The 136074-nt window shown below is 33.5% G+C and overlaps 6 protein-coding genes, 1 long non-coding RNA gene and 1 pseudogene across 9 annotated transcripts; 3 read left to right on the top strand and 5 right to left on the bottom strand.

Annotated features, from left to right (window-relative positions):
- The first annotated feature begins 4730 nt into the window (after positions 1 to 4730).
- On the top strand, positions 4731 to 10308 carry LOC132713342 (uncharacterized). Its single transcript, XR_009623435.1, has 2 exons — positions 4731 to 7849; positions 7994 to 10308. It is a non-coding gene; the product is annotated as an uncharacterized LOC132713342 (long non-coding RNA).
- A 15916-nt stretch (positions 10309 to 26224) lies between these two features.
- Positions 26225 to 27817, top strand: LOC132713345 (uncharacterized). Its single transcript, XM_060695897.1, has one exon. It carries the CDS (start codon positions 26225 to 26227, stop codon positions 27815 to 27817), a length of 1593 nt encoding a protein of 530 aa, XP_060551880.1.
- A 6709-nt stretch (positions 27818 to 34526) lies between these two features.
- On the bottom strand, positions 34527 to 37159 carry LOC132713343 (uncharacterized). Its single transcript, XM_060695895.1, has 4 exons — positions 37066 to 37159; positions 36482 to 36559; positions 35854 to 35983; positions 34527 to 34990 (listed from the first exon to the last, which is right to left on the bottom strand). The coding sequence occupies exons 1-4, from the start codon at positions 37125 to 37127 to the stop codon at positions 34877 to 34879; spliced, it is 384 nt and encodes a 127-aa protein (XP_060551878.1). The 5' UTR covers positions 37128 to 37159; the 3' UTR covers positions 34527 to 34876.
- A 3883-nt stretch (positions 37160 to 41042) lies between these two features.
- On the bottom strand, positions 41043 to 47615 carry LOC132713344 (uncharacterized; annotated as a pseudogene).
- A 10715-nt stretch (positions 47616 to 58330) lies between these two features.
- Positions 58331 to 74064, bottom strand: LOC132713341 (sulfite oxidase-like). The gene is made up of 2 exons (XM_060695894.1): positions 73758 to 74064; positions 58331 to 60524 (listed from the first exon to the last, which is right to left on the bottom strand). Exons 1-2 carry the CDS (start codon positions 73954 to 73956, stop codon positions 59041 to 59043), a joined length of 1683 nt encoding a protein of 560 aa, XP_060551877.1. The 5' UTR covers positions 73957 to 74064; the 3' UTR covers positions 58331 to 59040.
- Positions 74065 to 82044: 7980 nt separating this feature from the next.
- LOC132713340 (cystathionine beta-synthase-like) lies at positions 82045 to 100537 on the bottom strand. 2 transcript variants are annotated; one of them, XM_060695892.1, is made up of 15 exons: positions 100383 to 100537; positions 98691 to 98858; positions 97590 to 97696; positions 97144 to 97278; positions 96482 to 96561; positions 95896 to 96100; positions 95301 to 95392; positions 94695 to 94820; positions 93898 to 93982; positions 93161 to 93272; positions 92574 to 92654; positions 91519 to 91533; positions 88207 to 88341; positions 87167 to 87360; positions 82045 to 84486 (listed from the first exon to the last, which is right to left on the bottom strand). In XM_060695892.1, the coding sequence occupies exons 2-15, from the start codon at positions 98828 to 98830 to the stop codon at positions 84380 to 84382; spliced, it is 1614 nt and encodes a 537-aa protein (XP_060551875.1). In that variant the 5' UTR covers positions 98831 to 98858; positions 100383 to 100537; the 3' UTR covers positions 82045 to 84379. The 2 variants fall into 2 exon arrangements, with proteins under 2 accessions (XP_060551875.1, XP_060551876.1); XM_060695893.1 differs by lacking the exon at positions 91519 to 91533.
- Positions 100538 to 100694: 157 nt separating this feature from the next.
- LOC132713339 (serine/threonine-protein phosphatase 2A 65 kDa regulatory subunit A alpha isoform-like) lies at positions 100695 to 114718 on the top strand. Of its 2 annotated transcripts, none has more exons than XM_060695891.1 (17): positions 100695 to 100849; positions 103155 to 103245; positions 103579 to 103679; positions 104121 to 104262; positions 104674 to 104764; positions 105274 to 105421; positions 107055 to 107210; positions 108697 to 108811; positions 109182 to 109338; positions 109484 to 109583; positions 110348 to 110470; positions 111096 to 111156; positions 111583 to 111737; positions 112093 to 112235; positions 112698 to 112789; positions 113843 to 113893; positions 114560 to 114718. In XM_060695891.1, the coding sequence occupies exons 1-16, from the start codon at positions 100775 to 100777 to the stop codon at positions 113857 to 113859; spliced, it is 1767 nt and encodes a 588-aa protein (XP_060551874.1). In that variant the 5' UTR covers positions 100695 to 100774; the 3' UTR covers positions 113860 to 113893; positions 114560 to 114718. The 2 variants fall into 2 exon arrangements, with proteins under 2 accessions (XP_060551874.1, XP_060551873.1); XM_060695890.1 differs by having other exon boundaries at positions 105274 to 105430.
- Positions 114719 to 117010: 2292 nt separating this feature from the next.
- On the bottom strand, positions 117011 to 127815 carry LOC132713338 (NADH-ubiquinone oxidoreductase 49 kDa subunit-like; the record flags this gene model as incomplete). The annotated part of the gene is given in 12 exon segments (XM_060695888.1): positions 117011 to 117476; positions 118159 to 118242; positions 119133 to 119228; positions 120215 to 120344; positions 121276 to 121395; positions 121521 to 121684; positions 122369 to 122443; positions 123181 to 123293; positions 123616 to 123736; positions 124888 to 124968; positions 126269 to 126378; positions 127694 to 127815. Coding segments are annotated over 12 exon segments (1312 nt in total), but the record flags the coding sequence as incomplete, so codon positions are not given.
- Between the last annotated feature and the right edge of the window lie 8259 nt (positions 127816 to 136074).

Raw genomic sequence — 136074 nt, 5'->3', positions numbered from 1 at the left:
AATCGGTTGATAATTATGATTGACGTAATCATTCAAATTTGATTCATGACCACCTACAACTTATTTCCAGATTTCCCCAAGATTTTATTTCAATAAATGCAAAAGTTCCACAATAGCGGGAAACATAAGCAACTTGCGACACACATACACACAACACCACACGCAACGCACGCACGCGCGGCGCGCACACATACATACATACATACATACATGCATACATACATACATACATACGATACACACATAACATAATGTAGTAGAAAACGGCTTTGAGATTTCCAAGAACAGAGCCTACCACATTCAATTTTATTAAGCTATAAAATTGAGCTGGGTATTAATATTGTAAGTGAACATAAAATATTTCTACAACATTCATCATCAAGACACAAAAAGGTCATAACTTAATCTTTCGCATATTGTAATTTTAAGACATGATTTTAAAATTGTCTAGTTAAACACATCAAGTTCTAATAAAATGTTGCATTATTTTCATTCAAAAATACTAAGATTCTTTAGTTTATTTTGTATTTTCCGATGTGAGCAGAGCTTTACAAATTTAAACATACTAGGCCTATTTATGTAAAAATTATCTATGTATATTTTCCTATCACTTTCAAAATTGGGGACATACAAAAAGATAATGAAATTCATCGCCAATATCGTTACATATATAACATTTAGCGGTCTTGAGTAATATTCTTCGTCCTATTTCAATTGGAAGGCGATGATTTCTTGTCAAAAATAGTAATATTTTTAGCTAAATTGCCAGGCCAGTTTTCTATGTATATCAGCTTCTCGAAAAATCCTTTTTGATATATTTGTAAACGTTTGTATCAGAGTGTTATTTAGTTCAGAACGCCAATTTTGCCGTGTAAATATCTTTTAACTTTTGATGTTGTTTTTATCAACCACTTATTATTGCTAAAACTTTCTATGTAAAAATCCCAGAAAAAACCAGTTTCACACAAATATTGTTTTACATTTTCTATCCACAATGATTTAACTTTATTATCTATATGTAATTTACGTAAGAAAATATATACCTTTTGAAGATAATTTTGTTGGTTCATCACTTTTGATATTTTCAATAAGTATTGCCCAAAATGTTATTACTCTGTGTTTGATATTCACACTGAGTGTAGAAACCTGTTTCAAAAACTTTAAAATTTTAAATTTAAATATATATTTGAGAAATTTCAGCTGAATTTTCTCTAAAACATTAAACATTTCCATATCCTCAAATTTCGCTTCCGTACAGTAAAATAGGCTTGATAGTTTTTTTTCAAATAATTCAATTTGTAGGTCAAATGGTAAAAGCCAAACTTTTAATTTTCCTCAGTAATGCAAAATAGTGCTTTATTAGCTTGCTCAGCTATTTGTATTTTCGATTTATAAAAAACGAACCACTTTTATTGAAACATATCCCTTATTATTTATATTCATTTACGATTTCCAAAGACATGTTGCCCAATTTTTAAAAAACATTATTTATTTTTGGACGTCCTTTACTAAATATCATAACTTTGGTTTTATTTACATTAATATTTAGTTTCCACGTTTCACAATACCGGTATAATTTAAACTGATCTAAAGCCTTTTGAAAACGAATTTCATTTTCACTGAAGATCATTTGAAGCTTATGATAACAAGTTAACACATTTTTTATTTCAAAAGTATTGAAGATTATTTTTAGAACCAAAAACATCAAAGGAAACACATTTGTATTATATTATTTTTCAACTAATCTGCAAGAATAAACGGAACGAATTTCTTCTAAATATACTTTAATTCTACAGAAGTACATTATACAATTATATAATGGTATACCAGATATCACTTATTTTTTCATTTAAAAACAGCTTGCCGTGATAACAGAGGCAGAAAAAGTTAATACGTTCAATATGTTTTTTGTTAAGTGGGCCGAGTTGACCCGTGCCGAGTTGACCTGTGCCGAGTTGAGTATAGGGCTGGGCATGTTTACCTTTTTGTAGGGGAGGTAATTGACAGAGCGGGATATTTCAGTCTTAGCATACCTTTGCAAGGATCTACCATAAATTCAAAAATCAATATTTCATTAAAAGTTTATCTTTATCTCTCTTGGGACAGATAGTTAAGTTATGTTGCTTAAATCGTTAAATTTTCATAGTTTTAAACGTTAAAAGAATATTTCGACAGAGAAAGTGGTTTGGGATTAAAAACGAAACTGGTTTGACCTTTGGGAATATTAAAGAAAATGGCGTTAGGGGGAAGTTTAAATTTAGACAATTTGTCAGATCAAACATTTGATCTGCTGTGTAGAATTTGTAAACGGAAAGGCAACAATTCCGAAGCAGAAAAGTACTGTTTAGAATGTCAAGATTATTTTTGTTTGAAATGTGTCAAAGTTCATGAGGATGTACCGTCGATTAATGGACCATAATATTCTCGACAAAAGCCAGTTTCCATCGGACTCGGCTAAGATAGTTGGTTCAAGGAAGACTTTATCAGATAAATCAATCGAGAGATGTGACAAACACAGTCATAATGGTATTGATATGTATTGTCAGATTCACGACCAAGTTGGGTGTGGCACCTGTATGACTTTAGCTCATAGGTAAGTTGGTCAATTTCAATATAATTATATTTATCTTCTAGATGGCAAAAAAGGTTTTTTTTGATCAACTACCCTTTGTGACCGACTTTCCGCCGTGATTTTTTATAAACTTTTAACTGTAAGTGAACACTCAATAAAAATCTCCGACAAAACGTCTAGATATATCTACCGTGTGTATATAAATGTAATGATTTATATACACAGTAGATATACCCTTTTTAAGACGATGTTGAATTGATAAATGTATGTGTGTTATTGATAAAATTTTATAAAAATCACGGCGGGTAGTCGGTCATAAAGGGTAGTCGATCAAAAAACTTTTTTGCCATCAAGTGCCTATGATTTAAACTTATTTTAAAGTATTAATGTACTATCAAATTCTTCATCTTTCTATTTCAGCTAAAAAGAAAATGTCCACATACAAAACACTGAGCACTACAAATTTGAAAATGTTTCAAAGTTAGTTCAACCTAAATAGGTAGTCAATTGACGTTGCCAAAGCTAGATCCTGAGATTACTGTGTTCAGCGTCAGAATCTCGCTTCTAGAGGGGAGATATTGGCCACACACAAAACAGCACAATATCTCATCTCGTAGGACAATAAGTCGCACTACTTAAATAGGATGCACATATGTCACTAGTTTCATTGAATATATAATATAGAAAATATTAGTAATTATTTCATTATGTTTCTCAAAGGAGTTGCATGATAGCAACTGGGGATGTTTCATATCACTATGACAGGTCTTGGTTCATATGTATGACTATTAATGATAAGTATTAAGCAACAACAACATTGGCAGTGTATTAGAACCATAACTCTTCTTTGAAATAGGATTATCGCCCTTTTTAGGGGGAGGGGATCGGCATTTAGGTGTCATTGAAGAGTCATGCAGTGTATGGGAACAATAACATATATGATATTTATGATCTGAGGTACATATTTCTGAGAAGCTTCAATTAAAATAATTCAACAGTTGATGTCAATTCAATAATTTTGCTTGTAATATTATTTTCTTCTAGGAACTGCCAAGATACATTTTACATACCAGAATATATTTCGGACACCGGCCCTAAAACATCTATAAAAGAAGTTGAAGAGAAATTGGTAATGTACCTTACAAGACAGCATGAAAAGCATAAAAAGCGAGCAAGATCAGCTCTTGGAGAGGAAAAAACTGTTAGTTGACAATATCACGAAATTCAGAAAAGAAATCAACGACAAGCTGGATGACCTAGAAAAGGTTACAATCAGAGCTGACAAATGAGATGAAAAATGCAATGCGAATGTTGCAAAATATGAAGGAAACTATTGCAGGTTATCGAGAAAGGATTAAATCAAACAGTAACAACCAAACGACAAGGTTTGTCACCCTGAAAAAAGCTGAAGATATTGATCACACGGCCTCTAAATTAGAAATCAAACTTAAAAAAGGTAAATCGTTCGGAAATATCGAGTTTTGAAGCTGGTCAAAAGTTATCAACGCTATTAAAGGATATGAATAGTTATGACTTTACAGCCCAGCAGCCAGCACAAAAATATCAACACCCACAACAACCTTGTCAGCCCCCACCTCAACAATATCAGCCCCCACTAGAACCCAAGCGACCAAGAGATAAATCAGCAGGCAAAAGGGGTGAGTTTTCTATTTGTTTTGTAGTTTTTTCCTATTTGAATTGTGAACTTAAGTTCTCCTTCCTTGAGATGAGTTACATTTACAGTCTGATGAAAATCATCTTAAAACGCAAATAATAAAGCAATGCAGAATTATTTGAAAGGGAATGCACATTTTGTTATGATGCTGTAAAAAAGTCAGAATGCTCAATTTTGAGAAAAAGAGATGTTCTTATATTGTTATCTAAAATCAAGCCTACAGCCTTATCAAGAAGCATTGGTAAAGAAGTGTGAAACCATTTATACAACTAGAACTTTACATGTATTTAGTATGTAGGTTTAAGGTTTAAGTTAACCCGGTATTTACAGACAAAAGAATGAACAAATTTCAATAACTAGAAGCCCTGGGTCATAAAAAGGAATGACAATGCAAAAATATTTTATCCCATAATTTTATTTGCAAGTTAAAAACACTAAGGGTATAGCTATATGATGTGAAGGATATTGTTTTTTTTATGAATACATATTTATGATGTATTTATTAATCATAATTTAGGATGTATTTGCATTTGAGCAGATGGTTTGTAAAGCAATGTACGATTATGACGCAGTTGACACGGACGAGGTTGATATGCGAGAGGGAGATTTGATCGTATTCTGTAAGCAGTTTGAAGCTGGATGGTCTGAAGGCACGGTAGAGAGAACCGGAAAGCGTGGATTTTTACCTTCAAATTATGTGGAGAAAATCAACTAGGCGCTTTTTTAAATGAAAATTTAATCATTTTTTTAAAATGTGTATAGAACATGTATATAACTATGTGTGTTAAGATAAGTTGTTAACCTAAAGCCTAAGGCGAGTCAGAACCAGAATTGCATTAAAGTTGTGATGGAAAACGTGATAATTATGTTGTTACTACTTAACAGAGCCTTTATGTTAAATAAATTTTTTTAAAGTTTTTTAAAAAATCAAAACTTAAGATAGATGCTTTTGAACAGTTTTTTTTTTTTTGCTTTTTCTAGAGCAAGACAAAATAGTGTGATGTCTTCTTGAAATCTTCCACATTGGTAAGACAGTTATAAAAATGTTTAAGTACAAATCTGCATGGAGAACAAAGTCAGTGCCTGCTCAGGCAAAGATAAGTTTTGGGAGTTTTCGTAAGATGATTTTTGGTATGGGTACATGTAGTTTCGCAGGAAAAGAAGCCCAGACCAGTCTGCCTAATGTGTACATAGCTGTTGCAATTTCTTTCACATCCATAATTAATGTTTTTTGGAGAGAAAAAAAGGGTTCTTGTAAAAATTAAAATAAATCATCCACGGTTTTTAATATTGATATTCAAGAGTTTCATTCTTTTCTCTGTAGTCCATATCGGTTTCAAACTTGCTTCTTGAATTCTTTGTTGTTGATTTTTTTCCCACATCTTTTTTAAAGAGGAATAGAGGAATATTTTATTAGCCTACATACGTACCACTACCTTAGAGCGTAAATGTAGTTTTGAACAAATATTTTTCAGAACATCAAAATTAACCTGCTGGGAACAAAAATTGTAAATCCTTGACCAGGTTGTATACAGTTCATTTTAGATAAGTAAATTTTGTTATTAGTTTAGATTTTTTTTATAAAAAGATATATCTTAGTTTTAAAAGTTGCCATATTTTGAATAGATAGGAGAGAGGGAAAAGGGCTTGCGATTTGAGTATCATTTTCGTTTTGTTCCTCAGACTATGAATTTATTTTTGTCATATTTTGTTGTTGTTTTTATTACTTTTTTCTGTTCTTAATTCAATGATCAGATTGACTACATGTGTTTGACAGTGTTTTTTTTTTTTTTTGCATGTTTTTTTATCATTCATTTTTGCAAGGATTGTTTTTTATTATGATTTTCTTTCATGGACATTTCCACAGACAGTATTTTTGTTGTCATTGTTCTCTTGTGAGACATTTTAAGAAAATTGCTAAAGTTTTAGTGATGCATTAGCTAGCATCATAGTGAATGTGTGAATTTAAAAGAACAAAAGCATCCCGAAACATTAGAAATGAAATAAGAAAAAAAAAACTTGTGCAGTTTTCCAAGATATTCAAATGTAAAGCAGCTTCATTCTTTCCCAAAAAAGCAATTTTAGTGATAAGTCTTACAAAAAAAAAAAAAAAAGGCTAAGCCTCTTCCAAATTAAGAGAGTAAAAACTCCTTTTTGAAACAGAAAAAAAACAACAAATATTAAATTTTGATCATTAATGTGTGAATTCAGGCTGTGTTAAATACCAATAACTATATTTAAGTCTTTGGGGTTTGTTTTAAGAAAAAGGTTTTGTTGTTATTATTTTAAGCAAAAAATTACTAGGTTAAACTGTTTTATCAATTTTGTATATTTAAAAGGCATCTAGTATTTTATGTCAACCCTCATCTGATAATGCAATACTACTTATCTATATATGCTTATCTAAGTTATTTCATATGAATCTTCCATAAACAATTTCGAATGTGTATCGAATACTGCTATTTATATATATATATGAAGCCTTGGATTGTATGCTCAATGCAACACCTAGTGAATTAACTAATTCTGGTGCAATTTCGGTATGCAGTCATAGTGGCGTGTCTTGGAAACACGATTTTCGATTGTCTCTTTTTATTAAGGGTGTATCATAAAAAAAATGTTAACACAGATGTTTTTAAAACTGAAACTTTGTTAAGGCTTGTTTTAAAGCTAGATAGTAGAATTTAGATGTTTTTATATTAGAAGTGTGTGGTGGAGAATGGAGTAAAATGTAGCCCTTTTGTACCCATAAAATAATAAGTTGTTGTTCCAAAAATTGTTAATTAGTTGTATATTAATTTCAACATTTCTAAAATAAGTTTTTGAATTCTAAACATTTTCAAGTGTAATGTTTGGCAAATGGGGTTCATAAATCGGTGGAATTTATATTGTTTTTGGCTTAATCTTTAGCCTGTAGGAAACAAAATTGATTACCCTTTACCACCAGAAAAGAGCCAGGCCAGTCTGCACAACCATTGCATCAGCCCAGGCTCTACACTGTATTAGTAGCTAAATTTTTGTATTTTGATACAGAATTCCATTAAATTTTGAATGGACCGCTCCAAATTGAAAGCTGGGCAAATTGTTTATACAAATAACAGGTTGAACTGAAAAAAGTGCTTAAGTAAAGGGATAAAAAGGTCATAACAATTTCTCCATGGAGTAGAAAACAAACCCTGATATTATTTTGTGGGTATCACAAGGGTTTTCAACGTTTGTATGAGTGAAGAAGGTTTTTCATTGCTTGGAGTTTTAAAAGTGTCCTGATTCATCATGTGTTTGTCTTTCATGTTAAGTTTTGTTTTTGTCAAGTTTAGATTGTGTATATGTATGGTATATAGGTGGGCTTTTTTAACTGGATGGTATATATATGTGTGTATTATCTAGCTAGGTGGCATATATGTGTATTATCTAATTAGGTGGTATATATGACTATTTCCTAGCTAGGTGCACTATCTGATTATGTGGAATGTGTGTATTATCTAGCTGGGTGGTATATAACTGTATTATCTAGCTGGGTGGTATATAACTGTATTATCTAGCTGGGTGGTATATAACTGTATTATCTAGCTGGGTGGTATATAACTGTATTATCTAGCTGGGTGGCATATAACTGTATTATCTAGCTGGGTGGTATATAACTTGTATTATCCTAGCTGGGTGGTATATAACTGTATTATCTTGCTAGGTGGTATATAACTCGTATTATCCTAGCTGGGTGTTATATAACTGTATTATCTTGCTAGGTGGTATATAACTCGTATTATCCTAGCTGGGTGGTATATAACTGTATTATCTAGCTGGGTGGCATATAACTGTATTATCTAGCTGGGTGGTATATAACTCGTATTATCCTAGCTGGGTGGTATATAACTGTATTATCTAGCTGGGTGGTAGATAACTCGTATTATCCTAGCTGGGTGTTATATAACTCGTATTATCCTAGCTGGGTGGTATATAACTGTATTATCTAGCTGGGTGGTATATAACTGTATAATCTAGCTGGGTGGTATATAACTGTATTATCTAGCTGGGTGGTATATAATGTATTATCTAGCTGGGTGGTATATAACTCATATTATCTAGCTGGGTGGTATATAACTCGTATTATCTAGCTGGGTGGTATATAACTCGTATTATCCTAGCTGGGTGGTATATAACTCGTATTATCCTAGCTGGATGTTACACATGTAGACTATCTGGCTTGGTGGTAATCTGTATTATCCAGCTGGATGGTATATAACTTCTTTTTCCCTAGCTTGGTGATATACATGAGCACTATCTGGCTGGGTGGTATACAACCTGTTTTTATCTAGCTTGATGGTATATATTGTTCCTCTATCTTCCTTTAACCGTTATATGTGTCTGAATTAAAACAGTTTATATAAATTAAATATGTGAGATAAGAAGTCATTTTAGCATTGGTCTTTAGATGGAATCTCCTAAATTGTTTCTTTCATTGAAAGTCTGTGCCCTTTTAAAAGGAGTCGGAAATTTAAGGCTATATAAATCAAACATTATAGATTTGTGAAAGTGTTTAAAGTAACACAAAAAGTCATGACTTCAACATGGCATCTTGAATAAAAAGAAAGTCGTTTCCAGTGTCAATAACCTTTTTAGTTAATCATTGATAAAGAATGCTTCTGTGTTAAAGATAGGCTGTTTATTCAATTGCTATGTTGTTACTCGTTGCTATGCTGTTAGTTAATGTGTTTTCTGCCTTTAAATGTGATCTATTCTGTTGGCTTTTAAAATCTTTTATTCCTTACTCTATATTCACTTATATACAAGGAGTTAGCAGTTTTAAGGGTATATTTTTCATTGTTTCTTGTTGACTGTTATAGTGAAATTAAAAAGTATAGTGGCATTCTGATAACAGCTAAAACATACTAAATGAGGAAAAATTGCAAAGATCGTTAAATAGTAACAACCTCAAATTTAGTCAGAATTTCACAGGAGTGAGAATTAAATATTTAAGTTATTTCAAATTTTACTAAAATTCGATGCAGAATAAAGGTTTATTGCTACAATTGAAAAATTTTGTGCAACAAATATATTGCCCTATTATAAATATTTTGTAATTATTAATTTATGATGCTCGTTTTATTTGTACAAAATTGCTAACTCCTTCGCCTGTATCTACGCACAGACGTTTGTTCTTTTTGTTTTAGAAATAAGTGGTCTACGGGTATTTGATCGACCTAAAAAGTTTATTTATAGAGTTACTAAAATAGATGAAATAGAGAATTTATTCAGGATAGTTTGTATATTAAGTTTTTATCTAAAATTTAATCACAGGTTTATATGGCATTGTTAATTGTTTTTATTTTTGTATGTATAGGGTATCAATTTTGCAATATATATATAAATGAAATTAATTGAACAATACTATCATTTTTTGATCACGAAATGTGAAAAATATCAATCCAAACAGACCAGATTTTGTTAAGTTCCTATTCATGCTTTATCACCACTTTTTCATGAGGAACTTTTACAACAAAACTGCATTGTGATTTCTGTAATATTTTTAGAACAGGTCACAATGTTGTTCTGTTCAACACTCTCTCTGTCCCCAGTTTTTATCACTAGCCCAGTCTGCAATTTATTTAACTGCCATTGTATTTATGAGAAGTGCTTATGCCCTCCCCCTTTTCTCTTTGTACCTTCCAGCACAAATATATTCAGAACTTTCTTCTTATTGGCACAATTTCTAAATTATTTTTTTTTGTAAAGAGAATGCATGCCTCTTTAAGTAACCGTAAGCTTTGAATTGTTTGTTTATATTCATGTCATGTGTTTTTTCCATAGCACAAAAATTCTTTTGCAAGGAAACCTTTAAAATGAGTAAACTTAATGTAGTTTAATTGATGATGAAATATCGCAACAGAATTAGAGACTATGTATTTCGCAATTATGTAATGATATTTACTAGTAATTTATTATACTCGGTGTTTTCAGATTATATAATCTAACTTACTTTGATTTCTATAACTTGCTGGGTCATTTGTACAACAATGTAATCTTCACATTAGTTTATAATAAATTAAAAGGATGAAATGGAGTACTACTTGCTTGTTTTTTTGTTGTTTCATTTAACTATTGGGAACTGAAGATGGAGTCCATAAACCGTTGTAACACGTTAGTCCATATGACAATGGCACATTTGCCACCAGCACAAAGCTGTCAGTTTGAACATTTGTGCAGTCTAGCATAACATGTATTGTTAATCAACTTCAAATGTTCATCTTGATATGGAAAAAAACGGATCTTAGACGTGTATTTTAGATGTTTATCTGAATAAAGGGAAAGATAAGGCAACCACTTGGGCGTAGCGATTATTTAATCATTAATATCTATCTCTGGATATTGCCAACCCCTCTTACGAGTGTTAAAGGCAAAAATTTAGTGCACGTCGGATTGTTAGTAAAAGGTGAAAAGAAAAGCTAAAAAGAAAAGTCCAAACATTGACATGCTTGGAAGGTGAGACTGAAAATGTATTCTAGTCATGGTTAAAATGTTAATAGTGAAACAAGATGATAAGAGATAAAATAGTTTAAAAACACTGGGAGTAAGACTAGTACTGCAAACCCACCACTGCCTGTTTGAACTGACTCAAGTTGGGCAGGGTGGCAATGTTACTAGGAAGTTTATTCCATGAGGGAAGAAAGAGTACTTATGGTAGTCGGAGGATACCTGTATTTGGCGTAGGGATAAGTGGTGCATATGTCTGGTTAATCTATGTGGGGTTTGAACATATGTTGGGAGATTAATTTCAACTAGGTTATGGTATATCTTATAAAACATTATCAGTCTACAGTCCAATCTGCGATGTTCAAGGGATCTCCAGCCCAATTCTTCCTGCATGGCTGTGACACTAGAGTGAAGGGAGTAATTCCATTTAACCCATTTTAGTGCACGTCTCTAGATCATCTCAACTTTGTCAATATTGGTTTTAGTGTAAGGAGACCAAATAGTTGAAGCATATTCAACCTGTGGCCGGACCAGGGACTTGTATGCTAGTTCTTTCACTTTCTCATTTTTAGTAATAAAATTTCTTTTAATAAAGCCAAGGATCTGTTTGCATTAGAAGTAATTCGAGATATATGTGTACTAAATTTATGCTCAGTCCTTTGTAACAGACTCTATGACTTGGCCATGGAGCATATATTTGTGTTTAATTATGGTTTTATTTTTGGTGATATGGATGACTTGGCATTTTGAAGGGTTAAACTCCATGTCCCACTTCTTCTCCCACAGAACCATATTGTCTAGATCATGTTGGAGAGTTGGTCTATACAGAATTTATTTTAGTTCGATTTTGTAGGAAGATATTAGCTTATAAACACACTTTCGAAGAGTTTGGGGGGGGGGGGGGGTCTGAGGAGGAATTGATGGTTAGATATATAGACCAAAAATTTGTATAACAATTTCTTATTTGTATTTTGAATATGTAACTAGCATATTGATGGTCATCGTCCCAACGTATGCCTGTTTTAGTTATAAATATGGTATGTCCTCTTGCTATAAAAATTGGTGGTGTTCAACGAATGGTTGATGCATGGTAAATCAATTAAAACGATCAAAAGAAATTAATTCAAAAAACTAAAGGGACTCCTTTTCAAAATGATCTTATTCAAACATGTATTTGACTTTGTTGATCGACATGATGATTATATCAATATAATTGTAAGAAATATAGTGGAATATAAATATTTCATCTCGTCATAGCCATCTCTTGACATTTTGCAGACTGCAGCAAACCGCTCTGTACCAAGCTGGGCTGTCTTCCGATGTCACAATTTTTTCCCGCTAGACGTCATAAACAAAGGGGTACGGCTCATTGAATGTTCACAAAATATGTATTTGATGGTAGAAAACATTTATCCTAAGTCAGAAATGAAGTCTAAGTCCATTCCCATTACACTATATACTAATATATAGACAAGGGTAACAACTCACATAAGAAGGTGTCTATGCCCAATCAGGGTTTTTGCCTCGCAGTTTTTTACACGATACAGCATAAATAAAAAGGAATTATGCTATTTGAAGTAGAATGATTTATCTATCGAACCAATGTAAAACTTTTCTTATATCTCTTATATTTAACGAGTACTGGCCGTCAAAGTAACAAAAAACTGTTCATTTTCGCGAGGTCGACATCGATCGTGGCTACGCAGGAAACACAAAGTTACACGACTGTTGCAATCGTTGGAGATAATATCACAAGCATTAATCATGCTGGGCAATTAAAAATACATAAGAGTAATCAAAATATACCAATAACCTATAATGACAGTGTGATATACACTCACCTGCGGCTTCAAAATATTCCCCGTTGAAATTTCTATAAAACACCGCCATCTTGACGAATGTAAACAACCGTCATCTGATTGGTCGGAATTTTTCGGAAATTTACGGGTATATTTTCGGGAAATAAATCGACCAATCAGATGACGGTTGTTTACATTCGTCAAGATGGCGGTGTTTTATAGACATTTCAACGGGGAAATATTTTGAAGCCGCAGGTGAGTTTATATCACATTGTCATTATAGGTTATTGGTATATTTTGATTACTCTTATGTATTTTTAATTGCCCAGCATGATTAATGCTTGTGATATTATCTCCAACGATTGCAACAGTCGTGTAACTTTGTGTTTCCTGCGTAGCCACGATCGATGTCGACCTCGCGAAAATGAACAGAATTTTGTTACTTTGACGGCCAGTACTCGTTAACTATAAGAGATATAAGAAAAGTTTTACATTGGTTCGATAGATAAATCATTCTACTTCAAATAGCATAATTCCTTTTTATTTATGCTGTATCGTGTAAAAAACTGCGAGGCAAAAACCCTGATTGGGCATAGACACCTTCTTATGGGAGTTGTTACCCTTGTCTATATACATGTATTAGTTAGTCAAAATATTTTAACCTACGGGATTTTTAGATAATTTTTGACATGGTCAAAATCGCCGGGCGTAGCTCTGATCGCGTTGATATTTCGACTATATATTAGTATATAGTGTAATGGGAATGGACTTAGAATTGATTTCTGACTTAGGATAAATGTTTTCTACCATCAAATACATATTTTGTGAACATTCAATGAGCCGTACCCCTTTGGTCATAAATAGAGCGTTATACGAATCACGTCTAAGAAACTTGTTAGCAACTACGGGTAAAGTCCGTATTTCTTGGAATAATTGTCATTTTTGGAACCACTTTTGCCTGTACTATATTGCTGTGATTAGATATACTTCGAACAAAAAAGAAACCCATTCAATTTCCATGTCTGCACTGCGACACATATCCAATATACATCAGATATGGTGCAATAACTACTATGGTATATTCAGTTACTTTTTATACCCCGCACAACGGAGTTGTAAAGGGGTATACTGGAATCAGCTTGTCCGTCCGGACGTCTCCCCGTCCGACCGTCCGGCGGATTTTCCTTGTCCGCCCAATAACTGGAGTTTCCTTTGACTGACAGTCTTCATATTTAGCATGGAGGTTAGTCATGATTAATAGATGACCCCTATTGATTTTGAGGTCACTGGGTCGAAGGTCAAGGTCACAGGGACCTTCACTTAAAAAAGCTTGTCTGCCCAATAACTTGAGATTCCTTTGACCCATAGTCTTCATATTTGGCATGGAGATTATTCATGATAAGTAGATGACCCCTATTGATTTTGTGGTCACTGGGTCGAAGGTCAAGGTCACAGGGGCCTTGACTAAAAAAAGCTTGTCTGCCCAATAACTTCAGATTCCTTTGACCCACAGTCTTTATATTTGGCATGGAGGTTAGTCATGATTAGTAGATGACCCCTATTGATTTTGAGGTCACTGGTTCAAAGGTCAAGGTCACAGGGGCCTGGACTAAAAAAGCTTGTCTGCCCAATAACTTGAGATTCCTTTGACCCACAGTCTTCATATTTGGCATGGAGGTTAGTCATGATTAGTATATGACCCCTATTGATTTTGAGGTCACTGGGTCAGAGGTCAAGGTCACAGGGGCCTTGACTGAAGAAAAAGCTTGTCCGCCCAATAACTTGAGATTCCTATGACCCACAGTCTTCATATTTGGCATGGAGGTTAGTCATGATTAGTAGATGACCCCTATTGATTTTGAGGTCACTGGGTCAAAGGTCAAGGTCACAGAGGCCTTGACTAAAACAGCTTGTCCACCCAATAACATGAGATTCCTTTGACCCCCAGTCTTCATATTTGGCATTGAGGTTAGTCATAATTAGTAGATGACCCTTATTAAGGGTCAAAGATCAAGGTCACAGGGGCTTTGACTAAAAAAGCTTTTCAGCTCAATTGATTAAGAATGCTTTGGTCAACAGTCTTCATATTTGGTATTGAGGTTGTTTATGACTAGTAGATGATCCCTGTGTCAAAGGTCAAGGTCAAAGAGATTTTTACTATAATAAGCTTGTCTGCCCAAATGCTTAAGAATACCTGTCTGCAGTGTATTGATTTTGACATTTTCACATTTGACGCATAGAGAATACATAACTTAGAAATGCACTGGCTTAGTAACCTCAGATTTGGCAGGGAGGTTGTCCTTGAGCTCTAAATGGCAACTGTTGATTCTGACAAAGTGGTATGCGGATGTATTCACGCCATGACAGTGGCAGTTCTAGTGGATTTACCTTTACTTCCTTTGTGTTCAAAACTGAACAAACGAGATAAGGAGAGGCCGTAATAGATATTTTTACTGCATACACGTTCGTACTTTCGAGACCGTTGAAAAGCTTAGAGCCTCTTCTTTACATCTGCATAACGCACCTTTAACAAGGCCGTGGTAAGTCTATTCGAGTTAAGGCAAAACCCGCATGGGACTCTCTTGAAATTGTTAGTGTAGCCAGAACTAGGTGCCATATTCTTGAGGAATCTCCAAGATATATCTCATTTTATCCGACGATTTAAGAACATGAACCTCACCTTAACGGCAATGACCATTACTTACTTCAGAAACGGGTTTATGAGTGGTCTGTAAATGATATGCTCCGGAACATACAACTTTTTGCATACTTTGTCGTATCCTGGTTATTTGTGCACCGATTTCGTTATAGAAGGATTCTTTGGAAACGTTGGAGACTCCAGTACACGGCATTATAAGATATTTGGTGATAAGTCCAGAAATATGGCCAGGATACGCTTATGCCGGGCCAACACAGATATTGCTTACATTTGAATACTATTATTTTCTCAATGGACAAACGTGTTTGAATAAGAACAAGTTGAGTAGAGGTGAGAGCCTCCCCTTTAAGGCAACATAAGACACATGACCGATGTATAAGAAACAAGGTTAGGAGAGTCCCGCTTGAAATCTGAACGTTTTTTTTCCCAATAATATAGTTGCTTTCCTAATAACATATTTGCACACACTTTGTACTTTTGTATCCAGCTGAACCGTTATGTTCTGCTCCTTTACGGCAATAAGGAGTACTCGGCACTCGCTTAATAAACGAGATCAGGAGAAACCCATGCAAAATGTTCTGTTATTTTGTTTCTGACGTACTCCATGGGATAATTTTGTTAATTCCCTTCCGCATAGCGGAAAGAGGATTATAGGAATGGCCTCCGCCTGTCAGTCCGTCCGTCTGCACATGTAATCACCATAATGAGACGATGTGCAGAGCGCAAGAATTGGGTTGCTACCCCCAAGGTCAATGTCACACTTAAAGGTCAAATATTAAAAGTCTTCATTTCATATTAAAAGTCTACATATCGTGACCGCTTCATAACTTTTTAACTGCTTAATTTTTTTTGAAATAACTTGTCACAACTGATCACCATTATAAGACGATGTGCAGAGCGCAATAATTGGCTTGCTTTCTAAAAGGTCAAGGTCACACTTTAAGGAATGACGTTAAAAAGTCTTCGTTTCGTGTCCTCTCCATAAGTTTTTAACCGCTGAAGTTTTTAAAACTACTTGGCAAAGTTGATCACCATTATAAGAACATATGCAGAATGCAATAATTTGGTTGCCACCCCAAGGTCAAGGTCACACTTAAAGGTCAAATGTATGTGTCCCCTCAATAACATTTAAACCTCTGTTTTTTTTAAATAGCTTGGAACAAGTGATCACCAATATGAGACGATGTGCAGAGCGTAATTATTGAATTGCTACACCCAAGGTCAAGGTCACACTTACAGTTCAAATGTTAGAAAGTCTACATTTCGTGTATGACATTTAAACTGCTGCAATGTTTTTAAGATAACTTGGCAGAAAATCGCCATTTTGGCACCATTGGTAGAGCACAATAATCAAGTCACAACCCTGAAAGCTCAGGGTCACACTCAAAAGGTACACTGTAAAAACATCTATTTTTTATGTCAGCTTTATAAGTTATTGACAGTTCAAAGGTTTTAAAATAACTTGGCACAAATGATCACCACCATGACACAATCTGCAGAGTTCAACATCCAGGTTGCTACCCCCAAGGTCAAGGTTATATATGTTCTCCATAACTTTTTAACTTTATGAAAGAATTTAAATAACATGCCACAAATAATCACCATCATGAGACTATGCGTTTATGATATGCTTGGCATAACATCAAGGTCGTGGCTGGTAAATGGTCAAGAAGTACACATTTATGTTCACTGCGGAAGGGGATTTAGCTGTCCTTCAGACTGCCTTATTGATTAAGTCCGCGTCAAGAAGCTTACATTCTACTTATTTAGGCAATATAAGAAGGCACATGTCCGTGGCTTCGGAAATAAGGAAAGGACATATATATATATTAAATAATTATATATATAATCACACGAAGACGCACTTAAAGCATGCAGTTTTTTGTACCAAACATATCACAGTTTGCATTTCCTATCGTATCGCGATCACTTTCTATGGTCTGCATTGCACCGTCAGTCGGAATGTTGCAGTCTAAGTTTTACAGGAATATAATGTATCAGCACTGGAATTTCTCTCATTTCCTTCCGCAGCTTACTGTGACTTACTGCTACACAATAGGCCAAATTCCGTTGAAAAACAACACTTTTGAAAAAGGCTCCCGAGGGACATGTGCAAGTTAAGACAAAGTCCGCACTGGCCTATCCTGACTTTGTTCCTGAAGCCAGTACTAAGTGTCATTTATATTGCTGTAAAGAAGAAGCTCCAAGATGCTTTTGTCAATGTACACTATATCCAGCAGCGCACTACCAGCACTCTTTATAGTATATCGATTTTGTTAAAGAAGGACTCTTTGAAAAGTTTTGAGACTTCAATTTACGGCATTATAAAATACCTGGCAATGTTCCTAGTAAAAAGGTCAGGAGACGCCCGCATAAGGCGCTAATATCCACGTTTATTTTAGCGCAATGTGACCTCTACTTGAACCAATTTCGTCAAGTAAACGCTCGCTTTTAGATAGCTGACAGCATACACTGTATGTATGTATTCTATGATTAATGAGGGCCCATCCGCCCTTTCAGGCAGTGAGAGTACGAACCCCAGACATATCACTATTCATGTCCTTTAATGTTAATATCATCCAAAAGGTTACCTATAAATTTTGAATTCTGTAATTCACTGAATGATACTAAATATATATGCAATTCGATTTGTGATACTATTCGCTACGACAATATAAAGCTTTGTCTTAAATTTTGTACTCCACTCGACCCAAGTTTCTGCAGCGCACTGTGAACAACTAGGTGTACCAGTTCCGTTAATCAAAGATTTGTTGGAAGGTTTGTAGGAATATTTCTCTCATTTCACCTGCAGCTCACTGTGACCTTCTACATTAGGCACCTATTTAATTCAATATGGACTTCGAAGGCCACCCTCTTACGACAAAATAACGCATATGTCCATAGCTGCAGATAAGATGGGACCAGCACATGATTCGGGAGCATGCGGTTTTACCTAATTTTTATATTTGCATATACTTTCCTACCAAGATAATTCCGGTGTTCTGCAGCGTACTTTCGGCAAATTACTGTACTGATAACTCGTTAGAAAGCTTAATGAGTGTCACTTATAATAATATTTAAAAATAAAACTTGACAATAGCTACAGAAACGATGTCAAAATACATCCGCACGTAAGATGCCGCAGAGCATGCGGTTTTATGTCCATACGTTTCCGTACTTCATACTATTTTATCGTACTGTGAGCGACTTGCTGCATTGTTTTCGTTGAACAAGCACTAGATATAAAGCTTGGAGCGTGTCCTGTCCTGCAATATTAATATGGCGCAAGCACCAGAAGATGCACAAGAAGATGTTTTGTCCTAGCCAGAGTATTTTTCTCATTTTGGGATTCATTTTACCGTGTAAAACTTGTTTGATACCTGATATGACACCTTCCCATTTCAAAGAATAAGCCAAGAGTGGCCCGTTCGTGGTATGTATTTGAACTCGAGTCAAAAATCACATTTTCTGTTTCTGTTTTTAAATTGTGTTGGTGCGCCGTAAAACTTGACTCTATACATGTACTATATTTTACGTAACAAAGTTTTTTATCGAGTCAATTTTATATCATTTAATCACTAATCAGTTCTAGATATTTATAAATTTCACAAAATTAGATGTGATTTAAAACAAGATGACCAGGTGAAGGTATATTGCTAACCAGGGAATAATAGTGTAGGACAAAAGTATCCAAAGGGTATTCCATGTTTAACCTTGATCAACAAACTACTGGTTCTCCTGTCGTCTCCTAGGCAGCACTGTATAGACATGGGAGGAATTAAAGTGCGTGATAATTTATTAAATTAATTTGAATTTATTTCTAAACTTTTACACAGGTGTAACTTGTTTTATCCGCACAAGAACAATACGAAAACGTGTTAAGCAGGCGTGATAGCACGTCATTATTTTAGTTGTGTATGTGCGCTGTAAACGCATTACAGCTTGCATAATTTAGGTTTTCTTGCACGGAGCGGCACGTGTATTTTCCTTCACAACTTAAACCCGTTATGATAATAAAAAATCGAGCAAAGTAAAACAATGTTTCTTGTGATATTACGTGCTGAAATGAATTATTTAACATTAATATTTAAAACAGGAAATAACATATACATCTGAACAGAATCTAGAGATGTGTGTTTGTTTTCTTGGACTTTAGGTCACATCGACAATGTACATGTAATAGTCATACAATGACTTTCTAACGAATATGTTGAAGCTTGAGATGGGACCTTTCCAGTGTTTACAGTTTTATGTAAATTGGCTAACTTGTTATCCACTTGCTACGCTGAGGTAGAACATAGTCACTGGTTGACCTGGTTTGCTCAAAAGAGCATGTGGTTATGTTTGTGATACTGTTTCTAGCAATGAAAGGAAAAGGTGGGGCGAAATGTTCCGCTACGAAAAAAACGGAAAGGTCCAATGACATCCGTACATAAGTGATGCGGGCATGAAATAAATTAAACTAAGTAAAAGTATTTACTGTTAGAAGATTCGTTGCGTCTGTTTATAACTATATTCTGTGCATAATGAATTCGTCATATTTGTACGAGTTTTTAATGAGTGATATTTATACGAGTTTTTATTAGTGATATTGGTTCGAGTTTTTAGTGAAAGATATTTTTATTTTATGCCTTTCAGTGAATTACTGATATATCCGTGAAAATAATATTTGATAATTTCACATTGAAAATTATCAAAATATAAAATGAATATTTTTTGTTTAATTTTTAGTCTGATAAATACATTCCTTCCACATGCAAAACTGCTCTTTATGACATTTGGGCATATTTAAGTATCCTACGAGCAATAACTGCCGTATGTTTTATGAAAACTTGAAAAGCAATGACAGCCATCAGCCCGAAGAATAAGTAAACAACCCAGCGTTCGTTAGGCAGCCTTTCAACAATATCCAAGTTTTCCAATTTCCTAGACGATATTTTGAATGTTTACACTTCTGTCAACACTTATTTATTGTCTGTTACAATCCTCAAATAAGTTTTCTTTCTTTTAAAAAGGTGCATGAGTTACAAATCCAAATGATATCCCTCTGAATCAAACACAATTATTTTCCTCCCGTGAAATAAACAACTTTTAAAAATGGCGGCCGCTTACAATTAACAAAGCCAGGTCTAATATAAATTCGCAGTAACTAACAGAAATATGGATGGATGGTTGGAATTGTTTGTTTTCATTATTAAAACAAGCGATAATTCATATAGAGGATATTTATTAAGTTCAGTGTAAGATCGGAATATATTTCACCGAGTGAGCACCAAAATGTTTATTTCACGAGTGGCGCAGCCACGAGTGAAATATGAACTTTTGGTGTTCACGAGGTGAAATATATTTCGATCTTACACTAAACTAAACAAATTTTCTTTTTATCAGGGCTGGGAATCAAAACTGCGTCGTATCCTACAAAATGTAAACAAACGCCGCCATCTTGGAACGAAAAATGTATGTTTTTGTTTATAACTCTTTTTGTTGGAAATGACTGAAAACAAGATACGAGGGCTGTTCAAAAAGTTCGTGGACTGCGGCTCTACTGTTCACATCTTTTAATTTGCGTTTATGATTTTACATGAGACATATATACAAATATGTCCTTAATAAACAGTGAAAAAATCAATACAATATGTTAACAAATAACAATTCTGTGACAGTTACAAATCACAAGGGGTGCACAATCCGGCGCACGCTGATGATGAAACAAAATGACGTTCGTGACGTCGCAATATAAATGAAAAATTTTACTTGCGTCATTGGTTCTGAAAGTACTCTTTTTAGTGTTCAATATCTGCGGATAATATACCAAAACCATTTTTTCTGTTTGTGATGATGACCCGAGATATAAAGTGGTCATCTTTTCGCTCCATTCTCCGTATAAAGGTCCGAGTGCCGCATACTTTCCGCTCTTTTTATTGAGATTTTTGAGTAATTTCGACTCTTAACGGACAGTGTTATTAAGTTAATTTAATTGTTGATTTTAGTATCAATTTGAAACCGCCCTCTTCCGATCTTTAAACAATATGATTATCAATGATAAAGAAAAATATTTTATCAACTGACAATTATTCTGTGCGGTAAATCTACTGAACACCGACTAGCATTAATTGTCAAACGGACCAGGGTAAATACACATAATACAAATAATAACTACAATTATTTATTATAAATACGCATATATCTTGATGAAAGAAATAAAATATTATTTTAATTCAATTAAATTGTTTTGTCAGAATTGAATGCATAGACCCGATGCAGAAAATTAAGATGTCGGACATCTCGCAAAACTTTCATAATGTCTGGACTTCTGTAGATCTTTTGCAATTGACGTTACAAACGTCCCAACAATTTGCTGCTAAAAATATCCGTCGCCCTTTCTGTCTGTGAGCATGTATTTGCCGTATTTGAATCGCTTGCACGACCTGAAACCAAGAGACTTGCTCGCCAACTCATTGTTCTTCGTTAATTTAATCACCTCATAAAAATATGAAGGAATATCCCACATTTATTGGTAAAAATTTCCGAAAGAGCAAATTTCTAGTTTTTAAACGGGCTTTATACTTCCCAACTTACCCGTCTGTCTACTGTTGCCCAAAACCTGTTTGTTCAGCTATTCAACGTCCAAACGACGTCAAATTTCAGATTTATGTCATTTAAATATTTGTAGATGATAACTTGTATTTTACTTCATAAAACAATCATTCAGTTTGTTTCAACATTTGTTTATATTTAAACATTATATGAAAATTTCGGCTTGCGCCGATGTTGCGTTGCCATGGTTATTAAAGTGCACATTACTCGTAAAGGAAATAAAAGTTAACAATAAAAGTAAATCTTACTTTTAGAAATATAGACACTCTTTCGATTTATATCCACTAAGGGTGTTTTTATGAACCAAGTAAAAAATGACAACAAAAATCCACGAACTTTTTGAACATACCTCGTATATGTATTAACACGCTACACTATTTTCCGCTTCGTTCGGTATATGTTGCTTGCACAACTATTTTGTAAAACAAAAGTTATAGCGAACTTGCAACTCGAAGCGAGGCAGAATTTTTATGAAAATGTGTGGATACGACGCAGTTCATATTGCTTTATCTATCGTTTTTTCCTTCAAATCAATTAAATATTTGTTTTAGAGTTCACCATAAACTTCGAAATATAATTTTGCATCATTTACTAAAATTTTATTAAAAAGAGATGTTTATTTTCTAAGAAATAATGATTTTTACGAAATGATACGACGCAGTTGAAAATAAAATATGATACGACGCAGTTGTTTTTTGACAGTCTTTTCAACAGAGATAAGTTTGGCAATATATTTCAATTTTATGGAATAATCACTTGCGCTAGATAAAAACCCAGATCATTTGCGGTGTAAAGCAATGTTCTGTTGATTATTTAGAATACAATGTGTCATATCCAATATAACATTTAATTAATTTGAAAGTTTACATTGCGGAAGCTACTTTTCAGTTAAACATGGACATGTTACCTTATTGATCATAATATCTGAAATAATTTCTTATATTTTCCTGTATGTTCAATATTATCCCTAATTTTTTTCGCAAAAAAATGTAGAAATCTATTAACTTAAATTCATTTTGGCTAGCTACGCTCTAAGTTAACTGTGGTTCTGCATGTTCTAGGTATTGACTGCTTTTTTGTGGTTTCTTTTCAAACTTTCACTCTACACATTAGCTTTACTAGGGGCGAGGACCTCAGGTGCGCCTCTGTGCATTATTTCAGGCAAAATGTTGTACCTGCAGAGAACCGTCGACATTTTGAAACTAGCTTGATAGGTTTTCCACACAAAAGAATAAAAAGTCCCTGGTGGTTTTCGAATTCATAGCAGTTCAGTTCAAGTGATTTGAATTCAGTAAACATAAACAGCTCGGCCTCGGTCGGACACACCTGTCTGATTTGTTTTTTCAACAAATTTGTTAACGTCAGCTGTACAAATAAGCAGCTTTTTTATTAACTTCTGACGTGAAGTTTTAAGATTATAAATATTTGAAATAATTATAAAGAGAATAAAATTTAAATTTCTTATTTCGGTATTAATAGCAGAGAAATGTTCAATGTAAACAGGGGGTAATCCTCTGTGAAGTCATTTTCTGAAAAACTTTTGTTTAAGTTTTCAGGCAATTCATTATCAAAAAAAATCACACTTTAGTATGAAGGTATGTTAAGATGTCATGTCTCTAGTCTGTTGAAAATTCGATACGATAATCTGACATTTTCTGTTCAATATTGTGAAAACTTAATAATTCTTCAATACTGTTGAAAGATCATGTCTGCCTATATCTGTATCAAATTTATCGGTGCATAACGTAAAATACCTTTGCAAAACGGACACCTTTTTTACAAAATAATTTGTAGTTGTATCATATGTAACTCGATTTTGAAAAGTTTTTGATGGAGAAGAATGATACACAAGTGCAAGTATAGAAAATACATTCCGTAGACATTTCCTCATCGGCGATAAAGAAACGCAGGGGTAAAGTTCCGCGGCGCTGAACATAAAATGACTAAACGGAACACATAACCTACTTGCAAAAATATATTGTAGCTTAACCATTTATAATATTATCTTAAAAATTTAATGTTCAGTTTCAAATAATAAAGCTCATCTGTCCTCGTCGATTATTAAGAAAATGAATACAATACAATTGGCACGTAAAAGACAAAAGTAATAACGGAATTGACGGAAATTATTGCTCATTACAAAGTAACAACGGTAGGCATGCAATTTGAGCATTCCCGATAGCGAGAGACCTTTTCAAAATTTGTAATATTTTCTCTTTTTTTAAGAAAAAAAGTCATTCCTGATTAATACAGGGTCCAGTGGAAGTTACACTGGAATATTGAATTTTGTATCAAAAATAGTAATCACTCCCATTTCGAACTCACATGAACAAGTTTATTAGCATGCTAAGGCAACAGTAGAACACGTTGCCATATGGGTGTGCGATCACGTGTTTCAATGTATATTGCATTTGATACAGCTTCTCGGAATTTGTAGATGATTATGATTAGTACTAAAATGCGACCGAAAAATGCAGCCTTAATAGAATTGTATTACATTTCCATTTTTATGAAACCAATGAGTGACCTCTGCTTTTGACTCAAGTTGTAAACAAGAAATGTTGTAGGACGTTATTGGCATACCTAGCACATAATTTAAATAGTTTAACCAATATTCAGCCTGCAATGAAAATACAACTGCGTCGTATCATATTTTATTTCCAACTGCGTCGTATCATTTCGTAAAAATCATTATTTTCTTGGAAAATAAACATCTCTTTTAAATGAAAGTTTAGTAAATGATGCAAAATTATGTTTTGACGTTTATGGTGAACTCTGAAAACGAGTATATAATTGATTTGAAGGAAAAACGATAGATAAAGCAATATGAACTGCGTCGTATCCACACATTATCATAAAAATTCTGCCTCGCTTCGAGTTGCAAGTTCGCTATAACTTTTGTTTTACAAAATAGTTGTGCAAGCAACATATACCGAACGAAGCGGAAAATAGTGTAGCGTGTTAATACATATATCTTGTTTTCAGTCATTTCCAACAAAAAGAGTTATAAACAAAAACATACATTTTTCGCTCCAAGATGGCGGCGTTTGTTTACATTTTGTAGGATACGACGCAGTTTTGATTCCCAGCCCTGTTTATTACATGCTAAGAAACGTTTAAAAAGACATTTTATCCTAGAGTACTAAAAGAAAAGCGCGCCAAATTCTAATACAACGTGACGTCATTTACGACGTCACGTCATTAAGCTGGTTTCCAGTACTGTACACGCTGGTATTTCTCTGAGACAACGTAACGGGCTTAAATTCAAAACAGTGAAATTATCAAATTGATAATTTCACTGTTTCAAACAGTGAAATTACCAGTTTATAAATCACTGATATATTTCTATAATCCATCGAAAAGCATGTGATAAATTATTTTAATCAAATGAATAACATCACCGCCATTTAACGTTGATTGTCGAACTTATTTTCAGCCCAAGACTTCTTGTATTTAATGAGAAATTCGACTAATACATGAACAGATTTAAATAGTAAAGTTGATATCAAAGAAATTTCGTTTTAACTTGTTTTTAAGCATAAAATAAGAAGAAAATATTTGTACGAGTTTAAAATGAGTGATATTTGTACGAGTTTTCAATGAGTGATATTTGTAAACAAATTTTAATGAGTGCTATTTGTACGAGTTTTTAATGAGTGATATTTGTACGAGTTTTCAATGAGTGATATGTGTACGAATTTTCAATGAATGATATTTGTACGAATTTTCAATGAGTGATATTTGTATGAGTTTTAATCATATCAATATCTATTTATTTATAAATTCAGTTCCCAGTGAACTCACTCTGTTTGTACTTGTTAACGAGTCATTTTTGTATATACTGTACCCCTTGTGTCTTTTTTACTTCAAAACGGACCTTACCGCCTTTTTTTATTTGTGTTGTGCTTCTCTGTACAAAGAAAACATCACGTTTTAGCTTTAGTTTAAAACAACCTCTAACTTACTATTCAGTTTACAGTTGGTTAGCAATAGTAATGTCAGTTGCATTTTTTTATTATATAGTATTTTGTTTTAGGTATAAACGAAACAAACCTAGAAAGGCACAAAAAACTAAGTTACATACATCGGAAAACTGAAATGCCTTTGTTTGATGTCGTAAAGACGACGTTACGTTAGCGGGAACGGAAGGCAGACAACGTTACGTTGGCGGGAAGAAGAGTTCATACGACGTCATTTCCGTTGTATTGTTATTTTACCGTTAATAAACATTATCATTTTAGACACAACGCAAAGTAGTTGCTTCTCATTTCACTGACCACTTTTACATTTTGGTGCCGTGACAAAAACAGAAATTATGGATATTTTGAGAATAAAGAAGAGAAGAAGGGCACATAAGGCTTGTAATAACACGTCAACTTGGAAAATTAGAAGAATATGCGGGCGATAATACGCACTTTACTACCGTTTTCGAAACTCTACGCAACAAACTTATGGCGCTGGAAGATATCAACGAGGAGATTATGTCGCAGGTAGATGACGTAGACCTGGAAACAGAGATGCTCGAGACTGAGGACTATATGCTGGAAGTTCGGCTACGCATTGGAGATTTGGAGGCTCAACACCGCGCTGCCGTGGAGATCACCCGTTCCCCACAGATTACCCTTGAGAATACCACACTTGAGGAGCCCCTAAATTGTAACAACCATGAGACCGCACAACCCGTGCACAGTAATGCCGAAGGAACTTCCGGGAACCGAAATAATAGCACATCGGCTAATAACGTAAGTGACATTTCAATTCAGTCTGCATCGCAGTTTCATAAACTTCCGAAGCTTACATTACCAAATTTTACTGGAGACATTTTGGAGTGGCAAACATTTTGGGACTGTTACGAGTCAAGTATACACAACAACATGTCACTATCTGAGGTGCAGAAATTTTGCTATCTGAAAACTCTATTGTCCGACGATGCTGCCAGTGTGATTGATGGTTTAAATGTTACACATGGAAACTATATAGAAGCTATACATTTACTCAAGGAACGTTTTGGTCAGACACATAAAGTTGTAAATGCTTACATGCAAGGTTTGCTGGATTTACCTAGACCAATTTCCCAACTGTCCAGTCTAAGACCGTTTCAAGAAAAGATGGAGACATATATTCGTGGTCTACAGTCCCTAGGTCAAGGTCATGAGTCCTTTGGAAATTTACTCATACCGGTCATACTTGAAAAACTTCCGGCGGAGATCAAGCGGAATATGACACGCGACCATGGCGGGAGTGAATGGTCACTTCCGGAACTTAGGAGAGCGTTAAAGAAGGAGATAAATATAATAGATTCAGGCCAGCCAACACAGACTACATATGAACATTTGGCAACTGCATCTTTTCTTACCAGCACAAGACCAACACAAAAGAAGAAAAGTTTTCAGCATATACAAGAAGTACAAATACCCCAACGCCCCCAATGTCCATTCTGCAATGAAAAACATTTTGCAAATGACTGTAAAAACATCACAAATCCTAGAGAGAGAAAAGCCATTATTCATCGCAAGAAACTGTGTTTCAACTGTTTAGGCAAACACATTATTGCTTCCTGTCGCTCAAAACACCGCTGTAGAAAATGCAACCGGAAACACCATACCAGCATTTGCGATCAGAGTATCGGAAGCTCACTGAATACATCGGCTCCAAGTTTCGTCCCAATTTCCGGTAGTGAAGCAACAACACATCTTACTTCCGGTTCCAGTGCACAATCGGTCATTCTACATTCTACAACACAAAGTAGAAACAACGTTTTACTGAAGACTGCCGTTGCTGAGATTACTTCCGGTCACGCATGTGCTAAAGCAAATATTTTATTTGACGAAGGAGCGCAGCGTTCATTTATTACTCATGAACTCGCCGAAACACTACAATTACAGAGACGCGGGTCTGAAGTTGTCCATCTGGCTGCATTCGGGGCGGAGTCCAAGAAAGTCGGCCATTTTGAAACCGCCACAGTTTACTTGATAACTGACAATTCAGAGAAAATTGCCATTGATGTTCTTAATTGTGCCGTCTATTGCTGTGCCTTTACGTAACCAAATACAAGCTGCCACACATTTTGCCATATTTACGAGGTTTGAAACTAGCCACCCAGTACGGAAGTTGACACATTCAACATATCCATTACTTATTGGAGCGGATAGATATTGGGAAGATCATGTGGAGACCGTATATTATACGGGGCGACGGACCGACAGCTGTTCCAGTCAAAGATTGGTTTTCTTCTGTCCGGGCCACTTCCGGTGACGTCATCAAGTACAGCTACGAACTACATCATGAACATTATTACATCTGCACCAGATTATAATGATCTTGAGCGATTCTGGAAATTAGAATCCATCGGCATTTTACCTGCAGCAGAAGAAAAGGCTTCCGACTACTTGCATGATTATCAGAAGAACTGCATTACCTTTGAAAATGGCCAGTATACTGCTTCGTTGCCATGGAAACCTGATCACCCTAATTTACCCGACAACTATAACATCACATTAAGAAGAACTCAGAACACCATACGACGACTACGTGAAGACCCCCCTTTACTACAAAAGTACGACGGCATATTAAAGACCAGGAAAAGAGAGGATTTATAGAAGAAAGTGAATGTTTTATCAAGTGAGCGACCCGTGCCACTATATCCCACATCACGGAGTAAAGAAACATTCGGCCACCACCCCTATCGTATTGTGTTTGACTGTAGTTGTTTCGTCAAAACAAAAATTCACCCAGTCTTAATGATTGCCTTGAAACAACCCCTCCTGAGAATCAACGAATTGACAAGTATTTTATGTGAACTTTAGAAAACACAGATATGCGTCTGCACATGATATTGAGAGAGGCTTTTCTTCAAATACAAGCTCAACGAGAATGATTTTCGTGACGTCACACGATTTCTCTGGTTTGAACGACATTTATGATCCAAATAGTGACCTTACAACATACAGATTCAAGTCCGTGCTTTTTTGGTGCCACATGTTTCACCATTTATACTTCATGCACTTTAACCAAGCATCTGAGTGCCAATGATCATAATTGGGGTGAGTGCAATACTTAAGAAAGATCTATATGTTGATAACGTGATGTCTAGCTTTTCTGACGAGAGTACTTTACTTGACTACTTCCAGAACACACGCAAATTGATGACATCTGCTGGTTTTTTTAACTTACGGTCCTGGAGCTCTAACAACATTGCCCTGCGCAGCCTAGCGGAAGCGGAAGAAGTAGCCGAAAACTGAAGAAATAACTAAATATCCTTGGAATGAAATGGGACCCGATATCAGACCAGATTTATTTAGCACAGAAGACCATTTCTACTTCCCAATTTATAACAAAAACGTGTCATTGTACTCAAGGAAACAGCGAAGATTTATGACCCCCTTGGCTTCCTGACCCACTTCACAATTCGTGGCAAAAATCCTACTTCAAGATATTTGGAAGCAAAAGTTCGAGTGGGACATGTGTCCCTACCAAATGGACCTACAGACCCAATGGTATAACTTTGCTAAAGACTTAAACAGTGTTTATCCTACCAGATACCCGAGAAGTTGACTTCAAGGAAACTGATCTTTGGCATTTACTTCCGGTATAGGCGACAGTGCTTGCCAGGCGCATCCTCAGATATTCATCTTCATGTGTTTTGTGACGCCAGCCTTAAGGCCTATGGATCAGTAATATACATTACACGAGGTGACCAGTCTGACGTGTTTTATATCAAGGACACGTGTCGGCACCTTTGAAGCTTCTAACATTACCAAGGCTTTGAACTTATGGCTGCAGTGATTTGGTTACTAGACTTCTGCAGCACGTACTACAGACCGATACCTACAGCATCCGTACACCATGTGGTCTGACAGTCAGATTGTTCTACACTGGCTGTCATCCAACCGGAAGTTGAAAAACATTTGAACAGAATAGATGTGACTGAAATACACAATCTTACAGAGAAACAGCGAAAGTGGATGTTTACTGTCCAAACCGGGGAAAAGCACAATCGGCTGACATGTTGACAAGAGGAATTACAGCTAACGTGAATTTTCTGAAGAGTAGATTATGGGAGAAAGGTCCGATGGTTAACTTGATGAAAGTCGGTACCGAGCCAACAGCATGTTGTACAAAATGAATTAATACTAGCAGAAAGAACAAAGATGATACAACTGTTACCATGAACACAACAATAGGCCATTATAACATGTCATTAGATATCAACAGATTAGACCGTTACAGAAAAGCTTCTTTAATGGTGACCAGCCGTATAATTGATGAGATTTCATTCAACATTGCGGATATCTGCGAGAACTTTCCGATAATTAACGTCAACTCTGAGTTAACTGTAAAAGAATTGCCCGAGTGCTGAGAAGTTGTTGGGCTTTCATAATTGGCCCAGCAACCCACATATGCCCGCTGAGATTACCATGTATCAAGCGGAAGAGAAACCCTAAGGTTGGTTATGAACTTTACCAATTATAACTTACAATATGCTATTTCCGTGATGTGGGGTAGGATTTTTTCTTAACGTTTAGGAGGAAAGTTATATATAATATAAGAAAAGAAAAACAAATGAAGAAAACAAGAAAAAATAAAAAATTAAAAAAAAATAATAATAAGAAAAGAAATCACAAAATAGAGAGAGAAGAAAAAAATTAATACAGAAGATATTTTACGTCACAGTATTGTCATTATAATATTAAAACATTATAGAATCGAATATATAGTATATAATCCCACATCCGGCTTGAGTAGTCCCACTGATGTGAGACCTTGACTCTCGGATAGAATACTAATCTACATATACGAAGACGCGGTGCTGGGTACCACCAGGAATTGAAGAAGATACAACACAAGCCGGTTGTCACGACACAATATACGATAGCTGATGGTATCAATAATACAGAAACGTATTAAAGATTACCTTCTGGCTTCCTGAGCGAGATTACCTTCGTTGCCTATCAAGAGCACGACACGTCCGCTGGATCATGTACCGAATATAATAGATGGCGTAACACAAAAATAAAAGTAACAACACTATACTTGATGGTACAGTGTATCCAGCTTGCAGTCTCTGCGTGATGTCTTATAAGCTCTATCGAGCTCTCTCCAGAAATAAATAATATATTGGACATCTAAAGTCACTGTGGAGAGCTCTAACAAACCAAACTCAGACCGGGTCTAGAACTTATCATCGTGGTGTGTGCGACTCTGATTATATTAATGAACACTCGGACCGGTCTATCGGACTGGTTTTAATGGCAACAACGCACGTTTATAAGTGCTTACTTCACAATTGTCGCAGTATCAATAACTAGGATCAATGGTTCATTGTTAGGACTGATTCACACTAGAACCATAGCTTGAGAAAGAAATAAAATAGTACTGGTGCTGTGTTCAGACGTTCTAAACCTCCTAACACAGTCGGAAAAGAGGTTAATAGAACGCTCTAACCAATATCTCGAGGATGAGTGAACACTGGTTTTTTCTGTAAGTAGTAAACTAACGGAAGAAACAACCCTCTGTCTAACTTACCTCTTATTTTGAAACGCAAGCAAAAAATGTGCAAATGCATACGGCCTTAATTTGATGTATCAAACTCCTCTCTAACGTTCCCTCGTTCCTGCTATAAAATGTAACATGTACAAAATAACCTTCACTATTATGTGGAAGTAATTAGAGACGATGACTGTTGAAATTAACTCCTCCAGGTCTTTACATATCACCTCCCTCGGTTTTGTATATAGTATGTTTTGATAGTAGGTGAAGATGTAATAATAGTTAATTATTTGTCTAAAAGAAGATCTAAATTCCTATCTACCTCTAAAATTACCGTATCAAATACCTCTCCGATATGAACAGAGTTCTTGGTAAGGTCGAGTCTAATCCAATGGGGGTTTATACATCCATACACGAAAACGAATTATATGAAAACGATAATAGATTTTAGTGTGGGATACGAATAAGCATAGACTACATATGTAAGCGCTCCTGAACGAATAAAGAGTTTGTGAGAGCAGTGACATTAGTCAGGAGTGCCAAATCTCCGGCCCATGAGTAACTATAATTTATATCCAGTCCTCATTGTGTGAACAGAGATCACGCCGCGTGTTAAGTTATGAGATCTACACAAGCCCATCACCTACTGGCTCACATATAAGTGCAATTGGAAGATAGTGTCCTAAGGATCTTCAGATAAATATCTCTATCGCGAAGATTTTCCGAAGTAGTGAATCGGACTTATGTTCAAGAAAAAATGCAAATGCACAACCGCCATACTCGACGCCTCACAGATCCATTTAGCCCATTTCCCCGGATAAGGTGGCCGCCCTCCAGTAGTTACCTATTACGTGCACGAATACCGTCAGCTAGTCGCTCTCGACTATAACGAGTGAAAGTTAAGACAGAAATACGTGGGCAAGAAAAGCCTCCGCTTACACGACGTGGTGCACAACCAGCACCCTAAAATCCTCTATGTGAAGTAGAAAATCATTATTCTCGAGTTGATGAATGATATACACGCCGCGAGCAGATTTTCAAAGATGGTATAACTTTAAAGTAATTAACCACTGCACAATGAAACAAATTATGCACTCTAGTGTGTATAATCAGTACGGAGACATTTTACTGTCGACCGTGCGACACAGTGGTTTCGACCGAGGTAAACTGGAAACATCATATTTACATCTCGAAAGTGCGACCAGTAAATGATATAAGCCCATACTCGTATACACTCTCCGCCACTTCTGGTAGACTTATATTCGTTACTCTCACCAGGTTATCTCGCATAATATTTTTGTCACTGTGCGGAGCGGATTCGCTCGTTAAAAGACGACGTTACGTTACCGGAACGGAGGCCAGACAACGGTTACGATGTGTGGCCGGAAAGTTCACGAGTTATGATCCAACTCCTTGAACTGTGTTACCAGATTGTACACCGTTTAGTATTGTATTATATACTTGCTAAACCACCCTGTACCTCGCTAAAAAAATAAACATTATCATTTTAGGACACCAAAAACTCCAAAGTTAGATTGCTTACAAATTGTTACTATACTGGACCCATTTTAACATTGTATAAATGCCAATGAGTTAAAATTAATAGTCACATCATGATATTTTGTTATTTTACCTTAATGTAATACTTAGTGAATATGGGAAATGACATATCATAAGGCTATATGTACAATCTCGTCTCGTCTAACTTCTCTCTAAATATATCGCAAATAATCTATTAAGTACCCATAAGACTCAATTGAAAATGATGCTTTACGCTCCTTATGAAAGATATCACGCAAGGATCTAAGAGTTATAATATAACAATATTTAAAACACTTCATTTATGGGTGTGATGAGTCTAGGTAATGGAATATATTTCGTAATGGATAATGAGACAATTTTCATAGCGCAAATTAGCAAAGAATTAATTGCCCTATGTATTTAGTCTCGAACAACATTTGAATGAAGACACTCAAAATGAATATATAGAGCTCCTCTATCATTTATGTCGATAATTAAAATCTTTTAAATGGTCCTACATCTCTTGTTTGATATTCTCCGTCCTGATTTGTGTGATATTTATGCTGCACATGTCATTTCGTTTGTGCAAATGAACCTCACTTACTCTCAACCAGTGAAAGTCTCAATTAACCACTCATTGAGTATTAGATAATCTAACATATATTCAATTATCTCAAGATATATAATATCAATGCAAAAATATATCACTATTTTAGAAAAGTTCATCACTCTCTACAACATAATTAATTGTCTACTCAAATATATATCTTATTTAAGCTCTAATTTGTATTACTCATCTTGAAAATGCACATTATACTACACAGGAAAGATTGATGGTACCTCTAAGAAGGCTATTAATTTTATTTATCGTTAAGTATATATATATACGTTTGAATAGGAGCTGTGCATGCGTTTGTAGTAGAAAATTGGCTAACTAATTAAAAGAAGGAATAATAAATCAAATTTGCAGACGAAAATATGCTAAAATAACCACACACATATTTAAAATTGTCACCGCCCGTATTTTAGATCAAATTATTAATAATCATCTAATGCTATCATTTTCGGTGTTTGTCATCATTACACTCATCACACGGTCATGAACAGCTGTATATGTATTTTGGTCTCTCATCTCAGACTCGTTCGTGTATATTCGCAAATGTGTATATATGCTACAATCTACTAATTCCAAGTACCACAATATTTGATTAATTTCTAACAGATAACATTCACTTTATTTAAGCCGGGATTCTCCAGTGCACTTTAATTTGAGACACAATTAATCTGGACCTGAGGTGCTAGATTGAATCACACATGGTGTATATGGCTACTGAAATTCTTAAATCTACAAGACACTAACACACGAATGTCTCTCAGTTATCAGTCTTATCATCTATTACTACGTTTAGTCGTAAAAAGAGATGTACTAGTTGTGATCTATAATTGAGTATTATTGAGAGTCGATTCATATAACATATTTAAATTACGGACATGATCATTAGAAAAACTCACTAATCTATACACTCACAGGTATACAAATACAACATGAGGATATATGCAAATAACACAAATTAAGGAATATATGGTTCCGGTAGAGATCTGCTGTAGAAAAAAAATAAATAAAAAAAATAGAAAAACCATCATTTATGCATTCAGTATCATATATTAATCATATATCATGGGGGAATTCACTCCATAAATACACTAAAACAACTTCATACCACAATAAGTACTATCCAACATTGACCTGGCACTCTTGCAATGAACGCAACCCCCATACGACCTAGTAACACAGGACCACCGACAAGAAGCACCCAACAGGCTGATATCTCAAATGCTTTATGATTTTTAGACAACAGCATGTGAATAAAAAGTAAAAGGAAAGTAACTTTTCGACAGTGTATCGTTTAGAAAAATGTAAAGTAAATGTTGTTCAGTTTTGTTACAGTTATTTTAAATTTTCAATTCATAGTGGTATTAGAATAAAAAGAAAAACACACATGTTATTGGGGAACAGTTAAAATATCATCCCGAGAAAAAAGAACGTTTCGTCGAGGTATATTATTCACATGTATTAATCAGACAATGTTATGTTAACCGTAAGAAAATGAATGCACTGGAGTTGACACTGCCACTTGCTTTATGTTGCCAAGATTACCATCTATTATCCTTAGCGAGCAAATGATGTCCGTATTATCGATGATGAGCTAAAAGAGAAAGAAAATTAACTAATGAGAATGAATTTTTGTACTCAATTTAAACATGGTAAGACTGAAAATAGAACTGCATGATAGAGATAAAGTGTTGATCCATTCTGTTGTGTTGTGTTATATTCTGTTCCAATAAATAAATTGTAAGTTTTAAAGATGGTAAAAAATAGCACATTAAAGTTATAGTCATGCATGAGTGCATTTAAGTAAAAGTTTAATTATATTTAATGTTCACGATGTTTTATGCCATATTGATCCAAAATAAAGCATGTCACTCAAATCGGACTAAGAAAAAAAACACACACACAAAAACATGAGTTTCAATTTATTTCTGAGTATATTTCTGATTTTTTTGGAATATATTTCTGTTTTGAGCGCCCCAATAGATATATGTAAAAATCAAATTTTATAATTTTTAAGCTTTTGGACCTTAATAGAGTTACTTTAAAAAAAATCCCGATGAAACTGACATTTTCTGGAAATACAGGTATCAGTTATTTTTCACTTTCATCTACAGTGTGTCCATTATCTAGCAAGTAATTTAAGGATTCTATTTTAGTTTGATTGTGATGGAAACTAAAAGCTTATTGAAACACTGAAACACTCGAATCCGTTCCTGGAACCAACCAGTACAGAATGTAGTATCTTGCTCAAGAAAACAACGGTTTGCACCTAACTGGGTTTGAACCAACGCGATCAGCAATCCTTAGATAACTAGTCTGACGCGTTGACAACACCGCCACCGAAAAAGGATTCTGTAAACTGTTGTCGAATAAATTTTAAATTTTGTGCTAAGCATTATTTTGAATAAGAATTAAAATTCTTTATATTTTAGGATGTTTTAAATATAAAAACAATACCTCCATTCTGTCATTTGTTTGGAATTTGTAAGAAAAACGTGTTTTCTCTTCTGAGACCACATTCTTAATGACACACACGTTATAGGCAACCATTCCTTGCTCTTCATCGCGTTTAGTATACCTGACCAACCTGGCAATGGAAGTGTTGATTGAAAAAAGATCGTAAAATGCTTACAAAGTATATTTGAACACCATCAATAATTCAACAAAGCTTACAAATGAGAATTAGTAATATTTTATCAAAAACTGTATAATAGTAGATTGTTACTGGTATATGTATTGTATTGAATTCACCATTTGCAATGTTTTATCGGGCTTCTTGTATAGAGAATTTAAATATTATCTCATGTATGGAGCTCGAAACCAGTGTGTAGTCTTCTACGAGTTAAACTATATTGAATTCCGAACAATTCTCTCAAAGAAAACAAAATAGCTTTATTGTTCAGGAAGAAGGCTAATTCGTGAGAAAAACAAAACGAATAACGGACTGAACGGCGATTCCTGGCATTTTTGGAATTGCTTTTACTTCTTGTAAATTATGATTGTTTTCTAAATTATGATTGTTTACTAGATTATGATTGTTTTCTAAATTATGATTGTTTATAAACAATAAAATAAACATATTTACATGGTCGTTAAAAAGCTGCTAGAGTAGTCCAGATCTAAACCGTCCATGGAGATATTATCAGCAAATGCTATCCTAATTCTAAAAAATGATAAAAGCAAATGATATAAGTCTTTTCCGAAAACAGCACTTTTTTTTTTTTAATACGTTGAGAAAATTATAAATATGCTGTCATGAAATAAATGAACACTCGTTCATATGCTGTGTAACAGATATTAGCCTGCTTGTCTCTCAGTAAAATGATTTTTTTTATAATACTTCACTATATAAATGAGATAAAAACACATTTATATGCTTGAGATATGAGATACTTTATAATATGAGCCGCGTCACGACAAAACCAACATAGTGGGTTTGCGACCAGCATGGATCCAGACCAGCCTGCGCATTTATTACAAGACTACGAATAATGAAATTGTTATCTTTGTAAGCTATGTCAATACATTGTCTTTAAAGAATATTGTTTCAAAATTATACAAAATGATATCATTTTATGTGGTTAACACAAAAATAATATGTTAATTTTTTACAACTAAACAGAAAACGACTTTATGTTTTACAAGTAAATGCTGCACATAAAATCTTACGTTTCCCCAATCTCAATGGTCGTCACAAAAGACAGGACTTTACCTCTCATCATGACAGACATGAATTCTGGAATATCGAAGGGAAACCATTTCGCTGCCTAAAATATTGATAAATATATTAATTCATAGTACATATACACGCGCGCGCACACACACATATACATGAGCGCACATACACACCTAAATCAATAAGGCAAATGTTCACATCATTGTTTTTAGTACGACATTCAGCGTTAAAAACTAATTTTGTGTTGTCTCATTATCTTTACCTTGGCCTTCTTTAACACAGCGTCCCGAGAGCTATTTATAACGCAACCGAAACGTTCGTTTCTAAAAATAGAAGATAGGACGGTATCGAGGGGTTTCCCTATTTCTTATGTATTTTCACGATGGCGAATTTCATTTTTCGCAACGATTTATCCAAAAATGATATATATTTTTCAGAAAAGGTGAAGGCCGCTTTAATCAGAAGATGAATTCGTTGTATAAATAGAATATCCCTTGTACATTAATTAGTGATAACAAATTAAAAATAAATATATAGAGAATATTTGTTTGTTTGTGTGTAAGATGAAATTTTATTTCATAAACAGTATTCTCACGAGTGGCGTAGCCACGAGTAAAAATACTGTTTTTGAAGTTCACGAGATGAAATAAAATTACATCTTACACAACAAACAAACACATTTTCTTTTTATTTTATGCTAAAAAAACAAGTTAAAACGAAATTTCCATAATATTAACGTAAATATTAAAATCTGTTTTCCCCATTGAGAGCCCCATTTAGTCGGAATTTCTCATTAAAAACAAGAAGTCTTGAGCTGAAAAATAAGCCCCACAATAAACGTTAAATGATAGTGATATTATTTATTTTGTTAAAGAAATATGAATGATCGCTTGTTTTAATAATAAAAACAAACAATTCTTGTAGGAGAAAAATTCCAACCATCCATCCATATTTCTGTTACTTACTGTGAATTTATATTAGACCTGTCTTTGTTAAATTTAAGCGGCAGCCATTTTTTAAAGTTGTGTTTTTCACCGTATTTCACGGGAGGAAAATAATTGTGTTTGATTCAGAGGGATATCATTTGGATTTTTTAGTCATACACCTTTTTAAAAGAAAGAAAACATATTTGAGGATTGAAACAGACAAAAAATAAGTGTTGACAGATGTGAAAACATTTTAAAAAAGCAGCTATGAAAATGGAAAACTTGGAAATTGCTCGGAACGCTGGGTGGTTTACTTGTTCTACGAGCTGATGGCTGTCATTGCTTTTCAATTTTTCATAAAGGATACGGCAGTTATTGCTTGTAGGATACTTTATAAATATGCCCAAATGTCACCAAAAGCAGTTTGCATGTGGAAGGAATGTATTTTTCAGACTGTATTACAATGAAACAAAAAATTTGGTGATTGAAATTTGAATGAATAGAAGTAAGTTTTCTTCTTTTTTATTACAAGGTTTTCAAATTAAAACGTTACACTATTTCTATTAATCTTTAACACCTTCAAAGATTTGAACAAGACAGTGTGTGCAGGTTAAGGTCACCATGGAAGGTCAAATGTCTAACGATTTGTGTGGCTTTCAGCTGAAGGATTTTCATTGAACTTTGCCCAAATGTTCACCTGAACAATGCAATGTGCATAACCTATGTCACGGCTGTGAAAACTCAGTATTAATATCATATTAAATTGAAACAAATATTTTAACACCTACCGGAGGAGAAAACGAGAGCTGTTTAAATGAGAGCTGTTCAATATAGGCATAACCCTTGTCATATCTTTTGTTGTTGCTCCCCGACCTATTCAGACCCTCGCAGTCTCCTGTTAACTCGTGCACTCTTCCGCCGGTATATTCGTCCTGCGAAAGAAATATACTTGATAAGCTTTCAAAAAAGGTTGTATACATAACATAACATAATATTTATTCAGCATTAAATGCTACAACATTTATAGCCATTTCAATATATGATACAAACATATAAGGGCAAGTACATGGTTAACAGAGAATTATATACAAATGATTTATACAAATTAATCTTAAATTATTTTTAACAGAGTGAACATAATTGATTTTTAAAGTCTTTCCTTAACAATATTTCTCATCATTATTATCATTTATCTGTTGTGTTATTTCTATAGTAAAACATATTACAAAGAATATTTTTCTCTTGTTACGAGCAAGTTTTGTGTTCATTGAATACATTTTTGTAAAACAATTCAAATATGGACCGGTTGGAGATCCATTTCATTGTGTTTATATTAACTTAAAATACTTACAAAAGATAAAAAGAAAACAAAGCAGTGAACATCAGGTTATGATAATGAAATTCGTTTTGGAATAAAGAAGAATTGTTGCACATGGAAAGCTTTGTATATAAATTTGCTGACATTCATAATACTTATACTGTATGTAAATCTCGGACAGAAAAACGCAATTTGTCGAATGAATAGACGAAAAATTCATTCTTACGAAAAAAAATTATTTCAATCATATACTCGACTCCGTGTCCGAGCGCTAAATGATATTCACAATACTCGAAAAGATTCCTTGCAAAATAATGTTGTATCCACCAATGTATGAGCTTTGGTGACTTGTTATTAGAAATAACTGTCAGATGTTTAGACCAATATGCAAACATACATTTTTTTTTTATTTTCAATAGCATATAAAATCAAACAAAAAAGTAAATGTAACTAACCTTTTGAAGGATCTTCTGAGCGCATGATTTTATCTTCGGATGTTTGTGCACGACCTTAAAAATCCCGGTTCTGATTGGTGTTATTAAGCAAAACAATAGTTTGGGCAAAACTACTATTGAAACTAAAACAACATAATGTTTGAGTTCCATGACTTTCAACAACAAATGCTGGCCGTGTTCTAAAAGCTCTTAGGATAAATGGTTTCTTATATTATTTTGAAATGCGATATGTCACACAAGAAAAGGAGAAGGGTCGACAGAAAAGTAATGATACTGTTGTAGATAATGGAATAAATATACAATATATAATGTTGTCAATGTTAATTTGTTTGATTTATTACAAAGTATCAATCACTGGGTAATCTGTCTTTGACCGGAGACTGGAATACACGAGTAGGGTCGAAGAAAATGACCTTTATAATAGTCTTCAGATGACGTCGATTATTCGCCAGATTTTTTCATGTCAACGTTAACCTTTGATAATACAATTAATACAATGGACTTGAAACTTACCGACCCGTATTGGATTTGTAATCTACGTTTAAATTATGAGTGAATTGGAGCACCACACTAAATACCGTATTCCGATATATACCGGACACTGCGCTTGATGATAAAGTGCTAAAATCTTGCTTTTTCACCCAACGGAATTAACTTTAAAAGGTCTAATTCATCTATTCACACCGATTTATGTACGATAATGAATGAAAAATGTAAAAACCGGCGAAAAAACGATATTTGTCTATTTTTGTGATCATGATTTTCTGCAAGCGTCTATAGGTACTGCTCCAATCCTATATTGAGTTAAATCCAATATAAATGTCCTTACATTCCTACCTACCTATCTGTTAAACATCTATGTTCATCCTCTTGTAAACACATGTTTGGCATTTCTAAAGAATCATTATCTTTAAAGTAATGGATTTCTGAGGCAAAATGTGCCTTTAAGATTGCATTTCTTGCATAGAAGTTTGTTTAAATTAGTAAAGAAAGGTATTGTTCTCTATTTCGTCATAACTTTCCGAAAAATGCGAGAAAAAAAATGGTTTAATTTGAAAAACTAAAATGTCATTGTTTAAAGAAAGGCCTTTTTAGGATGATTTCGCACATATTATTTTTAGCAAATTAACCCCATCCCATTCCTTTTAAAGACATCTATTAGAAAAGCCATTATCGTTTTCTTAATCTCAGAATTGCTTCATGTATTGTTTTCTCTAGAAACTTTAACGATTTGTATCTTGTTACAGTTTCCATTCAAAATACTCATTTACTTATATGTGAACTATCTGTTTCTTCTTTTGCTCTGTTGGCAATTGCTGTAATTATAGTGAAGTAGTATTTTATATGTAAGTCAACAAACTACTATATTTACATTTTACATAGTCTAAATCCATTATTTAAAATTATTTAACACATGTTAAACTTTGACATTTCTAATGAAGTAAAAGCGGCACGGGTATGTGATAAAACCCTTGAATATTTCAACGAGTAATTATTTTCTTTTGAAGAAAGAAAAAAAAATAAATAAGTACTTTGTCCAGAACATTAGGAAACTATAATCACCCTTCCTATTAAAACTTTGATTTTCTCAGTAACTTATGTTTATTCCCTAATAAAGATATTGTATCGTTTTATATGTACTTGTCTTATTCTTCTTTTTTTTAACGATAGGAGAAACATAATTATAAAAGCAGATATTGTTGCTTGCTTATCAAAGGGCTTTAACACTGTAAGCTATACGTGTATGTAATGTCAATATGTATAACGAGGACTCCGAAGCTAGACGGGCATTAAGTTACTTTGATTTGAAGATCATTTTCACCATCAGTGACTTTTGTACTTTGATTTTGTTATCCCGTAAACTTCAATGGACCGTTCCAACTTCAAAGCTGGGCAAATACAAAATGAATAGGTTAAGAGTTAAAACCGCTGAAAGGAAATCTATGTTTAGGCTGTATTTAACACTTTGGCTCACCAGATGTACTTTTACCCATTACTAAATGAAATTGGCCATGTTCCGTTTGAGAACATCAATTTTTGGCATATCAGTATGTTTTTTTTAAGTTAGTTAGCAAATAGTGTAGAGCCTGGTCAGACTATACAGTAGTTCAGACTGACCAGGTCTATACTGGTGGAAAAGGTCAATTATAATAGTGGGTTACGGGTAAGAAAATTTCTTTTCAGAATGTGCGTATATACACTTACTTAGCTTAAAGGGAAAGCTTATTTAGTAACATTTTAGGACGGTGGCATGCACTTTGACTCAATCAAACCGGGCCTGTCATATTTTCAATTTTGTCGTTTTTTGACGTTCTTTTGGGAGTCTTTATTTCTCTCTTCTTCTAAGCTCAAAGACATGCCTTAATTGGTTTTTAAGTATGATATCCTAATATAAGTATGACATCGATTCTCTTTGAACAGGTTCATATAAATATTATATGTTTCCTGTAAAATTCTAAATCATCCTGTAAATGGACATTAGTTATCCTAGTTGAAGTGGTACTTAGAAAGGTACTTAGAGTGAGAGTGAAGTTAGTAGTGAGATTGGTTAAGTAAAATTTGTAAAAGAGGGGGGTGGAAAATGAAAATGAGAGTTTTAATGAAATTATTATTGAGTGTGGGAGAGAAACTGGTAGTTGAGAGTTGTTAGTGAAGCTGATAGATGGAGTGGTAATGAATTTGACAGTGGGAGTAGTTTTGAAAATGGTAGTGAGAGTGATAGTACAGTTTCTATTGGCAGTGGAAGTGATGGTGAACTTGGGTGTAGACGTGAAAGTTGAAGTAAAAAGTTGGAGTCATAGAAGTAGTAGAAATGGTGAAAATTGTGGACGAGACAAACAAGATATTATAAGGGGGAAAATGAGTTTAAAAATGGTTTTTGATAGAAAAAAATAAAATTAAAACTGGGGGTAGGGAAGGGGGAGTAAATAGTTAAATGACTAGTAAGTTAATTTGAGTTAAAAATAAGTGCAAGTGAAATTTTTTGTGAGGTAAAAAAAGTGGTGTTTTATGGTTTTATGAAGTTTAAAGATTTAGTGAAAGTGATAGTGCAAGAGTTCAAACGATATTGGGCGTTGGAGCGAGATTGAGAGCCAGTAAGGTTGAGAGTGGTATTGGACTTGTTAGTGAGAGTGGTACTGGACTTGTTAGTGAGAGTGGTACTGGACTTGTAAGTGAGAGTGGTACTGGACCTGTAAATGAGAGTGGTACTGGACTTGTGAGAGTGGTACTGGACTTGCTAGTGAGAGTGGTACTGCACTTGTTAGTGAGAGTGGTACTGGACTTGATTGTGAGAATGGTACTGGACTTGTTAGTGAAAGTGGTACTGAACCTGTTAGTGAGAGTGGTACTGGACTTGTTAGTGAGAGCGGTACTGGACCTGTAAATGGGAGTGGAACTGAACTTGTTAGTGAGAGTGGTACTGGACTTGTTAGTGAGAGTGGTATTGAACTTGTTAGTGAGAGTGGTACTGGACTTGTTGGTGTTGGTGGTACTGGATTTATTGGTGTGGGTGGTACTGGACTTGATAGTGAGAGTGGTACTGGACTTGTTAGTGAGAGTTGTACTGAACTTGCTAGTGAGAGTGGTACTGGACTTGTTAGTGAGAGTGGTACTGGACCTGTAAATGAGAGTTGTACTGGACTTGTGAGAGTGGTACTGGACTTGCTAGTTAGAGTGGTACTGCACTTGTTAGTGAGAGTGGTACTGGACTTGATAGTGAGAATGGTACTGGACTTGTTAGTGAAAGTGGTACTGAACCTGTTAGTGAGAGTGGTACTGGACTTGTTAGTGAGAGCCGGTACTGGACGTGTAAAATGGGAGTGGTACTGAACTTGTTAGTGAGAGTGGTACTGGACTTGTTAGTGAGAGTGGTATTGAACTTGTTAGTGAGAGTGGTACTGGACTTGTTGGTGTTGGTGGTACTGGATTTGTTGGTGTGGGTGGTACTGGACTTGATAGTGAGAGTGGTACTGGACTTGTTAGTGAGAGTTGTACTGAACTTGCTAGTGAGAGTGGTACCGGACTTGTTAGTGAGAATGGAACTGGGCATGTAGTGAGAGTTGTACTGAACTTGTCAGTGAGAGTGGTACTGGACTTATTAGTGAGAGTGGCACTGGACTTAATAGTGAAAGTGGTACTGGACTTGTAAGTGAGAGTGGTACTGGACTTAATAGTGAGAGTGGTACTGGACTTGTTGGTTAGAGTGGTAATGAAGTTGTAAATGAAAGTTGTACTGGACTTTTAAGTGAGAGTTGTATTGCACTCGTGAGTGACAGTCGTACTTGACTTGTTAGTGAGAGTTGTACTGGACTTGTCAGTGAGAGTGATTATGAAGTTGTTAGTGAGATTTGTACTGGACTTTTTATTGAGAGAGGCACTGGACCTGTAAATAAGGTGGTACTGGACTTGTAAGTGAGAGTGGCACTGTACTTGTTAGTGAGAGTGGTACTGGGCTTGTTAGTGAGAATGGTACTGGACTTGTAAGTGAGAGTGGTACTGGACTTGTTAGTGAGAGTGGTACTGAAGTTGTTAGTGAGAGTGGTACTGGACTTGTTAGTGACAGTGATACTGGTTTTGTTAATGTATGTGGTACTGGACTTGTTAGTGAGAGTGGTACTGGACTTGAAAATGACAGTGGTACAGGACTTGTTGGTGAGAGTGGTATTGCACTTGTTGATGAGAGTGGTACTGGACTTCTTTGTGACAGTGGTACTGGACTTGTAAGTAAGAGTGGTTCTGGACTTGTCAGTGATGGTGGTACTAAACTTAATAGTCAGAGTGGTACAGGACTTGTTGGTGAGAGTTGTACATGAGTTGTTGGTGCGAGTGGTAATGAAGTTGTTAGTGAGAGTTGTACTGAACTTATTAGTGAGAGTCGCATTGAACTTGTGAGTGAGATTTGTACTTGACTTGTTAGTGAGAGTATTACTGGACTTGTTAGTGAGAGTGGTACTGTATTTGTAAGTGAGATGTGTACTGGACTTGTTAGTGAGATATGTACTTGACTTGTTAGTGAGAGTGGTACTGGACTTGTTAGTGAGAGTGGTACTGTACTTGTTTGTGAGAGTGGTACTGGACTTGTGAGTGAGAGTGGTACTGGACTTGTTAGTGAGAGTGGTACTAGACTTGTTAGTGAGAGTGGTAATAAAGATGTTAGTGTGAGTGGTACTGGACTTGTTGGTGAGAGTGGTAATGAAGTTGTTAGTGGGTGTTGTACTGGACTTATTTGTGAGAGTGGTATTGAACTTGTTAGTGAGAGTTGTACTTGACGTATTAGTGAGAGTAGTACTTGACTTGTTAGTGAGAGTTGTATTTCACTTGTTAGTGAGAGTTTTACTTTAATTGTTAGAAAGAGTTGTATTGGACTTGTTAGTGAGAGTTGTACTTGACTTATTAGTAAGAGTTGTATTGGACTTGTTAGTGAGAGTGGTACTGAAGTTGTTAGTGAGAGTGGTACTGGACTTGTTAGTGACAGTGATACTGGTTGGTGAGAGTGGTATTGCACTTGTTGATGAGGGTGGTACTGGACTTCTTTATGACAGTGGTACTGGACTTGTTAGTAAGAGTGGTTCTGGACTTTTTAGTGAGAGTGCTACTGGACTTGTTAGTGAGAGTGGTACTGGACTTGTTAGTGATGGTGATACTGAACTTAATAGTGAGAGTGGTACAGGACTTGTTGGTGAGAGTTGTACATGGGTTGTTGGTGCGACTGGTAATGAAGTTGTTAGTGATAGTTGTACTGGACTTATTAGTGAAGTGTATTGAAATTTTTAGTGAGGTTTTCTTGAGTTTTTAGTTGGTATTTCTGGATTTTTTAGTTTAGATATGACTTTTGGCTTTTTATGGGAAATGGTCTGATTGTTTTGAGGTGGTTCTGTTACTTGTTTTTGAGATGTGTACTGGACTTGTGAGTGAGAGTGGCACTGGACTTGTTAGTGAGATTGGTACTAGACTAAATAGTGAGAGTGGTACTGGACTTGTTGGTAAGAGTGGTAATGAAGTTGTAAATGAGAGTTGTACTGGACTTATAAGTGAGAGTTGTATTGCACTTGTGATTGACAGTTGTACTTGACTTGTTAGTGAGAGTTGTACTGGACTTGTTAGTGAGAGTGGTTATGAAGTTGTTAGTGAGAGTTTAACTGGACTTGTAGTGAGAGAGGCCACTGGACTGTAAATTTGGAGTTGTGGGGTACGGGGGACTGTTTATGATACTGGTTTTTTTTAATTGTATTGGGGTACGGATTGTTTTAAGTGAGAAGTGGACTGGAGTTTGTAAATGGACGTGGTACCAGGACTTGTTGGTGAGAGTGGTATTGCACTTGTTGATGAGAGTGGTACTGGACTTCTTTGTGACAGTGGTACTGGACTTGTAAGTAAGAGTGGTTCTGGACTTGTTATTGAGAGTGGTACTGGACTTGATAGTGATGGTGGTACTGAACTTTATAGTGAGAGTGGTACAGGACTTGTTGGTGAGAGTTGTACATGAGTTGTTGGTGCGAGTGGTAATGAAGTTGTTAGTGAGTGTTGTACTGGACTTATTAGTGAGAGTGGTATTGAACTTGTTAGTAAGGAACTTACTTGACTTTTAGTAAGAGTTTAGTATCTGCTGTTTATGGGTTACTGTTTGTAATGAGATTGATACTTGTTTAAAATATGGTACTTGATTGTATGAGTGTGATACTGGACTTGTTAGTGAGAGTGGTACTGTACTTGTTTGTGAGAGTGGTACTGGACTTGTGAGTGAGAGTGGTACTGGACTTGTTAGTGAGAGTGGTATTAAACTTGTTAGTGAGAGTGCTAATGAAGATGTTAGTGAGAGTGGTACTGGACTTGTTGGTGAGAATGGTAATGAAGTTCTTAGTGAGTGTTGTACTGGACTTATTAGTGAGAATTGTATTGAACTTGTTAGTGAGAGTTGTACTTGAACTATTAGTGAGAGTAGTACTTGACTTGTTAGTGAGAGTTGTATTTAACTTGTAAGTGAGAGTTTACTTAAAATGTTAGAAAGAGTTGTATTGGACTTGTTAGTGAGAGTTGTACTTGACTTATTAGTAAGAGTTGTATTGGACTTGTTAGTGAAAGTTGTAATGAAGTTGTTAGTGAGAGTTGTACTGGTCTTATTACTGAGAGTTGTATTGAACTTGTAAGTGAGAGTTTTACTTCACTTGTTGGTGCGAGTGGTAATGAAGTTGTTTAGTGAGAGTTGTACTTGACTTGATAGTGAGGAGTTGTACTTGGATTTGTAAATGAGAGTAGTACTGGACTTATTAGTGAGAGTGTATTAAAACTTGTAAGTGAGAGTTTTTACTTTCACTTGTTAGTGAGAGTTGTACTTAACTTGTTATGAGAGTTGTACTGGACTTGTTAGAGAGTGGTACTGGACTTGTTAGTGAGAGTGGTACTTGGAAAGTTGTTAGTGAGAGTGATTAATGAAGTTGTTAGTGAGAGTGGTACTGGAGTTGTTAGTGGAGTGGTACTGGACTTGATAGTGAAAGTGGTACTGGAGTTGTTAGTGGAGTGGTACTGGACTTGATAGTGAGAGTGGTACTGGAGTTGTTAGTGAGAGTGGTACTGGACTTGATAGTGAGAGTGGTACTGGACTTGTTAATGATTGTGGTACTGGACTTGTTAGTGAGAGTGGTACTGTACTTGTTAGTGAGAGTGGTACTGGACTTGTTAGTGAGAGTGGTACTGGACTTGTTAGTGAGAGTGGTACTGAACTTGTTAGTGACAGTGGTAATGGACTTGTTAGTAAAAGTGATACTGAACTTGTTAGTGAGAGTTGTACTGAATTTGTTAGTGAGAGTTGTACTGGACTTGTTAGTGAGAGTGGTACTGGACATGCTAGTGAGAGTGGTACTGGACTTGCTAGTGAGAGTGGTACTGGAGTTGTTAGTGAGAGTGGTACTGGACTTGTTAGTGAGAGTGGTACTGGACTTGTTAGTGAGAGTGGTACTGGACTTGTTAGTGAGAGTGGTACTGGACTTGTTAGTGAGGGTTGTACTTGGTAAATTGGTTGAAGTATTACAACTGATAGCCATATCTTTAGAGAAAGCTTAAATAGGCTGAAGTTATTTGCTAATTACAGAAAATGAAAAAAAAACAGTATATTTAATTTCATAACAAAGTACAGGTTTCGACTATGATCAGACCTGCAGTTCTTGAACAAAAACGTTTATTTGGGATTAAGTATTTATATTAATGCAATTCATAACTGCAATGGTATGAATTAACAACCTTGCATACCATATTTAAGACATCAGCTGTTAAGCTTGGAATATGATTGATAAAATCTTAACAGATAATGGGATAATACGTATTGTTTTGTAATAAACGAAGAAATATTATATTTGCCTTCGAAAGTTAACATGCACATGATAGAAAAACGCACGCATCAAAAACAAAATCATAATATTATTATACCGTATAACAAATGATTGAAACAAAGCGATGACAATTGTATTATATAATGTTAAATGAGAAATTGGATTCGGTGTCAGTTTCTCTTACAAGACAGCATGAAAGCATAAAAAAGAGCAAGATCAGCTCTTGGAGCGGAAAAAACTGTTGGTTTAAACATATTTATTTAAGCTCGATTGCGAAACAACTGTTACTTGATAATATCAAGAAATTCAGAAAAGTAATTAACGCCTGACTGGATGACCTAGAAATATTACAATCAGTGATGCTGATAATACTTACAAATCCCTGACAAATGAGATGAAAAATGCGATGCGAGTGTTGCAAAGTATGAAAGAAACTATTGCAGGACATCGAGAAAAGATGAAATCAAACAGTAACAACCAAACGTCAAGGTTTGTCACCTTGAAAAAAGCTGGGTATATTGATCACACGGCCACTAAATTAGAAAACGAACTTAAAAAAGGTGAATCGTTGGGAATATCGAGTTTGAAGCTGATCAGAACTTAGCAATGCTATTAAAGGACACGAATAGTTTAGGAAAGTTTACTTCTGGAAGTAATGAACTTTTCAAGAATGTGAAAAGCGATGTTCAAAAGGTTGATACACTATATCAAGCAAAAGGCGGCAAGAAATATTCTGTAAGAATTAGGTCGGATACGTCTATTTGTGATATTGTTAGCGCATGTACGCTAGAAGATGGAACTATGATTTTAGCTGACCACAATAACAACGCGCTGAACCGTTTGAATGGTTCAACCTTTGCTGTCATAGACCACATTGATATAAATGGGCGACCTTGGCAAGTTTGTCCCATCAGCATGCAGGAAGTTGCAGTATGTCTTAGAGATGCGCTAGGAGTTCAGTTTTTGTCAGTCTCAAACAAAATGACGTTATCACGGAAAATATCAACCGATTTTGAATGTTTTGGTCTTGCGAATTATGCAGGATTTCTGTATATTTCAGAAAGACGCACGTCAATTCATGTTTACGATATGGCCGGACAAGAGCTGATGAAGTATGAATTTGGTAAGGAACTATTTTCTTTCATTCGTAGTCTATCTGTCAACAAAAATGGATCGAAAATTTACGTCGGTAATCATAAATGTGGTATGGTTGTTCTAAACAAAAATGGTTCTGTGGCAAAGGAACTTGATGGTGTCCATTTAGATGCATACGGAAGTTACCGTAGTTTTAGAGGAACGTTATTAGTTTGCTCAAAGAACGTGCTTCAGTTTGGACCGGAAGGAGATCTTGTGGGCGAGGTGTTGGCATTTGATGACAAAACGGCCTCGTGTGGAGCAATATGCTGTAATCTGCAAATGACAAAGATGGTAATAGGCAAGAACAGGGATGAGGTTGAAGTGTTTGACTTGCAAAAAAGTGTACGAAGGGTTGACTGAAACAGTAATAGTATCTTTGCATCATCTTTGAATTATGACTTGTCTTTCTATTCATACAAACACTGTCATACCAGAATGCAAGATTCGAGCTTAACTTGTACACAGTCGTGATGTCTTTTTTAAAGCACAAGTTTGTCAACTACATATAGTATGTGAGTAGAGTGATAGGTTCTTTAAATTAAATTCTAAAATGTCTCAATTGACAATTGTACCGGTGTCGGGTGATTTCATATTTGATATTATATACAAACTGTGCTTATTTAGTTAGGTGTTTCGTCATCAAATTTGTATTCAAAGTACATTTACAAAACTGACATCAAGCCTATTTCCTTATATTCAGTATGTAAAGATACAACATGTACTATTTCATTATTGCCTAACGTACATTAAATACTAATTATGTGCCATAATTATCATCAATATTATTGATATTATTGTATAGCATATTCTAAATTCATTTTATGATTTAAACTAATTTAAAGAATACTTGGTAATAATAGGGGCGTCCATGGCCGAGTGGTTAAGGTCGTTGACTTCAAACCACTTGCCCCTCACCGCTGTGGGTTCGAATCCCGACAGGGACTTTGGATTATTTCATGTGAGGAAGCTATCCAGCTAGCTTACGGAACGTCGGTGGTTCTACTCAGGTGCCCTTTCGTGTCTGAAAAAATGCACGGAAGGGCACCTGGGGTCTTCCTCCACCAGTAAAGCTGGAACGTCGCGATATGACCTATACTGTGTCGATGTGACGTAAAACCCAAAACAAAACAAAAACAACAAAAAACTTGGTAATAAAAAAATTATTTTTTCCAATAAATTATTGAAATAAATACCGAGCATTATGGAACACTAGTATAGAAATAACTAATTAATACACATATCTAATCATTAATGCATTATATAGAGGATGTTGAATGAGTGTAAGTTCAATACTGAATTTATTGCACGAGTTGAATAAAATTATATTATGCGAGCCTCTGGCGATTCTGTAGATTTTGTATCAGTTTTAATGATCACACATGATATATAGGGTATTAAATAATTTAGCTTATATGGTAACAACACATACATAGTTTGTGTTTTTTTCCATGCAAAATATTTCCTACGGTGACTTTATACTGGACAACATTAAAAACATGAAGCTAACATTTACTTTGACTTTTTCTTGCTATTAGCTCACCTGCCACAAAGTGACAGGGTGAGCTTTTGTGATCGCTTTTCGTCCGGCGTCCGTCCGTCCGTCGTCCGTAAACTTTTACTTTAAATGACATCTCCTCATAAACCACTAAGCCAACTTCATCCAAACTTCACAGGAATGTTCCTTTGGTGGTAACCTTTGAAAATTGTTCAAAGAATTTTATTCCATGCAGAACTCTGGTTGCCATGGCAACCAAAAGAAAAAAACTTTAAATATCTTCTTCTAAAAAACCCAAAGAGCTAGAGCTTAGATATTTGGTATGAAACACCTTCTAGTAAGTGTCTACAAAGTTTGTTCAAATAAAACCCTGGGGTCAAAATTGGCCCCGCCCCAGGGGGTCATTGATTTTCCCTATATGTATAATTTTCATATAGTAAAAACTTCTTTAAAATAACCCAAAGAGCTAGAGCTAAGATATTTAGCATGAAACATCTTCTAATGGGTATCTACTAAATTTGTTCAAATAAAAGCCATTGGGTTAAAATTGGCCCCGATCCAGGGGGTCATTGATTTTCCTAATAGTATATGCATATAGTAAAAACTTAAAAATCTTCTTTTAAAGAACTCAAAGAGCTAGAGCAAAGATATTTAGCATGAAACATGTTCTAATGGATGTCTACCAAGTTTGTTCAAATAAAAGCCCTGGGGTCAAAATTGGCTCCGCCCCAGGGGGTCATTTATTTTTCTTAAATGTGTATAGCAAAAATCTTCTTTGAAAAAACTCAAATAGCTAGAGTTTAGATATTAAGCATGAAGCATCTTCTAGTGAGTGTCTACAAAGTTTTTTTTCAAGTAAAAGCCCTGGGGTCAAAATTGGCCCCGCCCCGGGGGACATTGATTTTCCTTATATGTGTATAGCAAAAACTTAAAAATTTTCTTTGAAAAACCCGAATAGCTAGAGTTTAGATATTAAGCATGAAACATTTTCTAGTAAGTGTCTACAAAGATTGTTCAAATAAAAGCCCTGGGGTCAAAACTGGCCCTGTCCCAGGGGTGTCAATGTTTTTAACAATATGTGTAAAGAAAAAACTTAAAAAATCTTCTTTTAAAAAACCCAACGAGCTAGACCTTAGATGTTTAGCATGAATCATCTTCTAATGGGTGTGTACCAAGTTTGTTCAAATAAAAGCCCTGGGGTTTAAACTGGCCCCGCTCCGGGGGCCTATATACAGGTGAGCGACTTCAGGGCCATCATGGCCCTCTTGTTTTCCTCTTATTCTTCGTTTTGTTATGGCCATTTTATCCATGTATTGGAACCAACATGTATTCTTATGATATCATTAAATATACGAAAAGGAAACAAGTGATTGTTTTCATTTTATGTATTCATACAAGTAGATTGTGGATATATCTGCACATCATTGATTATGTGAAGGCTGTCCTCCCTGTCATTTTTATTTGTTACTTCACTTTAACGTCATTACATTGAAATTCAAATACATATATTTGTCTATAAATCGACTATTTTACATTACAGTAAAGTATTTGTAAAATATTTTTAATTTATGTTATTAAAAACATGGGTCTGGGTTTCTGGCGCGCGTCAAGTTAGCTTGATTATAGATTCTTCAAATACTAGTGTACCAAATTCGAGTCTCAGGGCAATATCAGAAAACATCAAGAGAAATGTCAGTCGCGATTGAGGATCGGACATACAAAACAAGCCGAATCCTTCACAGTGACCTGAAAACAATAGGGGTTTTAAAGTTAGGTACGTAAATGTAGATCATAGGGTTGCTTTATCCTTGTAAGCTTTTCTTCTGGCTCTTATTTGACGGAATCGGAGCACCTTGTCGTTGCGTGTGCGCTGCAGAATGAAGGGATTGAGCTGGATGTATATCCAAATATGTCATGTGATATAGCAACATCCTCAACAACATATCTTATGCAAGGTTGTCCTGACCTCATTTCTAAGACCACTGTAATATGTCTTACAATGCCATTATATCAGTTTTTCCAAACAAAATCAGTGTAACAAGTTGCTGGGGTACACTGTATAACAAGGGTGAATGGAAAATGTACGGGACATTTGTTTTTAAAGGGGGCGAGGGGCGTAATATAGGTGAAGTATCCAACCATTCATCGTTCGACAAAATCGGCCAATTAAGGTTGAACAAAGCTGCATGAGTTATATCCGTGCGGACTAATGCAAACCCACACGGGCCTTTCTGCTAAACTTGTTTCTAGAGCAAACGCTTGACCTTACGGTAAAGGCGAGACTCTATTAAGCTTCCAATGAGTCTTTTGTATGTGAATATATTCTAACGCCTTAAACATGTGGACATCTCCGGACCTCATTCTGTGAGGATATTGCCATTAGCTTATATCTCTCAAGACGCTTTTTATTATCAAACCGAAACCGACTAAAATAGGTCAAAGGGATGGGGATTTAGCTTTGCAACGAACAGTGCCATTAAGGGAAGATTGTCATTTAATGAGCCTTATTCGATGTAATCTGTACATTACTTATGTCTCAGTGCTAATGCCTGTAGCAATGCGGGCATTTGGCTACCTTATTTCTTTGTACCAGTGGCTTATGCTTTCTATTGCCGCACATAGAGGCCTGTTCAAATTCAAAGCACAAATCGGGTCACTGGGTAGACGCGTTATCACGGCTTGCATAAAAACGTCGAGGTGTTGGCTTTACGATTGCAAACTTCACCGAATGAACTCCTTTACATCAAAACAAGGCGGTTTGGGATCGCATGCGCATCCGAAAAACAATGTCTCTCGGCTTTTTCTTAAGGCGCAATTGGTTCGCCATAAGGACACCATTGCATCGCAGTATGGTCACATACAACGTGTACAACGCCGCAATTAAGACATTACTATATATCTATTAATAAATTATACAATGGTTAAATACTGAATAAAACGGCTATGACTTGTTTACATCTTTACTTACAACACTATTATTTCATTTAGATTATCAAGTTCAACCTTAAGATCAAGGCTACTTTATCCATCATACTGAAGTATTTTTTCTATCTCAACATAGGTTGAACAATTGGGCTGAATATTTTAAATGTGTAATACACTTCAGGGTATGCAGACTTCAGTTATATTTCATATCTTTCTTACTGTAACGACTGTGCACTCTGACACTTTAAAGGGACATTATGCCTCAGAAATCAATATATACACATGAATTTTAAAGTCTTTAGAAATGTCAAATCTGTGTAACATACAAAATACTAATTCACTATAGTTGCACCAATTGCCAACAAAGCAAATGAATCAAAAGTTAGTTCATCTATGTGGTAAATGAGTATTTTTTGGAAACTGTTAAAAGATACAAACAATAAATAGTTTTTGACAGCATTGCTGAGGCATAATGGGCCTTTAAATAATCAGTGCATCAAAAACTGGTTTAAACAGTCTGTTTTAATGCTGTATGTAAGTTATAAGTATAAACAAGTATACTTTATGTGTACATAAAGTGACAGTAGTCATTTGTTTTAGGCTTTATTTCACGAAAGGACATAACATTATTTAATTAATTATAATGCAAAGTACAGAATAATACAACAAATGCTCACTTTGTGAAAATTTGCACAACAAAACCATTGCAATTGCATGTACACAGACTGTTAAATGTCTAACAATTTAAAACAAGTATATTTCGTTGTATTTCTACCTATATATTAACAATAATATTAAAATATATCAAAATTTTAGATAGAGAGGATGAGTTTAATTAAAATAGTATACAGTACTTAATTTGTTCAAATAAATACATGTATATAATATCTCACGATGTACAATGTTTCATAAGCAACATTGCTTTTGTGGGTTTTTTTTCTTAATTTAAAGCAACAGAATTTCTATCATTAACAACATTTTAAACAACATTTTAGAAACAACAAGTACCATGTTTCATTTTGTAATTACAACATTGTATTTTATTCTTATTCAAGATACTGCACTATGCTTTGGAAACAACACACACTTAGTTTCATACACAACATACATTTAGTAAACAACATATGTGATGTATATTTAGTTTCAAACACATACTTTGTATTATCTTTACCCTGTAAGGGATCTAGAGTCCTTTCTTTGAATTTAAGGGTATCCATGTTCAATCTGTAATGTAATAACATCTACCATGTTTCATAAACAATGTGTTTTACAAGCAACATACAGCATGTTCCATAAACATGTAGCCCGTTTCATAAACAACATGTAACATGTTCCATAAACAATAGATTTCATAAACAAAATGTAGCATGTTCAATAAACACATATAAACAATAAACCATATGTAGCTTGTTTCATAAACAACATGTATCAAGTTTCATAAACACAATGTTAAATGTTTCACAAACAACATCTACCATTTTTAATGCTTAATGTGTAGCATGTTTAATAAATGACATAAAAATGTTTCATAAACAACATACAATGTTTTGAAGTTCTTAAATCACTGCCCTACAATAAAGACATATATTTTCTAGTTCTCACTAGATCTTGTAAATTAAACATTGCCAGTTTGCTATGGAAACATCAATATCTATTAGCAGATTCTAACATGCCATATCAAATCACAACGTTCTTTATAAAGTATATGGAGAAAAAATATGTTGCAAATTATTCCAAAAATGATCAAAAGATTATGAAAGGTAAAACTAATAACTTTTAAAAATTAGTTATCAATACTGTGTATTCATAAGAATTAAAACCATTCAATCTGTATACAGATTATATCTGTACACATTGTATTTAAAGCAGACATACAATGCTGTTTTAAATAATCACATAAAGTCACAATATATTGTAAATATGGCAACCCTTCACATTGGAAATGTTTGGGGATAGCGAGGGGGAATGTGCAGGGCTTTTACCTTCTGTTTGTCCCCACACTGCTTGGACAATGCTGTGGTTTTGTTTTGGATACAAAATGGCCAAAATATGCCAAACTTGCAGTAAGGGGCTTTTAGCAGGGAATTTATAAGCTGTAAGTCCCTGTGAGGCAAGGCCTTATTCAGTGATTTGAAAGTCTTTAGTCAGAGTCTGCACATTTCCCCAGGGATGGTTAGGCTGTGGTTACCTTTAACATGTACTCAATAGTTACTTATTCCCCTAGCAAATCTGAAATCTTAACTACAAACCCTTTGTCACTAGTAGAGCTAGGTCATCTTAGACATAAAGTCTGACAAAGATCTTGAATTTTAGAATGATCAATTTGAAATTCTCCATCCCCAAATCTCTACAATTAATACTTTTAAATGGTTTGTTGCATGAAACTAGATCGACAAATCCATGATATACAGCAGATAAAAGCTTTAGTTTATTTTGTTGGGTTTTAAGTCACACTTGCTGTAAAATGTCATAAGACAACTTTGTTACGGCTTTCAAATGTAAACTGAAGTCTAGGACTGGATTAAATGTGACAAAACCAAACCATTATTGCCGCAAGCTTTGCAGTGATTGAAGTACAGTTTTATGATAGTAATAAATAAAATACATACACTGATTACAACTGTGAAAACATGACCAAACTGTTAACCTTGACACACATTCCTTATAAAATATAAACAAAGCTTACAGTGGATTGTCCATATAAATATACACATATCTTATACCATATATAAAATATATCTTATACAATAACAATTTAACCCTCTCAAAAAACAATAAAATAAAACCAGATTACACAAAAAATAAATCCCAAAGATTTGATAAAACTCAAATATTTACAATACTTTAAGTACCATTGTACCAAAAGGCAAGAACATTATTCATAAGAGATAAAAGAAAGCTACATACTCTTCCCCCAGTTGAGATGCAGACACTTTTTAAGGGATAATTAACTTTCATCTTTCATGTGGCTCGGCAGTATAAGTGCCATTGTGGAATCACGGTGAAAACCCAAGTAGGAATCAAATCAACCATCCCCAAGTTGAGAAGCAGACACCTTAACCACTAAACCACAATTTCTTGCTTTGTTTTTACTAAAATTACTTCATATTCAGTGAAAGAAGATATTTCTATATAATTCAAAAAATTTCTGTTCATCTCTTTCATTTCTTTTTGGTTGGGCTTAAGTCACTATGGCACTATAAAGGTCATATGACTTTCCAAAGTTTCCATCTTTACAGGTGGAGGAAGACCTCAGACAGCACTTAATGAATAATTTCAGACACAAGCGAGGACCAGAGCAGAATCACCCGACAGCTTCCACACATGTCAAAATTTAAGTCACTTGTGAGATTCGAACCCACAACAATCAGGGACAAGTGGTTTGAAGTCAGTGACCTTAACTACTCAGACACACTGATCTCTCCATGTAACTGTGCTGTCTTAAACTAAAATTGAGCCGTGTCATGACAAAACCAACATAGTGGGTTTGCGACCAGCATGGATCCAGGCCAGCCTGCGCATCCACATAGTCTGATCAGGATCCATGCTGTTCGCTATCAGTTTCTCTACTTGTAATAGGGTTTGTAAGCGAACAGCATTTGCGCCGGCTGGTCTAGATCCATGCTGGTCGCAAACCCACTATGTTGGTTTTGTCATGATGTGGCTCATTAATATTCTACATTCCAGAAGTAAGCAATAATTATTGTCACTTGTATTTCTGGGTTTTTATGCTGATTTAAACAACTGTTTGTTTTAGAGTCTGATGCAAGACTTAATAGGTTATGTTCAAGTAATGAGAGATTAAATCTGGGAGAGTCAGACTGTACGTAACCACTGAACTACCTGCCTGTTTTACTAACCTAACTAAACTAGATTATTAAAGCACTTACTAATAGCAACACTAGTGTACATCTTTGGCAGTATTTTAATTTTAGTACAAGTACCAGTTATAATATTTACACATGAAATCTATTTCAAGATTGTCTAATGTGAAAGATGATAACATTTATTCACTTTCCTACAATCATGTACCTTACTATCTAAAACAAGAAAGACAGTAAAATACAATATCTTTCATATTGTATCTGTCTGAGGCAAATTACAAAGTGTATCAAATTCTAATGCCAGTCATAAATTTTGCTATCCACCTATATTAAATCCAACTCATAATAATGACATATCATAAAATCATATTATCAATAAAGTACAGATACTGCATAAATGTGTTATAAAATGGCACTATTGATTATTGATTCTTGTTTCTGATTATTGATAAAAATAAATCATATAAATATAATAAAACACTATGTTTGTCAAACATAGTTAACAAATATAACATTTTGTTAAAAAGATCGTAACATAATAAATATTATGTAATCTTTGATGGTTACCATAGAAACTGACCATAACATGTATTTTAAAGAATTTTTCAAATTATGATTATAATCAGAAATGCCACAATATTGCCAGAAATATGATAAGCTATTTACACTCATATTATAATTATACCAAAACATGTCACCAACCGATGCAGCATACATGTGAATATTTTTCGATGATCAAGTGGGAGATTTCTCTCCAAAAAGAGGGAGATTTTAGAATTTGCAATAAACAAAGAAGGAAGTTTTGACTTCAAAAATATGTAGATTTCTTTAATTTGTGAAAATACCCCTCATTTAAAGAAAAATCTTTGAAAATATGGCTGCAGAAAGTGGGAGTTTCCCGCTATGTGTGGGAGACTTTACATGTATGATGCAGTAACAAGATTTTTTTATCTTAGTGATTATCTTTGATTATAGACACATGACTTTTTGTTCATGTTAAACAACTTAAACATGCACAGGTCATTTAAACTGAGAAACAGATGCATTGACAATGGCCATGCAACAGTTACCAGTTAATAGACTGAGCAAAATTCACTTATAGCTGCAAATATATTAAAAGCTATATACACATCTTTGATTTTGTATTGCAATTGTTGAAATGAAAGAAATCTCAATGAAATGACTAGTTTAAAGTTCTTCATGTGTTCTATCTCTATTACAAACTAGTTAAAATAATTTCTTGACTATCATACTGTTCTAGTCCCCAGACTTTACTGTAAAATGTCAATTTTCATCATCATCATCATCATCACTTATAATCGAAAAAATAAACAATAATCACCTAAACATACGTAGCAAAATAATCACTTTTGAAATAACATTGTGAAATTAATCACATTACATTACTAAGTTTAGCTTGTTCATAAATTAATTAAAACAAATGGCCACAAAAATAAGGCCTTGGTAAAGGGTGTAACTCTTTACAAGCTTCTGAAAGAACAATTTCCTTAGCACTTATTTATATCATTTTTAAAAAAAAATCAAACCTAAAATTGCAACCCTACTTTGGACAGTTGACAGTAATCCTATGCCAGGCATTGCTAAGGCACCCTCTAAGATTCCAGATTCCCTCTACACTATCTGGCTGTACATTGTATTGTGAATCACATGCTTTACACACAAGCTGCACCTTTCCTTTGTGACCTTTTGGAATAGGTACAGTGACCTCCCAGAATGTCCATGCCCATGACCTATATGGGCTCTGCCCATTAGGCTGTATATCAGCACTAACCCAGGTTTTACCCCCGTCAGCAGATACATCTACACGATAAATTCCTCTCCCACCTCCGCTCCATGCATAACCTTTCACTGTGACCTCTTCATTGTCATCCAGGGTCTGCCCATTTTCTGGCTCGCAAATTGCCGACTGCACTGGCAAGAACTGAATAGATTGGGATGTATCAAAATTAACATTATGCCAATCAATAGATGAATTAAACCCTTTATAGTCACGCCTTTGCCAGTGACTGAAACTCTCGTCCTTACTAAGCACGATCTTGTTTAGCCACTTCACTTGCCTGGCTCCGACAACTCCTGGAATGATTATACGTAAAGGATAACCATGATCCTTTGGAATATCTTCACCATTCATTTTATACGCCACAATAATGTCATTCTTCAAGTCTCTGGCAAGCTCGATTGGAATGGATGCACCATACGTAGTTCCGTCTGGTCCCGCATCCATCCCTTCAAACTGAATATGTTCACAGTCAACTTTATCGAGGTCAATACCACAGTAACGAAGCACATCATTCAGAGTGGCACCTGTCCATTCTGCGGTACTTATAGCTGCGATTCCCCAGTTCAGACCTCGAACTGGTTTTATATCAACCATATCGCTTCTTCTATTTCCTGCACATTGCAGTGTAGTCGCCACAGTTTTACTTGGAAACTTCTTTTTTAGGACGTCTAATGTCAGCACCTTTGATTTTTTACTACCTTCAATAGAGATGTCAAGTTTGAAGTCCTTAATGTCAACATTCGGTACAGGCATGTGATTCCGTACAAAAAACAGGTCGTTCGGTGTTAAGAAATCCTGCGTTAGCAACGAGACTGGTGGCTCTGCATTAAATGGCTTCTCTGCACTTGGTATTAATGCTGGATGTCTCCTGGGATCCTTGGCATATGGGTCATCTTTACTGGATTCCTTCTTCTTAGGAAGTTCCAGTATGTTTCCGATTCGGTATTTTTCCAGTAATTTATACATCTCTGGCTGTTTGTGCTGGGCATACATATCCCAGTATGGACCTATATCACCCCCGGCACCAAGAAGAATTTTGTTTCCACCAGGATGCTGGGCAATATAATCAGTGATATCATACACACCATTATTGTAAATCACCCAAACCTTGTCTTTTTCTGTCTTGTGTTTGCTCACATCATCCATGGTGTACGTTGGAAGACCTTGGCGTACTGTCCCCGCCTCCTCAACTGCAGCTGATAATGTGTTTCTTTCTAACTGAGTCTTCAGAAATATTGCAAATCCTGAAATACATAAATTAAAAGAGAAAATGATGAGAAAAAGGACCACAGCAGACAAGATGGTCATTATGGTCCAACATTCATTACTCACTCAAGTAAAAACTAACATCTTTCAGATCATTAACAAGCATGACCTTGAATCATGCCCAGGATTTGATACTGGGGTTTTTCATCTTATATAACAGAGGCCTATTTAAAATACTGTAATATAGGCATTTAAACATTCATTTATAATATTTTCTTAATATGGTTATAATTATAAATTGATATTAAAATTTCAGTGAAACATTCATGCAATTTTCAAAGATTGTTACTTTAACTCATGGTCCTGGATGTATTTTCTGTAAGGTTTTCTAAACAAATTCAAACCCATGGTTTCTATGTTATTATGTATAATTATGTATTAAATACAATTATCTGTCTTAGAATTCATAAAAAGGGCAATAATAGGATCAAGTTACATAGCTAAGAAAGTCAAGACTTTTTTATATAAACCCAAATATAATTTAGGACTTAGTATTGGAAAATTCTACTGATATTGCCATGGTAACCACATGTTGAGAATTAAAAGCAATATCTAAAACTTTAAATAGTGAAAATGTCTTATTCATAACAAAAAATAAGATGTTTAGTAATTGTAAAACCTGGTAAAGGATGATATTTAGACAGTTATGGTTGAAATATTAATCATTCTTGCCATACATACATACAATTTATAAGCTTAAGTTTCAACGCTTCTGCAAACAACTGTTTTTGTCTTTTCATATTATAAAAGTGTCTTAATTCTTTTTCAAATGAATACCTACAGTTGAAAATGAGAAATGATGTGCATATATACTTGGCCCATTACTGTTTTTCAATACTGAATTGCTGACTTAAAAGGAATTGCTTCATTAACTTTTACACTTTATATTGTCAGACCTTCTTTTCTCATGCATTAAATTTTTTTACTATCGTATATATTATAGTATGTTTCTACCCATTATATATATTTTTATAATATAAAGACCTACAGATCATTAACTCATAACATACATGATAATTTATATTTAATATCAGTTTAGCTTTCTGTACAACATAATTATAAAGTATAAGCTAATATATCTTAAGTCCCGATGGCCAGGGATTTTTCAGGCTATTATGGAAAAAGACTCCCCAGTATAAATTGAAATTTTTTTTCAGCATTTTTTAGGTCAATTTGAGAAATGTTAAGTTAGGAAGGTTTAACAGCTTTGAATTTTTGGCTGCTGCTGGGAATTTTTGCTTTTGATTGGGGAGGGTTGGGGGGGAAAGGCTATTTGGGATTGGGAATGGGACCTTATAAAGGGTGAGATAGTTCTGGCTTCCATAGCTTTATATGTCGGCAAACTGGTATAGCAGTATTCCCATACTGCCACTTTCCAATCAGCTTACAGATTTTTCTACCATAACTTGCAGTAAAGTTATAAAAAAATTTCTCTCTCATCATCAGCTAATAAATGAAATCTTATGTAAATTATTAGAATGCATCTAGAAAAATATTAAAAAGCGGCTTATAAAGTTTTGGATGCCAGAACTAATACTGACCCATTACTATAAACCTGTGCGCTGAAGTCTCTTTAGCTAAGGGTGTGAATGCGCTATTGGCTTTATATATATATATATACTGAATTGAGACATCAGCTGAAGTAAAAGTTCAATGAATTGGTTTGACCACAGGAACTTGAAATTCTATCAAATAACCAATATTAATGATAATATCCAAATATACCCCCTAAATAAATAATATGGGGGTATATTTTGCATGTTAATATTTAGTTCTGGCTTCCAAAACTTTATAAGCCGCTATTTAACATTTTTGTTTTTCATCTGATGCGGCATAAAAGTTTTGGATTAGACCCGTTACGAAACCTAACCAGAATAACACAAGTTGATTTATTCTTATTTTTCACTTGCAATTACATTTGACCCGATCAATTCCTGTGTATTTTACGATAAAACAATTATTTTAATATCGTTCTATACCAGTTAAAGTATCAAAATATTAATACTGTCATTAAAATTGCCTATTTAATTGTAAAACATCAATTACGCCGACTACAGCCGGCCATGACATTTAGGTGCCACGCGAGACCTAGTATGACGTCATTCGCGGGAACCGATTAGAATAGAGTCGTGTACTAAATTTAGAACATCTTTGTTGACATGATTTCGATATTTTTATTCAAGATAATGTTTTTATTTATTTTCATTATTTTTTTAGTAGGCTACTTAAATATTATATTATTGAATACAAAAGTCAGTAAATCACCCTTTTCAATATCTTTAAAAAAAGTAATTTATAAAAATATTGGAAGCACATGGGTTCATAAAGGTCAATCATTTTGGCAATATTGCGGCCAATTGCCGAATTTTTTACCTGTCGGAAACTATTAGGTAGTTTATGTTCATAATAAGATTTTTATTTGTCCATCCTTGGCTTATCAACAGATTATATATAGCTTTATCAAGGTATGCTTCACTTTACTTCATGGCATGTTCGATGAATGAATACGAGCGTGTCAGATTCCTGGCACGATTATTGGTGGACTTTCCATCTGGGGTTATCTTCAGCGTTCACGTCATGTCATAGTATATATACGGGTACGCTGAAGACCTTAAGCTAGTTAATATTGATAGAATTTCAAGTTCCTGTACTGTGAACAGGTCTACCTCTGCAATCTGGGAGTGTACTATCCACATACTGCCAGTTTTCAATCACAACCACTTTTCAATCATCCCTAGAATTTTTTTTATTTTTGACCTTATTTGTCATGTAACCAAACTGTAAGCACATCTTGCATTCACCTTGACTACATTTATTAGCAGCAATGTCAATTATGGCGATAAAAAAGAAAATGCTAGCATTTTAGTTCAAAATATGTGAAATGTGTGTTTTCCACTAATCCTTTATTTAGCCAGTTACAAATCGCAATAATTTTCTAAAAATAATTAATTTACAGACTCAGTTTTTTGTCAGTCTGCTAAAATGGATATTAAGTTGGACAACTGTTTCAATATCTTGAAGTCATAATATATACTGCACTTCAAAAGCTATAATTTTAGTATGTACATGTATATTTTACCATACAATTCTTTATTGGAAGGTTATACATCAGTAAAGTAACAGTCACTTAAACAAGGAAAAACATTATCTCTGATAACTTTTCAGTAAGCTTTCACTAGAATGGTGTCATATAGACCCTAAGATCCTAAAAATTTCTTGAGAACATGCTTTTCCTGATATGCAAATTGAAATGTACATCCATACCCCAATTGTGACAGCTTTACTACTGCAAATAGATATCAAGATTAAACAAGAGCTGTCGGTAGGACAGCACACTCGACTATTTTAAGTGCTTGATAGTAAAGCCTCAGCCTTGATAATGTTAAATTTTCTAAGTTCACAAAAGGACTAATTTTTTTTTATAAATTCATGTTATAGGCCTTAGAAAGAGTCTAATTATACAGTATTGGCTTGACTATTTGGAAGGTAATGTCACAAGGGTGTTTTATTGAGTATAATAATACTAATTACCTATGCATACATAAAATTGACAGAAAAGGTACAAAGGCTTGTTATTAAGTAAATCACTGCTTATGCATAAAATTGTCCCAAAACTAGAACTGTGTCCAAAGGACACGGATGCCCCCACTGACAACATATATATGGTATATAGTGAAAAAATCAACAAAGGGCCATAATTCTGTTAAATTTGGTCGCAGCAAAAATTCCTTCCTTAACTACCATCTACACATTAAGGTTGTTCATCCCTGGAAATTTAAGCAAAATCTACCATCCGGTTTAAGAGGTCAGTTGCGTTCACAAAATTTCTATATGGTATAATTATAGTGAAAAAATCAACAAAGGGCCATAATTCTGTTAAATTTGGTCGCAGCAAAAATTCCTTCCTTTACTACCATTTACACATTAAGGTTGTTCATCCCTGAAAGTTTAAGCAAAATCTGCCATCCGGTTTAAGAGGATTTGCGTTCACAAAATTTCTATATGGTATATAGTGAAAAAATCAACAAAGGGCCATAATTCTGTTAAATTTGGTCACAGCAAAAATTCCTTCCTTTACTACCATCTACACATTAAGGTTGTTCATCCCTGGAAGATTAAGCAAAATCTGCCATCTGGTTTAAGAGGAGTTGCGTTCACAAAATTTCTACATAGTATATGGTGAAAAAATCAACAAAGGGCCATAATTCTGTTAAATTTGGTCGCAGCGAAAATTCCTTCCTTTAATACCATCTACATATTAAGGTTGTTCATCCCTGAAAGTTTAAGCAAAATCTGCCATACGGTTTAAGAGGAGTTGCGTTCACAAGATTTCGGGACGGACGGACAGACGGACGGACGGACGTACGGCGTGACGGACGGACGGACAAGTGCAACGCTATATGCTCCCACTCTGTGGGGGCATAAAAAGGCACAAACCTTTCAGTAGTTATGGAGATAACAGCTTACAAGCAAAACTTTACCATGAATTTCTAAGTTGAAAAAGGGAAGAAAAATCAGCCTAAATGCAAGATAGAATTATGGATCTTTGTCAGTGACCTACAATTCTGACCCTAAATGCATATGTGAAGTTTTAAATAAATATCTTTAATAGTTATTGAGATATGTAAAACTTGCATGTAAACATTAACCAAGAGACAGTAGAAAAGGGGATATGAATCAGCCTTAATACAAGATAAAGTTATGGAACTTGGTCAGTGACATACAGTTATGACCCTCAAATTATGACCCTAAGTACATGTGTAAAGTTTCAAGTAAATATCTTTGAAGACCTTTAACCTTTAACCAAAATTTCTAAGTTTCAAAGGGGCAAATAATTCTGCAAATATTGCAGACAGAGTTATGCAATTTTGCAAAATGATGTACATTGTTACTATAAAAAAGTATTGTAAATTTCAATTGAATATCTCAAGCAATAATTGAGATATTTGACTTTACAAAAAAGCTTTAACCAAAATTTCTAAATAATCAAAGCACTGAAAGTACTGTTGGAAGGAAATTTTCATAGAAATTCCCAATGTGTGTGAATTAAAAACAAAGGAATATGTGCAAGCTTCAATCTACAGCTTGCTGATTTGATGACACAAAATGTGACGTCATTGTTTCTGTTTTTGCACTACTCATGTTCAGTGGGCTGATAACTAGTTTCTTGGCCCAGGGCCCAAACCCATAAGTTGTGACACTCATAATCAGTTGAAATCATAGGCAATTCTGTTTCTAATAAGTGAATTAATAGATAATACTACTGCATTATGAACACAAAGAACCACTCAGTTTGACCTAAATCGGCCATGACTTATATAACTACTTCATAGGAATTCAAGACCATGCCATAAGCATTATTTAATCATAGTTAATGAAGAGACTTTTTTATATTTAAACTCAAGGACAAGAAAAGCTCATCATGTGCTTACATGTGTAATTCAAACATAACTAATTGTGTTTTAGTATGAAATTGATGTACATGCTGTTAAAGTCATAGCAAAACAAAGAACAATGATTTAAAATAAACTTTTATTGTCAAAACTTGCATAAAAGTAAAAATATATATGTGATATAAAAATAAATGCTTAAATATATGGAGATAATGAAATTTAGTTTGTCAGATAAACTGTGTAAAAGGAACTCCACTGAAGTTTTTTTTTGACATGATGAGACTGAAATTTATTTTCTAGATTAATGTACCACTTGATGTATATTTTGACCACTTATCTTGAGAAAAATTTCAGATCATTTGCAAACTTCGTTTTTTCAAGAATAATTATTCAAATTGTAAAAAAAATGACCCAAAATAAAAGCGTTTAAAACACATTTCACGCAAGATCAGGCTGAGAAAAAAGCATAAAAAATCGATTTTCAATTTTATTTCAAAATATTTTCTTCAGCTATCTGCTGCATATATTTCTGTATCAAGTGCCCCGGCTCATTTCTGTAAGAAATTCAAATGTTATGTTTTAAGGCTTTTAAAACCTCAATGCAGTGAGTCCTTTAAAAAAAATTATTGGTACATATTGAGGTGACCACAAGTTATAACAATCTGAATGAAAGAAGCTTTAATGCAAACGGCCAGTGGTATAGGAGGTGGAGGTCTTTTTTAAGGATTTTTTTACATACAAGACTGATATTATACAACAAAATATAGTCAAAAGTAGAAATGTGCCCCACAGGACTTGAATGCCTCTTAAAAAAATTTTTTTTTAGGGGGTAAAAAAATATTACATATTAAACAACCAGGGCACAACGACCCGTTTTTTTACGAAGAACCAAAAAGCTTCAATTGGGGAAGAAAACATATAACATTAAAGTTTGATAAATGTTATAAAAAATCCCCCCTTTTTTAAGAATATACCCATTTTAATTTTTATTTTTTTGATCCACAATTACAACGCCCGCCAGGGATTTTTTTTAAAAAAAAAATTTGGCTATTCAAAAGATGACCCAGGGACAAAGGGGACACCCCAAAATTTTATAAACAACTGTCTGAAAATGCAACAAAAATTTTATTAAAGAAATAAAATGAAATACTGAATTAAAAAATCTATCATAAAAGCTTTTGCGGATTTTTTGGCTCATTTTAAAACCCCTTTTTTTTTGGGGACATTTTCCCAATTGAAATATATATTTTTTTCCCCAACCCAAGAAAATTCCCCAAATAAAATTTAAAAATAAGAAAAAATAAAAAATTTAAAATTTTTGAAATAAGGGTTCTCACTGAAAGGTGAAAATTTGAAAAGACCCTAGCAGGATTTTTTCAAAAATCATGCAAAATTTTAGTCATGTTTTTTTCCCAAATTTTTAAAAAAAATTTTCAAATTTTCCCATTATGTTGGGTTTTTCAACAAAAAACTCTTTGAAATTATTATTATGGGGTCATTTCAGAAAATTCATCAAGGAAAACTTTTCCAAGAAAATTTCAAAAATCCTTCAGCTAAAGAAATTGGAGGTGAAAAAAAAATATAAGACTTTGTTATTTATTCTAAGGGGTCCCTTAAATTGGGGGCATGGGTGAGTGTTTACTTGACATATAGTCTTTTTATGGACTATTTGTGAATTTTTTTTAAAATTCCCCTTGAACTATAAGAAGTTTACTTTGGGAAAAACAATAAATACCCCTTTAAAAACTATTAATTTTTTTTACCTCAAAAAGACCCTGATTGGGGGTGGGGATGGGGTGGCAGGCACAGTCTTTTTAAAGGGAATATTTTGCCAATTTTTAAAAAACCTTTGATAAGGAAAAATTAGGACCGACAAAAAAAACCCATAACGGGTATTTTTTCTAACCCCAGGTATTTTGCCCTTTGGTGGTGACCGATGTTGGCATAAACCACCCTTTTTGTAACAATGGGAATAAAAAAATCCTTAAAAGATAAGAAAGGTATAAGGAACGGATATATAAATAAAAATGTTGACCTTGAATAGCAATGTGACCTGCCCCTGGGGGTGGGGTCTTTTTTGCGCATCACCCCCTTTTATAACAAAATTTTGGGCCAATTATTAAAAATCTTAAATAAATAAAAATTTTTGGACCAACACGAAAACCCCGTAACAATTTAAATTGGCCCCAATGTCCTTGACCTTGGGGCAGGTGCCCTTTTTCCCATGAACATCTTCATTATTGTGACAATTGGGGGAAAATTTTTTCAAAATCTTTAGGAATAAAAATTTAAGACAAAATATATTTCCAAAGACTGTTGCCCTTGAATGGCATGCGACCTGCCTGGGGTGGGGGTTGGTTTGCACAATCTCGCTTTTATAAAAATTTGTGCCAAGTTTTAAATCTTCAATAAAATTGAATTGAAAAAGATTTTTTATACTTCAACAAGGGGCCTGGAAATAAGCCCCCTGGAGGGGGCCATTAAACCCCAGGCTTTTTTTTGAAAATTGTAGACCCCCTTTAGAAGTTTAATTTAATTTACACAAAATAAAAGTAAAAAAAAGCCCTCGCACCCCACCCCCCGCAGGGGCCCTTTTTTACCCAAGGGCTTAAATTTGACCAAACTTGGAACCCATAAAAATTTTCATCTAAACTTAGGCTCTGATTGGGTTTTTAAAAGAATTTTTTTAAAATTTTTACTATACACTATGAAAAACAAAAAACCCCCTGGGGGGGGCCTTTTGCCCCGGGGCTTTTTTTTAAAAAATTTGTACCATTTCCAGAAGATGTTCATTAAATCAAAAACTCACTATTGGGTTTTTAAAAAGTTTTTAATTTTTTGCATAAAAATTAAGGAAAAAATCCCCGTGCGGAAAACTGACTCGGGGCTTTAAACAAATTTTGTAAAAACATTACCAAAAATTTTATTTTAATTCTAAATCTAGCTTTTTTGGGTTTTTTAAAAGAAGTTTTTTAATTTTTTAAACTAAATGCAAAAAAGGGAAAATAAAATGACCCCTTTGGGCCCCAATTTTGACCCCCGGGGGCTTTTTTTTGAAAAAAGGTAAACCACTAGAAGATGTTCATCCAAATTCAAAAGCCTAGCTTTTTGGTTTTAAAAAAGATTTTTGTTAAGCCTAGCTTTGGTTTCTTTAAAAAAATATTAGCATTTTTTTTTGGTTGCCAGGCAAAGGTTGATAAAAATTAAATTCTATAAACATATTAAAGGTCCAAAAGGAAATTCCGAAATTTGATAAAATTGGTTTAGTGTTTAAGGAGATTTTTTTAAAGTAAAATTTTACGGAAAAAAGCCACAAAAAGGACAAAAAGCTCACCCTGTAAATTTTGTGACAGGAAGGCTAAAAATGTTAAGTGTCTTTTTTTCCTGGTGAAAAACTGGTGGCTCTTTAAATTTTATACATTTAAAATATCAAATTTTAAAGTTTCTCTATTATTGGGGAAAAAGAGGGATATTTTCCCTTAAAATTTTTTTTAATAAAAATCAGGGACTTTTTATAAAAACTTTCGAAAATAAACCTAAAAACTAAATACCAACATTGCAAAGGGGGGCAGTCCCGGTACCAATTTTTTTAAGTTTTAAAAACCCAAATTTTTTATTTTTAAGTTTTTCCGACATGAAGCAATCTACTTTATTTTCCCCTAAGCTCTGTTTTAACTGTTCAAATAATAACCCCCTTTTTTCCGAAATATTTGTTTAGAAAAATTAACCAAAAAATTTAAAATTTAAAAAATTTCCACATTTTTAAAAAAAAAAATTTTGGGGGGGGGGGGGGGAATTTTTCAGACAATTTCTTCCATTTTACGGTTAGGAAGACCGGGTGCCCTATTTTAATTTCGGGCACATAACCCAAATTTCAAAAGATTTTCAAAAAGAAAAAGTGAGTTTTAACTCAAGTGAAAGGATCAATAAAAAACAATATTAAAACCCCGGGGGTTTTTTCTTTTTGGGCCCAAATTTCAAAATTTTAAAAAATTCAAAAATTAGATTCTGGCTGTGGAAAGATAAATTTAATCGAATTTGGAGTGTACACGTTTACGTGAAACAATATTTTAAAGGGAATTTGCCCTAGTAAAAGGAAAAAAAAGGGAAAACCTAAATACATTTTAATGTAAAATTTTGCTTTTATTTGTCCAAAATTTTTTGTATAAAAATTTTAAATCCCTAATTTTTTTTTAAAAATTTGGGTTTTTTTGTACAAAAGTCAAACCGGGACAAAGTCACTGATTTAAAAAAAACGCCGTGTCATTTTAAAAAAGTCAAAAAAAAAAACTTTTAGAAAAAAAATTAAAAAAATTAAATACAAAACCTAATAATATTACCTCTTCAAATCCCATGTTTTGAAAGAAACTTTTTTCAATTTTTCCCATTTCAATTAGCAGATGACATTCCATTTAGCCTTTTTCTTCATGTTTCTTTGTCATTGCCAAAAAGCATCCTTAAAATCGTTCCCGTTCACATTCAAAAAATCTTTAGGCCAACTCTAAAAAAAAATATTTATTTTAGAAAACTATATTTCCATTATTTTTTAGTTTAAAAATCAAAATTTTAAACAGAATTTCAAAAATTAGCATAGCAGAGCCCGATACAAAATTTTCCTCGGAACCAATTTTCACGAAAAAAGCCTACCACTACTGTATTTTTCAGGAATAAAACAATTTTTGAAAAATGAATGTTTTGGAAATTTTTTGGAAATAAAAAAATTCATTAATAGTCCGACCAGCCATCGATCAAAACCAATTCTTACACTTTTTAAAAAAAATTTTTAAAAATGTCCAAGTTAAAGTTTTTTATAGTATCTAGAAATTTTTTATGTTAATCCGGCTTTTAAAAATAAAAACCGACGGGAATTTCAATTTTCTTAAACAGGGAAAAAAACAATTCGAAATTATTCCTTTTAATTCACTTTTTTACTCATTTAATAAAGTTTTATGAATCCAAAAAAATAGAATCACTAATGGGGGTAACGAAAATTACGATTTTGTACTTCATAAAAAATTAAAACGCACAAAATTTTTTAAGAGATACAGCGTTTCTTTGGATAAAAAAAATTTGGGACCAAAAAGAAATTAAATATAATAACGAAATTTTAAAATTTTTTAATCTACTATACTGCCCTGAAATTTAAGAAAAAACTATTTAAACCCCTTTCTCGGAAGCAAAACAAGAAAATAAAGTTCTGGTTTGATTATTCGTACAACTCGAACAAAATTCAGGACTTTTATGATATCAGCTCACCCCTAAAAATTTGTTTTTTCAAGCATTAAAAAAATAAAAAATTTTATAGCACAAAGCAAAATCAAGAAATTAGACATTACCTTGAATTTTAAATTTGGGTCAAGTTAATTAATTAGTCGGTCTTTTGAAGGGTTTGGCCTTTAAAAAAAAAAACCCCCAAATCTAAAAAAAGTAAAAAAGGGTTAAATTTTTTTGACGCAATGGAAAGCTCAGACAAACAAAAAATTTTCCCCAATAAAAAACTGAAAATTTAGCCTATACACTTTGAGACTATTTTCAGCTTTTTTCAATAATAAATAAATAAAGAAAAATGGAAAATTTAAATTTTCAACTTTTTTACAAAAAAGAACATTGTTTTCCAATAATTCAAAAAGATGTCGTCTTTTATATTATAACAAGATATCAAAAAGTTTATAGATATATAAAAAGAATTGCCCGGGGATTTTTAATGTAATCATAGAGCTTTTAGAAAAAAGAGGTAAGAAAACCCCACGAAATTTTCAAGTAGCCAAAGTTAAATAAATTATAAAAAATTTTCATTTTAAAACTGCAAAAATTGCCCCCAACTTTTTGTTTTACAAATTAAAACTATATTTCCATAGAAAAAAAAAAATTTTCAGCCTCTTTTTTTTGCGCTTCCACAGATTTGAATTATTCAAGCCCAGATTTAAAAAATATAAATTGAACAGGACCGAAAAATTTCCAACATTAATAAATAAACTTTTTTTATGTAATAGAAGTCTATAACAAAATATGAAAAGCAAACCACAAAAATCAACATTAAATTGAATCGGGTCACTGGGCCTAAAAACTTGGCCCTCAGCCCTTTCACCCTTTTCCAACCAGCAGGGGTCCTGGGGCCCAAAATTTAATTTTACTGTAATGATTATTTTCTTATTTTGATATTTTTCATCATAACTTTCAGGTTTAAAAATTTCACACATGTAACAACATTATCGAATTAAAAATTTATTGATAAAGCCCCCTTTTGGAGTAAATTTTTAAAGAAAAAAAGAATTCAATTTAAACGCATATTTGTTTCCCCGTTTTTTTGTAAAAATACATTAAAAAAGCATTTGTAAATTTTAAAAAAAAAATTTTTTAATACAAAAAAATTTTGCAAAAAAAAATCAATCAAAAAACCATTATGACAATTTTAACATATATTGTCTTGCTTTAAATTTCTCTTCAGATAATTTTTATTTTAAAGATAATTCAAAAAAATATTTATAACTAAACAATCAAACTAACCCTAAATATGGTTTAAAAGGGGGCGATTTACTAAGCCCCTTGTCCCGAGTGGGGGGGGCCCGATTCCCTGAAAATTTCAAAAATTTAAAACCCCTGCCAAATTTCGTTTTCTAAAAAAATTAACACTAAAACAAAAACGATTTGAACAAGAAAATAAAAATTTCCACAAACCTTGCGATGTTTTTCAAGAAATCTAGTCTTAAATGAAAAACAACTTTTTTTCGTCGATGGCCAAACGGTGCCCTATTTTTAGCTAAACCAATTTTCCCAAATTTGTACCTTTAAATTTCCAAATATTTTAAAGATTTGTAGAAAATTTTTTTATTACATAAAAATTTTTTTCCAAACGTTTGATTTATGAAAATTTTGCAACCATTTTTTTGCAAAATAGATGTTTTTTAAGGCCCCAATATGTCCATTTTTTTCCTCTTGAGTTTATCGCTAAAAAATTCGGGGTGGAAAAAACTTTTCAAAAAATTGCAAAATTTACAAAAAAAACTTTTTTTCCCTTCGTTACTTATTTAATTTTCAGCATATTGCTACAAAATTACACCTTATTTATATTCAATTTATTGTACATAGGTACATGGACACAAATTTTTCTTTGGCCTAATGCGTAATAATACTGATGTTTTTTTTTCGTACACGTTTAAGATTATGTTCCATTGATGTAAGCTATCATTGAATATCATCATTTCAAGTTTTTTTTAACATCATCTTTTTCTTCAAGTCATCCACGTTTGAAAGTATACATATAGTTCTGCTGCACTACTTTCTTGGTCGCATTTACTACTTGTTTTCTATTGAGCTTAAACAGAAGTCAATTAGGTGTTGTTCGTTCTTTTTAATATGGGCAGACCGTTAATATAGAAAGGAAATTTTTTTTTGAAAAAATTTCCTTCCAAAAAAGGGGCATTATTCTGTCAATATTGTAGACAGAGTTATCCAGCTTCTCAATCTGATGTACCTTGTTACTATAAATAAGTACTGTAAGTTTCAATTGAATATCTCAAGCAATAATTGAGATATTTGACTTACAAAAAACTTTAACCAAAATTTCTAAGTTAAAAAGGGGCATAATTATGTCAATATTGTAGGCAGAGTTATCCAACTTGTCAATCTGATGTACCTTGTTACTATAAATAAGTATTGTAAGTTTCAATTGAATATCTCAAGCAATAATTGAGATATTTGACTTTACAAAAAACTTTAACCAACGCAGACGCGGACGCGGACACTGACGCTTTCATTTCAGCTTTTATCAAAATGATGAATAAAATTAACGGAAAGGACACTTAACAAAACCATTACCTAGTGCACCACCAATTGTTGCTGCTCCCCATTTCAAAGGTCCTCTTGTATTTGTTGCCCCACCTGCTCCGCCACTGTAATTTTCTTTACCATTTAGCTGGAATAGTCCAACATTGACCACAGGTAAAATGCGCGACTTGCTAAATGACAACTGCGGATAAGCATTCCTACAAATGGAAACACTTCTTGAAAGCATCATGTTTCCTTGCAAACAAAATCGCCCTCCGAAAAATACTATTTAGCAAGGCCTTTAAATCTGTGTCAAATATTTTTTGTTGTCACGCTCAAGCGTAACTGCGCATGTCTGAAGAATAGACACGGTCTTAATTTTTTGATAAAATGTATTAAAAACGTATTTTTGTTTCTTAATAATTGATTTGTATGAATGACATAATAAATTTCAGAACTAAAAATATATTTTAAAAAAGTGAAGTTTGAGCCGAAAATACTATCGTATGAAAATAGCTTGAATACGATCGGGTCTACGAAAATAAGATTTAGTTTTGATAAAATTTATTGAAAACGTATTTTTGCTGTTATTAAATGATTTGTTTGAATGAAATAATAAAGAATAAAATGTTTTGTAATGAAATATTAGACGTTTGTGCGGCAAATATGGTAAATATACCAAATTTAGTATAGTAAGAACGCATGAGCATCTCAAGATGGCATCTAAGAAAATATATATAAGATTTACATGGTTCATAACTTATACTAAAATAGTATTAACTTTACTTTTAATGATTTTGCAAATAAGTTTTAAGAATGAAAAATTCTCTTATGAGACAAGAAATGTTTGTAGTGAAAAGTATCAAATACTATTTGGGAAATTACCATATATGCCGCACATACGTCTAATATTTCATTACAAAATACTTCATTCTTTATTATTTCATTCATACAAATCATTTAATAACAACAAAAATACGTTTTCAATACATTTTATCAAAAATAAATCTTTTTTTCGTAGACCCGATCTTATTTTCGCTTTAAGCTATTTTCGTACGATAGTATTTTCGGCTCAAACTTCACTTTTTTAAATATTTTTTTGGTTCTGAAATTTTTATTTGCTGTAAAATCATTCAATGAATGCATAAATATATATTTTACATAATCATTTCAACAGATAAATGCACTATTTAAAAAATAAATCTTATTTTCGTAGCCGCGATCTTATTTTCGCGAAAATAGCTTATTTTCGGTATCCATCTATACCGCGGACGACTTCATATTTCAAAACAGAAACATGGACTCGGCCACCTTAAGTTTTTCTGGTAATCTAGACAGTAAACTCGTGCTGTTTACAAGTGTCATTTATGCCGCGATGATTTTAATCATTAACTTATCAAAATCTATCCCTTTCATTTTATTAAGGATCTACTAAAATAAGTAAAGTTCTCCACAAACACTTAGCCTAGTGTGTGCAAAGACATGATGTTACCTACATTTCTGGTGTGTGCAGCTCCAAACTAGTTAAAAACTCTAAATAAATTGTATATTTGTCAATCGGAGCACATAAACTTATCATGGATCTTTATAAAATTCATAATGATCGACCTTACAGAAACAGTATATATACAATGTACACAACATATACACTTTTCACATGCAAATGAGACTGCAGCTTACCCTTCTGGTGAAAATACTGTGTATCCTTGCGGTGTATGCGCTGCAAATAGGTTTTGCAGGGTAGATCTATATGAAATGTATGTAGTGAAAACTGCCACCAGCAGTCCTGGCTTATTACCTCACCCCAAAATTATACAAGAGAGGTAAAAGATTAACATAAAATGCAGTACTCCTACCTGCTTTAATTCCCTATCCTAGTTGCCATCCTATGCTGGTTAATAACCATAAATTTGAAATTATTCAAAACGTGAAAGTTAAATTTCAAAATGATTTTCAATAATTTCACAACTTGTTCACAACTGAATTTCTTAGAAAAATCCATTTACTAAACGTAATCATTATTTCCTACTCACATTTAATTAATCCATATTCGTAAGATAACTTGTCATCCATTTCATTTTAATAAAATACAGTAATATTCAGCCTCATTGTGAATAGAAAACATATATGTCATTTTTTATTCCAGCAGTTGCTACTGGTAACAAAAAAGGCAGGAAATCCTGTTGTGTATGCAAGGTGAAAGGTTTCTTTTCAAAGGTATTAGGTTATTGTGATGTACATCAAGTGTACTTTCATAACTAGCCATCATTGTGTGGTGTATTTGAAGTGTACTTGTATCCTCCTGCATACATAATGTGTACTTTCTGAAATAGTACAGAGCAGATACACCGAATGCTGTGTATTAAAGACATACTTTTCTTGTGAACTATCTAGCTTACAAAATGTACACAGCAAGTACACATAATATATACTGAAGATGTATGTTTTGTTAGGGAAATTATCTTCCATTTACACCCCTTTTTTGAAGAACAGTTCAGTATGTTAACTCATTGAAAAATAGCACAGTATCTTAAATTATATCCAATTATTTAACCTAATTGTAATGAATGTAAATGAAATACTGAAAAATAATTTAAAATAAATAAGGTATAAAGGTGCTTTATTTTGAATTCCTGAAAGTGACTCAAAATACTCACTTGAAGGGGCAGATAACTCTTTAACAGAAGGATGGTGACCCAATTTTTTATCCATAAATTTGTTTCTTTAAAATCATGCAAAATTTAAGAAAAGTCTCTGCATTTGTTAAAATTTCCTTTCTTTGCTTTGTAAGAAATTGCACTTCCAAGAAAAGCCTTTACCAGTAATAACTGAATTGCTGAAGTCACCTTTTTGAAAAATGGTGATACACTGTTTTTGGCCATTGAATTTATGGTGTCAGTTCTGTGTTATTTATAGAAAGTGAAAAATATAATCCTACAAAACAAGATAACATAACTTATTCTCTTAATTCATCTTAATTCACGAAAGGGAAATACTTCATTATAATTAAGACAAGAGCTATATCAGTGATTACATGTGTTGCCTGATGATAACCAATTGCATGTTTGCAGCTACTATGTAGTACTATGTACTACAATGCTTTTTTCATTAAAGGGACAAGCTAAAAATCATTCAACTGGAAAACCCTTTTAATATGCGCAAGTACCTGAGGTACTGAATCCTGTAAAGTGTTTCATTCAAATTGCATATTATTTTTTTTTAAAGTAGTATAAGAGAAGTAGTCTGGACAAAACTAAACCATTAAAGGGCTATTACTGTGAAATCCACTCAAGTCATAATAAAAGTTCAAGGTCATGATACTCCTGTTATATTACTGTGTTATACAAGTTCTCTTTTTTTTTTACTGATAAAAAGATAAAAAGTGTTCCAAGCAGACAGAGGTTTATAGAAGGGACTATAACTGTTCTGTTTTGTTTTGTTTTTTTGTTTGTTTGTTTCATTTTACGCCTTTTTCCAACAGTATTTCAGTCATATAGGCGGGTAGTTTCCTAACCATCGTTCCTGGAGAATTACACCAGTACTAGACTACCTTCCTCCGCGCTAAACTACCAAAGCATCTCCAGGGGATCAAACCCACGCCAGAGAGGTAACTGGATAAGAAGTCATCAACTCTAACCCCTTGACCACAGTCTTGTACAAGTTTGAAGAAGCATGCGAGAGGTCTTTTTGCTGCTGTGGAAGATTTGTTTAATTCGAAAATATTTGGGGATATTTTTGCATAAAAGACACAATGAATGGTTATAAATTACAATTATTTAAAAAAAAATAGAATTTATTATATATATTGAATATAGTATCATAATGAAAGTGTTTGTTTTACACTTCATTTTTTAAATGTTTTGAATGATTATAAATTATGCTGGAGAAATGGACTTTTTTCTTAGCGCATTACAGTAGAGATACTTTTTCTAAAAGAGAACAATTTGTGTTATGTCATCAAACTAAATTTAACATAAATGATATACACATGTATTTATATTGAAAGTAGTATCAAAAATTTTCTAATAAAATTCAATAAACACCTTTTCGGTTTATGTTTTGGTAAGTATATGGAAACATTTCCTCTACATTTTCAAAAACTAGCATAAAGTTTGTTAATCAAACAATTTTAAGTCCCAGATTAACATAAAACAAGAGGGCCATGATGGCCCTGAGGTCGCTCACCTGTATATAGCCCCCCCCCCCCCCCCCCCCCGGGCCAATTTTTACCCAAGGGCTTTTATTTGTTTATTTGAACAGACTTGGTAGACACACATAAGAAGATGTTTCATGCTAAACATCTAAGTTCTAGCTCATTGGGTTTTTTAAAAGAAGATTTTTAAAGTTTTTACTATACACATATAGTTAAAAACAATGACACCCCTGGGGCAGGGCCAGTTTTGACCCCCTGGCTTTTATTTGAACAAACTTTGTAGATATTTACTTAAAGATCTAAACTCTAGCTATTTGGGTTTTTTCAAAGAAGATTTTTAAGTTTTTGCTATACACATATAAGGAAAATCAATGACCCCCCCCGGGCGGGGCCAGTTTTGACCCCAGGGCTTTTATTTGACCATACTTGGTAGACACCCATTAGAACATGTTTCATGCTAAATATCTAACCTCAAGCTCTTTGGGTTCTTTAAAAGAAGATTTTTTAAGTTTTTACAATATACATATAGGGAAAATCTATGACCCCCTGGGGCGGGGCCAATTTTGACCCCAGGGCTTTTATTTGAACAAACTTGGTAGACATTCACTAGAAGATGTTTCATGCCAAATATCTAAGCTCTAGCTCTTATGGTTCTTTAAAAGAAGAATTTTTAAGTTTTTACTATATGCATATAGGGAAAATCAATGACCCCCCGGGGTGGGGCCAATTTTGACCACAGGGCTTTAATTTGAACAAACTTGGTAGACACTCACTAGAAGATGTTTCATGCCAAATATCTTAGCTCTAGCTCTTTGGGTTCTTTAAAAGAAGATTTTTTAAGTTTTTACTATATGCATATAGGGAAAATCAATGACCCCCTGGGGCGGGGCCAATTTTGACCCCAGGGCTTTTATTTGAACAAACTTGGTAGACATTCACTAGAAAATGTTTCATGCTTAATATCTAAGCTCTAGCTCTTACGGTTCTTTAAAAGAAGATTTTTTAAGTTTTTACTATATGCATATAGGGAAAATCAATGACCCCCCCCCCCGGGCGGGGCCAGTTTTGACCCCAGGGCTTTTATTTGAACAAACTTGGTAGACACTCACTAGAAGATGTTTCATGCCAAATATCTTAGCTCTAGCTCTTTGGGTTCTTTAAAAGAAGATTTTTTAAGTTTTTACTATATGCATATAGGGAAAATCAATGACCCCCTGGGGCGGGGCCAATTTTGACCCCAGGGCTTTTATTTGAACAAACTTAGTAGACACTCACTACAAGATGTTTCATGCCAAATATCTAAGCTCTAGCTCTTAGGGTTGTTTAAAAGAAGATATTTAAAGATTTTTCTTTCGGTTGCCATGGCAACCAGAGTTCTGCATGGAATTAAATTCTTTGAACAATTTTTAAAGGTGACCACCAAAGGAACATTCCTGTGAAGTTTGGATGAAATTGGCTCAGTGGTTTATGAGGAGATGTCATTTAAAGCAAAAGTTTACGGACGGACGACGGACGGACGGAAGCCGGACGAAAAGCGATCACAAAAGCTCACCCTGTCACTTTGTGACAGGTGAGCTAAAAATGTTTATATCATTTGATTGGAATACACAGTATATAAAGCTGCATGCCCCCAACCACAATATTTGAGGAAAATCTTTTGTAAAATTTGTGCCATTTGCACCAAAAAAATCTCCGTTGCGTTATTTTTACCGGTTCAAAAGTTTAAGGAACAGCAAGATTTCGGTACATGGTTCAATCGGTCATATATGATAGTGCATGGTGATATTGTACCTGAAATGTTCACTGTTACTAAATATCGGAACATGAAATAGTAAAACATTATTCAGAAAACAATATGGTAATCGATTTATACAGTTTAAAAGATTAAAACAGAATGAAACACCCACGTAGCGCTAAATAACGTAAATGATATTTTCCGATTTTTCTATGTACTGGTTTGTTTACTTCGATGTTAATTTTTCGTTTAAGTTAAGTCGTATTTTGAAATGGAGCATGCGCAAAACAATTTTAGTAGACTGCTGCTAATGATTTTACGCTTTAAATGGGATTCGTTCACTACAATCAGATACGCAAAAATGGACGCCGCCAGCAATCAGTCTGAACACTGTGGAGAGGTCTGATGACCTCTCCAATAAACTGGAAATGACCTATATACATGTATAGACAATCAAAACATTTTCCTTTTAGAAATTAACTTTTTATTCACTATTAGCCACATTATTAATAGTCAAAAACATGAATTTTATTTCAAATGACAACATTGAAAATATGTTCCTTTAATTTGCAAAAATAATGTGCACACAAAAAAAATTCAGGAAAACACTGCATACAGTTAACAAAACTTGTGTATCCCTCAAAATAGTAAATGCACAAGCCAAATTTAATCAGAATCATCAAATTAATTAACATAAAATTTGGAATAAGTCAAACAATATGTACATGATAAAGGATAAAACTAAATAACAAAGTTTGTGTCAATTAAACAACCTTGTGCTCAGAATATACCATTAATGAATTTATTTATCAGTAAATTTGCAATGTTTTAAAATTTGAAACTGTCACTTATTATGTCATACAATTTTAAAGGGACTCTGCTGACGTTTTTTTGAGACGATAGGTCTGGACATATTTTTTTGTTGAGATTTTTGTATTTTTTTTGTTGAGATTTTTGTACTTTCTGATGAAGGTCTATACTAACAACATCTGTGCAAAATTTTAAATTATACGCTCACTCCATTGTTCCAGAAAAATCATTTTTTTGTGTGACAAATTACCTTACAAGGTGTTAATACACTGTTAACTCCTTTTTAACTATTTAATTTTGAGATGGCACAATCCAAAAGTAAAGAATTTGTTCAGATAATGAAAGCAGCCTGGCAATTATCTGACCTGTCAATATATCTTCTAAATAACTATGAGTTAAATTATGACATTAACTGTGTTGGTGCAACATAAAACCAAACCCTAAAAAAATATATAATTTTAATATAACTAAATTTTTGTATTTCAGAACAAATTGTAGACAGCAAGATCCCAGAACTGCATTTCTAGCCAAATGGGGCTTTCAAAGAAAAGAAAGTCTTAATTCATATGTTTTGTCTGTTTAATACATTCATCTCCTTACCTCAAAGACAAAATATATACAGATCCTCCCTTACACAGGATAACTCAAAACAGCAACAACAAATTAGACCACTCCAAAAAGCAGTCTGAGATTCACATTGCAAACTAACAATTTCACAGAACATAAAAAAAAAAAAAAAAATACAGATCCCCCCTTTACGGGATAACTAAAAACAGCAACAACAAAAAATAACAACACCAAAAACATAGAGATTCACATGAAACTAACAATTTTACAAGAACTAAATTGATAAATAAAAATATGTTAATTAAGCAGTAACTTAATAATATTCTAAAAAAAACAAACCCAAACAACACAAAGTGTCTTAAAACATGCAAAATATCTACAAATTGATGGGAAGGTGTTAGAATAAATGAAATTATACCTTTAAAGGTTTGCAATAACGTTTAAACTCTGCATTCTGTGAAAATTTGGTTGAAATCACTTAAGAAATGTAGGTAGAGATCACAGAAGACATTGTTTTTTCCTCTGACATTCTAACAACCAAAGTTAAACAAAAACTTGCTTTTTTGTGATTTACCTCTTTCACAACCCCAACAAACATTATGACCATATCAAAACTAGTAAACAAAAATTTCCGACAAAATGCCTTAAAAATGATTCACAAGAGATTATGTAAGCAAAGATTGTCTCTTAAATACTTTGTTTTGAAATCAGCAATTTTTAATTAAATATAAAAATCGTCACCTAGCTTAGTGAAGTAATGGGTTAACTCTATTATATAATTTAACAATTACCCCATTACTGCAATTAGGTGACTATATGTAGTATTAGAGGTAGTACTGACTCATGATAGTCAATTCTTAGTGTTTTAATATGATTAAAGGTGGTATGTATTTGTAATAATACTTTCTCTGGTAGGAATCAAACACTTCCAAAATGGTTTGTTATCTAAAGTACACATGTTGCTGATTAAGTTAATGTTAATGTTAAAAACTGTTAATTTTTATTTCTTCACAAGTTTTTTCAATATCTTTTGCCTTTGTATGCTTTATAACAATCTGTTAATATTCTGTTGTTTATAGATTTATTGTAACTGTATATAATATGTACATGATTATAGAGGCTCATAGGGAAGACTGGGCTTGCCTAACTGTGTTGCCTCTTGAAATAAAGTTGTTATTATTATTTTGATCGAGATAAATCATGTATATACCTGTATGATCTAACAATTTTCAATAGTGTAAATAACCAAAACCAATGTGTACAAAATATCACAAATCTATATTCAAAGTCATTTTCAATTTTCTAAATAATAATCACAAAATTAAAGCTAGTTTCCAATTATATGATAAGCACTTGCAAAGTGGCATTGAGCCTCACTTAAGGTAACAAGACAGACCCTTACTTTGTAACAAGACCCACACTTGAGGTAACAGGACAAGATCTTCACTTGAGGTAACAAGACAATGCCCTCACTTGAGGTAACAAGACCCTTACTTGGTAACAAGATTCTTACTTGAGGATATTATTATTAAAACATGATAAATCACAATTATGCGTTTCCTTTAGATGATAAAAACGCCCAAAAATCTACTTAATTTGCCCTTGAAGAAACATCACAAACTGTCATATAATGATAAACTATTCATATCACATTTAAACAGAGCCATAGCACTTTTTATCAATAGCACAAATAATAAAAAATATTTTACAAATACATGTTCACAATCAATCAAAGAAAATTGATTATTGGTCCATTATCTTTCAGATAGCTGCAAAAACATTAAACAATTAACACATCACATAGCTGTCATTTTTTAAAAAAAAGTTTAATAATACAATAATTCAATAATACACTATGCAAAAAAATGAGCAAATTTTTCTAGAAAATCACAGTGATTGTTAAAGGAAGACAACTCTTCTTTCCCTTATTCACCGGATGATAGTTTTATCTAAAAATAGAATTACTTAATAGTCCTGTTATACACAAGTAGAACAAATTCAATCAATCTTCTACAAAACTTAAACATGCAAACAAGTATGACTATCATTTTCATTGATATTTGCAGGCCTTATTTTCAAGTTAAGTTAAATGCTCAATTTAGCTTCAAAATTTTTATTTTCTTTATTTTCATTTCAAAAGCAATTTTATTTTTTGATGTCTTGTAACAGTTTCCAAAAAGTTTACTTGTTGGCAATATGCTGTCAAGTCTTACTAATTTTCACTTAATTTTCCAGTTTTGTTGTTCTCCAGAAATTGAAAGATAGGCAAGTCAATTTAAGATATTGAGCATAAGACGAGTTAAAACAATATCCACACATACACAAACAGTCCAATGTTCTTTACACACAAAAGCTATGCATTGTAAAATATGTAACAAACAAGACAAAGGTTATATCTACATGTACTTGAAGCATGACCCTTAGTGACCATTAACTGTATACTTAAGCATGATATAATGTACATGTATGTTAGACCAATACCCAATGATGACTATCCCTACAGTCAATTCCCCAAAAAATAATAATGTAAAATATACCCATAGTTAAAATTGTGTTCGACTAGTAATTAAGTGACTGTTTATTATACTCCTATACTAATCTTATTTAGGTTTGAGCATAAACATTTTAAGCAGCCTTCAGCTTTTATTTTCTGTTGGAAAAATGATTTTGTGTTGTTTCAACCTAAGCAATTTAGTTATAATACCTAGGAAAAAGTGCACCATATCTCTGTTAAGCCTTCTCCAAAACAGCGTGTCAAGAGCTATCTTTTAAAAGCTTGCACTGACGTGCGTTTTTTTTAAAAAAAAGATTGGAAAACAAACTGTCTGCTTTACTTTTTAAATAAAGAGAGCAGACAAGTAAATAAGCGGTATCAAGGGGTGTCCTTCTTGTTCATGTATTTTATCTACAACAAATTTCATTTTACACGTATATTCCTTGATATGACAATTATATGAAACAATTTCTCTTAAAATAGGATATTTTACCTTTAGAAAAGCTGAAGGCCCCTTTAAAAACATTTGGAAGCAGACGTAAAATTGTCTTTCTTGTATTTAAACCCTTTGCATTTAAACCTTTTTTTAAAATAGGTGCAATAAATGAAGGTGTCAATAATGAAATCAAAGAAGAGCAACAACTTTAAACAAGAGTTTTATATAACAATCTGGCTCTAAGTTTCAAGTAATAATTCAATGAATACCCCAAAATTTCTATTGCAATAAAATATATTACAAATGAATTAAACAAAATTTTATCTGAATAAGTAAATTTTTCAATTAATCCAAATGTATAACTATTAACATTCATCAAACATGACATCATCAAACCAATCAAATCAATTCTTTTATAACATCTTTTCAATTTTGCTGAGTCACTGTTAGAATTAGGTTTATTTTGTAAGCTTGTCATTCATTGGCCCATCAATGGCTGGTTTTCAGTGATAAAGTTCAGGAGATCAATTCTCGTTGCTATCCCAAAAATCATCTGTCTCTGTGTAGTCTTGCTTTCTCCCTCATCTAAAAGGTCAAAATAAGAGGAACTTATTCCATTATATGGTTAGTTTTAATTATCATCAAATACACATAAATTACAGCTGGACAATTTCAGTTATTCTGTTAATTTATACAAATTTATTTGAGTTCAATTGTGTTGGGAGCTATAAGCTACTTGGAACACTCTCAAATCCATTCCTGGAACCAATCAGTACTTAACAATAGATGTAAAGTTTCTTGCTGAAGGAAACAACTGCTTGCCCCTGACAGGGTTTAAACCCACATGGCCAGCAATCTTTTAACTAGAACTGCCACAGTCATATGGCGTGAATACCCCCGCATACCACTTTGTCAGAATCAACCGTGGCCATTTAGAGCTCAAGGACAACGTCCCTGCCAAATCTGAGGTTACTAAGCCAGTGCTATGTATTCTACATGCTTCAAATGTGCAAATGTCAAAATCAATAAACTGCGGACAGGCATTCTTAAGCAACTGAGGGGAAAAGCTTTTCTTTAGTCGACCTTTGACCCAGTGACCCTCAAAATCAATAGGGGTCACCTTATAGTCATGATCAACCTCCATGCCAAATATGAAGACTGTGGATCAAAGGAATATTAAGTTAATGGCAGGACAATCTTTTTGAAGTCAAAGTCCATGTGACCTTGATCTTTGACCCAGTGACCTTAAAATAAGTAGGGGTCACCTACTAATCATGACTAACCTCCATGCCAAATATGAAGACTGTGGGTCAAAGGAATCTTAAGTTATTGAGCGGACAAGCTTTTTTAGTCAAGGCCCCTGTGACCTTGACCTTTGACCCAGTGTAATAAAAATAAATAGGGGTCATCTACTTATCATGACTAACCTCCATGCCAAATATGAAGACTGTGGGTCAAAGGAATCTTAAGTTATTGAGCGGACAAGCTTTTTTAGTCAAGGCCCCTGTGACCTTGACCTTTGACCCAGTGTAATAAAAATAAATAGGGGTCATCTACTTATCATGACTAACCTCCATGCCAAATATGAAGACAGTGGGTCAAAGGTTTATTAAGTTATTGGGCCGACAAACTATTTGAAATCAAGGACCCTGTGACCTTGACCTTTGACCCAGTGACCTCAAAATCAAAAGGGATCATCTACTAATCATGACTAACCTCCATGCCAAATATGAAGACTGTGGATCAAAGGTTTCTTAATTTATTGGGCGGACAAGCTTTTTAAAGTCAAAGTCCCTGTGACCTTGACCTTTGACCCGGTGACCTCAAAATCAATAGGGGTCATCTACTAATCATGATCAACCTCCATGCCAAATATGAAGACTGTGGGTCAAAGGAATCTTACGTTATTGGACAGACAATCTTTTTGAAGTCAAGGCCCCTGTGACCTTTGACCTGGTGGCCTCAAAATCAATAGGTGTCATCTACTCGTCATGACTAACCTCCATGCTAAATATGAAGACTGTGGGTCAAAGGAATCTTAAGTTATTGGGCGGACAAGCTTTTTGAAGTCAAGGCCCCTGTGACCTTTGACCTGGTGATCTCAAAATCAATAGGTGTCATCTACTCGTCATGACTAACCTCCATGCCAAATATGAAGACTGTGGGTCAAAGGAATCTTAAGTTATTGGGCGGACAAGCTTTTTGAAGTCAAGGCCCCTGTGACCTTGACCTTTGACATGGTGACCTCAAAATCAATAGGTGTCATCTTCTCGTCATGACTAACCTCCATGCCAAATATGAAGACTGTGGGTCCAAGGAATCTGAAGTTATTGGGCGGACAAGCTTTTTGAAGTCAAGGCCCCTGTGACCTTGACCTTTGACCTTAAAATAAATAGGGGTCATCTACTTATCATGACTAACCTCCATGCCAAATATGAAGACTGTGGGTCAAAAGAATTTTAAGTAAGTGGGCGGACAAGCTTTTTGAAGTCAAGGCCCCTGTGACCTTGACCTTTGACCTCAAAATCAATAGGGGTCATCTACTCGTCATTACTAACCTCCACGCCAAATATGAAGACTGTGGGTCAAAGGAATCTTAAGTTATTGGGCGGACAAGAAAAAACCGACGGACGCCCGACGGCCGGACAGCCGGACGGACAAGCTGATTCCAGTATACCCCCCTTACAACTTTGTTGTGCGGGGGTATAATTACTAGTCTGTCATGTTAACCACTTGGCCATGCCGCCATTCTTACTGTTAATGCAAGTGTACTATGTGGCGTAGTAAATTTGTAATGTTACATAGGCAAAAGTACTTTTTTACATCTAGAAAATCTAAGCTAATACCTCGGGTAACAGTATTTTCCTCTGGAATGATAAACTATTGTTTACTGTTTACCACAAACCTATGTGTTATTTATAGTCTGCTATACCATTTTCAAGGCAGTTGACTTTTGGTCTTTGGTAAAATACATGTATTACCATTAAGGCAAAAACAATAAAACTACCTATAAACCTTACAAATGTTCCCAAATGTCACTAAAAAAGGCACCATTTTACCAAATATGCAACATATATAAAAATGCTTATGCAAGATTGAAGAAAGAAATGGCAAAAGTTGCTATTTTGTATTAAAAAAGTGTTCTAAAATTGTGTTTCTTTGTCGTTCTTAACAGCAGAATTTTAACAAATCAAAGCAATAATATCAGAAATGCAAATTGCAATTTCTAACAAAATGTTAAAATACATGTCATATCATTACTTACATTGTTTCTGCCCGTGAACAACAAGAACGTAGTGATCAGTGTCCAGCATACGTGATAACTGACCCAACGATGTGTTCATCTGTACCATTTTGAATTGTTTATACATAGCCTTGGAAACCGGATCTGACTTTTGAACTTTTCCTTTCACAACCTGGGCCATCATATTTCCTACTGTCACCATACCTTGGATAACGCTATATAACAAAAACATCACACCATTAAGAATTTCATAGTATGAGCTCTTACAACTTTAAACCTGCAACTTGACTATTTAAGCCACTAGATGGCGCTGGGGCAGATTTTCATGGTATTTTTGACATGCTTCACATCTAACAGCCCTTTTTTGAAATAGTAAAATAACCAAGAAGTATTTTGCCTAAAAACTTTTTGTATAACTTCTTTGCAACATTTGAAATAAAATGGCAGAGAAAATATCACAAAAGATTCATTTAAATGTACTTTGTGAAAAAAAAAAAATCAGTTAACTGTCAAAAATTTGAAAATCCCGGGGCGGAGTAAATGGGGTCATGAACTGCAGGTTGTAAACAAATACACGTGGCAGTGTTAACTTTCCAGTAGAAACTTGAAATATTACTCTAGGAAGGGAGCTGCTGATCAGTAATCGTCTGCTATAGTGTTTGTTTACATCAGCTAAATTTAGCACAGGTACAGCGTCCTTTGCATGATTTATCTGATAAACACGCCTACAAAATTCTCCCTACCAGGGCAGGGATTTTTGCGGCTTTAAATAATTCTGTAACATCATTCAAGATCTAAACTTCACAGAAAATTGACCTATTTATCATTAAAGGCCATGCTCATGCTATCATTGCATCAGAATCTTTTTGTGTTTAGAAACGTTACTTAGGAGTAACAATTTCTGATTAACTGGCATGAAAACTTTGCCATTCAGTCAGTACTTATAATAAAATACTTTACTTATTGAAAATGATGCATTGAAAGATTTGGACAAGCCCAAAATTGATATTTAGCATGTTACACGATAAAAATAATTTTAAACCAATGATTTTTCTACGTACCCATCTCTATCAACCACAGGGACTTGATCAAATCCTTCTTTGTTTAGAAGTTCTAGTGTTTCACTTATCGTAACATTTGGCGTCACTGTTAGAGGACTCTGCAGTTTCAATGCACTCACATTCAAATTCCACCACCTTTACGAGAAAAAAACAACAATACATTTAACATAACTTTTTTTTGGCAACACTTTGATGTAGAAAACAGTATCACATTGTCATATTTTATCACAAATTATTCACCTGTACTTCTCTATTGGCATCACCCTCTTGTATCTTAACATCACATAAGTTAAAAATTTATTCACAATATTTTTTTGTACTTTCAAAAACTAAACAGTGCAACTAAAAAAATTCAAACATTCCTGAGATAGATAGAACTTCCAAAGGTAAAGGTATCTCATGGTATTTCATGTAGGATGCATCACGCGACAATTTATTTTGAGAAAATTCCCTCAAGGTCATTCTTTAGGAAGAGGAAAAGACTATACTTGACAGGTGATCATTACTTACATGATAAAATTGTTAAAATCATACAATTTCTTAAGAAAAAAGACTCTTCTTGTAAAACATTTTATTTTTCCATAAGTATGATTACATTAAAAAATTCAACAACTCAACATCATTTTATATTAATCTAAAATATGTAGTCAGTGATATATGCTATAATAAAATAAAGGTCTTTTATGTCTATTAATTTTAAAGTCATTAAAAAGCAGTTTTACATTAAAGTGACATTATGCTCATCCAAGTGTGAATGGAGAGTGTTCAGGTAAAAGTAACAAGAGCTTTCAGTAGGACAGCATATTTGACTATTCTCAGTGCTTGATAGTAAAACAAGAGTCTGTATAATACAAAAATGTCTGGGTTCAGAAAAGTCCATAATTCTGTCAAAATCCATGTAAGAGTTATGGGCCTTGAACTGTGACCTTATATTATGCCTTCAAATAAGTGTGTAAAGTTTCAACCTATTCCTTTCAGTAGTTTTGAAGATACCAACTTGCAGGGAAAAACATTACCAAAGTGTGCTGCCTGTTGAACACTGACACCTGGGTGAACTTTCCCTCTTCTTTGTAAAGTTGAGCTACATTAAAAACTTTACATTTTGCCATAATTGATTTCAATTATATATTCTGCATCACAAAAAGAATCAGCAAGTCACATGACCCACGGACATTTCTATAAATATTCTTTGTAACTTATTGATAACATTCTCTTGATAAAAAGAGTTGGGCAATCTTTTTAAATTTAAGGCAGTTTTCATATTTCATCTGACACATTTCTTATTATCAATTATTAGTAAATCACCATCATACATGTAATATTCAATGTATTGAAATATAAATAATATGAGTCGCGTCACGACAAAACCAACATAGTGCGTTTGCGACCAGCCTGGATCCAGACCAGCCTGCGCATCCGCGCAGTCTGATTAGGATCCATACTGTTCGCTATCAGTTTCTCTACTTTTTATAGGGTTGTTAAGTGAACAGCATGGATCCTGATCAGACTGCATGGATGCGCAGGCTGGTCTGGATCCATGCTGGTCACAAACCCATTATGCTGGTTTTGTCATGGCATGGCTCAATTATTCAGTTTAACTTGACAGCAGAAAAAAACGAGCATAATGTCACTTAAGATTAAAATAATTTTTCTTAACCATTGCAGACGAAGATTGCATAATAGAATGTATAAATCTATAATTAGTGAATAATTCTGAAGCTAAGCGTCCTAAGAGTCTGATAAGCCATGCTTTACATAAACAATTACATGACAGCTAAGAACCCAGGAAGATTCCTGCTAAGTTCTACAAATGTTTATGGTATTATTTTATATTGCTTTTAGCCATGCATATGACTACATGTATATAAGTTTGTAGCTTAAAGGCCCATTATGCCCCAAAAATGCTGTTATTTTTATTTCTCTTAAAACACTTTTTTATTTTTGGTGTCATGTTATAGTTACCTGAACCATTCTTTTGGTTCTGTTGCCTTTTGGCAATTAGAACAGTTATAGACTTAGTATTTTGTATGGAAGTTAAAAAAACTATGTTGTTAACATTTTGCTACTTTTATGACTAACAATTTCACATGGAGCCCTTCTTTCCACTGGTGGTAAGCATTTAACATGCTCACACACCATTATTCAACAAATATCAAACACATGTTGGCCCTTTCTCAAGAAGGAAATTTATTCATTTCTAAGGCATAATGTGCCTTTAATTATCAAACCTGTCTACATAATAATTATACAAATTATAAATACTGGTAAGTGAGAATAAAATCGCAAGATTATGTACCCACTCAATTAAAATATACATAGAGTTATGAGAACTTTCCACCTCAATATGCTCAGACAAACTCAATACATAAAAGACAAGAAAACACAGTTGTGCTAGAATAAATTGTTAATGATTCCATGACATGTTATGTACTTTAACCCTTCACCTGCTGAATCTAAATGTGATAGCCTTAACCACCAGTCTAGAGACCGGCCAGCTTGCAGATCCCTGCAGTCTGACCAGGCTCTTCACTGTTGGTAGCTAATTTTTTTTTTTCAAATTTTTGGGAGACATAATCAATCACACAAATTCAGCAAGTTCAGGGTTAAAGATACAATATATGCTGTGAAGGGAGACAACCCAGTCTATTAAAAATCTAAGGGAGACAACTCATTCTATTTCAGAACTGTGACAGCCTAAATCATTCTGCAGAACTTAATTTTTCAAATTAGTTTATCTTCTTGGTTTTCACTGGTTTTCACCACCAATTTACATTTAAGCTATGTACATCTGGAGGTGAACACCAAAGGTAATGTATGTTTTATACATGCGCAAGTAGGCTGAAGGCTATTAAATAGATAAAATCTACATTGAATATGAAGTATACATTACTGACAACCAATGAGTTTATTTATCATAAGCTTGATATCAAATTTCTTTTCTCAGCCAAAACATACATAGCATACTGATGCCAGTTTCCACAACCACAAAATATTGCAACCAAAAAAATCAAAAATACATCTGACATCCAAATTATCGCAAATTTTTTTTAAAGATATAATATATATAAATATCAAAGAATAATTCCTCCCAAACCCACCCCTTACAATGACAAATAATCTTCTTAACAGTGAAAAGTAAATTCATATAAGCTAATCTCCTAAAGGAAGGGAAAAAAAATGAAATAAAAAAGGAAAATGAGCCAAACAACAGCAAACACCAACACGTCTAAGTGACTACATTAAATTTTAGTAAGAGAATAAACAAAAGACAGAAAACACAAGTTGTTTAGAAAACAGAAGACAATGTATTACCATGACTTTGACTGACTGTAAAATAGTAATGAAAAAAAAAGTAATAACATGAAATTTCTTTTCAAAATTTGAATACACAATGATATATTTAATTAGTAAATCAACAAAGTAATGAAATAAAATACCATATTGAATTTTTTGTTGTTGTATTAATTTTTCATATCACTGATCTTTACAACAGAATATAATTATGAGCATTCATTTTGCAGGGGCAAAAAAAATATCCCCTAACAAACCAGAACAGTTATGTGACACTATCAAAATTATTGGTCACTTATAATATATAAACATCCTAAGAGCCAAAATCCCTTGCAGTTATTCTTATTCATTTCAATATATACATGGACTTTGTGTGGTACCAGAATCTGCTAAACAATGACAAAAAACACAATACAGAGTTCTTCCATACCACAATATACTACAGTTATAAATATACATGTGCTTTAATTCTCTGTATCTGATAATTTCATGTGCACATTATCCAATTAAATGTCTAATTTTATTTATTTTGATCCTTATATTGAAATTCACATGGCTGTATTAAGAATTTAATATTGGCCAATTGCTGGTAGTTTTTATTGTTGTTGGGTTCTAAGTCACCACAACCATGTAAAGGTCATATGGTCATTCTTAAGATGTAATGGTAGAGGAAGACCTCTAGTGACCCATCTTCCATAATTTCAGGCAAAAACTGGCACCTGAGATGATCATTAACTTTCTGTAAGCTAACTGAGTAGCTTCCTCACATAAACCCACAGCCCAGGGCAGGATTCTAACATACAACCGTATGGGCTAAGTAATTTGAAGTTGACAACCATCACCACTTAGCCATGGAGGGCCCATAGGCAAGTATTACATTTCACAAATTTAGACAGTTTCTTTAAATTGCAGTTCAATTTACCTTACGTGATTATAAATCCAAGGCAAGTCCAAATAACTTATTATTATTCTTAACTTCAATACTGATCCATATTCCAAACTTAGTTTTCATATTAAGACAAAATTCAGTGCTATAAATAGCAGCAATCTATTAATAGTAACATAAAGGAACCTACCATGAATTCATGCTGGCATCACCGGTATCTAATTGGAGGAAGTTTCTTTGGCTCATCCAATCATCTGACAGAAACTTGGACCTGAAATTGTAATTGAAAATGAGAAGTTCTAAAATGTGTACCTCATACATGTGAACTTCTTTCGATGATCAAGTGGGAGATTTTTCTTCAAAAAGAGGGAGGCTTTAGAATTTGCAATAAATAAAGAAGAAAGTCCAGACATCAAAAAGAGGGAGAGTTCTTTAATTTGTGAAAATACCCCTTATTTCAAGAAATATCTTTGAAAATATGACTGCAGAAAGTGGGAGTATCCCGCTCAAATTGGGAGAGTTCACCTGATTGTAAGGTAACTAATTAAATTTTCTTATTTCTTTTTTTCATCTAGAACATGTGTATTATACTTTAAGGTGAACTTGCCTCAACAATTACCGACAGTTCCAAATTCAACACAGTACTATTTCTAATTCATAAGTTAAGGATGTAAAATTCAGAAAATTATACTTCAGAGATAAACATAAATGGTGTTAAAGAATGTAATTATCACACAGCGTCAAAATTAAGGTTAATTAATCAATTAAAACGCTTACATGTAGTTCCTCACAGAATCTGCAAACAGCACCACACACCTCTGACCTTCTTTTAATCCAAAGTCTTTCATAGCTTGTAGGGCACAGTACATAGTAGCTCCACTACTTCCACCTACAAAAAATAGTTCATGTTACATGTATACATGAATATAGCTCATAGCTTGTAGGGCACTGAATAAACATCGTAGTTTTGCTATTATTACCTAGAACAAATATCCCTTGAAATACAGACATACAAGGCATGTAGTGCAAAGAAGTTACACAGGAGCTACTTCTATCTTAAATATGTCACACATTTAAGTCACACTTAAAGGTTAATATATCGTATGACAGCTTTACTGCTGTAGGAATACCCCAGAAGCACTTTTGTGCATTATGTCAGGCATGAGCTGGCATCTAAGTGGAACCATAGACCTTCCATAAGCTAGCTGGATAGCTATCTAACATTACAAACCCATGCATGATTTGTACCTACAGTGATGAGGATTATTGGTCCTAAAGTCAGTATCCTTAAACACTTGGCCATGGAGCCCCAAATAATAATACCATAATTATCCTTCATTAAAATGCTTGCAAAATGTCTACACCATTAGCATAAAGCTAGGCTCTATCAGGCATCTAAAAATATTTTCAGGGTCATGGGTCCTGCACGAGTAGCTTCTAAATCCACTGTGCAGGCAACATTTTCTACCCGTCCTGCATCATAATTTCAACCACTAAATTATAAAATATCTCACCACACAGTAGACCCTCTTCCCTTATAAGACGTCTACACATCTGGAATGACGGTTGGTCAGTTGACTTGTACCATTTATCAACAAACTGAAAATTAAATTATCATTTGTTTTTTTTAAATCGTAAATATCACAAAAAATAGTTACAGTTTGAAAGCAAATATCAAAATAATTTCACTTTCCTGAAGGTATGAGGTTGCTACAGGTTACATGAAGTTGTTTACTTTTAAAAGCTTTTCAACATACATGTACATGCAAATAGGTCTGTATTAATCAACACATTTCGATAGTCACTCAATTTTGAACAATTGTTTTTTGTTATTTACTTAGTTATCAATAATAACCTAGTACATGTAGTTACGATCTCTGCCTCTAAACCCAGTGGTCACTGGTTTATACCCTACCTAGGTCACAAGCTACCTCATATTACACACTGGCTAATTTGAGGATGTGAACACTCAAGATACAAACAGACATATGGTCAATAAAGCGCTGGCTCAAAATAAAAGTACATGTAATTTAGATTAGTGTAACTGTCCTATTCTCAGTGCCTGACAATAAGAAAAGGGGCATAAAATGGTAACCTTAGCCCATCATATCAGATAATCAAAGAGAACAAGTGTGTAAAGTTTCAACTTATTCTCTTGGGTAGTTCAGGAGATTCACACTTGCACACAAAAATACAACCAAAATGTGATGGCCATGCCAATGACAGTATTACATTGGCTCTTCCTAATCATGGAATAGTCGTGCTCAGAAGGATTTCAATTTAGTTATAATAGTTATATTTTAACACTCACTGTTCTATCTAGCACTGTTGGTATGAAATCATACCCAGTTCCCTCCACCTCATAACCTGTCACTGACGTCTTGTTTATCTCATTGGGCTCGGCAAGGATTGAACCCTCGGGATCAACACCAATAATCTAGTTTAACATACAGAACACATATCCTGAATATTTCTCCTTTTTTTTCTATTTTATACAATGATTTATATTGAGTTAATGTGTATACTACTAAGAAGTTAACACTCAAACTTTTATCTGTGAACAGTAACCGAAAAATCATGTTCATGTTTTTTTTATATAGTAAATCAATATATTTAAAGTTTCACTCCATACTTGTTATATAGTATAGTCATATAGGTACATTGCAAGTGATATAGGTAGGCACATGGTAAAAAAGATAAAGGTAAATGACAAAATCATATAGGTAAATGGCAAAATCATATAAGTAAGTTGCAAAACTTTTTGGTAAATGAATGATCACATAGATAAGTGAGGCCTGTAGAATGATATCTTCCTTTATAAACTCACTATAGACATAATATGATGATCTTTTGAATCTAAGACCTTAGCTTTAATTGTGAAAATTTCTGCTGATGAAAAACAGAAGAAAATGTCTACCTTACAATTGGGACATCTTTCCTTAAACTTGCGAGCAATACCGGTCAAAGTGCCACCAGTTCCTGCTCCCAAAACAACCATGTCTACTTTATCTGAAATACAATAAGTTAAAGACGATTGACATTTTTTCATAAGGGCCTACCTCTTTCAAAACTAGGAAGGGGATAATGGAAAATATGGGCATTTTGATAGGGATGTTGAATGCTTGGTGGGATGAGAAGTAGATATCACATTGACACTGATAAGGTCAAATGGCAACTTTCCAGTTTTCCTAGTGTTCTAATAACCCTCAATGCACTATTTCAGGCATAAACATATAACTGGATAGAACCACCTACCTTCCATAGGCTAGCTGGATAGTATCCTCATATGACAGAATCCTGGCAAAATTTAAACCAGTGCTCTGTATTCTACAAGGTTAGTGACCATAATCACTCAGCCAGAGGCACTTTATCATACATCTGCATGTATATAAAAACATTAAAGCATAGTAAGTAAGGAATGACTTTATTTAATGAGGCTAACATATTTGGTTTCTCAATCTTCCATGTGGGCCTCAAAGCACCACTTAAAATGAAATCATTCAAAATCTAACCTCCACAAGCCTGAAGAATCTCTTCGGCAGTGCCATCATAATGGGCCAGTGGATTACTGGCATTACGGTACTGGTCCAAAATGTGCGAGTTTGGCAATTCTTCCATAAGTCGCTTGGCAACACCAATGTGAGATTCTGGTGAATCAAATGCTGCACTAGTGGGCGTTCTCACAATCTCTGCACCTAGGGCTCTCAATACATCCACCTATATGAACAAATTATTTCATAAAATACATCTTTAATCAAGAGCACCATGGAAACTACAGAAGAAGAGTCTTAACTGTTCTCCCCATTATGTTCTTGTAGCACACTTAAAGAATTTATAGTAACCTAAGTGATATTGAATGAACAGATTTATTGTTATCTATTGCTCCCATAGCTACCTAAGTATTCATATGTACTGGTAGTGCTTTTTGTCACTTTTATTGAAATGCTGATGTAGGACCCATGGACAGTGGAAAATTGCACGGTGGAAAGGAAATGAGGGAAATTCAATATAAATTGCAAGAACTTGTTTCGCAATCGAGCCCATGTATAAACCAAATTAAGCAATTAGCAATTTGCTATACAGAAGTTTATGTTTTACCTTCTCCATACTCATTTTTTCTGGCATTACAATGATACATCTGTAACCTTTCACTGCGGCAGCCAGGGCCATACCAATACCTAAAATATAGGTTTGTCAGGATTAATTACAAATTGAAATACTTACATAAAGATAGCAGAAAAAAAATCTAAGTTGTTAATTTGTTGAGGTTTTGTGTGAGTCTCATATGGAGTATTTCAGTAAAATACTGAACAGCAATTGTGCTAGCATGGTATAACATTATGCTACCTTCTGTACATTGTATAAATGAATTCAGTGGAAGTGGACCATTGGTTGTAGAAAGGTAACAGCATTATCATGGAAAAAAACATGTGCTCCACATACATGTGCTCCACATACACTGGAATTGCAAAATCCAAGATTTGTTCATCTATGTACTAAATAGGATTCCTGGAAGCAGTGAAATGAAACATCTGTCTTGACTCATCATACACTTGAAGTCTGTATTATCCATGCAATTTTATCATGGACGTATTCCAAATATTTTGTAATGAGCAGTCATATGTTGAACTTAAACATTGTTGTGTCTGTGTAACAAAAATGCAATGTCTGATGCAAATTAGTCTGCGTCACACAAATTGCATATCATTAGTTAATCACTGAAATGTTATGTATGTCAATAACACAAGGTTCAACAATACCTGTATTTCCTGAAGTTGGTTCTATAAGAACATCTCCAGGTTTCAGTATTCCCGCCTTTTCTGCATCTTCAACCATCCGTAGTCCAATACGGTCCTTCACACTGCCTCCAGCATTAAAAAACTCACATTTTGCCACTGAAAAAAAACAACAACAACATAAAATTATCTCATTCAGCAAATTCCATCAATATCTTGATGTCAGTACATCTATTTTGATTATGAGTCACTTCAACACTATCGATATTAAAGAATAACATGGAAACTTTCCAGCTTTGCGTGGAGGAAAGAACCACAAACCTTCCATAAGATATCTCCATATTAGCTCTCTTACCCAAGTCAAAGGCAGGATTCAAATCCACAGCTCTGAGCCCAGATGCAAATTGTTCAACATCGGTGACCTTGTTATGTCTTTCAATATTATTAACATAGCTTAATATATAACTTACAGACTTCACAATGCAGTCCAGCGGACTTGGGAATTCTGTTGAGACGTACGAGTGGTGTGTTACCAATGTTGTCTAAAATTGTTGACATTATAGCGGGCTTCCCTGTCCTGTAAAACATCAGAATACAGAATATTTAATTCTATATAATATAATAATATTATCAACTTTGGTGGAAAAGTGAATCAGAAATTTATAGTATTCATATATATTTGAGTTTTCTTATTAACACTTACCACACTAAATATCTTAATAAATGGACATGATTGTCTATCTTTCAATTTGAACATAATCAATTTCAAAATAGCAAACAGTGCAGACCATAATCAGACAGCTTGGATTCTCTTGCTGACCTTTGTCAACACTGTCTGCAATGGTAGAATCAAATGCTGTTTAAAGAATAGGGGTTACATTAAATGTTGCAGTTTGTGCTATGGCATGATTCATACATCATTATACATTATTTCAGGCACATCTGTTACAAACATGTACACATATATTTGCATTATACCTCATAAACATATGATTATCAATACATTGATGCAAGATAATCTTTGTCCCATACTATATGCATCACATCTTATTTCTAAACAACAGCTGTCTGTAGGACAGCACGCTTAACTATTCTCAGAGCTTGACAGCATAACTCTGTAAAATGGTAATTCAGAGTTATGGAACCTATACCCATTATGTTAGATAATCACAGAGACCAAGTGTGTGAAGTTTCAACTCATTCCCTTCAGTAGTTTTGGAGATACCAACTTAAAACTTTTAATCAAAATGTAATGGCTTTGCCAATGCCAGTGTAAAAACAACAATTATTTTTCAAATGGACCAGCTAAAAATCTCTAAAATCACAACCTGAATCCCATATCTGTGACTCTAGCTTTTTTTTAATATGGTGAAATGGATATATGAATTACTCAATTTTATTGTAATAAATAGATTTTTTAACATACATAAAGCATCAATAGTTCAATACACAATACTGGTTAGTTATTTTAGTTGGAATACAAGGGAGCTCAAACCTACAACCCCTGGTTTTGTAATTAGTCAGATTAACAGCTTGACCACTGTGCATGACCTAGAGAAAACCATACTTACACTTTAACATGGCGATGTGGGGATTCAGAAATAGATTTGGCATCATGGTATGTGCACCGACTTGGTAAATCTGGCCTCTGCCATTTGCGGAATGGACTGTTCCTCTCGATTCCGTTCTGTGATATTGGGCATTCAGACATGATTTTTGGTACTGTAATCTGTCTTGTTCTGAAAAGAAAATGCCACAATGTTATCAAAAATACATTTAAAAAAAGTAGTGCTTACTGTACAAACAATCATGAAAATGGTATATTCTTCGGAAAATTCTTGGGAAACCATTTAATTTCCCACAATAGCCTGTAAAAGGGGAAAGCCAAGGAAAACAAGATATAAAGCTGCAGCAACATTCCTTCTTACCATACAAGTTAATACAAGGGTCTTGATATTGTACTCCAAAATAATACAGTGTATGGGTCATTTACAGACACTAGGCAATCATAAATGATTCATAGCAACGTTTGAGAATTCTCTTGCAAAGCATGAGTGGTGGCACTCAAACAGTTTTCTATCTGAAAGTCACTGTGAAATTTAAACTTAAGCAAACTGAACTCCATTAACAAAATTGGGCATTTTACTAATCACAGAATGACATAATTATCCTATAAAGTTTGGCAACTGTTTTCTATCTAAAGGTCATGGTGACCTTGACCTCTGCTGTAGTGTTCCCTCAAACACTACCCCCAAAAAAGGAATCTTCTGCTAAACACAAGCTATCATCTAAACTAAAAGTCAAACCATGAATGCAAGAGTTATTGTTCTCTAGTCATTGAAAATCTGTTACCTGCCTGATTCACTTTGGCCCAAAATTTAATTATACATATATATGTATTCCTGAAAACAACAAAAGGTCATCATCCACTGCAGATCAAAATGGAGAGGTCTACAAACCTGTGATATGCCAATGTGTGAGTAAAACAAATTCAGTGCTCAGGGCCTTTACTTCATAATTTTTGGGGCCAAAATTCGGCCCATATTTTTATATTCTTCCCAATTATCTTTTTTATTTCATTTTGGAAAATCCCCTCTAAAAAAAATGTTATTTTTAAATTTACCCAACCTTAACAAGATCGTTTTAAAATTTCCTTTTTACAAAATAAATGAGAATGGACAGTTGTCTGTGATAAACCAATCCTATAGTGTATTTGCTATTATTCCTCCCACATTTAATAACTTAAAGGGGTTTCAGTCAAACTTTCACAGAATTATTATCATCAATTTACTAGTGTCCTGCTGCATATATACCAGTCTTAATTGGTAAATACATGAAAAAAAACCAAAACATTTTTAGTGAAAATTTTCTGTCATTTTTTCATTTAAAAAGAAACACACTTTCCTGAAGAAGACATGTCATTTCACTGTTTTTTATGGGCTGATTTGGGGACAAAAAATTTCCTTTGTTTCTTAAAATTAAAAAATTTATCCTCCATCACTATAACAGCTTCCAAGGTACTTCAAACTGAGGAAATTTTGACTGGATAAAAACCTTATGTTCAGTCAGGTAATATGTTCTACCCTTAAAATTAAATGCACCCCACAGCAGACAAAATTATGTTATGCTTGCCCACATGCATACGTCACTGTGTCAAACTTTACAAAATTTGACCCGATGTAGAAGATACTTAAAATCATTGATTTTTTAAAAAGAATATATATAGATAACGGTTCATTTTCGAATGACAACTTGCATTTTACCTGAATGTTATGCAAATGTGTTCTGATCTTTTTCTGTTGACAATTTTCACGCTTGTGACCGCACCTCCACGTTTCTTGAATCTGATTGGTCGAAACGGTATTGGCCTTCTTTCAATGCTGACATACCTAAAATCTGACAATGGAATATCCTATATCCGGTCTCAAATTTTCAATTTTTAAAAGATCGTTTTAATGTCTAATTTGCAATTCCATAAACTATTTTACAAATTTCATGATAAATGATTTAAGATAAAGATAAAATATCTAAAGAAAAAACAAAAACCAAAAATATCATGATTTATATTGAACAGACTGGTTTACGCTTAAACACCGTTTATCTCCCCGGATTTCGCGTTTAATATTGTTACACAGTCTATATTTTTCAGAGAAAAATGGCCGAACATCAGGACGATTCTCTGTATCCAATTGCGGTATTAATAGACGAATTAAGAAATGAAGATGTACAGGTATCATGCGAATTTATATGTTTTAACTGTTTTTATGTCTGGACACATGTTTATTATGGAGAAATGTTTTAAATTTTAGTATTTGAAAGGTTGAAATTTTGCTGTAGAAACCTGCCCAAACAAACAAAAATTCGAAAGAAATTTCCTGATGAGGTGATGAGGCGGAAAGGTGTTTGAGTTCACGAATACAAGTCTCTCATTAAGTTGATCTACCTGTATCATTGATATAAGTACGAAAGCAATGATTCACTCTGGGTTTCAGGCTTGACACAAATTATAATCATGACCTGAGTCATGAAATTATACTGATAGCAACAAAAAATGGTTTTATTTAGAATCCACTTGTGTGCAGACTTTAAAAAGAAATCTGAGGACAATTTTCACTTTATCAACAGAGCAATTTGTTACTCTGCTTTCTGTTCAAATCATAAGCATATACTGTGAGTAAATAATGTCTCGATAGTACTTCACTACTTGAAGTTGAATAAATTAAATTCTTTGTGTACAAAACAACAACTTAATTGCTTCAAAAAAGTACAAATATATTATTAACTTAGTGTGTATGGGACTAACACAAACAGACCAGACTAAATTTAATTATTCTTGAATATTAAACAGGTTTAAACGTGGCAAAATGAGCAGCCAAAATTGATTCAACATTTTCGCTAATTTCTACTTCTTGACTTGTAGTTTGGATTTTGTATTTTATTGCAATTTATGACAGTCTGGAAAGTAAATAAAGTAATGGAAAATAGCATTTAGTAAGGTTTTGGAATTTGTGAATAATACCACAGTTTTCACAATACAGTATTGTGATACATGACTAAAGTATATATATTTCAGGAACAAAATTCTTATAAATTTACTGTTTTGATTTTAAGGCGCTCCAACAGTTTTAGCCATTTGGCGCCAAAACAGGAAAGATGATTTTGGCTTACCCCGGGTGTAACAAACTAAATGTGACACCAGGTGTCAAAACCACCTCACCTGCTGAAGCTAAGATCTATGCATAGACTCAAGTAATTCTTATATAGTTGCCTTTGAGTCTCATGTCAGTTACGAACATACATGGTTAAACGGTGGCTGCAATTCAGATGCCATAACCAGTAAAGGCAACCCCTCCATCCAAAGGGGCTTATAAATTGGTTTATTCAAATTAGTAAATTTAATGTGTTCATCTTAAATCTGACTGGTAGTGGTACTTTTTTAATATATAATGTAAACAATAGATAACATCTGAATAGCTAAAAATGATGATGTTGAAAATAATTGATGCACAGTGAATACATTCATTTGAAAAGTTCAATTATGGATAAGATTTGGCTTGAATACCTGTTATATTTTAATGAAATATATGACCATTAGCTGTGATAAAGGGCTGATAGATTCTGTCAGGAGCTTCATCATGTGCTGTTACCTCCGCTGAATCATGAATGGTATAGTTCTTAGACTGATCACTTTGTTTAATGTCCATGTGACAGAATGGGTTATTGTCTTATTTATATCTTATATCTGATGTGTTATATAAGCCTAACACTATATGTTGGCGGAGATATATATTACAAAAAGACAAGAAGTTAAAAAGTAAAAGAAAAAATGTCTTTTTTGAAAGTCACTGTATTAAAGCATTTTATTGAAAAAATAACATACATCAAATGATGCATGGTACTGTCAACTTGAGTATCATTAAAAGATAAAATCTTAATCAGCAATTTAAAAGCAGTATTTATGACAATTGTAATTAAAACTTGAAATATCAAATGCAAAATAGGTAATACTAATTAATACAACATTTAGAATTTACATAAAATTTCCAAAAACTTGCTTACAAAGTATTGCTGTACTTAACAAAGTTAATACATACATTTCAATCAATGGTGATATAACATACAAACTTGTTAAATATTTATGTACTTAATCCCCATTATGAATGAAATGGTTTTCAATGTATTTGAATATAAATCTTTTTTTTCTCACCTTTTTGGAAATGATCCTCATGACGATGTACAAGCAATAGGGATTTATTTTCTAGAATGTTGTATTCTGGGAGACACAGCAGCAAAACAATCTTCTTGTGCTTTTTGAATATGACACATTAATGATTATGTTAAAATAGGAATGTTATATGCAATAGGGGACCATCCTTTTCCCAGATTAGATGTAAACAGACCTGTATAAAGTAGAGAATAAGCACTTTATTATATGAAGGAAAATAATATGTTTGTGTCAATGTTATTTCCAGGGAAAAAACATGATATGATAGTATATAATATCTTTATATCAATTTTTATTCCATTAATTGCAGCTTCGGTTAAATAGTATAAAGAAGTTGTCTACAATTGCTTTAGCCCTTGGAGTAGAGAGAACAAGAAGTGAACTCATCCTCTTCCTAACAGGTACATGTCCTTCTGAATTATTCCGTACCCTAGTACTATCAGTACTTGATTTTATATAGCATTATACATGTTAAGTAGCAATCCACTTCATTTAAGTGCCATTATTTCCCAAAGAAAGCTTATGATTCTTCTGGAAGTAATAACAAAATTTGAATATGTTTATTGTTTAAAAATTACACATAAATTTATATATAATATAATATTATATTTATTACATTTTATTTAAAGATATCATTATCAATGAAAAAATTAAATTGGTTAATACTTTGTTGTTACAGTGATGATTATTTTAGAGATTATGCATTGATTTAACATATTTACATCAATTTTCAGACACAATTTATGATGAAGATGAAGTATTACTAGCTCTAGCTGAACAATTAGGCCAGTTCACTCCACTTGTAGGGGGACCAGAATATGTCCACTGCCTTCTGGTAAGCTGTCAGTGTTGTTTTAATTATCATCTACAAGAAGTATTTAGAGTTTTCCCTCCTAGTCCTATCTAATGTATTAATGTCTATGATAAGTAATCAACCCATAGATTGTACAAATTCAGTCAACTTTATGACTTTTATATCCGGTTTTCACTTATATCTTTTAACATATATCTTTCCTAGCAAAAGATAATGATTAAATTTTAACAGATATATTTCAGAAACGCTTGATCTACCTTTTTCCATAATAAATGATTCCAGACAATTACATATGATCAATGATTACAAAATGTATGATCTTTTAAATTTACTGAAATAAAATATTCAGATCATTCTGCTGAGCTTGGAGAGGTGACTTTAAATCTTATAGAGAAGTTTACTAACAAGATAAAAACAAATTTGATAGAAATGAATATTATAATTTATTGATTAATATTTCAGCCTCCATTAGAGAGTTTAGCCACTGTAGAGGAGACTGTTGTCCGTGACAAAGCTGTCGATTCATTGAGAACCATCGCAGCACAGCATTCACCAAGTGATTTGGAGAATCATTTTGTACCTCTTGTGAAAAGACTGTCAGGAGGTCAGTTATTTTAATGTATAAAAGAGAGAGACAAAGAAATAGATATTTTCATGTTGTATGTGTGCTCAAACAACCCTAAGGCTGACAACTTTAGAAATATTTGCATATCAAAATTATATATTCAGTCATTCAAACAAGTAAACATAACAATTTAAGAGATGATGTTTTAAACAATTTGACTGTATTTGTCAATTTTAACACAATTCATGTTGATTGCCTTATGCTAGCTAACAATAGTTTTTACTGATTGAACCATTAAACTAAATGTTTAAATAAAAACTGTGCATCAGTCAAGAGACACGCTGCTTTACATTTGATTATTTCACTCCAAGTTTATGAAAGAGAAACTCTTTGTTTAACAGAAGCTAATTGTTATTAATGTATGAAATAAAAAATTTATTGTGTTTACAGGTGATTGGTTCACATCTAGAACATCGGCATGTGGTTTGTTTGCAGTAGCATATCCTAGAGTATCCAGCTCTGTGAAGGCTGAACTTAGGCAGTAAGTCGTGATTTTGCATGTTGAGATTTAATTGAAATATGTGTGTGAATTTAGGCTTGAGTGTGAAAAGTAAGAAATATAAGTTTGAACTGTGTAAACATGAGGTTGAATAGGTTTTAGTTGAACTATTGTTAGAATAGGGAGAGCTATTGTATTCACCCAGGTGTCGGTGTCACATTTAAGTGTTTGCATGCAAGTTGGTATCTCCAAAAATACTGAAGAGAATGGGTTAAAACTTCACATACTTATTTGAGAGCATAAAAGGAGATAACATTCCAAGGCCCATAAATCTAACATGGATTTTGACAGAATTATGGCCCTTTTTTAACTTAGAAAATTTTACATTATCCAGGTTCTTGTTTTACTATCAAGCACTGAGAATAGTCTAGCATGCTGTCCTACCAACAGCTCTTGTTATATTATATTTTGACAGATAAAGCTTTTCACTATTTAAGAATTGGAAATACAATTGCATTGTTACAACATAAAGCATTGTGTTTTGTTTGTAGGCACTTCCGTAACCTGTGCAGCGATGACACACCAATGGTTCGTAGAGCAGCCGCAGGAAAACTTGGCGAGTTTGCAAAAGCCGTTGAGATGGAATACCTCAAGTCCGACTTGATTCCCCTGTTCATAAACCTAGCCTCAGATGAACAGGTAGGAAATGTAGGAACCATTTATTTTTTTACCCTCACATTTTTCCCAGTTTGCTTGGAAGTGCAAGAAACAGAAAAATATTTGCAGATAGAGATCAAAGATAAGTTATTTACGTAAAACAGCAATGTTTTTGGTTTTTCGGCATTCAGATATTTCTCTGTTTTCTGCAAAAAAGTAAGATTCTTTTGTTCAATGGAGAAGAGATGTGTAGAACAATTTTAAAAAGGTAGGGGCACTGTTGCAGTGTTTTGTTTTGGTGTTCGTTTTTTTTAGTTTTATTTATTTTGTCATAATACTTTCTAACATAAACTGAACTGTAACTTACTGAAATATGTGGGTAGAGAAAGAAAATGGCTGTTGGTTTGAGATATTTTAATAACATAATCTTTATTAAGTTTTGAACAGAGGTTGAAAAAAAAATATTTGAAGATTTTTTTAAATGTTAACATTATAGTATCTGTCGATTATACTGATATATTATTTTTTTATTAGGAAAATTTTCCCTAGATCTACTAAGATACAAGCTACCTTACAAAGGAATAGTGTTTTTATTGAGGTGTGCAATAATTTATTGATATTGCACAGAGGAGGGCCTTCAGTATTCCTCATGTTGAAAACTGTAAAAGTTCTCTGTTCTCATGATATAACAATATTCTCAGTCAGAATGTCATAATGCCCCCAAAAAATTAACTGTTTATTCAAACCATTCTTAACTTAGAAGCTTTGACCATTAATTATTTGTCTTAAATTAGAATTGACATTCAGGTATGACTATAAATTGATTTGTAATGATTAGAGAGAAAAAATATTGAAAAGCAATTCCCATTAAATTTCGCCATTTTTGTCTCTTTCATTATTATATATATACATGTATTGGATGGGTTGACTTAATCTTTTGTTGCTTTTAGTGTATATCATGCTTTCTTTATATCTTTTTAAAGTTGATAAAAAAATTGCCAACTTGACCCTGCAAAGACTGATGTATTATCATTAAGCCTAACTAAGATGACTTAATATAATGAACTTGACTGGATTTGATTTTGGAACAATCCATTTGCAGTTACAGGGATTTCATTATCAAAATACTAAAATTTAGTAGCCTTCAATATATAGCCAGCTCCAACTACACAAAATGAGTGGCCTGGCTTTTAAATTTGTTGCTATGGCTACAAAGATTTGATTAGGGCTTGTATGTAAAGTTATAATTTTCCATAATTGTTTTTGGTGGCTTTGTCTATTTGTTTTTATCAGTATGTAAAAGCATGGAGTTTGTGATGATTTATGCTGCTTTGACAAAATTTTATTTTTAAAAAAAACATGCACAGTTAACTGTTATTATTTTGGTATTCATTAAAAACGACAGGCACTGAATTAAGATAAATATCTATGTAGTATAAAATATTAAAAGCTTTAAAAATAAGAAAAAAAAATAAAATAATTGTCTACATGTTATTTAACTGATTGAACAGGTCTAATAAGTTGAAAAAAATATTTATTGATATTTCTCCCAGACTAAAATTATTAAATTTATTATATTATAATATGCAAATATGCTTTAAAGCTTACAAAAACTTTTGTATAAATTGTTTTCCCATCATCTACTGATGTTCAGTTAAGTTTTTGTTATTTTCAGGATTCTGTAAGACTTCTGGCAGTGGAGGCATGTGTCAGTATCGCGTCTCTACTCGGACACGAGGATATTGAGGCCCTCATTTTACCTACATTGAGGCTGGCCACGGAGGACAAGTCCTGGCGTGTAAGATACATGGTCGCAGACAAGTTCACTGAGGTAAAATTGTTAATTTCAGAGTTATATGGATTTTGAATCTGTCAATTTAGTTCTATTTTTCTGATGGAAAAAATGTTGATAACTGTAAGCTGAAAGCTTTATTATCCCCCGCCGAAAAATTTCGGCGGAGGATATAGAAATAGTCTCCGTCCTTCCGTCCTTCCGTCCGTCCTTCCGTCCGACATTTTTGTCCGGAGCATATCTCTAAAAGTATTTGAGGTATCAACTTGAAACTTCATAGGTGGATAGACCTCATTGAGGAGGAGTGCAGTGCACAAGAATGATAACTCTACCTTGCATGATTTTTGAGTTATTGCCCTTTGTTATTTTTCAAAATTGATTTTTGTCCAGAGCATAACTCCAAAAGCTTATGAGATATTAACATGAAACTTCATAGGTGCATAGATCTCACTCAGGAGGTGTGCAGTGCACAAGAATGATAACTCTACCTTTCATAATTTTTGAGTTATTGCCCTTTGTTATTTTTCATACCTAATTTTTCACCTGAGTGGAGCATAACTCAAAAAGTGTTTGAGATATCAACATGAAATGTCATAGGTGGATAGATCTTATTGAGGAAAAATGTTGTGTGCAAGAATGATAACTCTTCCTTATACAATTTTTGAGTTATTGCCCTTTGTTTTTTTTATGTTATTTTGTCCAGAGCTTATCTCAAAAAGTATTTGAGGTATCAACTTGAAACTTCAAAGGTGGATGGATCTCATTGAGGAGGAGTGCAGTGCTTAAGAATGGTAACTCTACCCTGCATTATTTTTGAGTTATTGCCCTTTGTTATTTTTCAAAATTAATTTTTGTCCAGAGCATAACTCAAAAAGCCTTTGAGATATCAAAATGAAACTTCATAGGTGCATAGATCTCACTCAGGAGGTGTGCACTGCACAAGAATGATAACTCTACCTTTTATAATTTTTGAGTTATTGCCCTTTGTTCTTTTTCATACTTAATTTTTCAATTCAATTTTTTTCTCAAAAAGTATTTGAGGTATCAACTTGAAACTTCATAGGTGGATAGATTTAACTGAGGAGGGATGCAGCACACAAGAATGATAACCTACCCTGCATTATTTTTCAGTAATAGCCCTTTGTTATTTTCAGCCATCAGTATTCACATAGGTTTCAAATCTGTAATCATTATAGCCATCAGTTTTCATTACCAAAAGACCTCTTAAAATGGAATTATTCCGCTCTACTACATATACATTCTTCCAATGAGCAAACACATTCGGCGGGGGATGGCCATGTTGACATGGCTCTTGTATGAATGTTATTTTAACCATTTTATATAGAAGTGATTTGAAGAAATTTACATTTTATGTCTGTGTTCATTTTAATGTAGTCATAAGATGATTTGTAAGTGAGATTTATTGGGTTGTAAGAGTTTGAGTTTAAAAGACACATCTTGAACTGATGTATGTAAAGAAATTTATGTGCGCATACATGTGGTATCTGGTTCCCGTTTTCTATAGTTACAAAAGGCAGTTGGTCCTGATATCACAAAAGCAGAATTGGTACCAGCTTTCCAGAGTTTACTCAAAGATTGTGAAGCCGAAGTCAGAGCAGCATCTGCACATAAAATTAAAGGTAAAAGTTTTACCACATAATTGAATGACTTCCCAGTATCAAGATAAGGTAGCCTGCAAATGTGAAGACTTACAATACCCTCTGCCCACTTAGCCCAGCTAATAGTGAGAGTGTCATATTAGTAACCCATATTTGCCCTTCCTTATCATAATTATATCATTTTGTATCATAATGATTGTTGCCATGACAACTCTTTATAGAGTAAATTGCAAGAAAGTTACACCCGAACAATTAAAATGGTCAAGTACCTACTATGTACATTAGAATTAGATAATGATACAAAAACAACATTAAAATAAAAAATCAATCAAATATGATGGTTTCATGAACATAAGTTAATGTTAAAATTATATTGTCTTACATTTTTCAGAATTTTGTCAAAATTTGAATGCGGACTGCAGGGAGCAAGTTATAATGACATACATCTTACCATGCGTGAAGGAGCTAGTATCTGACGGCAATCAGCATGTCAAGTCGGCTCTTGCCTCGGTCATCATGGGCTTGTCTCCAATACTCGGAAAAGAAAAGTATGTATGATGAATTATAGACAATATTCACAAAAGTAGGAGTTCTTTTTTTATGCATGTTTCATTTAAATTCAAGGATAAAAATGTATTAAAATAGAAATACTTAAAAAAGAATGTAAATTAAACTTTTCTTCCTTTCTTTCAGCACAATAGAACATCTGTTGCCACTGTTTTTGACTCAGTTGAAGGATGAGTGTCCAGAAGTCAGGTTAAACATCATCTCAAATCTTGACTGTGTCAATGAGGTAATTCTCATCACATTTTATCATCTTATTTGAGCACATGTTTGAAACAAAGTCCAGATTCTGTAGTCATTAGTACTATTAGTCCTAGTAATTTTGCTATGTCCAGCTACCATAATGACATGTCATAGATTCAGGCCAACATGCATGTTTGCTATTTTTATCAGTGGTGGTTTTAGACCGTTGTTAATTATATTTTTAATTCTAGCATGCTTGTGTTGATTATTATCTCTGTGCGACAAGTGTTGACTGAGATTATCAAGCACGTCTGTGCTATCTCATTATAGTGACATGCCGGCTCATCATGGTCAGCACTGTTCTCTATTCAGCTAGTACTTATTACTGTTGTTTATAGTTCTGGGACAGAAATTTTGAGTAAAATGAATGTAAGAAAGTAACAACTTGAACAAAATTCAACTGGTCAGTCAATAGATATTTTAGAAAGACTTGTTACATGAAATTTGTTCATAATGAACTAAACAAAATGTTATTGATCTACCAGTCAGTGAAATGGATGGAGATCTGTAGTGTGTTTTAATATTAAATTTACTAAAAATGATATCAAATATAGAAATAAGGAAATCCTTAAGATACAAGCTTTGAATTGAGTAAATAATAAAAAAAGGGGAACATTTACAGAGCAAAATATTCCCAAAAAATCATAAAAAGCAGCAAAAGAGGCAACAATGGCAACAGAAAGATAAAAACTTTTTAAAAAAATGGCAGAAACATAGATCCTCCGATTAATTGTTTGAACTGTTTTGTAGGTCATCGGGATCAAACAGTTATCCCAGAGTTTATTGCCAGCTATTGTAGAACTGGCCGAGGACACAAAATGGCGAGTCAGACTAGCAATCATTGAGTACATGCCTCTACTTGCAGGCCAGCTGGTAAGTGACTCCAGTCATTTTGAATTTACTGGCCCCAATTCCAGTTTTGAATTTATTCTACTACATATTTATCTAAATTTTCTTAAAAATAACACTGGTCCAAACTAATGTTCACTGACCATGGGCCACCGGGCCAGTGCTAAATTCGATGACTGTAGTCTGAGTGTAGATTATGTGTATATTATATATGCATGCAAACTGTGAATTGGATGGGTCATGGGTCATTTTCATAGTTTGTACTAGTTTGATCAAGTGCCCCAACACTGCAGAGGTTTGAATCTCTACATGTGAAAAAGAGTATCCTGGTATCCAGGTTGTTTATGGAAAGTCAGCAGTTCTACTTGGGAGGCTGATGGTGTGTGAAATAATGCATAGGGAGGTGCATGATGTCTTCCTCCTTTAATAAAGCTTGAACGATGCCACATGGCTATTAACAGTGTTGATGAGATATAAAACACAACCTCACCATTGTGATTTTGAATAGTTTCTTTGCAATATAATCAACATACAAAGTCAGATGAACAGTATAAGTGTCATAAATATGTGTCATTATGACCCTTTTTGATGATGGTTATTCTTTTAATTAAACTAAAGACATAAGTTATGTTTTTGTTTTTATTTACAGGGTGTTGAATTCTTTGACGAGAAGCTGAATTCTTTATGCATGACCTGGCTTGTTGATCATGGTAGGTTGTGATAATTATTTGTTATATTTTGATAGAATTGTATATGTACGATAGAAATGCATGGAACTGACACATCAAAAGTAATGCATTCTAACTCATTGATTAGTTTCATTTATCATTGAAGTATTGAACTAAATAGTACCGGCATGACAAAATAGACATGATATTACTTCATGTTCAGATTCCTGTGTAAAAAAAATTGGAGCCACCAGTTGAATTTGGGGCCAGAAGTGTGACATCACCATTCCCCATGTGATGAAAAAAAAATTACTGGCCACTTTTTATTAAGTTATAGCAAATAGCTGTAGGGATGGACAGTGATGCGAGCACTGATTCTTAGTTGATAATATAATCAGTTAAATGTTTGGAAGTGATAATGTTTAATTTTTGTTTGCCAACTTCTAATTTTTGTTTGCCTTCTTACAGTGTTTGCTATACGTGATGCTGCGACGAAAAACTTACAAAAGCTAGTAGAGAAGTTTGGTACAGAGTGGGCACAACAAACTGTTATACCTAAAGTTATACAGATGTCACGTGATGCCAACTATCTTCACAGAATGACGTGTCTATTCTGTATAAATGTAAGTTTTCTTTACATTTTAATATAAAATGACACCCTTTTAGTATAAATATATCTATTCCTAAAAGTATACATATGGCCATAAGACCATTCAACAAATGAATCTTTTTATATATAAAACAGAAAGGATGTGAATGAAAATAATGGTTATATTTCAGGTTTGTAAAATAAAAATAAAAAATCAGAAGAACCGACTTCAGGTGAAAGGGAAAAAACATTTAAATTAAAAAAAATGTAACTTTTTCCATCTTGGATAATTTTCAATGTGTCTGGAAATTTTGGTAGTCCAAGAGTTATATATAGATCTGTAGTAAAGAAAATATTGTATAAAGTGTATATTGTGATTTGTATTTCAGTTACTGGCACAAGAGTGCGGTCCAGATGCTACCATTAAATTAATGTTACCCACAATCCTTACCATGTCTAATGATGGTGTCGCTAACGTGAGATTTAATGTTGCCAAATCTTTACAAAAACTTGGAAAAGGCTTAGATTCTGCGTAAGTGACCCTTAATTTTCCATTATAGACCCACATAATATGTATTTCTGTATATATTTAACTTGTCCGCCAATTGTGAATGTGAGAAAAGCCTCTGAAAAATAATATCATTGTATTGCATTCATTGTTGTTTAAAACAGACCGACTTGGGTTTTACCAGATAAACTTGGGTTGTAAGTGATCAACTCTGCTTCTGCACTGATAAGACCGTACTTCCAATTTGTGCTTTTAATGGATTTTGGTGATACTATAAATTTTGATCTTCACCAATAAGGAGCTAGAAAAATAATTAAATATTAAATATAGAGATCTAAAAAAATATTCCCTCTAGTACGGACTTTTAAACAGTAATACAAACAAAAATTTAGTAATTTTCAAGTAAGCTTTAATGAATAGGTAAATTACCTTGATTGCGTTAGTTTGTGTCAATAATGTAAATCATAAAACATTTTGTTTTCACAGGACTGTTAATTCTCAAATAAAGCCGTGTTTAGACAAACTGAAGACCGACAGTGATATAGATGTTGCACATTTTGCATATGAAGCAATAGATGGTAAATATAATTGCTTAATTACAGTGGTTATGTTATTATTTTTCAACTCATAAGTTGCAAAGGGCAACAAAATAAATACCCATGAGACCAGTACATAAAAATATTAGCTAGCACATCAGTGCTGTCTGATCTTGGTCTGCACTGTTTGCTATTCAGTCTCTACTTACTTTGAAATTTTCCCTAAAAATGAGGAATGGTTTAGTCCAGATTGTAAAAATTGACAAGTCATCTAAAAATATTTGGCGCAGTAAGAATTAAATGATAATAGTCGCAATGAATTGCGGCACAAGTATAGAGCTAGGTCAGCCTGCAAATCCATGCAGCTTCTCTAATACTTCTCGCTGTTAAGTATTACTATTTTGATGGTGAATACCCTCTTGTCAAAAATGGACTGGACCAATACATTATTTTTAAAAAAAAAAAATTGGAGATTTTTGAGTCTGTCTACATTATCATGAAAGACTTAAAAGTTAGTTATGGTTAATATATGCTTATATTTTGTTGTCAGAAAGCATAATAATATTATATTGTTAAAATTTGTGGCTTTTGTCAAGATAGAGTAAAATAATTAATTAAGAAATAACATATCCAAAACAGTGATTTTATCGCTCAATAACATCACTGTTTGGAGTTCGGATGCGGGGAATTATATCACGAGGGCGTAGCCCGAGTGAATAATGATGCGCATCCGAAAGACAAACTAATGATGTTATCAAGTGTAAAATGCACCGATTTGGATATATTATTAATTCGATTCTAACACGACATCAACACATAAATGCTGCCGTACCTGATATTAACCTAAATGCGCCTTATTTGTTTCCGTACTTATTTTCAGCGCGTCACATTTTAGTAGTTACGTCACGTGTATAATGATTACGTCACATGTCTAAATATAGATAGTCAAACTGTGATTTTATTGCATAATAACACACACTTTCAGTTCTTCTATGTTCAATGGGGAAAAATGCGGGTCGTGTTAGAATATAAAGTATATTTTATTTGTATGTTATATTTTACCTAAATTTATAATGTTTTCTTGTTATATTTCAGCCCTGAAACTCAGTTAAATTACATAGTAGGTCATTGTATTAAGTTATTTTGGTAAGTTAATTTTATACTTTTGTTAAATATACTGCTTTGATTGATGCATTATTTGAAATGTTTGTTCAGTAATCCATGTCTGATTAAGCAGTGGTCATTTCTAAATAAAATTTCACTGTTCAGTGTTGTTGTTATTCAAGAAAGGATCTTACTTGAATCACTATTAAAGCAGATATTTCTACCTTTGAATTATAACTTGTTTGTCATCATGACCACAAATGTAAAAAAGTTGGGAAAAAATGAATTGAGAAATGTTGGTAAAATTGGATTTTCTTTTCTATGTGATCATGGCTTCTGACTTTGAATATACCTTTTGGTGTTTAACTCACTAAAGAAATTGAAAGGGACCATTGTCCTAGTGTTTAAGATGTCAGCATCTCTACCAAGGGATCCTTGGTTTGATCCCTGCCAAGGTCATGACCATGTTCTTCATATGTCACCAGTACTGATTTGTAGCAAACTGGAGAGTATTTAATTAAAAATTCATTATAACCAAGCTTGAAAATTATCTTTAAACTGAAGTGAGTTGAATTTTCCATGTGAGTTGAAATTTGGAATTTCAGGTCAGTGGCTCTACCTGGATACTTGCTTTTGTTTTAACTAATGCTAGGAGAGGTGTCTTCGATCTACTGCAGCTTTTATTGTCATATTATTTTATGTTTTCAGGTTGTTGTTTTGTGAACCAAAAAAAAAGTTGTTTCTAAATATTTTGAACATGTGACTACAAGAAATAGATGTATTTTGTCATTTTGCTGCATAGTGTGAGGAAATATGTGTGCGTGTCAGGCCTGCACTTAAATATAATAGATGACACAATATCAGGAACAGAAAGAACAATTTAACAGAAAAAAAACTTTTTCTTCAGACATACCTGATGGAATGTGCAAGATGCCAGGAATTTGTTATCAACCGATCAAAATTTATATTCAATATAGTGATATAAAATAAAGTGCTGACTTTTATAAAGGACCAGATTCAATTATCTTGTGTTGTATAGAGTATAAAAATAGCATAATTTAAAGTAGATGAAACCCTTTTTACTAAATTCTAGTTCTGACGTTCTTATCCTTGATGCGTATACAAAATCTGATTTCTGAAACTCTGGAACTGGACACGAGATTTTTGTATATTTCTTAAGAAATTAAATTGCATAAAGATAGTAATTTAAAATCTCATGAAACATTTTATCGAGGATCAAATTTTTACTTTTATACTTGCTTTCAGCCCCCGTTACTTTTGAGATTAAAATATTTTTTTCTAATCTCGATATTAAATGCCTGTACGATCTAATTTGTTTTAATTTTTTTTTAAACATTTTATTTCTTTATTAAATTCATGGCAAAATTGTATGTTTCTTTTTTCCTCACTGTTTTGTGTTCAATGGCAATAGATGGTTTTAAAGATGTGATCAGAACTCGCGCCACAAACATGATTTCTTTTTTTGTTTGGTGCGAGCATAATATCAGAACTGCTATATGTAAAAAATTAATTTCATCGAAAGAGGAACCAGGTTAGATCTACTTAAAAATTTGTACGGTGTTGTTACTGAAATTGTGTAGCTTTTTTATTGTGAACACTGATTTATCAAAACTGGACAGGGAAGGTTTTTTATTTCAACAATGTTGATATGCTTTATTAAGTAAGTTTTTTTTGTTGCACACAATGTCTTCATGATTCTCATAGTAATATTAATAAAAGTGGTATCTTCTAACACTGCCTTTGTGTTTTCTATTTGTATGTCTTGGTCATACTACATTGGTAAGTACATACAGTGAGTTCAGGTTTGTCGCCCTATGTGTAAATGTCTTTAGGCAATTTCTTCATGTACAACATTGATTTACATGTAAGTAAGTTACAAGCTGACCGTAAATTGTGTTGGTTGGATGTTAAACCCGACAAAATAAAAAAATCCCATATACGTTACTAGTTATCCTAATCTTATTACCTATCTGTTCCTGCTTTTTACAGTAGTCAAATAAAAAATATCCTACCTGTACTAATAATGAACATTTATATAATTTTGCAAAGCATCTCTTCATTGCCTTGTCTATTTCCACTTACTTTAAAGCCGTGCTCAGCATGATCATAACTATACAGTTTTTCACCAAATGAAATGTACGAAAGAACAACCTTCAGGTTACTTTTTTCCAGAGAGGATATTACTGTTAACCCTTTGTAACATGGCTCTTATTGAATTGACGGTGGAGGGCAAATAAAAATGAATGTTTCAAATCGAAAGTAGGTGTATACATCCTATACACATATCTTATTATGTTAGGCTTGATAAATATTTCTATACAACTTTATGGAGCTCAACTGAAGTGTAAAAACATAAAATTTGAAATGTTGGCATATTTGTAGATCAGCTAAGGCTTTTAATACAGAAAATATGCGAAAGAAATATACCGATTAATTTTTTTTTTTTTTAATTCCAGCTTGATTTCAGTTAAATTTGTTCGAGTCACTCTACACAATTAAAATGATTATTCTAAAGAATTTGAGTACATGAATGCTGCAAAACTTTGCTCAATAAAAGTTTACCAGGGTATTCAAATTGCTTGACACAGTGGTTAACAAGTAGTTTCTAAAACAACTTTATATATTGTAGTTCAGCAATCGTAAAGAAAATTTTGCCAATTTAAACTTTAAAGACCAAAGTGTCATCAGCAATAATCAGAGCTAAATGTCTTGTTAGTTTATCACTTCACTTGCGTATCTAATTTTGAGTCCAGTAAAACTTCTGGATGGATTATATTAACTATGTGAATAAGGGAGAATTATACCAATTAAGTTATGATGAAAATTCATGCTTTGTCTTGAATTTAATTACTAAATTGTATGTTTTTGGTTTTCTAAATATCATACCAACTCCTCAAAACACCCTATTTTTTTAATCTGCTGGTGGCAACTTAATTTTTCCTGCAAGCATGCCTATGAAAGTGTTCAATGTCTGTAGTAGGATTTAAACTCACAGCTTTGAGGTAAAAATGTTGTCAGTGAACTGATCCACTCTGCAATGAAGGCCGAACAGCATCTTGACAAATACTAGTACAAATGTATATGTATCATTACATGAGCCCAGAACTTCACAAGGTTTTGACAAAAACAACAAACAAATTATTAGAATTTATAACAAAACAATCTATTTCCTTTCTCAGTTTTAAAATAAAGTCTACTGGTAATAATCAAGCTTAAAAAATAAGCATCACAGTAAAGTGAACTTATTAGCACAAAACAGCAAGCTTTTTTCCTCCGAATAGTCATTCTTATGATTTCAAATCACATTAAAGTCTTCGTCAAGTAATAATCTCTTGTTTAAACCTTTTATGTATGAAAATTACTCCATAACAACATTTTTTTTCTGTATTAATAACTGCATTTCAAATATATCATTAAACACATGAATTGTTGACACATATTTGTTAAATAATGTACTTGTCCCACACACACAAATATAAAATAATGTTTAGGTCAGGTAAATAATTTATTATCGATCCACTTCACCAAAGACGACATCAAGCGTACCAATTATAGCTACAACATCGGCCATCATGTGTGTATGTGAAAGGTGGTCTAGCCCAGCCTGAAATAATAGAACAATTAGTAATCATTACAAAACACAATGTATTTAGTGCAATAAATTAACAAAACCATAAGCCTGTCGGAATAACCTTCAGTCCTCTCGTGACATTAGAACTGTACATTATTACAGTTTATTTCATGATTTCAAACACTTCAAAGATTAAGAGATCTGTCAATAAATGAAGTGTATTTAGTGACCTTGACCATATTCAGCAACCTCAAACCGAACCAAATGGAAGAGGTCCATGTACAGGAGAGAACTTGCACAACATCATTTGGCTGGGTTTAATGTCGCACAAACACAGTAAAGTTCATATGGCACCTTTCCAGCTTTACTGGTGGAAGAAGACCTCTGGTGCCCCTCTGTGCTTTATTTTAGGGACCGAAGGGCTCCTAAGTAGAACCACCAACATGCTGTGCTGTAAGCTAGCTGGATAGCTTCCTCACACATGTAAGAATCAAAATGGCAAGATATTAACCAACAGCTATGAGGGGCAAGTGGTTAGAAGCCAACTACCTCAATACAGCATCTGATAAATCATTTAATAACATTAAAAGCTATATAAAAAGCAACTTGCTAATGTGTCGCAGTGAAAAACTTAAGGTCAAACTTAAAACTAAATGTTCCAATTAAAAATTTTGGGGTATAAAAAGCAGGATTGAATAAAACTTTATCATCATACCAAATGAGCAAATCCTGGCGCCTTTATCTTACACCTGTATGGTTTGTTAGATCCATCCGAAACCAAGTACACTCCAAATTCACCCTGCAAATAAATATCACATTCAGCATAAAAGAAAACCTGTGTTAACTTTGCATGTAAATTCAACGAAAAGCTTTTAAAATACTAACATCTCTAGTTAACCAAATTTATTCTAAATACAGCATTGATATTTCTCTTAACATATTAAAAGGGCAAATTTTTACAAACTAAATCTTCACAAATGATTTAGTTACATGCTACCTTAACATTCTTGCTAATAAACATCTTGTCATATCTAATTGGCAAATGAACATTGATTTTTTTGAAGATATTTTTTAATAATCAATTAACCTCCAAAACAACAGCACTGGTTATCTTGGGACCATCCAATGGCAAGATTTCATAAATTTGTTACTTTAAGCAGGGTCCAAAATCTGGACGAAAATCAATAGATGTTTTCACATAGCAATTTTAAGCTCCCTTGGTCACAGTCATCGAATTTAGCACTGGCCCGATGGCCCATGGCCAGTGAAAATTAGTTGAGGCAAGCGTAAATTTTAAGAAAATTTAGTTAAATATATAGTAGAATAAATTCAAAACTTGAATTCTGGCCAGTAAATTCAAAATCTTAAATTCAATGACTGTGGTCACCATTGTTAGGGTTATTTCCTATATATCTTATGCTTAAAAGGAGATGAAAATCTCTCCTTATTCTATTAAATTTAAAATTGATAAAAATCTTTAGCATATTATAGTTGTGATACAACATGTATAATAATCAATGACTGTATAAAAGAATTTGACAATTCACCAAATACACTGTTTATATTAATTTTTTCATGTTTTCTCAATTATATTATATTGAATATTGAATCTAAAATGGTTGCCACATTGGGCAAGGGAGGTAAATATTGTTAAAAATCACAAACTATTTATAGAAAATTAATCATTACCTTTGGTGCTTCTGTAGCAACATATGTGGTACCTGGTGGAACATTGTAACCCTCGGAATACAGCTTAAAATGATGTATCAGAGATTCCATCGAGTTCTGAAATTATAAATGAAAAATTCTAGTTCCCATCATCAACCAGTGATTTCTTCATCAACCAGTGATTTATTTACAGACAAGTAGTCTTTATTCAAAGTTTACTCTGTCTCATCAAGGAAAATTTGTCAACCATGGTCTTAATTTACCAAATGGTCTTAATTCAAAGGTGGTCTTTAACACAGGTTTGACTTCACATTCACTCAAGTATACGCGACATCCTTTCATTTACATTTATTTTTCAACAATGGTTTGTGCCTTGCTACTGTTATTCAGTCAAATTTTAAACCTGATATGCCCCAAGTATCTTTTGTGTTTGTACAGACAAGCTATTTTCATTGCCTGTACTCGGGGTATATAAGTTATGCTGTATATTTTAAGTTGGAGAAATACAATATTCATCATTTGTTTGTTTGTTTGTTTGTTTTATTTTACGCCTTTTCCCAACAGTATTTCAGTCATATAGGCGGGTAGTTTCCTAACCATAGTTCCTGGAGAGTTACACCAGTACTAGACTACCTTCCTCCGCGCTAAACTACCAAAGCATCTCCTGGGGATCGAACCCACGCCAGAGAGGTAAATGGATTAGAAGTCATCGACTCTAACCCCTCGACCACGGAGGCGGTCATAATCATCATTGATGTGATAAATCATTCTGTCACAACCAACGTCCCAAAGCATACAATACAGTACACATAGGTAAAAGGACTTGCTTTCCTTTCATTGGTTCATAAGTCACTGACACTATGACAACTTTTCGGCATTCATTAGCTGAGAAAAACAAAAGCTGCAACTTTGTGCATTTTCTCTGACATGGGCAGACACCTGTTCAAAAACCTGCCTTTTTTTAAAGCAAAATGGTGACAACAATTCAAATTTTATAACACAATTGCAATTCACACCAAGGAGACATAAATGATTCTTAAGACATAAATTGTAGCCACTTGGCTATGACAGCCCATTTCTAATATAAACTAGTGTACACTTACCTTCATCTCGGCGCGTTTAGGTGGCGAGACTTTGTGATCGTCTGTCTTAATCTCACCGGCTGGCATCTGGTTTATACACTGGTGAATAATACGTAAACTCTGTCTCATCTCCTCCATGCGACACAAGTATCTGTAATGGTAAAACATATTAAATGTAATTTTTTTTTTTTTGATTTGGGTTTTACGCCACACCGACACAGTATAGGTCATTTGGCGACGTTTCAGCTTTACTGGTGGAGGAAGGCCTCAGGTGCCCCTCCGTTCATTTTCTTCAGGCACAAACGGGCACCTGATTAGAACCACGGACGTTCATAAGCTAGCTGGATAGCTTCCTCACATGAAAGAATCGAGTCTCTGTCGGATTCAAACCCACAGCGGTGAGGGGCAAGTAGTTTGAAGTCAACAACCTTAACCACTCGGCCACAGTCGCCCCCCATATGTATAGTATATGTTGAAATAGTGAAGAGCTTTAGCTTTTTCTCTCATTCTTTTTTTCACTTTTTCATCCCAAATGAGCCTTTGATCACTCTCTATTTTTTTAAGCATAGAGGCATCATATTTCTTTATTAAATGGATAACATAGATGCCTTAATTATATATACAATAAACACAATCCATCTAAGCCATGCATCAAATATATTAATAACAGGTCTCCAATTTCTCATTGTTTTCCATTACATTTTTTACCAAAAAAAAATTATTCATAATTTTACTGCAATAATATGTCCAGTTAAACAATATTTCTGTTACACATTTTGTCTGTTTGTTAACTGTGATTTTTCACATGATATAACAGAGGTCTATAAAAGGCCTCTTTCAAATAGAAATTTTCTATCAAATCAAGCAGTATTAATTTCTATCAAATCAAGCAGTATTTCCAAAAATCTGAACTAACACAAGATTTTTTACTTCCCAAATTAGATATTTAAGCGATTATTCTTCCCACAATGAAGAGGTTAAGGTTTCTCCCCAATTGAGACGGGAAAAAACGCACTGGTTAAGTCTTTTAATTTGGAAATGAATTTTCAATTAAATATTGTTAATTAAAACAAAGTGTTTACCTGTCAAAGCAGTCTCCTCGTGTTCCGACCGGGATATCAAACTCCATCTTATCATAACAATCATATGGCTGCTGTTTTCTCAAATCCCACTTAATACCGGAACCTCTCAACATAACACCACTGAAAATATAACATACATTAAAATACAATTTCATACCAGAAGTAGCTATAAAATCAAATTTATTTTGAAGTTGGCTCAATTTCGAACAATTGCAAAATAACTTGACAGATCAAGAATTTCCTACCTGAATCCATAGAGTAGAGCATCCTCTGCTGATATAACCCCTACATCTACAGTTCTACTCTTCCAAATTCTGTTTCCACTTAAAAGATCATCAACTTCATCAATACGCTGTCCAAACTGCTCAATAAACTGATATATATCATCCATGAGACCAAGGGGAATATCCTGAAATATTAAAATAAACATGGGTAATTATACTGCAAAATCATATAGAACAAGAGCTGTCAGTAGGACAGCGTGCTCCAATATTCTCAGTGCTTGTTAGTAAAACGTCATCCTGAAGTGCTTGATAATTAAACCACAACCTTGATAATGTAGAATTTTCTAATTTAAAAAAGGGCAATAATTCTGTCGAAATAATGGGCCTTGGATATTAAACCCCTAATATGCTCTAAAATATGTGTGTAGAGTTTAAACCCATTTCTTTCAGTAGTTTGGAAGACAGCAACTTGCATTCACAAAAACTTAACCAAAGTGTGACTCCTTCTCTCACCATGATGCAATGACTATGAATTGTAAGCATTATATTTTACATTTTCACTGAGCACAATACAGATGTTGGCCAGTTTTGACATGGTACTAACAGAGACAGGTGAATTTTTTTTTACATAAACGGACATAATTCATCCTAAAATTGCTAGCAGCAATAGATTCTATTCAAGCCACCAGAGTATGAGCTGGCACATTGGTGCTGTCAGATCATGGTCTGCACTATTTGCTATTCAGTCATTATATATTTCAAATTTTCCCCTACAAATGAGGAATGGTTATGTCCAGATTGAAAGATGGATAAGCCCATTTAAGATATTAGGTGTGGAAAGAGCTAAAAAAAACCACACATAAACATACCAATGAGACACCTCCTGGACGAACGTACGCTGCGTGCATTCTGGCACCAGATGCTCGTTCATAAAACTCCATCATCTAAAATGACAAATAATTAAATAATAAACCTGGCGTATAAATACAATATTAATAACAATTATAATAATAATAATAATAAACACTTTATTTCATGAAGGTAACATATTAAGAAATACATATTCAATGTATCAATTGATTATAAACAGTTTTACACTTACATTTTCAAAATAAAAAAGATTTTTTTCAGACTGTGAAAATTTTTCTGTACATAAATTATATGTACCACCAACGTTCTTAAAGGCATTTATATGAGTAAAATATGTTCATCATAAGCTCTTTATACATTGGCTTTTGACAGAACAGACATCTCAAAAACTTGCTCCATGACAGGGATTGATCTTAGAGATCTTTAGATTATTTGTTTGACAAGTTAAATACTTGCCATATGTCATGCCATTTGAAATACATGTGATTACATGACATGAGATTGTTGATGTAAGCAAGACTACAATTTTTTAATCCTATAAGCTAGTCATTCTTATGCGAAAAATTTAATCACTTATGTGAAGCACCAAGTAGTGAATTTTTTTAATACAAACTTTGACCTTATTTAAATAAATGATAAAAACCTATGTACATATTTAATTGATTTCCTAAGTATAGACAAGATAACATGTAATGTTTGCAAGGCTCTTTAATGCACAGAAAGAGGTCCTTCCCTTCATTTTTTGGGGAAAAATAACAGACAATATACTGCTTCAAGGTTGCTGAAGTCTTTATCTGAATAAAGAATTTACCTTTTCTCTTTCCTCAAACAGCCAGAAAAAGGGTGTCATTGCACCAACGTCAAGGGCGTGTGTACCGATACCCATACAGTGATTCATTATTCTAGTTAACTCAGCGAACAGCACTGAAAATACAACAAATTTGCTACTGTGTTTACATTTTGCTTTTTTTATGACAAATTATTTTACATTTATTCACACTTTTTTCAGGTACAAGCATCTAATATTTCTCAAAAAACATTATTTAAACATTATAAAATTCATGTTTACCCTATTTGAAAGAAGTAAATATTTTTTTGTTTCTGAGGCATAATGCGCCTTTGATGTGTTCAAAATTATGTAAACAAAACTTCCTAATTACATGATCGATTTCAGAAAAAAATGTTTCACATATTCATCCAACAAGAAATTACAAATGTAAAGTCCTTGCCTTTTACACTTACATACCTCTAATATACTGAGCTCTAATTGGAACTTCTATGTTCAAAAGTTTCTCCACTGCCAGACTGTATGTTTGTTCATTACACATCATAGATACATAGTCCAAACGGTCAAAGTATGGCAATGCCTGTAAAGCATCAAACCATGTTTAAACTATACTTTTAAAAATTTTATTGGGTTCTACATTGCAATATTATAATAACATACATGTGAACTTTTTTGATGATCAAGTGAGAGATTTATCTTCAAAAAGAGAGAGATTTTAGAATTTGCAATAAACAAAGAAGGACGTTCTGCCATCAAAAAAAGGGAGATTTCTTTAATTTGTAAAAATAACCCTTATTTAAAAAAAATCTTTGAAAATATGGCTGCAGAAAATGGGAGTATCCCGCTAAAGGTGGGAGAGTTCACATGTATGCATCAACACAGTACAAGTCATATGACGACTTTCTAGCTTTACTGTGGGAGAAAGACCTCAAGTGCCCTTCTGTAAATTATTTTAAGCAAGAACAGGCACCTGAGTACAGCAACTGATGTTCAATATGCTAGGTATGTACTATGTAGTTTACTCACATGAAACAATCCAAAGTCCCTCTCGGGCTTTGAACAAACAGCGGTTAGAGTTTTGAAGTCAACAACCTTAACTACTACCATGGACAAGTTTTTAAATCATGTTACATGTTTTTCCTCACACGGAACACTTTAACATCAGTGATGAAAATCTATCTCACAATATGCTCATTTTGATTATGTTGACTAAGAACCATTTATTAAGGTGGTCTTACTGCAATGCTTTCCCGCCAAAAGATTTCTAACGTCAACTAATATTGTAATAAATCTGTCATTTCCTGAATGTTATTTTTCCCAATCTTTTGTATTCAATAATTTTTAACTGTTTACAACCGGCATTTAGTAAATAGCGATAAAGGAAGAGTAATTGTAAATGATCTTATGCCCAATATTTTGAAAAAATAGCATTCCAGAAATAACCAATTTGCTACCATATTGGCCAATGTTAGAATTTTTGGCGGGAAAGCATTACAGTAAGACTTCCTTAAACAGAACCTGAAATCAAAACACCACCAATACTGTACATAACTTCAGAAAAAAAGGAGATAATGGTAAATTTGGAGAAAAAAAACATGTGAAATTGGAAATATCAACAATATTTCATATAAATAAGATTCAAAAAAACACAACGGAAAAAAACAAACCCAAACCAACTCATCATCTTAATTTCAACGATAAAATTTAGTTATGGATAATGTCTTTATATACCTGCAAGTATGTTTTATGCTCGATCAACTTTTCTGTAGCTCTGTGCAGGAGTCCAATATGTGGGTCACATCGTACCACATGCTTTAAAAGATACATGCATCTTAATATAATAATGTTTACAATTACTAATATACATGTACTAATAATACATCTGCCAAACCTTAACACATACATGTAGTACAAAAGTTCCTGTTTAAATTGGCAAGACCCAAGTACTTTCCTGAAAGGGGGAAATAACATCAACAGCAAGTCAGTGCCCTAATATACATTTTGGTTTTCGAATATTCGCCAAGTTTCTAAATTCATCTTATTAAAATGACAACCATGTGACGGACAAAGTAAGTCCTATAGGACCACAAATAGGTGTCAGTATTTTAAGTTTGAATCATTATTTTTCTACAAATCACTGCCAATAACAGATGTCATTATAATTTAAAAAAAATTTTTACTGAGCCATTGCTGTCACCAAAGCACCCAATTGAAGTGAATGTCTAAAAATTGCATGCACATAAGAGTGTTCAAGGTGGGTGTACAAGTCAAATAACATTAAATTCTGCCTCCTATTTTTCTTTCCAATTTTATAGTTTAGGTCAAAATGTATAAAATGTATAAAAAACATTTTGCAAGACTCACAGAAAATTCTATAAAAATTCTTCAAAATTTATTGTTAACATTTAATTGATAAAAAGAGGGAGCAGTCTTTGAATGTTCTAGGCAGTTGTAATGAACTGCATTAATCATTTTTCATTACTGTAGCCTCGATATATTGCTCTCCGTTATAGTGGTAATATCAGTATAGCGCTCATAGACTTTGGCTCCCCCCCCAAAAAGTACATCTAGATTTATAGCTCGCTATAACGCTTGTTCAATTTGACAGTCAAGTACTGTACAATAAACATTTGTAACTAGGAGATTTATGAGCGCTAAAGGTGTGAAAAACATGCCCAGGTTAGCGTTTATCCGCTCTTTTGTTGTTTTACCTGTCCATCAGTCAGGCATCAAATTGTTTCCAAAATCTCAAATTCATATCATAACTGTGACATGGGCAACAGGTGGTGAGTATAAATATACTAAATTTCACACACATATCTGTGACATGAAAACCTTGCTGAATTAAATAACACACACAAGCCTAAAATCAATTTAAAATCCTGCACTGTAAATAGAACGGCCGATAATTAGTATCATTTGTGAATATAATATAGGTTTACATCATTGAATTGTTTTAGAAAAAGATAATGTCGATATTCATTGAACAGTAAGCTCTAAGTAAGTCATACAAAGAAAAATTCAACTCAACCCCTTTCAATTGATATATCCCTACTTATTGTATCCATTAATCTGATAATTAGAATTAAACGGGACAGGGATCTTTGTATACCTCTCCATTTAGGGTGAGTACCAGTCTTAACACACCATGAGCAGCTGGATGCTGAGGTCCGAAGTTCAGAACCAAATTTTCTACGACCTTTTCCCCGACCAAGAGATCAGCTGAAAGACAAGTAATAGAGGATATTGAATGGGTGTAAGTTCAATACTGTTCAAACTTTAAAAAAAGTCATGCTGTCTTTTCTTATAAAAATTATACTCGAGGAAAAACAGTGTGCATGTACTTGTGAATAGAAATACATTTGCCCTGAAAGTAAGTATATAAAGGGAGATAATTTAAACATTATTTAAGATGGAGTTATGGTTCTTTTGCAGTGCACTTCTCCCTCTCACTGTTCTTTTTTTATATTTTAAGTTTTACTGGAATCTCTCCAATACTTCAATAGCTATTCACTAGACAAGGAAAATACTGATCATGAGTGGGTGTTGCTATGATGGCACACCATCTTATTATGGTGAAAATTTGTGCCAAGTTATTTAAAAAAAATTGATGAATGAAAAAATTATGGACAAGACACGAAATAAACCCTCCATCAGACAATTTTGACCATAATCCTCCAAGTGTGACCGTGACTTTGGAGTTGGAGGTTGGGTTTTCTTGCATGACATCTTATTATGGTGTCGAACATGAAAGAAGGGGCATACAATTATAAGACAAACTTTATTATGTTGTATTTTCAACTGTTTCTGTATAGAACTAGAAATGTGTCCATAGGACACGGGTGCCGCAACACTCCACTGTTTTGTCAATCTTATGACTCTTGGTCAAATTTTTTTTGGGGCTACATGTGCCACAAATTGAAAAATAAAAATCTTTTACTAAGTTAATGTGTCAAGACTTACAAATACTGAATAAATCCATAAGCAAACCCCAAGGTGCATTAGTACACATGCTGACCAACATTCTTGTAAACTTTCAGGTCGGCAGGTCATACTTTTTGAGCTATGCATGAAGAAGTTGAAAATTGCAAATTTACACTAAGTCAAGGGCAATAACTCTAACAAAACAGAGAAAATTCACATGCTAAACCCCAGGTGCATAACTTCACAGTGATGTTAATAATTTATTATTCCTGTAAAGTTGGTTGATTCTAACTCAAATAACGCAACATAATGGAACGGCATTTATTAAGTCAAGGGCAATAACTCTGACAAATACTAAATACATCCACATGAAAATGCCCAGGTTCACAACTACACATGCTGAGAAACATTCCTGTAAAGTTTCATGACTCTAGGTCAAATACTTTTTGAGCTACTTGCGACACAAAATGAGAACGGACGGATGGATGGACAGCTAGACTAACAAGGGTAAATCTAAATGCCTCCCTATAGTGGGGTCACAAAAAAACCTTACAATTATGACAACACTTAAAATAATGCTGAGTAATAATAATACAACTGTTAACAAACTTACGATTAACCATAGGTACATATTGTTGTTCTTTAAGATATTCATTCTCAGAATCTTCTAGGTAAAGTGAGCCTTGCCTCGCCCTGAGATATTCCGCGTCATAGAAGTAGGTGCTAGCGTTTCTCCTTAAAAAAAAATTAAACAAGAGCTGTTGATCGGACAGTGAGCTTGAATTCTCAGTGCTTGATACTAAAATAAAGAGCCTGGATAATGTAAGAATTAAAACTGAGGAAATTTTCATTTACAAAAATACAAATACACCCTGATGAAGGTTATTGAATAGCTGAAACGTAGGTCTTTAATAAAATTATAGAAACCTGACCCACTTTGTTTCGTGTGTTTTACTTTCCTTATTCTTTTTATTATAAAAATACAAATAATGTACTTGTTATTATTGACAGTTTAGGTTTTGGATATTGAATAAAGAATTTGTTACGCTCACAAATGGAATAATTTCATTTAAAATCAATGCTAGATTTATTCTCTTGGCAGGGCCACAAAACCCTTCTTTGTAGAGGCCGAATAAAGGCTGCTTCCCCAACCAAATTAGACTCTTTTTTTCCCCCAGTTTGGTCCTCAAAATTCCCCAGTCTTTTGAAATTTCTCATAGACTTTAGGACAAAATTAAATGATGGTGTTGAATTAAGGTCTTTTACGGCCTTATTAGTATTTCCCAGTGCTTTTTGCTTTTCTATTATGAAGAACTTGTTAAAAGTTTGTGTAAAAATTGAGACCCCTTTTCCCATAGTATGCCAAAGTCATGCATATTTTCCCCAAGAAAAAGGCTGAGGCCCCTTCCCCAAAAATGGTGTTTTGGCCCTGCTTGGAATAGACCATGAACTGTAATACAAACAGCATAAATCAATATTTCATGCGAATACAACCAAATAGTGATCTCTGGTTATCATCCTCAGGTAATGTATTAAAATCTATTTAGTGAATATCTTTAGTATTTTAAAGATTAATGTTGCATACTAAACTTGAACTAAGAATTTTCTAAGTTCAACAAGGACAATATATCTGACAAAATCATTGAGAAAGTTATGGGCCTTCTAAAGTGACCTCCAATAAATTGAATTACGATCCAAAAGACTTAAATTTAGTTTCAAGTAAATGCATCCAGTAGTTTTTAAGATTGATGTTGCATGCAAAACATTAACCAAAAATTATTTTAAGTTCAACAAGAATTTGTAACAGAGTTACCAACGTCCCCCGCCCCGGGAGTTTTATATGAAGCATAAAATTTTGCTATTTCAAAAGATTGAGGTATGGATCTCAGGACATTCAGTCCAAAATTATGATCAATGCTAGATCTGCAAATGTAACAATAAATTTGTTAAAAAAATAAAATGAAACACGGAATTTAAAAATCTATCATGTTAAGCTTTGACCTCTAAGTGTGAACTTGACCTTGGAGGTAGGGGAGCAGGTGTTGTGCATGACATAACGTCTTATTATTGTGACTATTTGTGCCAAGTTATTTCAAAAATCCCTTGAACTATGAAGAAGTTCTAGATTCAACACAAAATATACCCTATAACAGACTATGTTAATTTTTGACCTCTAAGTGTGACCTTGACCTTGGAGGTAGGGATGCAGGTGTTGCGAATGACACATCCTCTTATTATAGTGACTATTTGTGCGAAGTATTTTCAACAATCCTTTGATCTATGAAAAAATTAAAGACCTGACACAAAATATACCCTGTAACAGACTATGTAAGTATTTGACCTCCAAGTGTGACCTTGACCTTGGAGGTAGGTGACTGGTTTTTGCGCATGACACATCATCTGATTATTGTTAACAATTATGGCAAGTATTTACAAAAGTCCTTCATAGATAAGAAAGTTATGGACTGGACACGACATATACCCTTAAATAGACAATGTTGACCTTGAATGAACAAGTACAACCTTGACCCTGAAGGTACGGGTCTGGTTGTTGCGCATGACACATCGTCTTATTATAACAAACATTTGTGCCAAGTTATCTCAGATTCCTTTGATAAATGACAAAGTTATGGACCGGACACGAAATATACCCTGTAACAGACTATGTTAATATTTGACCTCCAAGTGTGACCTTGACATTGAAGGTAGGCAACTGGTTTTTGCGCATGACACATCGTCTGATTATTATGAACAATTATGGCAAGTATTTACAAAAACCCTTCATAGATAAGAAAGTTATGGACCGGACACGAAATATACCCTGTAACAGACTATGTTAATATTTGACCTCCAAGTGTGACCTTGACCTTGAAGGTAGGTGACTGCTTTTTCCGCATGACACATCGTCTGATAATTGTGAACAATTATGGCAAGTATTTACAAAATCCCTTCATAGATAAGAAAGTTATGGACCAGACACGAAATATACCCTGTAACAGACTATGTTAATATTTGACCTCCAAGTGTGACCTTGACCTTGAAGGTAGGTGACTGGTTTTTGCGCATGACACATCGTCTGATTATTGTGAACAATTATGGCAAGTATTTACAAAATCCCTTCATAGATAAGAAAGTTATGGACCGGACACGACATATACCCTCAAATAGACAATTTTGACCTTGAATGAGCAAGTGTGACCTTGACCCTGGAGGTAGGGGTCTGGTTGTTGCGCATGACACATCGTCTTATTATAATAAACATTTGTGCCAAGTTATTTCAAATTCCTTTCATAAATGACAAAGTTATGGACCGGACATGAAAGCGTGACTGACGGACAGACGGACGGACGGACAAACGGACGGAGCCTATTTCTATATCCCCCTTTTTTCTTCGAAAAGGCGGGGGACAATAATGGCTATAATTATGTCAAAATCTTTGCTAGAATTTTGAGCCTTGGACAGTAACCTGTTATAATACGTAAAGTTACAAGTAAACATCATTAGTGGCTAATGAGATATGATGTTTCATACAAAACGTTAACCAAAATGTTACCTGACAGTTGGCCAACCCTGATGCCAATGGCAACACAGGGTGAGTAGAATAGCCCAACTATTCTTCGAATAGACATAGCCTGGAACCCCGTTGTATCGATCTATTAACCCATAAATCACAACTGCAGTTAAAAACATTAAATTTCCCTGAATCTTTATTTTGTATCATTTATTTTGATTTTTTTGTCATAAATAATACATGGCAAACATCACTGATATATAGTTTTTAGCTTTGGAATATACGATCATTTACAGATATGTCAAACAGGTTGAAGAATTAGGTCACGCCATTATATCGATGCATTGTGAGAATCGCTCATTCGGTCAAAGTTTTGGAAGTCTGACACATCTTTATGCTGCATTTTTCAGTCAATTAGAATCAAAGATGTCTGTTTTAAAATGTCAGCATAAATTTAGGAATTTCAACAGACAGTAAATGTGTTTTTAATAAGAACACACTATTTATAAGTCCATTTATTATCTACAAAGTCTGACGGTACTGGAAACCTGTTTTTGACCATTTTTACGGCACAAAACAAATGCGAAAGATTTTCGTGACACTTTTGTAAATGTTAGCAATCAGTAGCTACTGCATTTTGCAAAAAAATCGAAAGATTTGTAAATAGATCGATACAATGAATAGCACGATACAATGGGCATGATGGGGTTCCACTATATTCTTTGAAAAGTCAGAATAAAAACAGCAGCTGGAAACAAACAAAGGCTCACCAAAGCAGGACCCAGTATAAGAACCATGACCTTTGACTTGATGCATTTTGTTTTTTAATTGCTTTTTCAACCAATATTTACATATAAAAATATAAATAATTTGCTTTGAAAATAACGGTCTCACTAAAAAGCGTCCCGAAGAAATTTAGCGTCCTGAAGCGTCCCGAAGCATTATTGTTAATTTAAACAGTCAGAAGGGTTATATTTATTGTAAATAATGTATATTATTATGTATTGAGGTATTTATGGTAGAAAAAAATAATCTTACTTATCATTTTTTCTATTTATATAAAAAAAAAAACTAATATACCTTCGACTCCAGTTCACTTGCTCAAAAACCACCGTATACCGACAAAGCGTCCGGAAGGTTTAATGTTTATCGAAACCAAAATTATTTTGAAATACTTCGTAATTTTAGTTAATGAAATAGTTATGTAAGTAAAAATAATAAGAAAAATGTTTTCCATACATAAAATTATCTTTATAGCGCCCGAAATCGTACGTCTATCCACGCATAGTTCAAGTTGCTAACTGACTAACATGCATAGCGTCCCGAAACGTATTCATGTTTTTTATTTTTATCTAAGCAAAGATAAATCGTAATTAAGTTCTTTTATGATATGTGTAAGTGACATTAAAAAGGAAATAAACATTTCATCCACAAAATATTATTTTACAGCGCGAAAACTGACGTTTCCCATGTTGCGCTAACAAAGCGTCCCGAAGAATTTAGCGTCCCGAAATGTCATGAAGCGTCCCGAAGCATTATTGTTAATTTAAACAGTCAGAATGGTTATATTTATTGTAAATAATGTATATTATTATGTATTGAGGTATTTATGGTAGAAAAAAATAATCTTACTTATCATTTTTTTCTATTTATATAAAAAACAAACATACCTTCGACTCCAGTTCACTTGCTCAAAAACCACCGTATACCGACAAAGCGTCCGGAAGATTTAATGTTTATCGAAACCAAAATTATTTTGAAATACTTCGTAATTTTAGTTAATGAAATAGTTATGTATATAAAAATAATAAGAAAAATGTTTTCCATACATAAAATTATCTTAATAGCGCCCGAAATCGTACGTCTATCCACGCATAGTTCAAGTTGCTAACTGACTAACATGCATAGCGTCCCGAAACGTATTCATGGTTTTTATTTTTATCTAAGCAAAGATAAATCGTAATTAAGTTCTTTTATGATATGTGTAAGTGACATTAAAAAGGAAATAAACATTTCATCCACAAAATATTATTTTACAGCGCGAAAACTGACTAATGTTTGTATTTATAAATATTTTATGGAATGCACGGGCTGGCAGTGTCATTTTTCCGGTTTGTATGTACTGGAGGTAATTATATATTTAGGTGCACGAGCACTGTTCTTATAATCTATAATTATTGATTTGTGATTCATTGTCTCGTTCCTTATGTTGATTAGTGTGTTCATTTCATTGCAATCCTAATATCATTTTGTCAAGTTAATAAATAATATACATGACATCCCACCTAACAAGACTATTATCATTATGATTTGTTTTAATTGTCTAAATTTTAATTATTGTATTTCTAATTTTTTAAGCCGTAAACGGAGTGAAAGATTGTAATCTATCGATAGAGGAAATTAACCGCAATCGCTATGGATACCGCACCCCATCCACCCCCCGTTGTGTACGCATTACTGAAGAGTCCAGATAACTGCCTTTCCTAGTTTATTGCATTGTATATCCGGACATTCGTTCGTAAACTGTCAATAAGTTATATAATAGTTTTTAGACATTTTTGTGTATAATAACAGTACATATTTGTTGTTTTCTGTGATATCTTAACACTAGAAAATGTAAAATTTCAAAATCGTATGATAATTTTTAAAACTTTTTTTTTCAGACTCTATATCACAGTAGATATGTAAAAATAGTGTATATTACACGGGCAAAATCATGAAATTGTGAATACCTGAAATAGTATGTAAGTATTGGTAAGTATTACAATAAGTATTATAAACAGGTAATTACCGATATTTTGAATTAATACAAGGAAATACAGTCGGCATCGTACTTGCGTCCACCTTTATTAAGCGACTTTTTTATTAAGCGGCCGCATAAAATCCCTCCCGATGATTTTTACTATTTAATTTAATTCCATTAAACGACTATTTCATATCGCGGCCAGCGGCCACTGAATGTCGGGCCCAAATGTACAAAATTAAGTGTTAAAGTATCTATTAAACGGCCGTGACAAACAATCGTCCCTGCGGGCATTCTCACCTGTGTAATTAGCGAGTAGGGTTAGATGTGTACAAGCAAACAAACAAATATTTTTCATGGTCAATGGTCACAAATAATTGTCGTTTAAAAACGAAATGAATAACAATTGCAATCGTTTCAAAATCGATTTTCCGATCGTAATATTTATTGTGACATATTTTGTCAGAGCAATAACGTATCACAACACCGCATTTGCATAGTTTTGTCATGTGCTCAGAGTGACCTCCCTTATCGAAAATGACGTCGGATCGACGCGAAAAAAAGACAGACAACTAATAAGACCGGATAAATTTTATGAGGAAAATCGTGCATGAAATTGAGTCTGAGTAAATAGCAAATGTCATCGATTGTAGTCGAAATAAAATCGTGAAACGTAGTGGACTAAACATTACAGAACCGAGCCTTTCATTGCTGATGGTGTAGGGTGCTCATCTGATGCCTTATAAAATACATGTAGTATCCCAATAAATATGACCCTTCGACAAAAAGACAAAAATCCTAGATCTCTAAAAATCTTATTGAATTTGAAATCCGGGGTAGTGTGAAAACTAATTATTAAAAATTTAAGAAGTTTATTAAAAATTAAGAAGTTTAAAACTCATTGCATAAAAAATTATCTGGAGCTCTTGCTGATGATTGTAAAGTATGTTCAGCAGGAGATGTGTATGAACATATTAAAAATATAAGACAACATCCTTTGTTTCATGGTCAAAATGACCTGTTGACAGTATTATGAGCGTAGATCACATTTGTACACAAATTTCTACTAAAAAACAAAAACAAAACAATATTGATGACTATTTTTAAAAAAAGGCATATTAAAATGTAATTATAAAACTGTAATACATACATAATATTGTATAGTTTTTTGTTTTTATTAAAAAAGATGTTATTATATCTATGACTTGTAATAAAATGTCTCGAATGTTCCAGAATTCTATTGAGAGACCACTTTATTAAGAGACCACTTTTTTGGCAGTCCCTTGAGTGGCCTCTTAATACAATGTCGACTGTATACATTTCTTCTGTTTCTGTATATATTCATTACTTAATGTATGAAATGCACTGAATAGAAAAACGGAAATTCATTGTAGGTTATATTCGCGATTGATTTAATATTGACAACTGAGGTAATTTCCTTTCGAGAACATGTGTGTGGCCCTTAAAAGGGCCTTTCGTTGTCCTTAAAGGGACAGTTTTCGCCATTCACGTATCTGTTTTACACAGCAAACGCGTTTGTAATCTGGCCCCCTGAATCTTTTTGTGCCCGTTTGTGTTAAGATAGACCTTGTCCCCTGTGTGGTAGTCCTTACAGTATTTAATATCCATTGAATCGAATTAAATATTCTTTGATTTTTTTTCGCCAGCCTTTTATTAATGTATTTTAATTTGATTTCCGAAGCGCTCTTTTGTCAAACCCGGTGCTTTAGAAAATTCGCCTCTGGTCAAACATTTCCAACCAATATAAACTTTTTTAACCCCAGAGGCCTTTAAAAATTATCCACAAGAATTTGGGATTCTACTGACGATTTCGTTCGGGAATGGTGTAGCTGTTATGTCATTACCGCCTACATTCAGAACTACAAACATCTGCGTTTTGGCGCAGCAGACGAGAATATAGGGCATGGTCCATATAGTCGGTTCTTAGACCGCCTTTAAAACACCAATGCACGTGCCCTGGTATTAACAGCTGAAAATGTCATATTTTTAATGTTTGAATGAAGTAAACTGTTAACACAATGTAACACCTACCTGCATAAATAGTGCCTGAAAGTAATTATATATCAATCACGATTTGTATACAGCCGTAAAGTGTGAAAAATAGCATACCTACTCCTTAGGTAGTCTCTTGTTAATTCGTTCAATTATATACATTAGAATATAAATTAATTTTTTTTTTTTCCAATTTCAAATTTTTATTGCCTGAAACATTATACAATGTTTATAGCATATAAACAACATAAACATATAGACATATATATGCAAGCATTGCCAATGACACAACATCTACAACATAAAAATGTCATTCCTAGAATGAATGTGATCATGCATGCGTAATGTATGCATGCATGCGTATGTTAATGTATAGTTCGACAAATTTAAATTTTGCACGGTGAAAGGTCCGTGCATAACAGTTAATCAAACTATAAAAGAATTGTATTTCCTAAATGATGTGAAATGTATTATGAATATGGGGAATAGTCCCATTCATAATTTGACAATGGTATTCAAGACAAAGACACAGAAAATAAAAAGGGAGAAACACATTAACAACAAATCAATAATAACAAGGTGCGTAGGTTTCGAGCCCCTTTTGTTCAAATCATTTAAAGTAACAAGTGGACGGGTTGATTTACCCTAGCTTATCAGATGTTAGAATTAAAACTAATAGAGTCGCGTCACGACAAAAAACCAACGTAATGCGTTTGCGACCAAGCAT

The sequence above is a fragment of the Ruditapes philippinarum genome, unplaced genomic scaffold (assembly GCF_026571515.1).
Source record: "Ruditapes philippinarum isolate M1 unplaced genomic scaffold, ASM2657151v2 ctg4266_1_1_1_1, whole genome shotgun sequence".
Classification (NCBI taxonomy): Eukaryota; Metazoa; Mollusca; class Bivalvia; order Venerida; family Veneridae; genus Ruditapes; species Ruditapes philippinarum.
Note: the sequence above shows the minus strand (reverse complement) of the source record. Positions and strands in the feature narration are given on the sequence as shown.

Bases quoted from the DNA above. Each gene is read 5' to 3' on its own strand.
- LOC132713343 (XM_060695895.1), bottom strand. From the start codon at position 37,127: ATGTCTGTCATGATGAGAGGTAAAGTCCTGTCTTTTGTGACGACCATT. The intron at 36,560-37,065 runs GTAAGATTTTAT...ATCATTTTTTAG, and splicing joins ACCATTGAGATTGGGGAAAC to AATTAGGATAGCATTTGCTG. The intron at 34,991-35,853 runs GTATTGTTTTTA...TTTCTCTTTTAG, and splicing joins AAACAAATGACAGAATGGAG to CTCATCATCGATAATACGGA.
- LOC132713339 (XM_060695890.1), top strand. From the start codon at position 100,775: ATGGCCGAACATCAGGACGATTCTCTGTATCCAATTGCGGTATTAATA. The intron at 103,680-104,120 runs GTAAGCTGTCAG...TTAATATTTCAG, and splicing joins AATATGTCCACTGCCTTCTG to CCTCCATTAGAGAGTTTAGC. The intron at 109,584-110,347 runs GTAATTCTCATC...ACTGTTTTGTAG, and splicing joins ATCTTGACTGTGTCAATGAG to GTCATCGGGATCAAACAGTT.
- LOC132713345 (XM_060695897.1), top strand. From the start codon at position 26,225: ATGGCGCTGGAAGATATCAACGAGGAGATTATGTCGCAGGTAGATGAC.
- LOC132713341 (XM_060695894.1), bottom strand. From the start codon at position 73,956: ATGATGCTTTCAAGAAGTGTTTCCATTTGTAGGAATGCTTATCCGCAG. The intron at 60,525-73,757 runs GTAATGGTTTTG...TATGTATTTCAG, and splicing joins AACAATTGGTGGTGCACTAG to GATTTGCAATATTTCTGAAG.
- LOC132713340 (XM_060695892.1), bottom strand. From the start codon at position 98,830: ATGTCTGAATGCCCAATATCACAGAACGGAATCGAGAGGAACAGTCCA. The intron at 97,697-98,690 runs GTAAGTATGGTT...GATGTTTTACAG, and splicing joins CCACATCGCCATGTTAAAGT to GACAGGGAAGCCCGCTATAA. The intron at 97,279-97,589 runs GTAAGTTATATA...GTTTTTTTTCAG, and splicing joins TGGACTGCATTGTGAAGTCT to TGGCAAAATGTGAGTTTTTT.